Here is a 144,179-nt window from a genome sequence, read left to right as displayed (position 1 = left end):
ATTCTCATATATTATATATAGATGATTTTGTACATATAATATATATCTCTGTGAAACACATGTGAATAGAACGACATAATTTCCTAAGAGGTGTACTTGCATTTTTAGAACAGATAATCTGAAAAAGAAACTCCATTGGAAATTGGAAAGAGATGTGATATAGAAAAAATTAATAATAGAAAAAAGGAACTGGAAACTGTTTAGTTGTTCCAGTTGATCCCAAAGGTAGGTTTAGTTTTAGTAATGTGAACATCTAACTAAATCACTGCATACTGAATATGAAATTTTAATTGAGAGCAAGTTTCTTTATCTATTGAGGACCCTCCTACATAGGTTATAACTTACTAGAATCTAGTAATTCATATTCATGACCACAAAGAGAAAAAAACTATTTCAACATGAATTTAGTCAGGATACATTGAAGCTGAGGGAAGTATGCTTGCTTTCCAGTAGTGTACCTCTCTGAATACACATATTTCTACACTGCCATTTGTCTGTTGTTCATAGACAGGACCAATGAGTGATCTAACAGTGAGCCAAACACAGAAATTAAATGAGAAAAAGAGACATAAATTCAACTCACCTTATCAAGTAGATCATGCATTCAATAAAAATATTATATTAGATTGTTTCTATATAACATGGTCGGTTATAGCTTTCTTTGTTTACACAATTCTGAATACCTACATTTAATTAGAGTGACTTGCAATGTTTTTATGGAGCATGCACACGCGAAGAATACTGTGTAAATGCTAATTCTGCATCTTTTCATACACAGCTCTTTATGACTTCTTGGTTTCTTTATTATGTTATATACTTATAAGATGATTTTTCTTATAATTCCTATGCAATTCCTTTAGTAAAAGTAGTTACTAGAAATTTATAATTATCATATCAAGAATCAAATTAAATCAAATTGGGTAATACTTATAATTACATAGAATTTTTTCCTGTAGAGTGGTAAACATTTTCATTATGAAGTGGTTTTAGAAAGCATTCCTTTGTAACTATTATATACTGTAAGTTTAAAGTTCACTACAGAACTTTGATTCTTTCTTGAAAATTCTAAGATAATTGAATATGAATTAGTAAGGTTTAAGTGTTTTTGTTTGCAATTTCTTCTAACAAACCTAACTATATTTGAGTTTTAACTATTTGGCTGTATTCCTGTTGGCTAAATAGTTTGGAAAAAAAAGCCTATTAGCTACATTGTTGGCAACATAGAAATTCTTGTATTTCTCAATAGATCAATTAAAAGGCAATTTCTGTTGTATTTGCTGTATAAGCTAAAACAAGAAAATGTAGAAACAAACACGTAGGAGTAGTGTGGGACCTACTATGATGAAGAGTTTGTATAATGGTATACAATATAGAAAAGATAGGGGGTGTTTTCAACAAATTCAGTAAGATCATCACTAATTAAACTATATAGCTTTTAATTAAAAGTCAACTGTGAATCAAATGACATGACTATTACTGTTTTGATAATAATTCAAGTTATCAGTGTTCAAAAAACAATAGACAGGTAGCTGAGTATATTCAGATTCAATTGTATTAAATGTTGGAGTCTGCCAAAAGACCCTCACTCACAAAGGCCACAGACACCGACATCGCTGCAAACTGCAAGAGTTTTTTTTTTTTTTTATTGATCCAACATATTGGGGACCCCCCTCATCACGTAAGCAAGAGGAGAGACCCCGAACAAATAAAGAACATACTTTTTATACCTTGTAAGGGGCAGATTTAGGCAACAGGGCTAGCTCACTTCTTCTAGTTGGTATAGCAAGTAATCCTTTCAGGCATTGGATGGTTTGCCTAGGGTGACTACCTTTGACCTAGTCCTTCACTCTGCCTGCCCTTTATGGTTTAGTCGGCCAGGTTCCTTATCTGGCTCTGCACTTGACCTGCTACTATAGTTTGGAAAGTCCCTTCAGGGGGGAAGGGGCTAGGTGGTCTTGAATGTATTTTGTATTCTACATTACCATCTTTTTCTCTGGTGCATTTCAATCCTGAAATGATGTTTCTTTTTGTTGCAGCTGCTGATACTTGTACTATACTTATGTGTTCTTGAGTAAAAGCTAGTAAGTGATTAAGGATGCATGGGCCAAAGGTTAAGAGCAGAAGCAGGATTAGAAGGGCTAGTAAGCAGGACTCCAACTTTTGGTGTGTTGGCCAGGAAGATCCTCCTCAAGACCTAGACACCTTGCATTGGAGGACTGCTCGAGCAAGGTAAAGTAGGATCTCTGTATGTCTTTTTCTGTCTGTCTGTTTTGTTTGTTCACTTGTGTGTCCTCTGCTAGACCACCTTCTGATACTGTTTTGCTTTGGGTTTGTCTGATAGCTGCTAGAGTGGCGGGCAGGCATGAGAGATGCATAGGACGCTCTGGTCTCCTGCTGGAAGAAAGATCCTGAGAGGGTCTCTCTCCATCTGGGCAAGGGAGGTAATCATCCCCAGCTGTCTGATTCAGTTTCATTCTGTGGCAGTCGCCTGGAGGATGGTTTCTGTTCTTGATGTGTCTCTCTGTGTTTGGACTTGGACTGATGACTGTTTTGAGAATCATGGGAGAGACACTATCCATCCCTCTGGACCTGCCCTTTTCTCCCATTCACAGGTTCCCTACCAGTTGGTACTTATGCCCCCTGGGAAAAGCCGGGAGCAACTGGCAGGGCGCAGGCACCACTGCCATCCTTGGATAGCCATTGGCCCAGCCCACAGACCTGGAGCCAAGTGAATTCTGCACATCTGCTCAGTTTAGCCCAGGCAGCAGGTGCTGCACTCCCGTGCCTCCTTGGGCAGACCCACCCCCCCATTCCCATCTCCTTTAGGCTCACCTCTGGGCTATATATGAGGTGGAGCAAGGCAGAGCAAGACAGAGTGAGGGGCTTGCCACTGCAGCAGTGCTGAGGGGTGAGCTTGATCCCCCCTCCCCACGCCTCCATTGACTGCTGCGGGCTGCCAAACCTAGCAGGCTGTGAGGCCCCGCAGTGCCTGACTGAAGTGCAGTTCCTCTGTGGGGCATCCGAGGGGCTGCGTGGTCCTCACCTGAGACCACTGGTAGGGGACTTGAAACCGAGGTGCACCATGCCTGACTGAGAGAAAAGGCAGAGAATTCTCTTAGAGACTAGGAAGAACATCCCAGACACTGTGAGGACTGTGAGGCCCTCTTAGCTGCCTATTGACATGGATGCTGGGTTCATGGAAGGTAGGGAGCACCCAAAAGTCTATTTCCAGGCTCTAATGGCTGGTCTCTGTGGGGCTGGGAAGTGCTCCACCAATCTGACCTAGGTAATAGGAAGTTACAGAAATTAGAAAGATTGCAGGAAAGTCAGTAAGAGAGTTGTGCAGGTTGATAAGAAAGTACAGAGGAGGAAGAAGGAAGGAAGGAAGGAAGGAAGGAAGGAAGGAAGGAAGGAAGGAAGGAAGGAAGGAAGGAAGGAAGGGAGGAAGGAAGGAAGGAAGGGAAGCACTGTTAAGAAGTGAGCTAAGAAGTGAAGGAAGAGGATGAGGAAGACAGATGTGCACAGATATAGGTCTGGAAAGAAGAGAAGAAGATTATCCCATAGAGAATCTAGGCAAGGAGATCTTGAGGGTAAGGAAGAGCAAAGCTTCAGCAGACTCAGGAGAGATGCATGATAGTGGAAAATGGAAAGATTAACAGTGAGGAGAGGTGGAAATAGAGATGAAAGGATTAGAGAGAGGTATGAAATGGGAGAGGTTGTTATATAGAAATGGGAAGCATGATGGGCAGAAGGACAAAGCACAAGTGGTGAGACATATGGACATGTTGACAAAGACAGAGAACAGAGTCAGATTCAGAGATATGTAGTGAGACAGAAGGGTAAACCAGGGCAGAGGTGAACTATGGGGGGGGAGGATGGGTGACAGGATGGGGATGTGATAATTGGATAACATACAAAGGAAGCAAAGATGAGGAGGATGAGGATAAGCAGGATGAGGAGGAGGAAGGAGAGAGAGAGAGAGAGAGAGAGAGAGAGAGAGAGAGAGAGAGAGAGACAGAGAGACAGAGAGACAGAGAGAGAGAGAGAGAGAGAACATTGTATGAGATCTCCATTACAGTCAGGAAAGCAGGACCAAAGAGAGGTAAATAACAAAGACTAGAGCCTGGCAAGGTGGCACATGCTGATAATGCCAGCACTTGGGAATGATAAGCAGAAGGAACAGGAAGCCAGGGAATTAAAAAGGGATAAGAGACAAGAGAGAAATTTGCATCAAATACTAGCCACAGTACTCAGGAAAACTAGAGAGCTTAGTAAAATAGAACTGGGCAACCACAGAGAGCCTTTTGCTAAAGATCACTGTGCTTACTATAAAGAAAAAGGACATTGGGGGAGAGAATGCCCTAAGAAGAAGAGGTCACCCCTGGTAACCAAACCCTTCCACCTGTTCATGGCTGAGAGTAAAGGGATTGGAAAAGGGGTGCTGACACAGAAGCTGGGTCCTTGGAAGAGGCTAGTAGCCTACCTGTCAAAGAAGATAGATACAGTAGCAGCAGGGTGGCCGGCCTTTTTGTGGACCAGACTCTGTTGCTCAACTCTGATAGAGTCACACACCCCCTACCACCACCACTGCAAGTCTGAACCCAGCTATGGTGCTCTCAGACCCAGACTTAGAGCCTCTTGTCCATGACTGTCAGCAAGTTCTTCCATCTGTGAACCAGGTGACATCTGCACCCTCTAGTAGCTGGTCTGTCAGATCTTTATGCCACCCATGTGCCTCAGCAAGAAGAGGAGGAGAGGGGAAGAAGAAAGCAAAGCAAGCAAAGATCAGCAAAGAAAGCAAAGTCCAATGAAGAACATCAAGGTCAACCAATGCCAGAGCAACCTCAGTGAAGACCAGCAAGGCAAGACTCAAGGAAGACCAGCAAGGTGAACCAAATGCCAGAGCATCGGCTACTGTCTGTGGTGTTATACTTATACTTTTCCCCAACATGTCTCTTCAAATGTCTGCTCCAGTAAAACATCACATGCCTTTCGCCAGACAGCTTCCAGAAATATAGTGTGTCTGTTCTCAGCAAAATATCCTCTCATTTGTATCCTTCAGCAAAACATCCTCTCATAAGACAGCTTCCAGAAAAATATCACATGACAGAATTGAGTTTCCAGTGAAAACACAAATTCCCACTTTAATTAATTTTTAAAATTCCTGTTCATTAAATGTTCATATGTATGTGTGGATATTTAAAATGCAAAACTTATGCTTTTCTAGGTATATAATATAATTAAAACACTAAAATACATGGGAGAAGGATAACAACTAAATTACAATAGTGTTAATTGCTAGAGAAGTGTAAGGAAAAGAACCATGATCTAGTAGGAATGCGCTGAAAAATTTAATTTTATCCTATTTATAAAAGAATAATTGAGAACATTTTTTCCCTGTGCCCATATCTTCAAGGCTTTTCCCCACTTTCTCCTCTATAAGTTTCAGTGTCTCTGGTTTTATGTGAAGTTCCTTGATCCACTTAGACTTGACCTTAGTACAAGGAGATAGGAATGGATCGATTCGCATTCTTCTACATGTTAACAACCAGTTGTGCCAGCACCATTTGTTGAAAATGCTGTCTTTCTTCCACTGGATGTTTTTAGCTCCCTTGTCAAGTGACCGTAGGTGTGTGGGTTCATTTCTGGGTCTTCAATTCTATTCCATTGGTCTATTTGTCTGTCACTATACCAGTACCATGCAGTTTTTATCACAATTGTTCTGTAGTAAAGCTTTAGGTCCGGCATGGTGATTCCACCAGAGGTTCTTTTATCCTTGAGAAGAGTTTTTGCTATCCTAGGTTTTTTGTTATTCCAGATGAATTTGCAGATTGCACTTTCTAATTCGTTGAAGAATTGATTTGGAATTTTGATGGGGATTGCATTGAATCTGTAGATTGCTTTTGGCAAGATAGCCATTTTTACAATGTTGATCCTGCCAATCCATGAGCATGGGAGATCTTTCCATCTTCTGAGATCTTCTATAATTTCTTTCTTCAGAGACTTGAAGTTTTTATTATACAGATCTTTCACTTCCTTAGTTAGAGTCACGCCAAGATATTTTATATTATTTGTGACTATTGAGAAGGGTGTTGTTTCCCTAATTTCTTTCTCAGCCTGTTTATTCTTTGTGTAGAGAAAGGCCATTGATTTGTTTGAGTTAATTTTATATCCAGCTACTTCACAAATATAACAGTGTTACATTTTGTTAGTAGAAAGTTTTATATTCCCTTTGTTTTTGGAGCATTTTCTTTGGGTGAACTGAAACTTGAGTAAAATAGGCCCTTCAGTGAAATTTGCAGTATACTTGAAATAAATGTTTGGTTCAAAATATTCATTCTTTACTGCAATATCTAGATTATCCATCAGAGATTTATTTTCTTATTGGGGGGGGGTGGGAAGGAAGCAGGGCCTGAAAATTCTTTGCATTTCACTGTTTTTACTTTTTAAAATATATTTATTTCTAAGAATATTGTACACATATATATTTTCATTAGATCTTCTCCCTTTATACTCCTTCTAATTTTCCCCAAACTTCTACTACCTTTCCCTTTCAACTTCATTCTCTTTTTTTATAGCACCCACTGTATGTATTTAGTGATTTATTGTTGCTTGTATGTGAATGGATAAGACCATCTTCTGAACCTAAACCCTTTCAGGGACCTTATCCCAGAGAAACTGACTATCCCAAAGGAAGCTTCAATTGTAATAGTGGCACACATGTTGGTCAGAGAATATGAAGAGATAAAGTTGGTAACAACTTTGAAGACTCATTCCTGTTAGATATTTTTCATATTTACGGAAGGTTACATTACACCACTGTGGAAAAACTTGTGCAGCCCTCTTACCAAACTGTAAACTCTGAGAGCTACAGTAATGGATGTCCTGGCAATATATGCATACTGGTGCAACAGTGGTATGAATGTATGTAAGAAACCAACTGTTTCCAGTGGGATTGAAAACCCCTTTTACCAGATGGAACTAATGTCTATAACTGTTACTCAGACCCAAATCTGAGATTAGTGAGAATGTTATAGCCACTCAGTGAGAATCTAATACTATTATTTTTCTAAATGAATACAGCATCAAACTGCTCACAAACTGTTTTTGTCATTGTTCATAAGTTTTGTTATAATGTGAGGGTAGAGATAAGTAAAGCAATCAGGAATTCTAATCCAAAAAGAATTAAGTACAGTTTTGAGGACATATTCTGGAAGCAAAGAGTAAGTTTTCCTGTATCTTTGGAAAGTTTTTCTTTCTCCCTCTCCTCCTAATCCTTCCCTCTCATTGGACCCTTCAGACATTTCTCCTCCATTTATCCTCAGAAAAGGGAGGCCCCCTAGACTATCAACCAGCCTTGATATATCAACTTAGCATATGACGTTGTAGTAAGGCATTTCTCCTATTGAGGCAATATTAAGCAACTCAGGTAAGTAAGAAGTATCCAAAGGCAGGCAACAGAGTTAGAGACAGCCCCTGCTCCTTCTATTAGGAGCCCCATATGAAGACCAAGATGCACAACTGTTACATATGCTCCTGTAGTTTTCTTAAAATCAGCGATCAATATTATTAAGTACATATAAGTACAGCTACTCTGTATTAGGACTTAAATCAAGTTTAAAAACTTGATCTAAAAGGGTAGACCTATCACCTTTGCCTCTTAATTAAAATCTACTCATCCAATGATTCTTTAGAGGAGATGGTGAAAAAATAGCTTTGTGTTACTTGATCCTTTCTTCCTTTTAAAAGCGAAATTTTGTTTTGTGAATCTGGGTGTTTTGCCCGTATGTGTGTCTGTATACCATGTTTGTGCCTGGTGCTAAAGGAGGACACCAGACACCCTGGGACTTGGTAAGGACAGCTAGTTTTGATCTGTCATGTGAGTTCTAGAAATAACACTAGGTTCCTCTACAATAACAAAGTATTCTTAATCACTGAGTCATCTCTTCAGTGCCTGTTTTATATTTTTCTTATCTGACAGTAGAGGCATCAGATAAGAATTCTTCATGAAAAATTATTAGTTTCCTTCTTATCTGCTCTGAATTATAGTAACAGTGATAACAACTGCTGGCAGCATTGGTGGAGAGGGACATCTGTATCTCTGTGTATATTATCTTTGGTGGTGGGTAATCAATTTTCTTCTACAGAGTTGAAACAAGATATTGAGAAGACATCATCAGAGGAAACTTGAACATAAAGTTATTCATTTCTTGTAGATCCTTAAAACCATTTGTAAGGAGATCTGTAATAGTCTGAAATTCGTTTAGTAAAAGGAAAGTACACATTGAAAACTACTAGCTGCCTTTGTAATTCTCTTTTTCTTAAGTTTTGTTTCTTATCATCCTACACGTATTCATCGCACACACACACACACACACACACACACACACACACACACACACACACACACAAGGGGAATCATTATAAATCATGAAAATCAATAGAAAGACGAAGAGATTGAGTTGGCTTATAATCATGTTCTCTAGGCCCATATGTTCACATGTCTGAATTAAGTTTGTGTTACTTTTATGTGGTTAAATATTACATACAGATGAGTATACCATTAAAAATGGATTCATAAGGTAACTACAGTTCTTACCTTGTACAGGGATTTGCTCTAAAAGAAGCATTTAGGAGTACTCTGGTGCTATATTTCTGTGATTGTTTTGATACTTTCAGAAAAGTTGACTTCATAGGAGAGCTTAAATTTCTCTCTCTCTCTCTCTCTCTCTCTCTCTCTCTCTCTCTCTCTCTCTCTGTATGTGTGTGTGTGTGTGTGAGAGTGCATACTTGTATCTCTGTGTATATGCACATTTACACATAAAATGTCATGAGTTAGAAGTAATTGCATTTGCTAATGATTTCTAAGGGAATAACAGCAAAGATATTGAAAAAGTCCTTGAAGTAGCTTGAAGGATTATTCTTTCCCTGTCTACCAAGTTGACATTCAGCAGGGGCTTTAGATTTTTTTTTCACCCATTATCTCCCCATTATCTTATTAGAGACGAGCCCTGCCAGCTCTAAGATATTCCTTCAAATTTATGATTTCTTTTTCTTTCTCATCACTACTTCTGTATGCAGTTCAAACATCCAAACATCTTATTTGAAGTATGGCATCAATCCATTCCTTCCACTGGAAACACAGCAGAAGCTTCTGAAGCTGCTGCAGTGCTTATCCTGACTCCCGTTTTGTTCCTCCTAATTTACCCTCTCAGAAGATATTATGTTAGCTCGCACAATTTATTCCCCTGATTAAACTTCTTCAAGGATTTTGTATCACATGGATCTATATTTCCCTTTATTTCTGCCTTACCTTTTACACTACAGGAATTAACCCATATTTCTAAAGTCTAATCTCTATAATACTTTCTTCTGTTATGCTCTTAACCATTACCTTCACTGGATTTTGAATTTTTATTAAAATTCTATTTTATTTATATTTAATGTACTTTATTCTAATTACATTTTGCCATGTATAGCTAAATCATTATAGTTGCATTTATATTTTACTGATATTGTTGGCTCACAAGTTCTTATTTTATTTATTTTTTTTTCTTTTTTTTTTTTTAATATTTTTATTACATATTTTCCTCAATTACATTTCCAATACTATCCCAAAAGTCCCCCATAGCGCCCCCCACTTCCCTACCCACCCATTCCCATTCTTTTGGCCCTGGCATTCCCCTATATTGGGGCATATAAAGTTTGCGAGTCCAATGGGCCTCTCTTTCCATTGATGGCCGACTAGGCCATCTTTCGATACCTATGCAGCTAGAGACAAGAGCTCCAGGGTTCTGGTTATTACATCATGTTGTTCCAACAATAGGGTTGCAGATCCCTTTAGCTCCTTGGGTACTTTCTCTAGCTTCTCCATTGGGAGCCCTGTGATACATCCAATAGCTGACTGTGAACATCCACTCCTGTGTTTGCTAGGCCCCAGCATCGTCTCACAAGAGACAGCTATATTTGGGTCCTTTCAGCAAGATCTTACTAGTGTATGCAATGGTGTCAGCGTTTAGAAGCTGATTATGGGACGGATCCCTGGATACAGCAGTCTCTAAATGGTCCATCCTTTCATCACAGATACGAACTTTGTCTCTGTAACTCCTTCCCTGGGTGTTTTGTTCCCAATTCTAAGAAGGTGCACAATGTCCACACTTTGGTCTTCATTCTTCTTGAGTTTCATGCGTTTATCAAATTGTATCTTATATCTTGGGTATCCTAAGTTTTGGGCTAATATCCACTTATCAATGAATACATATTGTGTGAGATCTTTTGTGATTGTGTTACTTCACTCAAGATGATGCCCTCCAGGTCCATCCATTTGGCTAGGAATTTCATAAATTCATTCTTTTTAATAGCTGAGTAGTACTCCATTGTGTAAATGTACCATAATTTCTGTATCCATTCCTCTGTTGAGGGACATCTGGGTTCTTTCCAGCTTCTGGCTATTATAAATAGGGCTGCTATGAACATAGTGGAGCATGTGTCCTTTTTACCGGTTGGGACATCTTCTGGATATATGCCCAGGAGAGGTATTGCTGGATCCTCCGGTAGTACTATGTCCAATTTTCTGAGGAACCGCCAGACTGATTTCCAGAGTGGTTGTACAAGCTTGCAATCCCACCAACAATGGAGGAGTGTTCCTCTTTCTCCACATCCTCGCCAGCATCTGCTGTCACCTGAATTTTTGATCTTAGCCATTCTGACTGGTGTGAGGTGGAATCTCAGGGTTGTTTTGATTTGCATTTCCCTGATGATTAAGGATGTTGAACATTTTTTCAGGTGCTTCTCTGCCATTCGGTATTCCTCAGGTGAGAATTCTTTGTTCAGTTCTGAGCCCCATTTTTTAATGGGGTTATTTGACTTTCTGGAGTCCACCTTCTTGAGTTCTTTATATATATTGGATATTAGTCCCTTATCTGATTTAGGATAGGTGAAGATCCTTTCCCAATCTGTTGGTGGTTTTTTTGTCTTATTGATGGTGTCTTTAGCCTTGCAGAAGCTTTGTAGTTTCATGAGGTCCCACTTGTCAATTCTCGATCTTACAGCACAAGCCATTACTGTTCGATTCAGGAATTTTTCCCCTGTGCCCATATCTTCAAGGCTTTTCCCCACTTTCTCCTCTATAAGTTTCAGTGTCTCTGGTTTTATGTGAAGTTCCTTGATCCACTTAGACTTGACCTTAGTACAAGGAGATAGGAATGGATCGATTCACATTCTTCTACATGTTAACAACCAGTTGTGCCAGCACCATTTGTTGAAAATGCTGTCTTTCTTCCACTGGATGTTTTTAGCTCCCTTGTCGAAGATCAAGTGACCATAGGTGTGTGGATTCATTTCTGGGTCTTCAATTCTATTCCATTGGTCTATTTGTCTGTCACTATACCAGTACCATGCAGTTTTTATCACAATTGCTCTGTAGTAGAGCTTTAGGTCCGGCATGGTGATTCCACCAGAGGTTCTTTTATCCTTGAGGAGAGTTTTTGCTATCCTAGGTTTTTTGTTATTCCAGATGAATTTGCAGATTGCACTTTCTAATTCGTTGAAGAATTGATTTGGAATTTTGATGGGGATTGCATTGAATCTGTAGATTGCTTTTGGCAAGATAGCCATTTTTACAATGTTGATCCTGCCAATCCATGAGCATGGGAGATCTTTCCATCTTCTGAGATCTTCTATAATTTCTTTCTTCAGAGACTTGAAGTTTTTATTATACAGATCTTTCACTTCCTTAGTTAGAGTCACGCCAAGATATTTTATATTATTTGTGACTATTGAGAAGGGTGTTGTTTCCCTAATTTCTTTCTCAGCCTGTTTATTCTTTGTGTAGAGAAAGGCCATTGATTTGTTTGAGTTAATTTTATATCCAGCTACTTCACCGAAGCTGTTTATCAGGCTTAGGAGTTCTCTGGTGGAATTTTTAGGGTCACTTATATATACTATCATATCATCTGCAAAGAGTGATATTTTGACTTCATCTTTTCCAATTTGTATCCCTTTGATCTCCTTTTGTTGTCGAATTGCTCTGGCTAGGACTTCAAGTACAATGTTGAATAGGTATGGAGAAAGTGGACAGCCTTGTCTAGTCCCTGATTTTAGAGGGATTGCTTCAAGCTTCTGACCATTTACTTTGATGTTGGCTACTGGTTTGCTGTAGATTGCTTTTATCATGTTTAGGTATGGGCCTTGAATTCCTGATCTTTCCAAGACTTTTATCATGAATGGGTATTGGATCTTGTCAAATGCTTTTTCCGCATCTAAGGAGATGACCATGTGGTTTTTGTCTTTGAGTTTGTTTATATACTGTATTACGTTGATGGATTTCCGTATATTGAACCATCCCTGCATCCCTGGGATGAAACCTACTTGGTCAGGATGGATGATTGTTTTGATGTGTTCTTGGATTCGGTTAGCAAGAACTTTATTGAGGATTTTTGCATCAATATTCATAAGGGATATTGGTCTGAAGTTTTCTATCTTTGTTGGGTCTTTTTGTGGTTTAGGTATCAGAGTAATTGTGGCTTCATAGAATGAGTTGGGTAGAGTACCTTCTGTTTCTATTTTGTGGAATAGTTTGTGAAGAACTGGGATTAGATCTTCTTTGAAGGTCTGATAGAACTCTGCACTAAACCCATCTGGTCCTGGGCTTTTTTTAGTTGGGAGACTATTAATGACTGCTTCTATTTCTTTGGGGGATATAGGGCTGTTTAGATCATTAACCTGATCTTGATTCAGCTTTGGTACCTGGTATCTGTCTAGGAACTTGTCCATTTCATCCAGGTTCTCCAGTTTTGTTGAGTATAGCCTTTTGTAGAAGGATCTGATGGTGTTTTGGATGTCTTCAGGATCTGTTGTTATGTCTCCTTTTTCATTTCTGAATTTGTTAATTAGGATGCTTTCCCTGTGCCCTCTAGTGAGTCTGGCTAAGGGTTTATCTATCTTGTTGATTTTCTCAAAGAACCAGCTCCTTGATTGGTTGATTCTTTGAATAGTTTTTCTTGTTTCCACTTGGTTGATTTCACCCCTGAGTTTGATTATTTCCTGCCATCTACTCCTCTTGGGTGAATTTGCTTCCTTTTGTTCTAGTGCTTTTAGGTGTGTTGTCAAGCTGCTAATGTGTGCTCTCTCTAGTTTCCTTTTGGAGGCACTCAGAGCTATGAGTTTTCCTCTTAAAAATGCTTTCATTGCGTCCCATAAGTTTGGGTATGTTGTGGCTTCATTTTCATTGAACTCTAAAAAGTCCTTAATTTCTTTCTTTATTCCTTCCTTGACCAAGGTATCATTGAGAAGAGTGTTGTTCAGTTTCCACGTGAAGGTTGGCTTTCTATTATTTATTTTGTTATTGAAGATCAGCCTTAGTCCATGGTGATCTGATAGGATGCATGGGACAATTTCAATATTTTTATATCTGTTGAGGCCTGTTTTGTGACCAATTATGTGGTCAATTTTGGAGAAGGTACCATGAGGTGCTGAGAAGAAGGTATATCCTTTTGTTTTAGGATAGAATGTTCTGTAGATATCTGCCAGATCCATTTGATTCATAATTTCTCTTAGTTTCACTGTGTCCCTGTTTAGTTTCTGTTTCCATGATCTGTCCATTGGTGAAAGTGGTGTGTTGAAGTCTCCCACTATTATTGTATGAGGTGCAATGTGTGCTTTGAGCTTTACTAAAGTTTCTTTAATGAATGTGGCTGCCTTTGTATTTGGAGCATAGATATTCAGGATTGATAGTTCCTCTTGGAGGATTTTGCCTTTGATGAGTATGAAGTGTCCCTCCCTGTCTTTTTTAATGACTTTGGGTTGGAAGTCAATCTTATCAGATATTAGAATGGCTACTCCAGCTTGTTTCTTCATGCCATTTGCTTGGAAAATTGTTTTCCAGCCTTTCATTCTGAGGTAGTGTCTATCCTTTTCTCTGAGATGAGTTTCCTGTAAGCAGCAAAATGTTGGGTCTTGTTTGTGTAGCCAGTTTGTTAGTCTATGTCTTTTTATAGGGGAGTTGAGTCCATTGATATTAAGAGATATTAAGGAAAAGTAATTGTTGTTTCCTGTTATTTTTGTTGTTAAAGTTGGCATTTTATTCTTGTGGCTGTCTTCTTTTAGGTTTGTTGAGGGATTACCTTCTTGTTGTTTCTAGGGTGTGGTTCCTGTCCTTGTATTGGTTTTTTTCTGTTATTATCCTTTGAAGGGCTGGATTCGTGGAGAGATAATGTGTGAATTTGGTTTTGTCGTGGAATACTTTGGTTTCTCCATCTATGTTAATTGAGAGTTTGGCTGGGTATAGTAGCCTGGGCTGGAATTTGTGTTCTTTTAGTGTCTGTATAACATCCGTCCAGGATCTTCTGGCTTTCATAGTCTCTGGTGAAAAATCTGGTGTAATTCTGATAGGCTTGCCTTTATATGTTACTTGGCCTTTTTCTCTTACTGCTTTTAGTATTCTATCTTTATTTAGAGCATTTGTTGCTCTGATTATTATGTGTCGGGAGGTATTTCTTTTCTGGTCCAGTCTATTTGGAGTTCTGTAGGCTTCTTGTATGTTCATGGGCATCTCTTTCTTTAGATTTGGGAAGTTTTCTTCTATAATTTTGTTGAAGATGTTTGCTGGTCCTTTGAGTTGAAAATCTTCATTCTCATCCACTCCTATTATCCGTAGGTTTGGTCTTCTCATTGCGTCCTGTATTTCTTGGATGTTTTGAGTTAGGATCTTTTTGCATTTTACATTTTCCTTGATTGTTGTGCCGATGTTCTCTATGGAATCTTCTGCACCTGAGATTCTCTCTTCCATCTCTTGTATTCTGTTGCTGATGCTCGTATCTATGGTTCCAGATTTCTTTCCTAGGGTTTCTATCTCCAGTGTTGCCTCATTTTGGGTTTTCTTTATTGTGTCTACTTCCCTTTTTAGGTCTAGTATGGTTTTGTTCATTTCCATCATCTGTTTGGATGTGTTTTCCTGTTTTTCTGTAAGGATTTCTACCTGTTTGATTATGTTATCATGTTTTTCTTTAAGGATTTGTAACTCTTTAGCAGTGTTCTCCTGCAATTCTTTAAGGGATTTTTGTGCTTCCTCTTTATTGTCTTCTGCCTTTTTATCAGTGTTCTCCTGCATTTCTTTAAGTGTGTTATTAAAGTCCTTCTTGAAGTCCTCTATCATCATCAGGAGATATGCTTTTAAATCCGTGTCTAGCTTTTCCGGTGTGTTGGGGTGCCCTGGACTGGGCGAAGTGGGGGTGCTGGGTTCTGATGATGGTGAGTGGTCTTGGTTCCTGTTAGTAAGATTATTACGTTTACCTTTCGCCATCTGGTAATCTCAGGGGTTAGTTGTTATCGTTGTCACTATTTAAAGATTGGAGCAGAAGCTGTGTTCCACTCACCAGCAGTCTCTAAATCCTGCGGCGGGGGTCGTGGGTAGCTGATGGTACCCCGGTGCTGGTCCAGCCGGAAGAGGCCTGTGGTCCTACTCAGGCCATTTTTCTGCTTCCCTAACTAATGCAGTCTCTGGTCCCGCGTGCAATTGGATTGGAGCAGAAGCTGTGTTCCACTCTCCAGAAGTCTTAAGATCCTGTGGTGGGTGTTGTGGGTAGCTGTTGAGTGTCAGCTGACCCTGCGCCCCAGCTGCCCAGGTGCTTTTCTGACTGGAAGAGGGTTGTGGCCCTATGTAGGCCGGATTTCTCTCTCCCCAACCAGAGCAGTCTCAGGTCCCGCGTGATTGGACTGGAGCAGAAGCTGTGTTCCACTCACCAGCAGTCCCAAAATCCTGCGGCGGGGGTCGTGGGTAGCTGGCGGGTGTCAGGCAACCCTGCGCTCCTGCTACCCTGGCGCTGATCCGGCCGGGTGAGGCCTGTGGCCCTACTCAGGCCGGTTTCTGCTTCCCTAACTAATGCAGTCTCAGGTCCCGCGCAATTGGATTGGAGCAGAAGCTGTGTTCCACTCACCAGCAGTCCCAAAATCCTGCGGCGGGGGTCGTGGGTAGCTGGCGGGTGTCAGGCAACCCTGCGCTCCCGCTACCCTGGCGCTGATCACAAGTTCTTATTTTAAATGTACCTATAGGTACATAGAAAAATATTGTAATCTTCATTGACTTACCACTCATATGGGTCAGTTCCCAATTTGCTATATTTGCACATGGCTATTTGATTCAATGAATGCTTGAAAAGAAGGAACTTTCTAGACTAATGCCTGATTCTTGGTATATATATCATTTGCAAATGCTCAATGTTGAAAATTTTTTCAAGTTTTAAAAATTACTCGAAAAGTACATTTGAAACTAACAAATACTCCTCACTTATTTTAATCAGCTGAACCTGTAGATCTGAAGAGTGACTGTATAAAAGAAATAAATCCATGATCATGATCAGGTATGTGGCATAGGACAGGACTGAAGCCCTGAGGACCAGCAGAAAGAATGGAAACAGACAACCTCGGGTGGTAGGTGGTGAGGGGAACCTCTAGAATGTATCAGAGACCTGGGAAGTGAGAGATGCTCAAGGATCCAAGGGAAGAACCTTAGATGAAATGCCCAATAGTGGGGAAGAGGGAACATGTTGAATCCATCTCCACTAGAAAGATAGGGCATCAAGTGGCGGGATGGGATTGCCATCTTTTAGTCAAAAACTGTGACCCAGATTTGTTCCTGTCTAAAAAACTTCAGCGACAAAAATGGAGAAGAAACTGAGGTTCTGTGACTAGCCAAAATTGGCATCAAACTCAAGGAGAGGCTCCAAGGCCTGACACTGTTACTGATGTTATGGTGTGCTTACAGACAGGAGCCTAGCATGGCTACCCTCTGAGAGGTCCAACAAGCATTTGAAAGAGTCAGATGCAATTACTTACAACTAAGCAATGTACAGAAGCTGAGGAGCTCTGTGGTTGAATTAGGGGAAAGTTGGAAGAAGCTGAGGAGGAGGGCAACCCCATAGGAAGACCAGCAGTCTCAACTAACCTCTATTCCTATGTTCTCTCACATACTGCTCCACCAAACAGGCAGCATACACGAGCTGATATGAGGCACATATACCCCATATGTGCCCCAGGCACATATACAACATATGATATGATACCCCAGGCACATATACAACAGAGGACTGGTTTGTCTGGCCTTAGTGAGGGAAAAGGCACCTAATCCTGGGGAGACATGGGACCCCAAGGAGTGGGAAGGTCTGGTAGCATGGAAGTGATGTAGGGCCATCCTCTAGAAGATGGGGTAGGGGAGAGTTGGAATGGGATAAGGAGCAGTCAGGAGGAGGATAACAACTAGACTATAAAGAAACCTTAAAGAATAATAAATAAATAAATATAAATAAATAAATAAAATTTTTAAAATGAAAAAGAAATGAAAGAAATAACAATATTTAAGAAATATCTCAAAAAGTGCTCAACATCTTTAGTAATCAGTGAAGTACAGATTAGAATTATTTTGAGATTTTTTAATCTTATACCTGTCAAAATATCTTACGTTCAGAAAACAACTCTCACACACCATGGCAGCATGTAAGGAAGGGGCAAAACTTATCCTCAGCAAAATTGAAAACTAGTGTAGCCACTATGGACATCAGTGTGGGGAATTTTCAAAAAGCAGATTATACATACATTGTATGTCACAGTTATACTACACCTAGACATATGCCCTAAGGACATGACATCCTACTACAGATATTCTAGGTTAGCAATATTCATTGATCCTTTTTCCACAATAGTTAATAAATGGAAACAGTATAGGTGTCTGAGGACTGGTAATGGATAATGAATATTATATATATATATAATCTTATATATAATCTTATATATAATCTTATATATAATCTTATATATATATATATATAATCGTTCTAATGTTCTAATCAGCATCATGAAAAAATGAAACTGTGACATTTACATGTAAATGGAAGGAATTGGAATATACTAAATGAATGATGTAACCCACACCCAGAAAAAAAATGCTGTGTGTTTTTTATTTGTGGATTATAAATTTTAATTTTTAGTATTGAGTATAAAACGCAGAGTGACCTAAGAAGCTGGAAACGTAGGAAAGAGGCCATTACTGAAGGAGGCAAAAGGAACTATAGACAACTAAAAGGCTGAGACCAGTAAGATAGCCTCAACAGAGCAATAGTATTACTGTTATCTTGGAGCCAAGAAGAAGATATCTAGTTAGACCTATAAACCCATGTACATAGTTGGAACTAATGCATGGTACTGTAAACCTAGCCAGGAATGCATGTATGGAGACGTCCTATGCCCTACAGTAAAATCTATAACCACTACATTATCAAACAAATATATTTTCAACCTGTTTTCTAAACACTTATTTTTATACATAAGAGCACCTCTCACATTTACTTAAGGAAGCTTCATTATTCAGCAGATAGAGATGTACAAAATGTCAAAACAACAACAAAAAAAGTCTTTGTGGGGTACACAGAATCCAATGGTGCATTTACATACAGTATGAACACCTGAATACCAAAAGCTCAGAGAAGATGGAGGACAAGGAGGCTGAAAGACTAGAACAGCCTGTAAGTGTCAGATGGCTGAAGTGGTACAAATGCAGTGTTCTCATGTATAAAATCCTCCCGTTAAAAATTATCCAAGAAAGTACAACTAAACTGGCAAATACTTTCATATCCTGCTCACCAGTTGATCAAAAAGCTCACAATGATAATGAAATTGTAAGAATCATGAATTAAATAAAAAAATGAATCATTTCTCACCCAAGTCCTGTGTCCTAATGTTGTATATTGCAACAGCAAGAAACTGGTGGAAAATTCGAAATATTTCCTGTGAGAACTGGGCACAATTGCATCTTCTTTCATATCATACCTTAAGAAAGCATAAGAATACATAAATATGGAAAGAAAAATTCAAGTTAAAAGTACAAAACCAGAACTTCAGTACCTAAAGACAAACTCTTATTGCTAGTACAGTAATACCACTGTAGCAATGGTAGTAATGTATGTCACTTGCAGGGCAATGAGCTATGCACAGACAGGCTGGTCTCCAGTCAAGCTGCGGTGTGAATGCCGGTAGGACCTGGTGGTGATAATTTTCACCTACATGGGATGGAAGACTTTCCTTCATGTCTCCTGGACCCCTGGCTACTGTTGAAGTTACCGCCCCCACAGCCCCCACAGGAAAGGCTCCTGGCTTTCAGTCATGTACACAATGTCCCAAGTGTCTGACCTTCAGGTTAGACTCCTCCCAGTTACCTAGCAACAGCAAGATAACAAGCCCACTATAAGAGGGGCTGCTTGGCCTTATTTATAATAGCCAGAAGCTGGAAAGAACTCAGCTGTCCCTCAACAGAGGAATGGATGCAGAAAATGTGATATATTTACACAATGGAGTACTAGTCAGCTATTAAAAAGAATGAATTTATGAAATTCCTAGGCAAATGGAAGGACTAGGAGGGTATCATCCTGAGTGAGGTAACCCAATCACCAAAGAACTCACATGATATGTACTCACTGATAAGTGGATATTAGCCCAGAAACTTAGAATACCCAAGATACAAGTTGCAAAACACATGAAACTCAAGAAGAATGAAGACAAAAGTGTGGTCACTTTGCCCCTTCTTAGAACTGGGAACAAAACACCCATGGAAGGAGTTACAAAGTTTGGACCTGAGATGAAAGTATGGACCATCTAGAGACTTCCATACCCAGGGATCCATCCCATAATCAGCCTCCAAACGTAGACACCATTGCATATGCCAGCAAGATTTTGCTGAAAGGACCCTGATATAGCTGTCTCTTGTGAGACAATGCTGGTGCCTGGCAAACACAGAAGTGGATGCTCATAGTCAGCTATTGGATAGAACACAGGGCCCCCAATGGAGGAGCTAGAGAAAGTACCCAAGGAGCTAAAGTGGTCTGCAACCCTATAGGCAGAACAACAATATGAAATAACCAGTACCCCTGGAGCCCATGTCTCTAGATGCATATGTATCAGAAAATGGCCTAGTAGGCCATCATTGGGAAGAGAGGCCCCTTGGTCTTGCAAACTTTAAATGCCTCAGTAAGGGGGAACGCCTGGTCCAAGAAGTGGGAGGGGGAGGAGAGGAGTTGGGGGGAGGGTCTTGGGGACTTTTGGGATAGCATTTGAAATGTAAATGAAGAAAATACCTAATTTAAAAAAAAGAGGGGCTGCTTGTCCCCTCCTTGCTCTCTTACTCTCCCTCTTACTCTCTCAAGGCAGGGTTTCTCTGTGTAGCCTTGTCTGTCCTGGAACTCACTCTGTAGACCAGGCTGGCCTCGAACTCAGAAATCCGCCTGCCTCTGCCTCCTGAGTGCTGGGATTAAAGGCGTGTGCCACCATGCCCGGCTTCCTCTTACTCTCTTTAGCTTTCACTTTCCTTACTCTCCCTCTTACTCTCTCCCTCTTACTCTGTAGCCTTTCTTCTCTTTCTCCTTTTCCCTTTCCCCCTTCTCCCCTTCTCCCCTTCTCTCCTCTTGGCTATGGCAGCTCTCTCTCTCTCTCTCTCTCTCTCTCTCTCTCTCTCTCTCCTTTTACCTTTTCTCTTTTTCCTTACCTTTCTACAATAAAGCTCTATAAACTGTCTCTGTTCATCAAGGCCTGCTGTGCTTGGACAATGGGATAAGCTTTCTCCTAAGGAGCCATGCCTAATCTCCAGTCATTAGGCCTTCCTGTGCTCCAGCCAAGGGGACCAGACTTAGGACTCTCGCCTGCGTGGGAACCTTTCTTCCTCTGCACTATTCCCATATCACCAGGACCCCTATTCTGTTCTCAGCTCCTCTGCCATATCCAGCATGGGATGCCAGAGACTGAGAACCTGGTATGGAGGCTTTCCCTTGTCCAGCTCCCACGGTTTAGTGTCAGTGGCTTCATACAGCCAGATGCCCAGCAGGGGCTGAGTGGAAAGTGTAAGGCAGTCCTCCTGCATCTGCCTGCCCAGAGCACAGGAACTCTGGCTGGTCATGGACTCTCTCCCTCCCCCCTCTTTCCCTTACATTCACAGCCCCGCAGCCACTGACAGTGAAAGAACTGTGTACCACGACATATTAGCATGTCATGTGCTGTATGTAACTCATTGTTCATTACCACCTTGTTTTCTAGTGAATAAGTAGTATTTTATTTGTTGTTACATACTTCTTGTATGTTCCCATCATTGTTTTCAATCTTTTAGGCTTCTCCTGAGTTCATGATTATTCACTAATATTATAGATTAACTAAGTGGCATATAGGAAAATATAAATTAATTTGAATTTAATACAAATAAAATTTATATTAAATATTAATACAAATGTTAATATTAATACAAGCAAGATGTGTCCCCGATGGAGGAGTTGGAGAAGGGACTGAAAGAGCTGAGGGATTTTGCATTCCCAAGGAGGGAGCAACAATGTAACAGGCCAGACCTCTCCAGAGCTCCCAGGGACTGGACTACCAACCAAAGAGTACACATGGAGCAACCCATGTCACTAGCCACATATGTGGCAGAAGATGGCCTTGTTGAACATCAGTGAGAGGAGAGGCCCTTGGGTCTGAGGGTGTTCGATGCCCAACTGTAGGGGAATGTCAGGGTGGGAGGATGAGAGGATGGGAGTGGGTGGGTGGGAGGATGGGAGTGGGTGGGTGGGTGAGCACCCTCATACATGCAGAAGAGGGGGCTTGGAATAAGAATATTTTTTGAAAGGGAGACCTGGAGAGGAGAAAACATTTGAAATATAAATTAAAAAAGAAAAAGAAAAAAAAAAGCAAGTTTAGGTTAACAATGAAAAACCCATTATCATAAAAAAAAGTTTGAATGCAGGCTACCATAATAATTTACAGACATGAATAAAAGGTATATTGAATATAGATATAAGTTTAGATAAGAAAACTTATATTTTATTAAAAGATGAACAAAAGTTAGACAAAACAATATACAAATCACATCAATGAAAACTCAATTGAGTAACATTCCTTATGGAAGGAACATATAAATTAAAATACAGTAAGATAACACTTCAGGATATATCCTTGTTTAGGCAAAGATGGGGAGAAATAGTGAATTAACACAGAGTCAGGGGGAGTATAAACTGGAAGCACTATTTTTGACATCTATTATCAATACTGATTGAACTTAAGATATGAATAATCTTAAGTTATCACAACCAAGAAGAAATTTTATTTATTAATATAGAGATCCATTCTCATTTAATAAAGCAACATATGTGAATGTTTCATAAATTAGTATTTTTAAGTATCTTAGGAGTATAAATGACCTAAGTATTTCAAAATGAACACATTTTAGTTGGTTTGTATACTAATTACTATATAACATACTTATTGTATAAGTGCATAGCTATGTATATAAACATTATAAAGAGCTAAATAGAAAGGATCATCATTACATAATTGTGTGCACTTTAAGCTATATACAAAAGTCCTTATACTTTAAACACCTAATAAGCATGTCATATATAATTCACAATATCATTTTCTTGATTGAGAATAAATGAATAAGGAAAGTTGTACAAGCATGTGCAAGCATGAGGACCTGAGTTCAAAGTCTTAGCATCCACAGTAATACGTTATCATCTCAACAATGAGGGATGGAGTTAGACAGATCCAGGAGTACACTGGCTAGCCAGCAAGTCTTGCCATGCAATAAACTCCAGGTCCAGTTACAGATCTTATCTTCAAACAAATAAGGTTAAGAGCAATTGAGAAGGACATCCTACTGTCAACCTCTGTCCACATGCCCCTACTTATATGTGCGCATGCACACACACACACACACACACACACACACACACACACATGCACGATGACCTCTACCACCCATATGCCTACTACTACTACTACTACTACAGCTACTGCAAATCAAATTCTCCTGGTAGTTGTACAGTCTTGCTGAAAGGCATACTCAAGTGCATTGTATTATTTTGTGGTTCCATGATTTTTTTTTGTATTTTTATATGTTTTAATATGTTTTGCTGTTTAATCCTAAATCTATGAACAGCATAAGTAACAAAACAACTGCCTAAGTCACTTAGAGTATGAATATTAGTCCTTGGGCAGAAACTGTCGAGCTCTAAGGAAATTTTCTTCCCCACTGTTGTTTGTTTGCTTGCTTGCTTTGTTTTTGCCTAGATTTTTCATCCCTACATGGAATACAAAGACAATGCCTGTTTAAAACCAATACATGGTTCCCTTGAATGGGGAATGAATGATTCTATAGTCTGGACCCTAGATGTCATGAAAGAAGAAAGGAGAAATATAAGTAGTTTTCTCTTCATGATGTGGGTACTATTCCATCACACTTTTCTGTGATGAAATGGCTGAAAGCTAAGAGCCAACTGGCTCCTTCCTGCTTGTTTGTTACTTAGGTCTGGTACCCATCACAGCAAGGACAAAAGCAAGGAAACTACACCTAGGAAATGCTCCTTACTATTAGTTACTTCTATTCCCTTTGTATCTATGTAATAAGGATTTTCTTCTGCTTTGTCCACTAAACATTAAGTCTATCAAAGTCAAACCCTTGTAAACTTCATTTGTATTGTATCCACAGTACTTAGAACATGGAATTAATCAAAAATAAATTCTTGGCAGCTATTTGCTGACACTTGTGTTTTACTGCATTTTGTTTTACAGTTTCTTGCAAGTTCTGCCTTCTAAATGTTGACAATTTCATTAACAGGGAAATTTCAGAATAATGTAATCAGTTGTACCAAGAGAGCACTGTGAATTGGCAAAAGTCCGCCTGAATTGATTTATGCTGTGGCCTGAAGCTTCCTGGAGAAAGAATGGGAGTTGATGTCATATTCCCCAAACTTTGTGTCATAAGCAAGTTACCTCAACATGTAAAGTTTTTTTTTCCTCTGCTGAAAATTGAGATGACACTCGGAGAGAATATGGTATGCATATACTATAGACCACATGCTGCAGTATTGATCTTTGCCCATGACTGTATATAAAGTGTACTCAAAACTATTTTTGTATAAAGAAAGAAAAATTGTCTGGCTTTCATTTTTAAAAAATTAATTCCTAAATTTTTCCTAAGAACAGTTAAAGGAATTAGTTTTCCTTCATGTTTGCAGAGAGGGACAATAGCATTTTTTTATTTTTGGCATTGTTTATTCTTTAAGATATAATAGGATCTCCCATTGCGTAGGCGAGCTTCAAACACAGTATGGATCTGAGGTTGACTTTGTACTTGTGATTCTCCTGCCTTCACCCCTAGTACTGGAGTTACTGGCATTTGGAAGTACATTGCACTTTATCTTTGTGTTCTAAATGGACCAAAATGCTAACCAAGTTGGAGAACAAAGTAAAAGGAAAGTCAGTGGTAATACTGAAAAAGTTGCATGAGCTCAGAGAATAATTCACACTCAGCAAGAAGAGTAGCTACATGACTCCAGGCAGCTATAGGAAGAAAAGTTGTATGTTGAGGCAAACCCTTTCTGAAAAACAACTGTGTGGAAAGAAGCATACAGAGCTGTGGAAGTAGTATTCATGAGAGAGTAGGGAGACAGGATAAAGGGGATGAGACAAATATGCACAAAGGCTGCTGTGGCTCTTTAAGCACAGTTCTTGAAAAGTAGAAGCTCCTTTCTGACTCGCAGCTACAGTCACAGGTAGTAAGGCACATTTCCTTAGCCAAGAGGAGAAGATTAAAATAAAAGCATTACATAAGGAGAAAGAAAATCCAAGATGAAACAGCTGCCAAGGATCTGGTGCACACTTCCTGTTCCTGAAGCAAAAGGCATTTCTAGAGAAACAGCTGCAGTGAGCCAGACAGGATGTAGTTGGGAGGTAGTAGAACAGGAGCTGAAGAAGAAGGCACAGACATTGGAGCTGACAGCCAGGCAGGCTCATCTTGAATTCTGCCTGATGTCAACTGACAGATGCAGGCAGAAACTACAGGGCAGAGGGAGTTACAGCAGCTCATGAGGGAGTACTGAGTTGGAGCCCACAGGAAGGCAGTTAGAGAAAGCAGAAGCAGCCGCTGAAAAAGGGATAGGACAACCTTGAGAAGTAGTGACTGCAGAGTTTGAGCTTGGCCATCATGGGTCTACAGAAATCTCATGGACCTTCACTGACCATTCAGAATCTAATCATAATAAGTACTATGGTTTCCAAACCCTGGCTTTTTCTTAATGTCATATTTGCAATTTTCATAGTCTCTTACTTAGGGAACATGTACTTTTATAAATGTGACAGACTGTAACTAAACCAATAATTATTGATCTGTGGATGCTCAGAAGTGTGTATGATTCCAAGTTTCTCCTAAATGGTTAGAATCATCTTTGTCTTTTCTAAAAATTGCTACTCATGAAAAAGAATTTTAAAATAACTTCTCATTTTATTCACATGTAAAACCAACTAGTTAAGAAAGGATTCTCCTTAAGTGAGCCGTTAACACATAGATTACCTTTTTTTTGTGTGGGAAATATATACTTTGTTTTTAACAGTATCGTTATTTTAAAAATAAGATGGCCAGTGATTAAGTAGGTATATGTTGATGGTCTGCCATCCTCTGTGGGGAGGTGGTGGTTATTGGCCGCATTTGACTTCTCAGAGTTTTGAGCAATGTTTTATTCATGTGACTGTGTTTGGAAAAGACTCTAAGTATAGCTTGAAGGCAATAGTTTTTCCTCCCAGTTTTTTGTATTGCCTTCGGAACATTTAGAACCATCTCTAACTTTCTTATAGACTCCATAAACTCCTGCCAGAAAAATCTCGATTGTTGTCCCCAAACTTATAAGCGTTTCTCTTTAACACTAAACTGTTTCTGACCCTAAGGTTTTGCCATACTTAAGAAGAGAATTTGGTTTTACAAATTTTGATATAATGATTGAAACATTGAACATCAGATACTGAGAAAAGTGCTCTAAAGTGAACCCAAACAACCTCTCCTCTTCTACCTTCCCATTTAGTCTCCTATTCTCCATTGTGAAAATGAAGTAAATAAATTCAGAATTCTTAGAAAATTACAGTTGGAGAGAAAATCTAGCATGAACTCAAGTTAAGAAAGAAATGCCTAGGGTTGGAGAGGTGCTCCAGTAGTTACTCCTCTCATAGAGGATCCTACTTAGGTTCCTGCCACCTGTACCAGACAGCTGATGAATTGCAATTGTAGTTGCAGGGACATATGATGCTCTCTTGTGTTCTCCTGAGCCACCTGCACAACACAATACAGCACAACTCACATGCACATGCATGTGTGCGTGTGTGCTCACACACACACACACGCACGCACGCACGCACACACTTAAATTTAAAACTAAACGATTAAAAACAGAAAGAAAAGCTGTTCCCTTTCTAAAAAGGACTGAAGTATCAATACTTTGGTCTTCTTTCTTCGTGAGCTTCATTTGGTCTATGAATTGAATATTGGGTATTCTGAGCTTCTGGGCTACTATTCACTAATCAGTGAGTGTAAACCATGTGTGTTCTTTTGTGATTGAGTTACCTCAGTCAGGATGATATTTTCTAGTTCCATCCATTTGCCTGAGAATTCATGAATTCATTGTTTTTGATAGCTGAGTATCTTCCGCTGTGTGAATGTACCACATTTTCTATATCCATTCCTCTGTTGAGGGACATATGGGTTCTTTCCAGCTCCTGGCTATTATAAATAAAGCTGCGACAAACATAGTGGAGCATGTGTCCTTATTACATATTAGAGCATCTTCTGGGTATATGCTCAGGAGTGGTATTAGTAGGTCCTTAGGTAGTACTATGTCTGATTTTCTGAGGAATTACCAAACTGATTTCCAGAGTGGTTGTACCAGCTTGCAATCCCACCAGCAAAGTAGGAGTGTTCCTCTTTCTCAACATCCTCACCAGCATCTGCTGTTACCTAAGTTTTTGATCTTAGCCATTCTGACTGGTGTGAGGTGGAATCTCAGGGTCATTTTGACTTGCATTTCCCTGATGACTAAGGATGTTAAACAGTTCTTTAGGTGCTTCTCAGTCATTCAGTATTCTTCAGTTGAGAATTCTTTGTTTTGCTCTGTACCCCATTTTTAATAGGGTTATTTGATTCTCTGGAGTCTAACTTATTGAGTTCTTTGCATATATTTGATATTAGCCCTCTATCGGATTTAGTATTGGTAAATACTTTTCCCAATTTGTTGTTTGCCATTTTGTTCTATTGACAGTATCCTTTCCCTTACAGAAGCTTTGTAATTTTATAAAGTCCCATTTGTCAATTCTTGATCTTAGAGCATAGGTTACTGGTGTTCTGTTCAGGAAAATTTCCCCTGTGCCCTGTGCTTGAGGCTCTTTAACCACTTTCTTTTGTTAGTTTCAGTGTATCTGGTTTTATGTGGAGGTCCTTGATCCACTTGGACTTGAGCTTTGTACAAGGAGATAAGATGGATTTTTCAGTCTTTTGCATGCTAAACGCTAGTTGAAACAGCTTTGTTTGTTGAAAATGCTGTCTTTTTTCCCCACTGGATGGTTTTAGCTCCTTTGTCAAAGATCAGGTGAATGTAGGTGTGTGTGTTCATTTCTGGGTCTTCAGTTAATTCCATTGATCTACCTGCCGGTCACTGTACCAATACTCTGCAGTTTTTTCACTATTGTTCTGTAGTACAGCTTGAGGTCAGGGATGGTGATTCCACCAGATTTTTTTTTTTTTTATTCCAGATGAATTTGGGAATTGTTCTTTCTAACTCTATGAAGAATTGAGTTGCAGTTTTGGTGGGAATTGCACTGAATCTTTATATTACTTTCAGCAAGATGGCCATTTTTACTATGTTAATCCTACTTATCCACAAGCATGGGAGATCTTACTCTGAAATCAATCAATTGAAAAATTTTCTCTCAATATCATAGAGTTAGATTATGTGGATTTTTGAAGAACATTTCTCTGAGAGGACTTCTTATCCATGCCATTTTTGTATTTCTTGCTACATTAGATTTCTGTTCTTAGAGAAGTGTCTTTTTGCATCTATGATATGCTCAGAAAATATAGCCTTAAAGATCCAAAGTCCAAGTTTCCACATAGGCCACAATACCTGAAAGCTGTGGGCCTCTACAATGGTCACAACTTCGCAATGTCCTGGCTCACCTTGTAACCTGTATTATCTGATTCATACCAGCTTTGTAACTCAGAATGTCTATTTGGTGGACAGGGTTAGAAATGTTCCCCTTGGAAGGGTCACTCACTTTTTCACAATGCTCACTGATGCAATTCTGAGTCAAGAAACTTGAGTACTCATGCTGTCAACAGAGACTATACTGTGAGATGCCACACAGATCAATCCTACTATTAAAACTCTCATACTGTTCTACTAGTAAGAACAGATGCTATATTTGCTGTTAGGTAAAGTTAGAGAAGTGAGCTTGTCTCCAATATTGAAAAGATACTTGTAACTTGTAACATGAATTATAAACCATCAAAATAAAGGGGCTAGAAGATTGCTTTATTTTCTTTCTTGTTCTATTTTAAAGTTCAAATAAATACAATTTATTATCAGAATTCCTAATGAGTCTCTTTGGAGACAATTGTGTTACAGAGAGATGAAATATTCCTAAATGTTGTCATATCAGAGATATTTGGAATAAGCAGGAAACCAAGCTTTCAGCATTATATACAGTATAATATGCATAAAAATGTGGACAGATTAAATTTTTGCCTATAAAGAGTAGATAGACACTGTTGTATTTTAGGCTGTTAGAGAGAGACCTACAATTTTCCATTGTTAAAAAAGTAAACAGTGATTGAAAATAAAATACAGAAAAGTAATAATGATATTACAAAAACTAAAACAACGGAACACCTGTATATAATACATTCTCCATGTCAGTTCAGGCTGTTAGAAACTGCAGCATGGGTTTAAAGTTGGGGCTGAAGGTATTTCTCCAAACTATTTTACATGCATTAACAATTTCTCCCACTATTTTAAGATATGATAAGAAAATATCTGTCTATCTGAACAAGGTGTGAGGCCACTTTGCAGTGGTCAACTTTCTGGTCTTTGTGAAAATTTGAGACTGCAATAAGAAAGGACTGTTTATTGGGATGTGGGCTGAGAAGTTCTTTGAGGTACTGCAGCTGGCAAAGAGAGAACTTCATCATATTCTTCTCAAATAGGCTTCTAAGACAGGCACATGGAAGCGATGACAGCAGCAGCAGAAGGCTTCCTTGCACTCCACACTCTTGCCAAAATTCACACTGCCAAGTATTGCTTGTCGGCTAGACTGTTCTCACATTTAATTTTTAGACAATGATTTTTTGACTTCAGAGATATCACATACATAGAGCTACAGTGGTATCTACTAGTCACAGTTTAGATATTCTCCTCTGAGAAACACTGTGCTCTAATGGATTGAAACAGTGATCAGAATTTCCACCCCGTGCTTGTCCAGTGCCAAGCTCTACATCAGATGCTTTCTGTATCCCATCTCATGAAATCCTTGTTTCTAAATCTATCTGAGGGATTATAGTTCAGTTTTGTATTAATTATAAGGAATACATGTAATAGTGTGCCAAACAGGTAGAGAACTTAATCATAAGAATCCATGGTAGAAGGTTGTCATCTTCAATAGTGCTGATTGTTCCTCCTTGATATTTTTGAGTCCTTTCCTTCTTGGTAAAGGACGGGATTATAGCCTTGATGTCAGATATGACTATATCATAGGCTTAAGATTTACTTTAACAAGTTAAATGTGATGAAATGATGTGACAGTTCTGGAAAGAAGCCTATGTGGGCTGATATATGTTGTTTCTTCTCTGTCTAATAATATTGTTCTGGTATAGTAAGAATTGATTTAGCTTTGGCCCTTGATAAGGCCCTTTTAGCCCATATGGTTTATGATTCATATCAATGTGGAGCAAAACTACTTGTATTGCCATAATGGTAGGTAACATCTACAACAAAATGAACCTTTCTTGTTTTATGCTTTTGTGTGTGTCCTTGCTGTGTTGGAATTACAATCACAGTGTCGGGGACTCAAGTCCTATATGCTTCTTTACTTTAGTGGATGTGACCTTTATTTCCAAGCATACTTCATGGAACAAGATGTATCTGTCAGTCAAATCCATGAAGTATTCATTCCAGAGAGATGAAAGTAGGGAACACATTGGTCATGGTATTGTTCTTTTTGTTAGATAATACTTCTTTAAAGTGTCATGAGTCACTTCCATTGTGGCACATTTTGTAAAATTTACTTATTCAAGACACATAAGAAAGAGATTAATGGGGTCTTTTGTTGTTGTATTTTGGTTTTTGGTTTTTGGTTTTTTGGTTTTGATTTTGTTGTTTTGTTTTTCTCTGTGTATCCCTGGCTGTCCTGGAACTCACTTTGTAGACCAGGCTGGCCTCGAACTCAGAAATCCGCCAGCCACTGCCTCTCATGCTGCGATTAAAGGCATGTGCCATCATGCCCGACTTGGTCTTTTTGATGTACAAGTGAGCCTATAGATGGTTAATTTGTACTATTTTTTGAGACTGAAGAACTGATAAGAGAAAGCTATATATCACATGGAAGATGGTTCTGATAATTTTTACTATCCTATAGATGAGAAGAAAGAAATGATTATGAGTTAGTGAAGATCATCCAACTAATGACTGGAGATATCTCATGGTTCAAATGCAAGCAATTTGCCTCCAGAGCTATTGGTTAGCTGTAGGACTGCACATTCTATCATTCCCCTGAAAAATGGAAATTTTATTTTAACATTAGAAAAGTTCTTTAGAATCATATTGAGTTGACATTTTTGAGTTTTTCTCTGTTTTTTTTTTCTTCATACTTGTAGATAAGATATGGCTGAGGACTCTAGCAAGATTGCTTAAAATCATTGCAAATACTTTAACTTGGCTCTGGCTGAATTGTTAATAATCTCTCAGCATTCCATATACTAAGTTTACATTTCTATGTTTATTGATAAACTTATCAATATTTTACCAACATTGCAAAGAATTCAGTGTTGAGGGATAAATTCAGGAGAATTGTAGTGAGAGAAAATTAAAATGTATTATAAGTTTATAATTTATAATTTCTATGTATTATCCATTCCCCTGATCATTGCTGATTCAGAATCCTGTTATCAGGATTGAACTTTAAATATATTAAATATATTTAAATTTACAATTATAAAAGTAAGTTATACTATAGAAGCATCTCTTGTTGCATATTCTTGTACTTTTAGATTGCTAGTTCCAAATACATGTGTGGCAGATTACAGAGGAATTTGGAAATGCATTCATGGATTCCATGTATTCATCCCAGTTTTCTTAGCTTCTGAAAATGCTTCTTGCTGTCACAGTCAAATTTCCACTAACAATATTTTGAATCCACGAGTAATATGCAAGGTGGTAGAAATTCTCTACCTTTTGTATCTTGTAATTGGTGAACTTCTCTCTCTCTTTTTAAATAATTACCTTTATTTATTTTACATTCCAGTCATTATCCCCTTCCTGGTTCACCCTCCCACAGTTCTTCATTCCATTCCTTCTTCCCTCTCTCCAAGAAGTTGTTCCTTCAACCACCTCCCCCCCCCCCCCAGACCTCCCCACTCCCTGGAGCCTCAGGTCTCTTATTTACATTTCAAATGTTATCTCCTTTCCTAGTTTCCTCTCTGAAAATCCCCTATCCCCTCCCTCTGGCTCCCCAATGCAACCAATCCCATTCCTGGTCCTGTCATTCCCCTATACTGGGGCATAGAAACTTCATAGGACATAGGGCCTCTCCTCCCATTGACGACCAACTAGGCCATCATCTGCTACATATACAGCTAGAGCCACAAGTTCTACCATGTGTTTTCTTTGATTGGTGGTTTAGTTCCAAGGAGCTCTGGGGTACTGGTTAGTTCATATTGATGTTCCTCCTATGGGGCTTCAGACCCCTTCAGCTCCTTGGGTACTTTCTCAAGCTTCTTCATTGGGGACCTTGTGCTCCATCCAAAGGATGATTGTGAGCATCTACTTCTGTATTTGTCAGTCAGCCCATGTGATCAGGCTCTTGTTGGCATCTGCCATAGTGTCTGGGTTTGGTGGTTATTTATGTGATGGATCTGCAAGTGGGACAGAATATGGATGGTCATTCCTTAAGTCTGTGCACCGAACTTTGTCTCGTAAATCCTTCTATGGGTATTTTGTTCCCAATTCGAAGAAGGATTCTGAGCTTCTGGGCTAATATCCACTTATCAGTGAGTGAATATCATGTGTGTTCTTTTCTGATTGGGTTACCTCACTCAAGATGATATCCTCTAGATCCATCCATTTGTCTAAGAATTTCATAAATTCATTGTTTTTAATAGCTGAGTAGTACTCCATTGTGTAAATGTACCACATTTTCTGTATCCATTTTTCTGTTGAGGGACACCTGGGTTCTTTCCAGCTTCTGGCTATTATAAATAAGGCTGCTATGAACACAGTAGAGAATATGTCCTTATTACATGTTGGAGCATTTTCTGGGTATATACCCAGGAGTGGTATTGCTAGATCTTCCTGTAGATATATGTCTAATTTTCTGAGGAACTGCCAGACTGATTTCCAGAGTGGCTGTACCAGCTTGCAGTCCCACCAGCAATGGAGGAGTGTTCCTCTTTCTCTACATCCTCGCTAGCATCTACTGTCACCCTAGTTTTTGACCTTAGCTATTCTTACTGGTGTGAGGTGGAATCTCAGGGTTGTTTTGACTTGAATTTCCTTGATGATTAAGGATGGTGAACATTTTTTAGGTGCTTCTCAGCCATTCTATATTCCTCAGTTGTTTAGCTCTGTACCCCATATTTAAATAGGGTTGTATGGTTTTCTGGAGTCCAAATTCTTGAGATATATATATATGTGTGTGTGTGTGTGTGTGTGTATGATATTAGCCATATATATATATGATATTAGCCCCCTATCAGAATTAGGACTGTTAAAGATATTTTCCCAATCTTTTGCTTGCCTTTTGGTCTTTTTACAGTGTCCTTTGCCTTATAGAAGCTTGGCAATTTTATGATGTCCCATTTGTTAATTCTTGATCTTAGAGCATAGGCTACTAGTGTTCTGTTCGGGAATCTTTCCCCTGTGTCCATATCTTCAAGGCTCTTTCCTACTTTCTCCGATATGAGTGTCTCTGTTTTTTTTTTTTTTGTTTTGTTTTGTTTTGTTTTTTTTTAATTAGGTATCTCCTTATTTTACATTTCAAATGCTATCCCAAAAGTCCTCCATACCATCCCCCCTCCAATTCCCCTACGCACACACTCCTAATTCTTTTTTTTTTAACTGTTCTAGAGTATTCTTTATTGTTTATGAAAATACCATAGACTTGATATTGACCTCACAAGAGTGTCAAAAGATCACAGGTCGCACTCACCAGGGGACATGTTTAAATATAGGATGGAAGTCTGTTTCTCTTGTGACCCTCTTTAGTTATTTAGTTAATTTCTCTTGAATTTCCTAGAAAGTTGACTAAAAAGTTGATAGAAATTGAAAAAAAGAGGCTAAAAACATTCACATCTGAATCTTGCCCTCAATTCCAAAGGAACCTTCAATTTTGCCAAGAAGTGCAGGTTTTTTTTTTTAATTATTGATTTTCTTTTTTTTTAATTTTTAATATTTTATTACATATTTTCCTCAATTACATTTCCAATGCTATCCCAAAAGTCCCCCATAGCGCCCCCCACTTCCCTACCCACCCATTCCCATTCTTTTGGCCCTGGCATTCCCCTATATTGGGGCATATAAAGTTTGCAAGTCCAATGGGCCTCTCTTTCCATTGATGGCCGACTAGGTCATCTTTCGATACATATGCAGCTAGAGACAAGATCTCCGGGGTTCTGGTAAGTACATCATGTTGTTCAAACAATAGGGTTGCAGATCCCTTTAGCTCCTTGGGTACTTTCTCTAGCTTCTCCATTGGGAGCCCTGTGATACATCCAATAGCTGACTGTGAACATCCACTCCTGTGTTTGCTAGGCCCCTGCATCGTCTCACTAGAGACAGCTATATTTGGGTCCTTTCAGCAAAATCTTTCTAGTGTATGCAATGGTGTCAGCATTTAGAAGCTGCTTATGGGATGGATCCCTGGATACGGCAGTCTCTAAATGGTCCATCCTTTCATCACAGCTACGAACTTTGTCTCTGTAACTCCTTCCCTGGGTGTTTGGTTCCCAATTCTAAGAAGGTGCACAGTGTCCACACTTTGGTCTTCATTCTTCTTGAGTTTCATGCGTTTAGCAAATTGTATCTTATATCTTGGGTTTCCTAAGTTTTGGGCTAATATCCACTTATCAGTGAATACATATCCTGTGAGTTCTTTTGTGATTGTGTTACTTCACTCAAGATGATGCCCTCCAGGTCCATCCATTTGGCTAGGAATGTCATAAATTCATTCTTTTTAATAGCTGAGTAGTACTCCATTGTGTAAATGTACCATAATTTCTGTATCCATTCCTCTGTTGAGGGACATCTGGGTTCTTTCCAGCTTCTGGCTATTATAAATAGGGCTGCTATGAACATAGTGGAGCATGTGTCCTTTTTACCGGTTGGGACATCTTCTGGATATATGCCCAGGAGAGGTATTGCTGGATCCTCCGGTAGTACTATGTCCAATTTTCTGAGGAACTGCCAGACTGATTTCCAGAGTGGTTGTACAAGCTTGCAATCCCACCAACAATGGAGGAGTGTTCCTCTTTCTCCACATCCTCGCCAGCATCTGCTGTCACCTGAATTTTTGATCTTAGCCATTCTGACTGGTGTGAGGTGGAATCTCAGGGTTGTTTTGATTTGCATTTCCCTGATGATTAAGGATGTTGAACATTTTTTCAGGTGCTTCTCTGCCATTCGGTATTCCTCAGGTGAGAATTCTTTGTTCAGTTCTGAGCCCCATTTTTTAATGGGGTTATTTGACATTCTGGAGTCCACCTTCTTGAGTTCTTTATATATATTGGATATTAGTCCCTTATCTGATTTAGGATAGGTGAAGATCCTTTCCCAATCTGTTGGTGTTTTTTTTGTCTTATTGATGGTGTCTTTAGCCTTGCAGAAGCTTTGTAGTTTCATGAGGTCCCACTTGTCAATTCTCGATCTTACAGCACAAGCCATTACTGTTCTATTCAGGAATTTTTCCCCTGTGCCCATATCTTCAAGGCTTTTCCCCACTTTCTCCTCTATAAGTTTCAGTGTCTCTGGTTTTATGTGAAGTTCCTTGATCCACTTAGACTTGACCTTAGTACAAGGAGATAGGAATGGATCGATTCGCATTCTTCTACATGTTAACAACCAGTTGTGCCAGCACCATTTGTTGAAAATGCTGTCTTTCTTCCACTGGATGTTTTTAGCTCCCTTGTCGAAGATCAAGTGACCATAGGTGTGTGGGTTCATTTCTGGGACTTCAATTCTATTCCATTGGTCTATTTGTCTGTCACTATACCAGTACCATGCAGTTTTTATCACAATTGCTCTGTAGTAGAGCTTTAAGTCCGGCATGGTGATTCCACCAGAGGTTCTTTTATCCTTGAGAAGAGTTTTTGCTATCCTAGGTTTTTTGTTATTCCAGATGAATTTACAGATTGCACTTTCTAATTCGTTGAAGAATTGATTTGGAATTTTGATGGGGATTGCATTGAATCTGTAGATTGCTTTTGGCAAGATAGCCATTTTTACAATGTTGATCCTGCCAATCCATGAGCATGGGAGATCTTTCCATCTTCTGAGATCTTCTATAATTTCTTTCTTCAGAGACTTGAAGTTTTTATTATACAGATCTTTCACTTCCTTAGTTAGAGTCACGCCAAGATATTTAATATTATTTGTGACTATTGAGAAGGGTGTTGTTTCCCTAATTTCTTTCTCAGCCTGTTTATTCTTTGTGTAGAGAAAGGCCATTGATTTGTTTGAGTTAATTTTATATCCAGCTACTTCACCGAAGCTGTTTATCAGGCTTAGGAGTTCTCTGGTGGAATTTTTTTTTTTTTTTTAAAGCACGTATTGCTCTTTTTTTTTTTTTTTTTTTAAAGATTTATTTATTTATTTATTTATTATATGTAAGTACACTGTAGCTATCTTCAGACACTCCAGAAGAGGGCACCAGATCTCGTTACGGATGGTTGTGAGCCACCATGTGGTTGCTGGATTTGAACTCTGGACCTTCGGAAGAGCAGTCGGGTGCTCTTACCCACTGAGCCATCTCACCAGCCCTCTGGTGGAATTTTTAGGGTCACTTATATATACTATCATATCATCTGCAAAGAGTGATATTTTGACTTCATCTTTTCCAATTTGTATCCCTTTGATCTCCTTTTGTTGTCGAATTGCTCTGGCTAGGACTTCAAGTACAAAGTTGAATAGGTATGGAGAAAGTGGACAGCCTTGTCTAGTCCCTGATTTTAGAGGGATTGCTTCAAGCTTCTCACCATTTACTTTGATGTTGGCTACTGGTTTGCTGTAGATTGCTTTTATCATGTTTAGGTATGGGCCTTGAATTCCTGATCTTTCCAAGACTTTTATCATGAATGGGTGTTGGATCTTGTCAAATGCTTTCTCTGCATCTAAGGAGATGACCATGTGGTTTTTGTCTTTGAGTTTGTGTTTGAGTTTGGATTATGTTGATGGATTATCGTATATTGAACCATCCCTGCATCCCTGGGATGAAACCTACTTGGTCAGGATGGATGATTGTTTTGATGTGTTCTTGGATTCGGTTAGCAAGAACTTTATTGAGGATTTTTGCATCAATATTCATAAGGGATATTGGTCTGAAGTTTTCTATCTTTGTTGGGTCTTTTTGTGGTTTAGGTATCAGAGTAATTGTGGCTTCATAGAATGAGTTGGGTAGAGTACCTTCTGTTTCTATTTTGTGGAATAGTTTGTGAAGAACTGGGATTAGATCTTCTTTGAAGGTCTGATAGAACTCTGCACTAAACCCATCTGGTCCTGGGCTTTTTTTAGTTGGGAGACTATTAATGACTGCTTCTATTTCTTTGGGGGATATAGGGCTGTTTAGATCATTAACCTGATCTTGATTCAACTTTGGTACCTGGTATCTGTCTAGGAACTTCTCCATTTCATCCAGGTTCTCCAGTTTTGTTGAGTATAGCCTTTTGTAGAAGGATCTGATGGTGTTTTGGATGTCTTCAGGATCTGTTTTTATGTCTCCCTTTTCATTTCTGATTTTGTTATTTAGGATGCTTTCCCTGTGCTCTCTACTGAGTCTGGCTAAGGGTTTGTCTATCTTGTTGATTTTCTCAAAGAACCAGCTCGTTGATTGGTTGATTCTTTGAATAGTTCTTCTTGTTTCCACTTGGTTGATTTTGCCCCTGGGTTTGATTATTTCCTGCTGTCTACTCCTCTTGGGTGAATTTGCTTCCTTTTGTTCTAGTGCTTTTAGGTGTGTTGTCAAGCTGCTAATGTGTGCTCTCTCTAGTTTCTTTTTGGAGGCACTCAGAGCTATGAGTTTTCCTCTTAGAAATGCTTTCATTGCGTCCCATAGGTTTGGGTATGTTGTGGCTTCATTTTCATTGAACTCTAAAAAGTCCTTAATTTCTTTCTTTATTCCTTCCTTGACCAAGGTATCATTGAGAAGAGTGTTGTTCAGTTTCCACGTGAAGGTTGGCTTTCTATTATTTATTTTGTTATTGAAGATCAGCCTTAGTCCATGGTGATCTGATAGGATGCATGGGACAATTTCAATATTTTTGTATCTGTTGAGGCCTGTTTTGTGACCAATTATGTGGTCAATTTTGGAGAAGGTACCATGAGGTGCTGAGAAGAAGGTATATCCTTTTGTTTTAGGATAGAATGTTCTGTAGATATCTGCCAGATCCATTTGATTCATAATTTTTCTTAGTTTCTCTGTGTCCCTGTTTAGTTTCTGTTTCCATGATCTGTCCATTGGTGAAAGTGCTGTGTTGAAGTCTCCCACTATTATTGTATGAGGTGCAATGTGTGCTTTGAGATTTACTAAAGTTTCTTTAATGAATGTGGCTGCCTTTGTATTTGGAGCATAGATATTAAGGATTGATAGTTCCTCTTGGAGGATTTTACCTTTGATGAGTATAAAGTGTCCCTCCCTGTCTTTTTTAATGACTTTGGGTTGGAAGTCAATCTTATCAGATATTAGAATGGCTACTCCAGCTTGTTTCTTCATACCATTTGCTTGGAAAATTGTTTTCCAGCCTTTCATTCTGAGGTAGTGTCTATCTTTTTCTCTGAGATGAGTTTCCTGTAAGCAGCAAAATGTTGGGTCTTGTTTGTGTAGCCAGTTTGTTAGTCTATGTCTTTTTATCGGGGAGTTGAGTCCATTGATATTAATAGATATTAAGGAAAAGTAATTGTTGTTTCCTGTTATTTTTGTTGTTAAAGTTGGCATTCTGTTCTTGTGGCTGTCTTCTTTTAGGTTTGTTGAGGGATTACCTTCTTGTTGTTTCTAGGGCGTGGTTCCTGTCCTTGTATTGGTTTTTTTTCTGTTATTATCCTTTGAAGGGCTGGATTCATGGAGAGATAATGTGTGAATTTGGTTTTGTCGTGGAATACTTTGGTTTCTCCATCTATGTTAATTGAGAGTTTGGCTGGGTATAGTAGCCTGGGCTGGAATTTGTGTTCTTTTAGTGTCTGTATAACATCCGTCCAGGATCTTCTGGCTTTCATAGTCTCTGGTGAAAAATCTGGTGTAATTCTGATAGGCTTGCCTTTATATGTTACTTGGCCTTTTTCTCTTACTGCTTTTAGTATTCTATCTTTATTTAGAGCATTTGTTGTTCTGATTATTATGTGTCGGGAGGTATTTCTTTTCTGGTCCAGTCTATTTGGAGTTCTGTAGGCTTCTTGTATGTTCATGGGCATCTCTTTCTTTAGATTTGGGAAGTTTTCTTCTATAATTTTGTTGAAGATGTTTGCTGGTCCTTTGAGTTGAAAATCTTCATTCTCATCCACTCCTATTATCCGTAGGTTTGGTCTTCTCATTGTGTCCTGTATTTCTTGGATGTTTTGAGTTAGGATCTTTTTGCATTTTACATTTTCGTTGATTGTTGTGCCAATGTTCTCTATGGAATCTTCTGCACCTGAGATTCTCTCTTCCATCTCTTGTATTCTGTTGCTGATGCTCGTATCTATGGTTCCAGATTTCTTTCCTAGGGTTTCTATCTCCAGTGTTGCCTCATTTTGGGTTTTCTTTATTGTGTCTACTTCCCTTTTTAGGTCTAGTATGGTTTTGTTCATTTCCATCATCTGTTTGGATGTGTTTTCCTGTTTTTCATTAAGGACTTCTACCTGTTTGATGAGGTTATACTGTTTTTCTTTAAGGATTTGTAACTCTTTAGCTGTGTTCTCCTGCAATTCTTTAAGGGATTTTTGTGCTTCCTCTTTAATGTCTTCTACCTGTTTACCAGTGTTCCTTTGTATTCTTTAAGTGTGTTATTAAAGTCCTTCTTGAAGTCCTGTACCATCATCAGGAGATATGCTTTTAGATCCGTGTCTAGCTTTTCCGGTGTGTTGGGCTGCCCTGGCCTGGGCGAAGTGGGAGTGCTGGGTTCTGATGATGGTGAGTTGTCTTGGTTTCTGTTAGTAAGATTATTACGTTTACCTTTCGCCATCTGGTAATCTCTGGGGTTAGTTGTTGTCGTTGTCACTGTTTAAAGATTGGAGCAGAAGCTGTGTTCCACTCTCCAGAAGTCTTAAGATCCTGTGGCGGGTGTTGTGGGTAGCTGGCGAGTGTCAGCCGACCCTGCGCCCTAGCTACCCCGGTGCTTTTCTTTTCACACTCCTAATTCTTGACCCTGATGTTTACCTGTACTGAGGCATATAAAGTTTGCAAGACCAAGGGGCCTCTCCTCTCAATGATGCCCAACTAGGCCATCTTCTGATACATATGCAGCTAGAGACACAAGCTCTGGGGGGTACTGGTTAATTCATATTGTTCCACGAATAGGGTTGCAGATCCCTTTAGCTCCTTGGTTACTTTCTCTAGCTCCTCCATTAGGGGCCCTGTGATCTATCCAATAGCTGACTGTGAGCATCCTATGTGTTTGCCAGGCACCAGCATAGCCTCACAAGAGACAGCTATATCAGGGTACTTTCAGCAAAATCTTGCTGATATATGCAATGGTGTCTGCATTTGGAGGCCGATTATGGTATGGATCCTTGGGTATGGCAGTCTCTAGATGGTCCATCCTTTCATCTCAGCTCCAAACTTTGTCTCTGTAACTCCTTCCATGGGTGTTCTGTTCCCAATTCTAAGAAGGGGCAAAGTGACCATACTTTAGTCTTCGTTCTTCTTGAGTTTCATGTGGTTTGCACCTTGTATCTTGCGTATTCTAAGTTTCTGGGCTAATATCCATTTATCAGTGAGTACATATCATGTGAGTTCTTTGGTGACTGGGTTAACTCACTCAGGATGATACCCTCCAGGTCCATCCATTTGTCCAGGAATTTCATAAATTCATTCTTTTTAATAGCTGAGTAGTACTCCATTGTGTAAATGTATCACTTTTTCTGTATCCATTCCTCTGTTGAGGGGCATCTGGGTTCTTTCCAGCTTCTGCCTATTATGAATAAGGCTGCTATGAACATAGTGGAGCATCTGGCCTTCTTACCAGTTGGAACATCTTCTGGATATATTCCCTGGAGCGGTATTGCAGGATCCTCCGGTAGTACTATGTCCAATTTTCTGAGGAACCTCCAGACTGACTTCTAGAGTGGTTGTACCAGCTTGCAATCCCACCAACAATGGAGGAGTGTTCCTCTTTCTCCACATACTCACCAGCATCTGCGGTCACCTGAATTTTTCATCTTAGCCATTCTGAAGGACGTGAAGTAGAATCTCAGGGTTGTTTTGATTTCCATTTCCCTGATGATTAAGGATGCTGAACATTTTTTCAGGTGCTTCTCAGCCATTCGTTATTCCTCAGGTGAGAATTCTTTGTTTAGCTCTGTACCCCATTTTTAATGGGGTTATTTGATTTTCTGGAGTACACCTTCTTGAGTTCTTTATATATATTGGATATTAGTCCCCTATCTGATTTCGGGTTGGTAAAGATTCTTTCCCATGTTGATGGCCGTTTTGTCTTATTGACAGTGTCTTTTGCCTTACAGAAATTTTGCAGTTTTATGAGGTCCCATTTTTGCTCAATCTTACAGCACAAGCCATTGCTGTTCTATTCAGGAATTTTTCCCCTGTGCCTATATCTTCAAGGCTTTTTTCCACTTTCTTCTCTATAAGTTTTGGTGTCTCTGGTTTTATGTGGAATTCCTTGATCCACTTAGATTTGACCTTAATACAAGGAGATAAGAATGGATCAATTCACTTTCTTCAACATGATAACCTCCAGTTGTACCAGCACCATTTGTTGAAAATGCTGTCTTTTTTCCACTGGATGGTTTTAGCTGTCTTATCAAAGATCAAGTGACAATAGGTGTGTGGGTTCATTTCTGGATCTTCAGTTTTGTTCCATTGATCTACTAGTCTGTCACTTTACCAGTATCATGCAGTTTTTATCACAATTGCTCTATAGTACAGCTACAGGTCAGGGATGGTGATTCCACCGTTGGTTCTTTTATTGTTGAGAATAGTTTTTGCTTTCCTAGGTTTTTTGTTATTCCAGATGAATTTGCAAATTGCCCATTCTAAATCTATGAAGAATTTAGTAGGAATTTTGATAGAGATTGAATAGAATCTGCAGATTGTTTTTGCCAAGATAGACATTTTTATGATATTAATCATGCCAATCCATGAGCATGGGAGATCTTTCCATCTCCTGTGATCTTTGATTTCTTTCTTCAGAGACTTGAAGTTATTAGCATACAGATCTTTCGCTTGCTTAGTTAGAGTCACACAAAGGTATTTTATATCATTTGTCACTATTGTGAAGGGTGTTGTTTCAATGATTTATTTTTCGTACTGTTTATTCTTGTGTAGAGAAAAGCCACTTATTTGTTTGAATTAATTTTATATTCAGCTACTTCACTGAATTTCTTTATCAGGTTTAGGTGTTCCCTGGTGGATTGTTTGAGGTCACTTATATATACTATCATATCATCTGCAAATAGTGATATTTTGACTTCTTTCTTACCAATTTGTATCCCCTTGATCTCCCTTTTTTGTCTAATTGCTCTGGCTAGGATTTCAAGTAGTATATTTAATAGGTAGGGAGAGAGTGGGCAGCCTTGTCTAGTTCCTGATTTTAGTGGGATTGCTTCCAGCTTCTCACCATTTAGTTTACTGATGTCTACTGGTTTGCTGTATATTGCTTTTATTGTGTTTAAGTATGGACCTTGAAATCCTTATCTTTCCAACACTTTTATTATGAAAGTGGTGTTGGACTTTGTTAAATGCTTTCTCCGCATCTAATGAAATGATCATGTGGTTTTTGTCTTTGAGTTTATTTATATAGTTAATTACATTGGTGGATTCCCATATATTGAACCATCCTTGCATCCCTGGGATGAAGCCTAAGTGATCATGATGGATGATCGTTTTGATGTGTTCTTGGATTCAGTTTATGAGGATTTTATTGAGTATTTTTGCATGGATATTCAAAAGGAAAATTGGTCTGAAGTTCTTTTTCTTTGTCGGGTCTTTGTGTGGTTTAGGTATCAGAGTTATTGTGGCTTCATAGAACGATTTGGGTAGAGTACATTCTCTTTCTTACTTTCTTTCTCTCTTTCTTTCTTCCTTCCTTCCTTCCTTACTTTCTTTCTTTCTTTCTTTCTTTCTTTCTTTCTTTCTTTCTTTCTTTCTTTCTTTCTTTCTTTCTTTCTTTCTCTCTCTCTCTCTCTCTCTCTCTCTCTCTCTCTCTCTCTCTCTCTTTCTTTCTTTCTTTCTTTCTTTTTTGAATAGTTTGAGGAGAATTGGAATTAGGTCTTCTTTGAAGGTCTGATAGAACTCTGCACTAAACCTATCTGATTCTGGGCTTTTTTTTTTTTTCCCTGTTGTTGGGAGACTTTTAATGACTGTTTCTCTTTCTTTAGGGGATATGGGACTGTTTAGATCATTTATCTCATCCTGATTTAACTTTGGTACCTGGTATCTGTATAGAAAATTGTCCATTTTATCTAGATTTTCCAGTTTTGATGAGCATAGGCTTTTGTAGTAGGATCTGATGACTTGTTGGATTTCCTCAGATTCTGTTATTATATTTCTCTTTTCATTTCTGATAAAAAGTAGGAAATGCTTAATGAATTTCCATGCCATCCTTGGGCAGGGACATGTTAATCTTCTATGTATCGTTCCAATTTTAGTATATGTGCTGCCGTAGTGAGCACATGTGTAGCCTGCTGGCCTGGAACTTGTGATCCTCCTGACTCTGCCTACTTCAGTAAATCCTACCAGTGTGGGCCACCACACTGGCTCTTTCCTTCTTAAAACAATCAACCACTGATCTAGAGTTGATGACCCAGCTAGCCTAACTCACCCAACATTCTGAGCCCTTGGGTTATAGCTATTTGGTAGGGATTAAATGCAGGTCTTTACACCTGTGAGAAAAGCATCTTACTCCTTCAGCCATGGCCCAACCCCATTTTACTGTTCTAATAAAACTGACTATATATGTCTATTTTTTAAAAATTATTCATTTTTATACTCCATATTTTCTTCCACCCTCATTCACGCTTTGACTCTTCCATATCCCATACCTCCTCCCCTTGCCCCTGTCTCCATGTGGATGTCCCCTTGCCATACCCCACCTAACCTCTAAACTCCCTAGGGCCTCCAGTCTCTTGAGGGTTAGGTGTTTCATCTCTGAATGAACATAGACCTGGCAGCCCTCTACTGTTTGTGAGTTGGGGGACTCATATCAGCTGGGGTATGTTTCCTACTTGATGGTCCAGTGTTTGAGAGATTAATTGAGATGGCTGGTCCTCCTACAAGTTCACCCCTCTCTTCAGCTTATTTCAGTCTTCCCTATTTCAACAATAGGGGTCAGTAGCTTCTGTCCATTGGTTGGGTGCAAATACCTGCATGTAACTCTTTCACCTGCTTGTTGGGTCTCCTGGAGTGCGCTCATGCTAGGTTCCTTTTTGTGATCACTCCATACCTTCAGTAATAGTGTCAGGAATTTGGACCTCCCTTTGAACTGGAACCCACTTTGGGCCTGTCTCTGGACTTTCTTTTCCTTGGCCCCCCCTCCATTTACATCCCTGTAATTCTTTCAGACAGTAACAATTATGGGTCAGAGTTGTGACCGTGGGATGGCCCTCTCTCCCTCATTGATGCCCTGCCTTTAGACTCCGATATATCTTAAGACTCGGATTCTCTGGACTGAAATGCAATGCTTGTATTGTTTACACAGGGTTATATATTCCATTTCCAGAATTATGTGTATGTATGTAGAAATGTCGAGCTACCTGTTATATTAATTAAAATGTATGAATGATGAAAAAAAGAACTGCATAGTTAGTAACTAATATCTTCTAGATGAACTTATCTTTAAAGTAATTATACATCAGAATGTTAACATGTGCCTCTCTTTTTGAAAACAAAAATCATACTCTGTTTTGAGCACATTTTCCTCTTCTCCAAGTCCTTCCAGATTCTCTCCAACACCTTAATGTCCCAACGTTCATTCTTTACATTACAGAGGAAGTCATATATAACTCATTGGCTCTGTTGTGTATTGGATAATTACACTTGATCATGAAGCCTGTCTTAATCATGGTTCCTACACCCAGTGTCATTTTACTGGAGAAAATTGCTCTTTTCTTTTCAAGCCAGTATAAATTGGAAATGACTTCTTGGTTATGTATGGACTTAGTAATATACAAAACCCTGATTTAATATCCACTTTTCCCTCAAATTTCTAGTCTTTACAAATAAACCTTCTTGAAGGAGTGACTGTAGTCACTGTATGTCCTCAGTCATTTCATTTTCCCCCTCAGCTCATCCTCTGATGTCTTGCCCCTGACACTATAAAAACTTTTATTTTAGGGTCATTGATCATTTCTCAATTAAGCCCATGGGTTTATTTGACAGTTATTCTCCATCTATCAATATTTGACTCAATTAACCATTTTCTTCTCATTATTTCCTTCTGACTTGGCTTTTTGAATCTTGATATTTCTTCCAGCCTACAATATATTTATTTTATTTACCATGGCTCTCTTATTCTCTGTATATAAACCTTTCAGGGTTTGACTTAAACTCATTTTCTATCTTGAATAATTTTATGTGAATAATTTTAAATCTAAGTTCCATTAGCATCATTTATCAGAGAAAACATGCTGTTTTACTATTTTTGAGTCTATTCTTTTTTTTCTTAACACAGTTATTACTTGTATCTTTTGGTATGTTTTGACCTAATTTCTTCAAACTCACCTTATTTTTTCCCAAATATACCACTTGGTCTGTTTTTTCTGATTCTCATCCTCTCTTCTCAGTACTTTAATCATTCATATTTCATTCCTTACTTCCTGATTCTATCTTCATTTTCACACTGTTATCTTATCAAATTGTATAGATTTAAATATTCTCTTTATTTGAAATATTGCCATAGTAGTTTTGAACTTTCCAGTAGCACAATATCAGATAAGAATTTACATTTAAGAAATCATTTGGAAAAAAGACCTGAAGACACTTCACTTGACGTTCAAAAAGTGAGAAAAGCAACAGAAAAGTAGGGGTATCAGGGATGTGGGTGAAATAGCTAATAAGGTAGGCCACTAAGCCTGATTCTAGCAGAGGACTATAGAAACAAGTTTGTGGTAATTTATACGACCTTTGAGAATGAAATTTCCTATCATTTCTAATCCGTACTCTATATAGATAATCCAATGAAAAATAATTTCCATCATGTTGATGCCATTGTACTGACATTGGAAATTGTAGACGATTTCTCTCTTAGATCAGATTTATTACATTTACCATTGTGCTTTTTATACTGTCTCTTGTATCTTTCTTCTTTCTGTGTCAATTTCATTCTACAAGAAAGATTTCTTCACATAAGTTGCACCCTATGTTTTGTTAATTTTCTCCTCTTAACCTGACCTGTTTTTATTACTTTCATCCCTATATATAAGATAAGTAATTTTGATCTACTTCTGTTCTCATTTCTAAATTGTTTGCTGCTATTTTTTCAGACCTAGAAAATTCTTGGCACTGACCAAACCTGGAAGGTGAAAAAGGATGTGAGAAGCAATCTTGATAGTCTAAATGTAATAGCTTTTTAAGATAATTTTTTACTTTAATTTGGTTTGTATGTATGGATGATCTAAATAAAGATATCATATAAGCAACATTGATATAAAATTATGTACTTTGGTATATATTACCAATGTAAGAGAACCAATCAACATAACAGATTTTCAAGTGTGCTTACCTTTTCTTTGTGATTTATTAATTAAATAAAACATTTCTTTAGAAGGAAATAAACACTTTTATTGAAATAATACTGTGGTAGAAATTTATAAAAATACTGCATCAGATCTTATTTCATAATATGTCTAGTAGTAAACTTAATAAAATAGAACATGCTGTTTATTTCCTTTCCTTAAATATAAGTTGTTTGCAAAATTTTCATAAGATATTAGAAACTAAAGGAATTAACACACTAGTGAGAAGGATGAAGTATAAATTCTAAGACAATGGTCACTGAACTGGCTACCATGCAATTCCATTTATCTTTATATTTTGGTTTACTATAGGATTTCTAGAATAATTTCTTTGATATTTTAATGATAACAGTTGAAAAGCGCCGGGGCAGCTGGGGCTCAGGGTCTGCTGACACTCGCCAGCTACCCACAACACCCGCCACAGGATCTTAAGACTTCTGGTGAGTGGAGCACAGCTTCTGCTCCAATCCAATTGCTCAGGACCTGAGACTGCATTAGTTAGGGAAGCAGAAACCAGCCTGAGCAGGGCCACAGGCCTCATCCGGCCGGATCAGCGCCTGGGTAGCTGGAGCACAGGGTTGCCTGACACCCGCCAGCTACCCACGACCCCCGCCGCAGGATTTTGGGACTGCTGGTGAGTGGAACACAGCGTCTGCTCCAATCTTTAAACAGTGACAACGATAACAACTAACTCCAGAGATTACCAGATGGCGAAAGGTAAACGTAATAATCTTACTAACAGAAACCAAGACCACTCACCATCATCAGAACCCAGCACCCCCACTTCGCCCAATCCAGGGCACCCCAACACACCGGAAAAGCTAGACATGGATTTAAAAGCATATCTCCTGATGATGATAGAGGACTTCAAGAAGGACTTTAATAACACACTTAAAGAAATGCAGGAGAGCACTGCTAAACAGGCAGAAGACAATAAAGAGGAAGCACAAAAATCCCTTAAAGAATTGCAGGAGAACACTGCTAAAGAGATACAAATCCTTAAAGAAAAACAGGATAACATAATCAAACAGGTAGAAGTCCTTACAGAAAAACAGGAAAACACATCCAAACAGATGATGGAAATGAACAAAACCATACTAGACCTAAAAAGGGAAGTAGACACAATAAAGAAAACCCAAAATGAGGCAACACTGGAGATAGAAACCCTAGGAAAGAAATCTGACCATAGATACGAGCATCAGCAACAGAATACAAGGGATGGAAGAGAGAATCTCAGGTGCAGAAGATTCCATAGAGAACATTGGCACAACAATCAAGGAAAATGTAAAATGCAAAAAGATCCTAACTCAAAACATCCAAGAAATACAGGACACAATGAGAAGACCAAACCTACGGATAATAGGAGTGGATGAGAATGAAGATTTTCAACTCAAAGGACCAGCAAACATCTTCAACAAAATTATAGAAGAAAACTTCCCAAATCTAAAGAAAGAGATGCCCATGAACATACAAGAAGCCTACAGAACTCCAAATAGACTGGACCAGAAAAGAAATACCTCCCGACACATTATAAGCAGAACAACAAATGCTCTAAATAAAGATAGAATACTAAAAGCAGTAAGAGAAAAAGGCCAAGTAACATATAAAGGCAAGCCTATCAGAATTACACCAGATTTTTCACCAGAGACTATGAAAGCCAGAAGATCCTGGACGGATGTTATACAGACACTAAAAGAACACAAATTCCAGCCCAGGCTACTATACCCAGCCAAACTCTCAATTAACATAGATGGAGAAACCAAAGTATTCCACGACAAAACCAAATTCACACATTATCTCTCCATGAATCCAGCCCTTCAAAGGATAATAACAGAAAAAAAACAATACAAGGACAGGAACCACGCCCTAGAAACAACAAGAAGGTAATCCCTCAACAAACCTAAAAGAAGACAGCCACAAGAACAGAATGCCAACTTTAACAACAAAAATAACAGGAAACAACAATTACTTTTCCTTAATATCTCTTAATATCAATGGACTCAACTCCCCGATAAAAAGACATAGACTAACAAACTGGCTACACAAACAAGACCCAACATTTTGCTGCTTACAGGAAACTCATCTCAGAGAAAAGGATAGACACTACCTCAGAATGAAAGGCTGGAAAACAATTTTCCAAGCAAATGGCATGAAGAAACAAGCTGGAGTAGCCATTCTAATATCTGATAAGATTGACTTCCAACCCAAAGTCATTAAAAAAGACAGGGAGGGACACTTCATACTCATCAAAGGTAAAATCCTCCAAGAGGAACTATCAATCCTGAATATCTATGCTCCAAATACAAAGGCAGCCACATTCATTAAAGAAACTTTAGTAAATCTCAAAGCACACATTGCACCTCATACAATAATAGTGGGAGACTTCAACACACCACTTTCACCAATGGACAGATCATGGAAACAGAAACTAAACAGGGACACAGTGAAACTAAGAGAAATTATGAATCAAATGGATCTGGCAGATATTTACAGAACATTCTATCCTAAAACAAAAGGATATACCTTCTTCTCAGCACCTCATGGTACCTTCTCCAAAATTGACCACATAATTGGTCACAAAGCAGGCCTCAACAGATACAAAAATATTGAAATTGTCCCATGCATCCTATCAGATCACCATGGACTAAGGCTGATCTTCAATAACAAAATAAATAATAGAAAGCCAACCTTCACGTGGAAACTGAACAACACTCTTCTCAATGATACCTTGGTCAAGGAAGGAATAAAGAAAGAAATTAAGGACTTTTTAGAGTTCAATGAAAATGAAGCCACAACATACCCAAACTTATGGGACGCAATGAAAGCATTTCTAAGAGGAAAACTCATAGCTCTGAGTGCCTCCAAAAGGAAACTAGAGAGAGCACACATTAGCAGCTTGACAACACACCTAAAAGCACTAGAACAAAAGGAAGCAAATTCACCCAAGAGGAGTAGACGGCAGGAAATAATCAAACTCAGGGGTGAAATCAACCAAGTGGAAACAAGAAAAACTATTCAAAGAATCAACCAATCAAGGAGCTGGTTCTTTGAGAAAATCAACAAGATAGATAAACCCTTAGCCAGACTCACTAGAGGGCACAGGGAAAGCATCCTAATTAACAAAATCAGAAATGAAAAAGGAGACATAACAACAGATCCTGAAGACATCCAAAACACCATCAGATCCTTCTACCAAAGGCTATACTCAACAAAACTGGAGAACCTGGATGAAATGGAGAAGTTCCTAGACAGATACCAGGTACCAAAGTTGAATCAAGATCAGGTTAATGATCTAAACAGCCCTATATCCCCCAAAGAAATAGAAGCAGTCATTAATAGTCTCCCAACTAAAAAAAGCCCAGGACCAGATGGGTTTAGTACAGAGTTCTATTAGACCTTCAAAGAAGATCTAATCCCAGTTCTTCACAAACTATTCCACAAAATAGAAACAGAAGGTACTCTACCCAACTCATTCTATGAAGCCACAATTACTCTGATACCTAAACCACAAAAAGACCCAACAAAGATAGAAAACTTCAGACCAATATCCCTTATGAATATTGATGCAAAAATCCTCAATAAAGTTCTTGCTAACCGAATCCAAGAACACATCAAAACAATCATCCATCCTGACCAAGTAGGTTTCATCCCAGGGATGCAGGGATGGTTCAATATATGGAAATCCATCAACGTAATCCAGTATATAAACAAACTCAAAGACAAAAACCACATGGTCATCTCGTTAGATGCGGAAAAAGCATTTGACAAGATCCAACACCCATTCATGATAAAAGTCTTGGAAAGATCAGGAATTCAAGGCCCATACCTAAACATGATAAAAGCAATCTACAGCAAACCAGTAGCCAACATCAAAGTAAATGGTCAGAAGCTTGAAGCAATCCCTCTAAAATCAGGGACTAGACAAGGCTGTCCACTTTCTCCATACCTATTCAACATTGTACTTGAAGTCCTAGCCAGAGCAATTCGACAACAAAAGGAGATCAAAGGGATACAAATTGGAAAAGATGAAGTCAAAATATCACTCTTTGCAGATGATATGATAGTATATATAAGTGACCCTAAAAATTCCACCAGAGAACTCCTAAGCCTGATAAACAGTTTCGGTGAAGTAGCTGGATATAAAATTAACTCAAACAAATCAATGGCCTTTCTCTACACAAAGAATAAACAGGCTGAGAAAGAAATTAGGGAAACAACACCCTTCTCAATATTCACAAATAATATAAAATATCTTGGCGTGACTCTAACTAAGGAAGTGAAAGATCTGTATAATAAAAACCTCAAGTCTCTGAAGAAAGAAATTATAGAAGATCTCAGAAGATGGAAAGATCTCCCATGCTCATGGATTGGCAGGATCAACATTGTAAAAATGGCTATCTTGCCAAAAGCAATCTACAGATTCAATGCAATCCCCATCAAAATTCCAAATCAATTCTTCAACGAATTAGAAAGTGCAATCTGCAAATTCATCTGGAATAACAAAAAACCTAGGATAGCAAAAACTCTTCTCAAGGATAAAAGAACCTCTGGTGGAATCACCATGCCGGACCTAAAGCTCTACTACAGAGCAATTGTGATAAAAACTGCATGGTACTGGTATAGTGACAGACAAATAGACCAATGGAATAGAATTGAAGACCCAGAAATGAACCCACACACCTATGGTCACTTGATCTTTGACAAGGGAGCTAAAAACTTCCAGTGGAAGAAAGACAGTATTTTCAACAAATGGTGCTGGCACAACTGGTTGTTAACATGTAGAAGAATGCGAATCGATCCATTCCTATCTCCTTGTACTAAGGTCAAGTCTAAGTGGATCAAGGAACTTCACATAAAACCAGAGACACTGAAACTTATAGAGGAGAAAGTGGGGAAAAGCCTTGAAGATATGGGCACAGGGGAAAAATTCCTGAATAGAACAGTAATGGCTTGTGCTGTAAGATCGAGAATTGACAAGTGGGACCTCATGAAACTACAAAGCTTCTGCAAGGCCAAAGACACCATCAATAAGACAAAAAAACCACCAACAGATTGGGAAAGGATCTTCACCTATCCTAAATCAGATAAGGGACTAATATCCAATATATATAAAGAACTCAAGAAGGTGGACTCCAGAAAGTCAAATAACCCCATTAAAAAATGGGGCTCAGAACTGAACAAAGAATTCTCACCTGAGGAATACCGAATGGCAGAGAAACACCTGAAAAAATGTTCAACATCCTTAATCATCAGGGAAATGCAAATCAAAACAACCCTGAGATTCCACCTCACACCAGTCAGAATGGCTAAGATCAAAAATTCAGGTGAGGCGAGGATGCTGGCGAGGATGTGGAGAAAGAGGAACACTCCTCCATTGTTGGTGGGATTGCAAGCTTGTACAACCACTCTGGAAATCAGTCTGGCGGTTCCTCAGAAAATTGGACATAGTACTACTGGAGGATCCAGCAATACCTCTCCTGGGCATATATCCAGAAGATGTCCCAACCGGTAAAAAGGATACATGCTCCACTATGTTCATAGCAGCCCTATTTATAATAGCCAGAAGCTGGAAAGAACCCAGATGTCCCTCAACAGAGGAATGGATACAGAAATTATGGTACATTTACACAATGGAGTACTACTCAGCTATTAAAAAGAATGAATTTATGAAATTCCTAGCCAAATGGATGGACCTGGAGGGCATCATCTTTAGTGAAGTAACACAATCACAAAAGAACTCACACAATATGTATTCATTGATAAGTGGATATTAGCCCAAAACTTAGGATACCCAAGATATAATATACAATTTGATAAACGCATGAAACTCAAGAAGAATGAAGACCAAAGTGTGGACACTGTGCACCTTCTTAGAATTGGGAACAAAACACCCAGGGAAGGAGTTACAGAGACAAAGTTCGTAGTTGTGATGAAAATATGGACCATTTAGAGACTGCTGTATCCAGGGATCCATCCCATAATCAGCTCCTAAACGCTGACACCATTGCATACACTAGCAAGATTTTGCTGAAAGGACCCAAATATAGCTGTCTCTTTTGAGACGATGCCGGGGCCTAGCAAACACAGGAGTGGATGTTCACAGTCAGCTATTGGATGTATCACAGGGCTCCCAATGGAAAAGCTAGAGAAAGTACCCAAGGAGCTAAAGGGATCTGCAACCCTATTGTTGGTACAACATGATGTACTAACCAGAACCCCGGAGCTCTTGTCTCTAGCTGCATATGTATCGAAAGATGGCCTAGTTGGCCATCAATGGAAAGAGAGGCCCATTGGACTTGCAAACTTTATATGCCCCAATATAGGGGAATGCCAGGGCCAAAAGAATGGGAATGGGTGGGTAGGGAAGTGGGGGGCGCTATGGGGGACTTTTGGGATAGCATTGGAAATGTAATTGAGGAAAATATGTAATAAAAATATTAAAAATAAAAAAAAATTCACACGGAAGGACTATGGAATATGTCGAGAAAACCTGGAAAACATAGAAAATTAACAACAACAACAACAAAAAAATGATAACAGTTGACATTCTCCATAGGGAAAAAACAAAAACAAAAACAAAATAAAACAAAAAATGAGAATAATTAAGTCATACCCTAACACTAGTCTTGTCCTATAATGAAGGATGCAGAAAATAGTCTTATATGGAGAGTTGATTAGACATTCAGATATGAGCAGCAAGTTTTATGCATGTGTTAATATAGCCTTCATAGAGGATATGCTCCTTGCAATGAGTTTTGGAGCTGAAATAGGCATCTCATATAGGGTCAGAATAACACTCAGAGCGTTATTTAGGACATTTCGAAAGTACCAACACCAAACCTCTGGGACTCATTAGCAAACTGCACATTTCAATTTATCTAGATCCAAGAATAAATAAGGAGGAATCATCAAGAAAATTGGTAATGTCTCATGTAGGGCTCTCATATCTGGCAAAATAGTTGCTTTTCTTACTGAAATACATTGGCATTTCTAAAGGATATGAATATATTGTGTGTATAAATATAAATATAAAAATATTGTGTATATATATAAAATATTGTATATATATGTATCTATATATACAATATTATGAGAGACACTGTGTAGATTAGATTAGATTAGACTAGAAAGTATGCTGAATGATAGAACAATTTTTCTGATTCAGGGTAGCACTGATAAGTTAAATCTAAGGCATTTTTATGTGTGTGTTGGGATGAATAGTTAGCATACATTTTGCACAGATGTTCAGGGCTTCTTTCATTTGTGGAGTAAGTGATAAGAAATAATGTTTAGGCTTTTGATAACTTTTGTAGTGCAACTATAGCTATTTTGAGAAGATATTCTAAATGTGGAAAGGTTGGAAGTGGCTGGAGGTAAAGGATATGATATAAGATATGATATGATATGATATCCAACTTTAGAAATGTTTAGTTGAATGTACAATGTAACATCTGAATAGACACTCAGTGGGAAGTTAGTTATTCATTTCTAGTATAACTATGAATTAAGGTATTGGTTCAATATATTTTTGGATATACTTAGAAAGTTACTAGCTGTTATAGTCTTAGTCTTGGAAAAATCACCCTGATAGGTCAGAGTATGAGACACTAAAGTTCAAAAAAATTCAGCTTACATAGAAAATTAATACCTAACACAAAGTCACAAATGTGAATCATTGTTATATGTGTACATTTGTATTCTAACTGAGCATGATGACAAATGAAGATGATGCTGGCCCACCCAATAAGTGGAGTTCCAGGACTTCTACCAAGCCACTGTCTTTGTGTAGAAAGAGAAAGAGGTCCATTTAAGTATGTGTCTATCTATCTATCTATCTATCTATCTATCTATCTATCTATCTATCTGTCTGTCTGTCTGTCTGTCTGTCTGTCTGTCTGTCTGTCTGTCTGTCTATCTATCTATCTATCTATCTATCTATCTATCTATCTATCTATGTACATGGAGATAGAGATGTGTATCTATCTATCCATATATATATATATATATATATATATATATATATATATATATATGGATATGGACTTTTGGACATTAGAAAAAGATTTGGTTGATTTGATAGATAATTACAGTAAACAGATAACTAGGTGATAGAAATTTTATTTTAAAAAGAGTGAAATTCTGCCATTTGTGACAATATCAACAAAATTACTGGGCACAAAAAATATTTCAAGAAAAGGCAAGAGTAAGAATAAAAAAAAAGATCATAGAAAGGAAGGAAAGGTGGCAGGCTTTGGAAGGCAGAGAGACTTCTATTATGCTGAGGTATGTTCCTTATATCACTTGTCTTCAGGAGTTTAATCATGAACGGGTGCTGGACTTTTGTCAAAGACATTTTCTGCATCAAATGAGATGATACTGTGGTTTTTGATTTTCATTCTTTTAATATGGTGAATGAAATTATTGTTTTGTATGTTTTAACTGTCCCTCTTCCTCTGAAATGAAACATTCTTGATTGTGGCGGGTGATTGATATATTTTTGCATTTTGCTTGTCAATAGTTTATTGAAAATATTTGCATCTAAGTTCAGTTTGTGATTACTTTTTTGTTTTTGAATCTTTTTTGTGGTTTAGGTGTTAGAATAATTGTAGCCTTGTAAAAATGAATTTGATAATGTTTTTATTTTGTAGAAAAGTTTGAGAAGTATTAACTTTTGCTTGTTTGGTTTGAGTTAGATCAAGATTTTGTGGTGTGTGTGTGTGTGTGTGTGTGTGTGTGTGTGTGTGTGTGTGTGTGTGTGTGGCTGCTTTGAAAGGTATGGTTTTCCTGATTTTTTTTTAGACCATTTGTCATTTATATATAAGAAGCCTATAATTTTATGTGTTAACTTTGTATCATTTGGAGCCATTGACTCTTCTTTGATAACCTCGTAGAATTCTGTACTAAATTCATATGACCCTTGGCTTTTATTGGTTTGGAGACGTTTAATAACTGCTTCCCTTTCACTAGGGGTTGCTGGTATGTTTAGATAGCATATAAGAACACGATTTCACTTTGGAAGGTAGTCTATATGCAGAAAACTACCCACTTCTTTTAGATTTTTCAATTTGGCAGAGAACCAGTTTTTAGATTATATTCTTATGATTCCTAGGTTTCTTCATTACCTGTTGTTCAGAGCATATAAAACAAATATAATATATTCATTTATATTTGGAAGCTATCTGTTATGTCTTGATTAATCACAGAAATTACTTATAAAGTAAGTGACTGGATGGAAGGAAGGAACTACCTATAAGGAGAAATTGGATAGTTATGGATTTACAAGGGGTGGGATGAAATGGGAGGATAAAATGATGAAGAGGAAAGTAATTTTGAGGGAAGTAATACACATGGTAGGATATCTAAGCAATTTGAATAGACCTATGGAAGCTTACTACAGTAGAAGATTTTTAAAATATTTTCATATATGAAAGAATCTAAGTAAAAATGACTAAGTAACAGAAGAAAGAACGTCCCAATAGACACTTCTTTTCCAATACAGGAAACCTCCAGTGCCAGCATTGGGTTCTAACTAAATGAATTTTTGGTCAAATGGGCTTCATGGAAACCCAAACAATCCAAGACATTGCCAAACAATTTGTTGTTCTCTATAGGCTGCAGATAAGGCCCTATTACTAAAGACAATACCTATGTAACTCATTGAACACAGAAAACTTGGATTGGTATCAACCTAAGGCTATCACTACTGCTGAGTAGTGTTCATAGTATGGAAAGATACTCTGCAAACTCTTAGAGGAAAAAAGTTAACATCAAGCCAGCTACAAACCTTTTGATTTACAATGGTAAGCTGCCTTCAACACACACTGGTGAGATATCAACACAAAATTTGTGGTAGTAACCAATCACTATATAATTAAAGTATACTCTATACATGGAACTCATGCTAAATATGGCCCAAGCATTCAAGAATCTGGAATGATATAGATTATGGACTTAGGGTAAACCCAAATGCCACTGTTCTTCTAAGGGAATGTTGCAATAAAATAACCCCTAACAATGTTCTTCTACACTTGTAGATGGGTATACTAGTCATCTTCAGAGAAGTTTACTCTTGCTGTATATGATAACAAATTCCAAGACTCACAATGGAAAGATGTGCACAGACCAAGAGACGTTGGACCATTCAGTCCTAAATGGAATGTCTCTGTGTGTAAATCAAGTGGGTTCAAACACTGAGAGAAGAAGTAGCCACAAGCCCCCAAGCTTACCTCATCTGCTATTTTTAATTAGTAAAAATGAACAAGGGAGAAATTTGTTTTATTCTATGGAGTTTCATTGGGTTTATAAATCATTCTTAAAGGGAGGCTCCATGCCCAGCAGTAGATGGCCAGTTCAATGCATACTCAATGGTATTTTCACAGTCTTTTTGCCTCATAAGGTTTGTTTGGATATTTTTTTTAACCTGACAAACTTTTACATGTATATTATGGTTTCTGATTATATTTTATGGGTTTTCTTTGTTTACAAATAATGTTTCACTGTCTTATTTGTTTCTTGTTCTTTGCTACTTTTATTTTCTGTTTGATTTATCTTTTTTTGTTTATTTCTATTTCACCTTATTATAGTACTTGGCTGTCTGCATTCTAATGAAAGAGTAAGAACAGGTATAGATTTTGGTGAAGGAAAAATTGGGGACAGTCTGGAAAAACTTGAGGAAGAGGAACCAGTCAAAGTATAGTGTACAGAAATATCTTTTTTTCAATAAACTAAGAAATGGACAAAAAGGAACGTTTTTTTAAAGAGTTTTAAAATGAGTTATGTTCTAATTTCGCAGTATACATAATTTTTATTATACTTCATAATATAATATCTTAATTTTCTAACAATCTAAATGCAGAAATACAAGAGATCATCAATGAGTTAGCTAAATGAAATTTGATAACCATATATTGGTATTGATATATCAAATGATTGTATTATATACCTTAAAAATTCCACTTTGTAATAATATCTCAATAAATGTGAGGGTAAAATAGAACTAGAAGAAGACAAAAGTGTTATTGGGATGGCAAGAAACCTGCACATAGGCTGAGAGAAGGGGTTTACCTTTCATGTTGCAAGTAACTACAGATCATACAGTAGGAACAAAATCCGGTTTTAAAGTTTGCTTTCTAGGATGGTGTTAGTCAGACTCAATAGCCAGTCCCATTGCAATCAGAAAGAGCATATGATAATGGAATTCAAAGTAGTGGAGAGCAAGGCTTTGTCTAGGAGCAAAAGCATGTATTCCAACTCACTAGGGATCATGAAGATATTGCTACTCTGGTTGTAGTGTGACAATCAGAGTATTGTGACAATCAAACCATGCAACAGAAACTAAAGCCTGCCCACAGAAAGTGTCATTCTCCAAGGAAGTCACCTAGCCACCTTGCAACTTCATGACAGATAAATTAATTTTGGTCAGAACTGATACACTTAAGTTTCAGGTTTAACTTTTGTTTTCACAAACTATCTGCCAGCACCATTAATTGAGGGCATTTAGTACAGTTGTTCTTTGATTAGAGCTGCTGACTTGCCTGGGCAGTTGTGGCTCACACATTTAATCCTAGCACTTGGGAGGCAGAAGCAGGCAGATTTCTGAGTTAGAGGCCAGCCTGGTTTACAGAGTGAGTCCCAGGACAGCCAGGGCTACACAGAGAAACCCTGTATTGAAAAACCAATAAACAAACAAACAAATAAAAAACAAACAAATAAATAAATAGAACTGCTGACTTGAAAGAATGATATATAAGCTATATTGATATTTTAGATGAGTTAATTTTCAGGAACAGGGAAGACATAGTATTTAAAAACTTTTACTGATATTTGTTGGTAAGTAAATCAACAACCACTATTTAGTGCTTCATCTCTGGTACAAAGAACACATTGGCCTAGAAACCAAGGGGCTGAATTGTGAATTATTGTTTTCCATGATATACAAAATGGTTTAGAATGGGGTTAATCTCTAACAGGGAAACAATGCCTCTCCTAATAGATATCATAGGCTAACAAATTAAAAAGTTCAGTGTCAGGAATGGATTACGTCTTTTGGAGATGTTATACTCAATTTTCTATTATATATATCTAGTATCAAATATTAATTTTAATTAGTATACAAAGACAAATAAATGTTTTTTTTTTAACATTCAGATCCTTAACATGGACAACAGTATTTTCACTGATAATTTGATCAAATCAGAAAAGTGTGTGTCTTTACAAGGTGAAACTGTATACTTTGTCTTTGATTTTGTTAAAAGTATTTAGACAAAGAACTGAAATTTGAGGGAAGAACATCTCTGATTCAAAGTATTTACTTGAAGAAATACTTGAACTATCTTGCTTTTTTTTTTTTTAGTATTATTCTAAAATTGAATGAGCTTGGTCATTTTTTTTTCTGACTAATTTTAGAATCATGGCATCACAGACACCCATTTACAAAGGGTGTCAAAGAATGAGGTACTTGTCTATGTAACTCATCCCCAAATTCCCCCAGACAATGAAAATGAGTAATCTGTGGTCTGAGTTATATAGATAATGGCTACAATTTTATCTCTGCTGAGGTTATTATTAGTCATAAATAGTTCAAGATAATGGCTATGTTTTCCCCAAAGTTCTATTTATTGTGTTGTGGTTAAGTTTCTGTTTTTAAATGTCTTATCTTACAACTATGACTTCTTGCATCTAAGGTAAATAAAAAACTAGAAGACAAGTTTTGGTCTGCTAACTTTCTTATAATAACAAACAAAAAATATTTGTCCATCTAGTTAATATAATTAGTAAATAAATCAAATTTATCAGATAGTAATTATCTTCCAAACGATGCTGCAGAAATAAACCATTTGAATACATGTTGAGAATGATAGTAATGTGAGTAAATTTTAGTCATACAATTATGCACTTAGGCAGTGAATTAAATATATTATAATCTTTAGAAGTCAATAAATGCAAATTTTCACATTTTATTAAAGTCTGTTGAGCCATGGGATTCAATGGGTTATTTTCTTTAATTGTTTGGATTTAATTACTTAGTAATTATGCATAATTGATATAGTAGATATGCCACACTGGAAGGAAGGACCAATTCAAGGTCAGTGATAATTATCGTTACTGGCAATTATTACTGAATAAACTCTAAGACAATAAAAACAATAATGGAAGTATGTAGTTCTAATATGGATAATAGCCAGTAGCATAGTACATAGTTTCTGTCAAAATAATGAATCATTTTTCATCTTTTTAGTAAATAGGTAAAGTTGCATAATAGTAACACAATATTGAAATATTTAATACCTTTACATTTTCTTGGGAAATGAATGATAAAGTACAAGAGATGCTAGGTCTAACTTAGAATATTTCTGCATATAATGGAGAATTATATAGAAATCTAAATGCTATTTTGACAAATATATTGCAGTTCGAGATGTTTGAAGAATTGGGGATTTTCAGATCACTAACAGGGTAACCTTTTTTTGTAGTTGCATGTTTTGGGTCATAAAAGAAGTGAAGGTATTTGTCCCTTTGTTCATCATTGTGTCTCTAGCACATGGCACCATGCATGGTATATATCTAAATTCCACTCACTTTGTCAAATGAATATAAGATACAGGTGAGGAGATTCCTGAATACTTTTCTTCCAATAAGCTTTCTCTGTGTATTTTGTAGTACTATGGAAAGAGGAAGATGTAGAGTGAGATGGAAAGATGCAAAAGTGAAGGTGACATATTTAAAATAGTGAATCCTACTACAGGCATATAACTATTAAGTGCCCTGATGCATGTTTAACTCATAATATGCTGAAATACTACTGGGTTTCCTTACCTCACAACTTGGAAATGTTTTCTTTTGATTCTCTTTAACCTCCATACCTGCATAATGCCCAGTTCTTCCCCCATTCATCACAAACAGAGTGATGATTCTCTAGCAGATCCGGAATTACAATTTGCTCTTATATTAAAAATATGCTCTTCTTTGTAACTTGGGAGCTCAAGAAGATGATAGTGATTTATTAACCTCAACCATTATCATAGAAATGTAGGAAGATGTTTATCCTTTGTGGTATAGTTTGAGGCAAAACTTGCTTTATGAGATAAATGATAGAATTGTTCATGTTGTAGACAGTTCCAGTACTTTCATATTATTTGAGGATGTGTTGAGAAACCCTGGGGCTAACGTCAAAGTTTGGCATTACAGAAAAGCTGAGTTTAGTGAGAATTAGCAGACTCCTTTTGTCAGCAGGGATTCTCCATCTCTGACCTTGTCTAGGGAGCTAGAAACTCCTATACCCTCTACCTGTGGAGTGTCACATAGCCTTGGTTAGATTAAGGTTCAGCTTCTTTTTTCCCAATAAGAACCCATTCAGGAAGCACCTGAGATTCCTGGAATGTCTTCTCAGTACCTTAGCCTTCAGCCAATGACTTTTACCAACTATAGATATTCTTATTTCCCATGCCCCTAAACTGTATAACCATTGATTCCACCTATATAAAGTTGATCTATTTCCCGGAAGCTGGTCCAGCAGGGAAGTCATTTCCATTTGTACTCACATGCCATCATCTACTCTGCTCCCTTTTGTAGGGTGCCTTTATTTATCTAGCATTTTTTTAATTAGGTATTTTCTTCAATTACATTTCCAATGCTATCCCAAAAGTCCCCCATACCTTCCCTCCCACCCCCCTACCCACACACTCCCACTTCTTGGCCCTGGTGTTCCCTGTACTGAGGCATATAAAGCTTTCAAGACGAATATTTAAGAAGTATTGTCAGTGGCAACTTGTAAGACAAAATGATAAGTAAATTGAAAGGGCGATTAAATCCTAACATGTAAGCAACTTCTAGATCCTTCATGTTCTAGGAATTTTCTGGATCACAAACCCTTGGATATCATAACTTTGTATCCCTCTATTAACCTAAGAAATAATAGGTTTATTTTGTATGATCTTGGGAAATTGAAAAAAGTTTATGTCTGTTTAATAGTTATGGTCAGGAATATAAAATGATCTAGATATCTAGAAATGAGCTGGCACCATGACTTTGAATGTGGCATGTAAGTGATAATGATGAATTAAAAGTAAAGCCAGAAGAACAATTATTGACTAATATTCAATTCATAAACAGAATAAAAACATGAGAGAGAGGGAGATAAGATAGAAAAGTCAGGCAACCAGGAGAAGATGGGATGTTATGCATCAAGTATAGAGGAGTTGTGATAATGATCATGATTAATACACAAATCATTTATAAGAGTTTGTTTAAATGATAAAGTGCTGAATACATGATTTATCAACTAAGGCAGGTTCTTTACAATAGCTAAATTGGATTTGGGAATACACAAAACCAGAAAATCAGAGTTTGTTTCAGAGTGAATGTATGATGGTATTCTTTCAAATGATGAGCTATGCCAGGAATGACAGTAGGATATAGCCAGCGGAATATGTTTGATAAAGATTACTATCCCAGGCATTGAAGGAAGTCATTTTGGAGGGGACTCAAAGAGATATAAAATGAAAATTAGATGAATCAGAAGATTGAATAATTAGGCAGAAATGCAATGCAGAGAGTTGGACTAAGAATGTAGAGACCATGGAATACAGACTACCAAGAGACTTGTCTTGGTTAGGGAAAGGGCTTCCTCCTGTTAGGGGAAGGAAAAACAAAAGAAAATAGAAAGGATAGGAGGGGCAGAGTGAGAGATATGTTTGTTTGTAATTTCATAATAAAAAACAAAACTTTCTTGGGTGCATTCTATCTTCTTTGTGAAGTGAAGGCTTATATTTTCTTGCTGTAATAGAGAGTACATTAGACAGAAAAAGCCAATTCTCTGTTGAAAGGCTCATCATAGACTTTATATTTAATATTAGAATCTTGAGGAATCATTATTAAATTTTGATCATATTTTTAAGATAATCCACCAAAATTTTATCAAGACATACTGCATTCCTGAAATTACTATGTGAGTCCAAGATAACTAAGATATAGAAATTTGCCCTCTGTCTCTGAACCTGCCTTTGAACACATGAGCTGTTCAAATCTCAGCTGGAGTAATCTGACCTTGAGTATACAATTTATGGAGTGTCTTGGAGCTGAATTTCCTTTAGCTACTTTAATTTAGAAGGAAAAATAATTAATAACTTAAGCCCTTTTAATATTTTCAAATTCATTCACATGTGCTTTCTTTTTGTATTGCACTGAATAGTTTCATATACTTTATTAGGCATGTGTTTTATGCATGAAAGTACAGAAGCAAGACTCAGAAAAGAAAGTTGAAACCAACCTTCTGAATATTCCAGAAAGATATGGAAACATTTGTGGAAATTATCAGTAATAATGTTGATGACTCATTAAGGGATAACCTTGGGTATATATATATATATGCTAGAGATGCTACCTATTCAAAAACAAACTGAGAAGAGATTATTCATGAACTGGAAAGCACATTAGTATGTATAAGCTAGTGCACTTGTAGATGTTTTTGATGGAGAAACAATATCCAGTATGTAGTAAGTACTCTAGACTATCTGTGAAGGGAATATATATCTGAATGAGAGAGACTGAATCCCAACTGAGGTCACATTTCTGAAGTTATAGAACTGACTTGTTGGAAAAGCAGCAATAGAAATCTAAATTCCCACTCCCACTTCTTGGCCCTGGCATTCCCCTGTACTGAAGCATCTAAAGTTTGCAAGACCAATGGGCCTCTCTTTCCAATGATGGCCGACTAGGTCATCTTCTGCTACATATACAGCTAGAGACAAGAGCTCTGAATTTTCTAGTGCCTAGATTAATTATTTTTTCTTTTACATTAGGTATTGTTTCAAAGGAAGGGAGGGAGGGAGGGAGGGAGGGAGGGAGGGAGGGAGGGAGGGAGGGAGAAGGGAGGGAGGGAGGGATAAAGGAAGAAAGGAAGAAAGGAAGGAAGAAGGAAGATTTCATGCCTTAAAATTTATACAATGATGAAGTATCATGTAGAAAAATCAGAGAGAAATGAAAAATAAACCTAATCAACATATACATGAAAGATTATATCACTGTATGTATAACACATGCAAGGGGTAATATAAAAATTTTATGATAACTTACCTGAAATTAAGATGTGTAAAAATCAAGTTATATAATTCATTAAATAAATAATATTTTTTATAGAATCTATGCTTCTGGGTTATTAATTTAACAAGTTTTAGAGCAAGATAGTAGATATCTTATAAACAAATACAATGTACTCTCAGGGATGGAGAACATGCTTTGTAGCTATAAAATCTTGAATCTGAATTTTACAGTTTCTGTAGTTATAACGAAAAAGCAAAGTGCTCTTTGGAAACAATAACTAGAAAATATTCAAAGTGCAGCAGAGTTGACCTATTCTGTGTTGCAGACATATTGAGTATGTGAGGTATGTGTGTGTGTGCATACACATGTTTGTGTTATAATATAAACCAAATAAAGTAAGGGAGAGCACAAAACTGTTAGCTCCACTGAGGGGTATATTATATACTCATCCTATTTTAATGTGTAAAATTTATTATGAGTAAAATTTGTCAGACAATTCAAAGACCACTGGACCTCATCTTTGTCTTTGACTAACGTCCTGGCTTAAACTTAGTTTATTTCTGTGGTTTACTGCACTGGCTCATTTTAAGTCTGTGATTTTTTTTTTAAATTTGTTTAATCTTTTTTATTTTTTTCTTTCTCACTGATTTTCCCTCCTATTTCTTTTTTGTACTTGCTTATGTTCTCTCTCTCTCTCTCTCTCTCTCTCTCTCTCTCTCTCTCTCTCTCACACACACACACACACACACACACACACTTTCTTTCAAATCAATTCTTTCTAGTTTATTTTGTTTTGTTTTTATCAAGACAGGGTATCTCTGTGTAGCTCTGGTTGTCCTCGAACTTGCACTGTAGACCAGGCTGGCCTCAAAGTCAGACATTAGTTGCTTCTGCCTCTGGAGTGTTAGGGTTAAACATGTACCATCATTGCTCAGTTTTTATTTAGGTTTTAAGCAGGAGAACATGTCCACTACTTGAGTCTATTTCTCTTTATATGTATTTGCTTTCTGCTTTCTTGATTTAATTTCCCCCCAAATGCTGAGTGTAGAATTAGAGGTTTCAGCAGTTTAAAATTTTAGTAAAATGCTTTTTTGTTGAGATGCACCCCTTTCACCCATGCTATAGAAATTTGCCATCATAACTGATTCTCTACTTTTACTTTTACCCTCTTTCACTCTTTTTTATTAATACTCTGTGAGATCTAGCTTAGCTTTACAAATGTGTTACTTATTTTATTTCTATTTCCATAATTATGGGTTGATTTCTGGATATAAATAGGTCTTAAAATGTGCTGTGCACTAGCCAATCAACTTATTCATTATGTGGACGTTTTGAAAGGAAATATTTAAAAATCTTAAAATACCTTCTTAAAATAGTTTCATGGAAGGCTACTTCATTTTAGTCTATTTTTATCATAGTCTTTAGTGATAAAATGCTTATTAAAATATGGTAACAGAGCATTAACCAGTATAAAGATAATCAATTCTATATTTCACAAGAAAATGTTCTCTGACCTGATTTACTTCACTCAGATACACATAATAAAACAAAGACAAATAATTTTCTGTTACAATTTGTAACTTTAGTAGAATTTTCTTTGAAATATTTCTAGCCACTGATGTCAAATAGATTGTTTTTACATAAATTAATGCAAGGAAATGTTTAAAACCTACTAATCATTTAAAATTTAAAAATATTTTTACATTTTTATTCAAAATTGATTATTTTTTCATACTATATATCCTTATTGCAGTTTTGCCTCCTTCTATTTGCCAATTCCTTCCCACCTCTTTTCCCACCCAGATCTACTCCCTGTTTGATTTTCCTTAGAGAAGAATAGGCTTATAAGATGTAACAACAGAAGAAAATCAAATAAAATATAATAAGATAAAACAACAACAACAACAGCAACAACACCCCATCACATTAAAGTTACATAAAGCAACCAACAGTAGGAAGAAAGTCCAAGAGCAAGCATAGGAATCAGAGACCCACTCATGATCTGCTGCAGGAGGAAGCTTCTCTAAGGTTGGCTAAATAAGGTACTGATCTGCTAGTATAGCAGAATATCATTAGCAGTGATTTAATCATTGCATTTGTTTGTTTGTTGGTTGGTTGGTAGGTAGGTTGGTTGGTTGGTAGGTTTTTAAGACTAGCAGTGTTTTCTACCCTAGGTCTTTGAGTTTCTAGTTAGTTTCTAGATCTTGGTCATCCAAACAGATATAGGTACTATTTGTGAAGAGGACTTTAAGTCAAAATAGATATCTGCTTTTTCCTACAAGCTTTGTGCCACAATTGCCAAGCATATTTTATGCAGATAGAACTGTAGATCAGAGAATTTGTGGCAGTGTTGGTGGTTAGTTAGTTGGTTGGCTTGTTTTAACTTTGGGAGCCTGCAGAGAACTTTACCATACTATGGATACTATAACCTAGTAGTGAAGTTTCATTGTAGTCACTAACTCAAACTCTCCATGTTCAATGAATTGTGTGGGCCTGATCTTCAGCAATGGGACCATGCCATCGTTTTATGAAGGACAACTTACTGTCTTGGCAAAAGCCTGGATTGTTTGCAGATATTCATGTGGCTCTTTTGGTCAACAACTCCATTGGATCTAACCCAGTCTCATATTGGAAGCATTGCTTAGTAATAAGGAGTGGGCAGTTATGACTGTGTCAGAATCCCCAATTACGTGGAGACTTCGTTATGATTTCTTTTGTATATGAAATTTTCATTTCACTAGGTTTCTATATTACCCCTTAATTTCCCCTCAGTTATCTCAGTTCATCTCCACATTCCTTCCCCAAAGCTCATCTCAACAACCCCTCCTTCCCTTATTCCTCCCTTCCCCTCCCATTCAGGTCCCTACTTCCCCAGTCTACACAGGAAATCTATTCTATTTTCCCTTCCCAGGGAGAAACAGTTCCCTCCAGTTCCTTCCTCTACACTTAACTTTTCTAGATTTATGAATTATTGTATACACTAACAGAATAGCCAATATCCACATATAAGTGAATAGACATACCATATTTTTTTCTGAGTCTCTCGGGTTGACTTTTTTCTAGTTATATTGATTTTCTTGCAAATTTCATAATTCACTTTTAAACAGCTGAGTAATATCCAATTGTGTAAATGGTACCATATTTTCTTCAACCATTTTTCTATTAAGGGACATCTAAGTTGTTTCCAGTTTTTAGCTAGCTTGAATACAATAGCAATGAACATGATTGAGCAAGTGTCTTTGTCGTAGGATGAATGATTCTTTTGGTATATGTCCAAAACTGGTATAGCTGGAACCATTGCACTGACTTCTATACTGGATGTTTAAGCTTGCACTCCCATCAACAATGGATGAGTTTTCCTCTTACAATCTTACTACCATGAATTATCATGTGTATTATTGATATTAGTTATTCTGATAGGTTTAAGATTGTATCTCAAGGCAGCCATGACTTGAATTTTTCTGATGGTTAAGAATGTTGAAAACTCCTTCTTTAGGAGCTCTGTGTTCCATCCAATGGATGACTGTAAGCTTCCACTTCTGTATTTGCAGGCACTGGCATAGCCTCTCAAGATAGAGCTATATCAGGGTCCTGTCAGCAAAATCTTTCTGGCATATGCAATAATGTCTGGGTTTGGTGGTTGGATATGAAATGGATCCCTGGGGTCAGCAACCCTATAGGAGGATCAACAATATGAACTAACCAGTACCCCACAGAACTGTGTCTCTAGTTGCATATGTAGCAGAGGATAGCATAGTCAGCCATCAATGGGAGGAGAGGTCCTTGGTCTTGGGAAGATCATATGCCCTAGTACAGGGGAATGCCAGGGCCAGGAAGTGGGAGTGGGTGGGTACAGGGGACTTTCTGGATAACATTTGAAATGTAAATGAAGAAAATATCTAAGAAAAAATGGAAAAAAATAAAAAACAATGGAAAAAATGGAAAAAAAACCCAAATAAACAAGTATAATTTAAAATTAAAAAAAAAAAGAATGTTGAAAACTTCAATTCTAAGCAAAAGTGCCTCAAACTCAAGGCACCTAAATTTGTAAAATGAACATTACTAAGGGTTAAAGTACAGATTGACTCTTCTACACTAGTTGTGAGAGAATTCAAAGCCCTTGGATTGGCAAGATTAATATAGTAAAAATGGCCATCTTGCCGAAAGCAAACTACCAATTCAATGCTATTTCCATAAAAATTCCACCTCAATTCTTCATAGAGTTAGAAAGAGCTATTCTCAAATTCATTTGGAATAACAAAGAACTCAGGAGAGCAAAAACTATTCTCAACAATAAAAGCACTTCTGGTGGAATCACCTTTCCTATCCTCAAACTGTATTACAGAGCAATAGTGATAAAAACTCGATGGTATTGGTACAGTGAAAGGCAAGTAGATCAATAGAAAAGAATTTAAGACTCAAAAATGAACCCATACACTATAGTCACTTGATTTTTGACAAAGGAGCTAAAATCATCCAGTGGAAAAAAGACAGCATTTTCTTTTTTTCTTTTTCTTATTTTTATATATTTTTTAATTAGGTATTTTCTTCATTTACATTTCCAATGCTATCCCAAAAGTCCCCCAAACCCTCCCCCACCCACTCCCCTATGCCCCACTCCCACATCTTGGCCGTGGCATTCCCCTGTACTGAGGCATATACAGTTTGCAAGACCAATGGTCCTCTCTTTCCAATGATGGCCAACTAGGCCATCTTCTAATTCATATGCAGCTAGAGACACAAGCTCCTGGGGGGGGGTACTGGTTAGTTAATATTTTTGTTCAACCTATAGGGTTGCAGATCCCTTTAGCTGCTTGGGTACTTTCTCTAGCTCGTACATTGGGGATACTGTGATCCATCTAATAGTTGACTTTGAGCATCCACTTCTGTGTTTGCTAGGCCCCTGCATAGCCTCCCAAGAAACAGCTATAACAGGGTCCTTTCAACAAAATCCTACAAGTGTAATCAATGGTATCAGCATTTGGAGGTGAATTATGGGATGGATCCCCTGGTATGGCAGTCTCTAGATAGTCCAACTTTTCCTCTCAGATCTAAACTTTGTCTCTGTAACTACTTTATGGGTGTATTGTTTCCAATTCTAAGAAAGGGCAAAGTGTATACACTTTGGTCTTTGTTCTTCTTGAGTTTCATTTGTTTTGCAAATTATATCTTATATCTTGGGTATTCTAAGTTTCTGGGCTAATATCCACTTATCAGTGAGTACATATTGTGTGAGTTCTTTGGTGATTGGGTTACCTCACTCAGGATGATGCCCTCCAGGTCCATCCATTTGCCTAGGAATTTCATAAATTCATTATTTTTAATAGCTTAGTAGTATTCCATTGTGTATATGTACTATATTTGCTGTACCCATTACTCTGTTGAGGGGCATCTGGGTACTTTCAAGCTTCTGGCTATTATAAATAAGGCTGATATGAACATAGTGGAGCATATGTCTTCTTACCAGTTGGAACATCTTCTGGACATATGCCCAGGAGAGGTATTGCAGAATCCTCCAGTAGTACTATGTCCAATTTTTTAAGGAACCACCAGACTGATTTCCAAAGTGGTTGTAAAAGCTTGCAATCTCACCAACAATGTAGGAGTGTTCCTCTTTCTCAACATCCTTGCCAGAATCTGTTGTCACCTGAATTTTTGATATTAGCCATTCTGACTGGTGTGAGGTAGAATCTCAGGGTTGTTTTGATTTGCATTTCCCTGATGATTAAGGATGCTGAACATTTTTTCAGGTGCTTCTCAGCCAATCGGTATTCCTCAGGTGAGAATTCTTTGTTTAGCTCTGAGCCACATTTTTTAATGGGGTTATTTGATTTTTTGGAGTCCACCTTCTTGAGAATTTTATATATATTGGATATTAGTCTCCTCTCTGATTTAGGATAGGTAAAGATCCTTTCCCAATCTGTTGGTGGGCTTTTTGTCTTATTGATAGTGCCTTTTGCCTTACAGAAGCTTTGTAATTTTATGAGGTCCCATTTGTCAATTCTCGATCTTACAGCACAAGCCATTACTCTTCTACTCAGGAATTTTTCCCATGTACCCATATCTTCAAGGCTTTTCGCCACTTTCTCCTCTATAAGTTTCACTGTCTCAGGTTTTATGTAGAGTTCCTTGATCCACTTACTTTTGACCTTAGTACACAGAGATAGGATTGGATTAAGCACATTCTTCTACATGATAACCACCAGTTGTGCCAGCACCATTTGTTGAAAATGCTGTCTTTTTTCCACTAGATGGTTTTAGATCCCTTGTCAAAGATCAAGTGACCTAGGTGTGTCGGTTCATTTCTTGGTCTTCAATTCTATTCCACTGGTCTACTTGTCTGTCGCTATACCAGTACCATGCAGTTTTTATCTAAATTGCTCTGTAGTACAGCTTTAGATCAGGCATGGTGATTCCACCAGAGCTTCTTTTATAATTGAGAAGAGTTTGCTATCCTAGGTTTTTTGTTATTCCAGATGAATTTGCAAATTGCCCTTTCTAATTCGTTGAAGAATTGAGTTAGAATTTTGATGGGAATTGCATTGAATCTGTAGATTGCTTTCAGCAAGATAGCCATTTTTACTATACTGATCTTGCCAATCCATGAGCATGGGAGATTTTTCCATCTTCTGAGATCTACTTTAATTTCTTTATTCAGAGACTTGAAATACTTATCATACAGTTCTTTCACTTCCTTAGTTAGAGTCACACCAAGGTATTTTATATTATTTGTGACTATTGTGAAGGGTGTTGTTTCACTAATTTCTTTCTCAGCCTGTTTATTCTTTGTGTAGAGAAAGGCCATTGACTTGTTTGAGTTAATTTTATATCCAGCTACTTCACCGGAGCTGTTTATCAGGTTTAGGAGTTCTCTGGTGGAATTTTTAGGGTCACATATATATTATCATATCATCTGCAAAAAGTGATATTTTGACTTTTTCTTTTCCAATTTGTATCTCCTTGATCTCCTTTTGTTGTCGAATTGATCTGGCTAGGACTTCAAGTACAATGTTGAATAGGTAGGGAGAAAGTGGGCAGCCTTGTCTAGTACCTGATTTTAGTGGGATTGCTTCCAGCTTCTCACCATTTACTTTGATGTTGGCTACTGATTTGCTGTAGATTGCTTTTATCATGTTTAGTTATGGGCCTTGAATTCCTGATCTTTCCAAGACTTTTATCATGAATGGGTGTTGGATTTTGTCAAATGCTTTCTCTGCGTCTAAGGAGATGATCATGTGATTTTGTCTATGAATTTGTTTATGTAATGGATTACGTTGATTGATTTCCATATATTAAACCAACCCTGCATCCCTGGAATGAATCCTACTTGGTCAGGATGGATGATTGTTTTAATGTGGTCTTGGATTCAGTTAGAGAGAATTTTATTGAGTATTTATGCATCGATATTTATAAGGGAAATTGGTCTGAAATTTTCTATCTTTGTTGGATCTTTCTGTGGTTTAGGTATCAGAGTAATTGTGGCTTCATAGAATGAATTGTGTAGAGTACCTTCTGCTTCTATTTTGTGGAATAGTTTGTAAAGAACTGGAATTAGATCTTCTTTGAAGGTCTGATAGAACTCTGCACTAAACCCTTCAGGTTCTGGGCTTTTTTTGGTTGGGAGACTATTAATGACTGCTTCTATTTCTTTAGGGGATATAGGACTGTTTAAATCGTTAAATTGATCCTGATTTATCTTTGGTACCTGGTATCTGTCTAGATATTTCTCCATTTCATCCAGGTTATCCAGTTTTTTTGAGTATATCCTTTTGTAGAAGGATCTGATGGTATTTTGGATTACTTCAGGATCTGTTGTTATGTCTCCTTTTTCATTTCTTATTTTGTTAATTAGGCCGCTGTCCCTGTGCCCTCTAGTGAGTCTGGCTAAGGGTTTATGTATCTTGTTGATTTTCTCAAAGAACCAGATCCTCCTTTGGTTGATTCTTTGAATTCTTCTTATTTCCACTTGGTTGCTTTTGTCCCTTAGTTTGATTATTTTTTGCCCTTTATGCCTCTTGGGTGAATTTGCTTCCTTTTGTTCTAGAGCTTTTATGTGTGTTGTCAAACTGCTAGTATGTGCTCTATCTAATTTTTTTTGGAGGCACTCAGATCTATGAGTTTTCATCTTAGAAATGCTTTCATTGTTTCCCATAAGTTTGGGTATGTTCTGGCTTCATTTTCATTAAACTCTAAAAAGTCCTTAATTCCTTTCTTTATTCCTTCCTTGACTGAGGTATCATGGAGAAGAGTGCTGTTCAGTTTCCACATGAATGTTGGCTTTCTAATATTTATTTTGTTATTGAAGATCAACCTTAGTCCATGGTCATCTGATAGGATGCATGGGACAGTTTCAATATTTTTGTATCTGTTGAGGCCTGTTTTGTGACCAATTATTTGGTGAATTTTGGAGAAGGTACCATGAGGTGCTGAGAAGAACCAGGTATATCCTTTTGTTTTAAGATAAAAATGTTCTGTAGATATCTGTTGGATCCATTTGTTTCATAACTTCTGTTAGTTTCACTGTTTCCCTGTTTATTTTCTGTTTCCATGATTTGTCCATCGATGAAAATGTTGTGTTGAAGTATCCAATATTATTGTGTGAGGTGCAATATGTGCTTTGAGCTTTACTAAATTTTCTTTAATGAATGTAGCTGCCCTTGCATTTGGAGCATAGATATTCAGAATTGAGAGTTCCTCCCAGAAGATTTTACCTTTGATGTGTATGAAGTGCCCTCCTTGTCTTTTTTGATGACTTTGGGTTGGAAGCGATTTTATTTGATATCAGAATGGCTACTCCAGCTTGTTTCTTCAGACTATTTGCTTGGAAAATTGTTTTCCAGCCTTTCATTCTGAAGTAGTGTCTATCTTTTTCCCTGAGATGGGTTTCCTGTAAGCAGCAAAATGGTGGGTCCTGTTTATGTAGCCAGTCTGTTAGTCTGTGTCTTTTTATTGGGGAATTGAGTCCATTGATATTAAGAGATATTTAGGAAAAGTAATTGCTGCTTCCTATTATTTTTGTTGTTAGAGTTGGCATTCTGTTCTTGTGGCTGTCTTCTTTTAGGTTTGTTGAAGGATTACTTTCTTGCTTTTTCAATGTGTGGTTTTCTTCTTTGTATTTTTTTTCTGTTATTATCCTTTGAAGGACTGTATTCGTGGACAAATAATGTGTGAATTTGGTTTTGTCATGGAATACTTTGGTTTCTCCATCTATGGTAATTGAAAGTTTGGCTGGGTATAGTAACCTGGGCTAACATTTATGATCTCTTAGTGTCTGTATAACATCTGTCCAGGATCATCTGGCTTTCATAGTCTCTGGTGAAAAGTCTGGTGTAATTCTGATAGGCCTGCCTTGATATGTTACTTGACCTGTTTCTCTTACTGCTTTTATTATTCTATCTTTATTTAGTGCATTTGTTGTTCTGATTATTATGTGTTGGGAGGAATTTCTTTTCTGGTCCAGTCTATTTGGAGTTCTGTAGGCTTCTTGTATGTTCATGGGCATCTCTTTCTTTAGATTTGGGAAGTTTTCTTCTATAATTCTGTTGAAGATATTTGCTGGTCATTTAAGTTGAAAATCTTCATTCTCATTCACTCCTATTATCCATAGGTTTGGTCTTCTTGTTGTGTCCTGGATTTCCTGGATGTTTTGACTTAGGATCTTTTTGCATTTTGCATTTTCTTTGATTGTTGTGCCCATGTTCTCTATGGCATCTTCTGCACCTGAGATTCTCTCTTCCATCTCTTGTATTCTGTTGCTGATGGTCGCATCTATGTTTCCAGATTTCTTTCCTAGGGTTTCTATCTCCAGCGTTGCCTCACTTTGGGTTTTCTTTATTGTGTCTACTTCCCTTTTTAGGTCTAGTATGGTTTTGTTCATTTCCATCACCTGTTTGGTTGTGTTTTCCTGTTTTTCTTTAAGGACTTGTAACTCTTTAGCAGTTTTCTGTATTTCTTTAAGTGAGTTATTAAAGTCCTTCTTGATGTCCTCTACCATCATTATGAGATATGATTTTAAATCCACGTCTAGCTTTTCGGGTGTGTTGGGGTGCCCAGGACTGGCTGAGTTGGGAGTGCTGGGTTCTGATAATGGTGAGTGGTCTTGGTTTCTGTTAGTAAGATTCTTATGTTTGCCTTTTACCATCTGGTAATTTCTGGAGTTAGTTGTTATAATTGTCTCTGTTTAGAGCTTGTTCCACTTGTGATTCTGTTAGCCTCTATCAGCAGACTTAGGAGACTAGCTCTCTCCTGAGTATCAGTGGTCAGGGCACTCTCTGCAGGCTAGCTCTCCTCTTGCAGGGAAGGTGAACAGATATCTGGCATTCAGACCTGCCTCCTGGCAGAGGATGAAGGCCCGAAACAGGGCCTGTTCCAGAAGCTGTGTATGTTGACATGTCCCAGAAGCTGTTAGCTTGTGCAGTCCACACTCTCCCCTTTGTAGACTAGTCTTGGAGGAATTTGGGAACCAAGCTGGTCTCCCCAGGTGCTCTAGCAAAGTCCTCCTGGTGCTGGGAGAACACCTCTCCTCTGGCAGGGAAGGTGCTTGGATGTCTGGAGCCTGAAACCTTGGGTGTCTGCCTCAGAAGCTGTGGCGCTTCTGCCTGCCCCAGAAGCTGTTAGCTTCTGTAGTCCACACTCTTACACGCTCAGACTAGTCTTGGAGGGATCTGGGAACCAACATGGCTCCCCCAGGTGCTCTGGCAAAGCTCTCCTGGGCAGGCTGGACACCTCTCCTCTGGCAGGGAAGGTGCCTGGATAAGACAGCATTTTCAATGAGTGGTGCTGGTTCAACTGGAATTCAGCATGTAGGAGAATGCAAAACAACCCATTCTTATCTCCTTGTACAAAGCTTAAGTCCAAGTGAATCAAGAACTGCCACATAAAACCAGATATACTGAAACTAATAGAAGGGAAAGTGAGGAAAAGCCTCACTTGGGCAGAAGGGAAATTTTCCTAAACAGAACACCAATGGTTTATGCTCTAAGATCAAGAATTGACAAATGGAACCTCATAAAATTGCAAAGCTTTTATAAGGCAAAGGACACTGTCAATAGTACAAAATGGAAACCAACAGATTGGGAAAAGATCTTTACCTACCCTACATCCAATAGAGAGCTAATATCAAATATATACAAAGAATTTAAGAAGTTACAATCCAGAGAATCAAATAACCCTATTAAAAGTTGGGTACAGAGCTAAACAAAGTATTTTCAACTGAGAAATATAAACTGGCCAAGAAGCATCTAAAGAAATGTTCAAAAAGCCTGAGTCATCAGGGAAAGGCAAATTAAAACAGCCACCGCATACCAGTCAGAATAGCTAAGATCAAAAACTCAGGTGGCAGCAGATGCTGGTGAGGATATGGAGAAAGAGGAACACTTTTCCATTTTTCATGAGATTGCAAGCTGGTACAACCTCTCTGGAAATCAGTCTGGTAGTTCCTCAAAAAATATTGGACGTTGTACTGCTTGATGACCCAGCAATACTACTCATTAGCATATACCCAAAATGTGCTCCAACATATAATAAGGACACATTCTCCACTATGTTAATAGCATCCTTATTTATAATAGCCAGGAGCTGGAAACAACCCAGATGTCCCTCAACAGAGAAACGGATACAGAATATTTAGTACATTCACACAACGGAAGACTACTCAGCTATAAAAGGCAATGACTTCATGAAATTCTTAGGCAAGTGGACAGAACTAGAAAATATTATCCGGAGTGAGGTAACCCAATCATAAAAGTACCCACATGGTATGTACTCACTGATAAGTGGATACTAGTCCAAATGCTCAGAATACCCAAGATACAATTCACAAATGACATGAAACTCAAGAAGAGGGAAGACCAAAGGGTTGATACTTTGATCCTTCCTTGAAGGGGGTAGAAGACACCCATGGAAGGAATTACAGAGACAAAGTGTGGAGCAGACACTGAAGGAATGACCAATCAGAGACTGCTACACCTGGGGATCCATCCCATATACAGTCACAAAACCCAGACACTATTGTGAATGCCAACAAGTGCTTATTGACAGGAGCCTAATATAGCTGTCTCCTGAGAGGCTCTGCCAGAGCCTGAAAATTCAGAGGCAGATGCTTATAGCCAACCATTGGACTTAGCATGGGGTCCAAAATGGATGAGTTAGAGGAAACAATGAAGGAGTTGAATGGGTTTGCAACTCCATAGGAAGAACAATAATATCATCCAACCAGCCCCTCCTTCCCAGCTTCCAGGGTCTAAGCCAAAGAGTACACATGGAGTAACCCATGGCTCCAGCTGCATATGTAGCTCTGGATGGCCTTGTCGGGCATCAATGGAGGAGAGGCCCTTGGTCCTGTGAAGGCTTTATTTCCCAGTATAGGAGAATGACAAGGTGGGGAGTTTGGAAGGGTTTTGTGGGTGGGGGAGCACCCTCATAGAAGCAGGTAGAGGGGGATGGGATAGGGGGTTTCCAGAGGGGAAACCAAGAGAGGGGATAACATATGAAATATAAATAAAGAAAATATCCAATAAAAAAATAAGTATAAGAGTAATAGCATTAATAATAGGAAGAAGATGATAAAGAAGAAGAAAAAAAGAAGAAATCATACCCAACTACTAAATGGCAATAATTAAACTCAGGAATAAATATTTTTAAAAAGGGAACAAAGATTCTGTGAAATAAAGAGTTGTTTCTTTGAGAAAATTAGAGAGATCAACAATCCCTTATCCAAATAACTAATGGGTAGATAGAGAATATCTAAATTAACAACGTCAGAAATGAAAAGGAAGACATATCTACAAACATTGAGGAAATCCAGAAAATCATGAGGGCTATACTTAAACAAAAAAAAAAATTGTACTCTATCACATTGAATAATCTACATCAAATGGTTAATTTTCTCTGTAGGTTTAATTTATGAAACTTAAATCTAGTGGAGATAATCAATGTAAACAGATGTATAAATCCTAGTGAAATAGAGCAGTTATTAAGTCCCCCAACCAAAACAGAATAAGGGAAAGATGGTCTTTACACAAAAAATTTACCAGAAATTTAAAGAAGAGTTAATGCCAAAATTTCTCAAAATATTCCACAAAACAGAAACAGAAATAACACTGTCCAAATCATTTCATGAGACCACAGTTACCCTAATCCCCAAACCACATAATAATACAACAAAAATGAGTATTCCAGAACAATTTTCCTTATTATAGACCAATTTCCCTAATGAATGAGTATTGTAGAGTAACAGGCCAGTGGCAAATCACTGTTTCCCTGGATTACCCACAAGCTCTGAGACTTGGAAATTCCCATCCCAGTCACTCAGCATTAATTACCAATGTTTCAGTGTCAGTGATTAACCAATATATCCAGCTGTGCTGTACTTTTCACTTACCTCAATGTGCATGTCGCACAAGCTCATTTTTCAAGCTCCAAATACCCTATATATCCTGCCCCTTAATCTAGGCCATAGCTGTCTCTCTTCCCGTTCATTGGCAGTCACCATTCTGTTTTTCTCTCCAGTAAATCTTTTGTGTGAGGTGTCTTGGGTAGGACGACTTTGTGATATTTCTTGGCTGGCAACTGGCAAGATACTATTGTATCAGGAAAAAGACAAAACAAAACAAAACACCAAAAACACTTTTCTTAGTGCCTCAGATAGGCTCTTCTGCTGCTCCCTCATACTTCCCCTCTGAGTCTGGGTTGCAATGGGGCCCTATCCCTCAACCCAAATTTAATCACAACAGACTTACAGACTCACTTTCTGGCTCCTCAATAACACAGCATCTCATCAACCAGGGGTCATTGGTAAGTTTCCACTTCAATGAGAACACTTTCTTGAATCTGATAAAGTGACTTTGAGGGTACTCTGGAGATTCATGGTCCTTCCAGCCAGTCTTTTTTTTTTTTTTTTTTTTGGGGGGGGGGATGGTTTTTCGAGACAGAGTTTCTCTGTATAGCCCTGGCTGTCCTGGAACTCATTTTGTAGACCAGGCTGGCATCGAATTCAGAAATCCGCCTGCCTCTCCCTCCCGAGTGCTGGGATGAAAGGCGTGCACCACCACGCCCGGCCAGTCACAGCCTTGAAAGATATAGCTAGCATATTTTGCTGACACTGGCCCTGGCCCTAGGCAAAGGTACCCCAATCCTCATCACAGTCTTTATGGCTATTCCTGACCCTATTCACAGACCCCACTACCTCACTCTCAGAACTTCAATGCTGCAGCTTCCTTAAGACCCACTGGGCATTTTGACCCTTTCCTTCCACCTTAATTTTCTGGCTCCCATTTAGAGAGAGCTGCCTATAATCTCACAGCTACTCTGTGCCATTGTTATTTTTATGACAATACAGGACCCATTCCCATTTTTCCTCTGGATGAGACCTTCTTCTTGGGCTCATTTTTTTAATTGTCTTCTGGCAAGTTTTCAGGCTTTTTCTAAATCCCTAGTACTAGGCTTTGTATCTCCTCAAGTAGTTAGGCATATCCTTGTTAAGTATGGGGACAATCCACAAAACAGTTTGATCCTCTATAGTCCTCCTTAAGTCCCAGCATCACTTTCAACTACAGGCTGCTGTGACCTTTTATTCTCCCCTCATGTTATCCATGAAAATGTTGTCATCTATATTCTTTCATCTCTGATTCCTTTTAGAGATGCCTCTTGGAAAACCTCTAGCCTCTCCTCTTGGTACCTGATATAAAGGGCTCTAAACTTACTTTATTAATCAAATTTGACTTTAATACTCCTTATATAACCAATGCAAATGGCCACCTAATGCTACTGTAGGTCCCAATATTATTTGGGACTTTTACAAATACTATGAATGATAAGGGAATTTGGCCCATTTTTCCCTTGATTTCTAGTTTTCCTTTATCTTTGCTCAAAACCCCATCTATTTTTTTCCTATTAATCTACCTAACTTCTCCTAGCCCAAACCACTTCCAGTTCAGCTAACAAGTCTCAACTCTCAGTTTCTTCTCTTCCTTTGGCTCCTCTGGTCTCTTGTTCTCCATTTTCAGTGATAGATTGTTGCAATCGTCTCTCTCTATCACTCACTATTAGCCCACTGACAGCATTTAATCTTTCTGCTACTCACTTTTGTTCAACCATAGGAACTCTGGTATAATCTTGCAATGGTTACCTCTTTGGAAAAGATTTCTGTGGTGATCAGCTTGCTCAAGGTCTTTTTCTCATTAAGTGATCTCTTATAAGTAGAAAATAAATTTGGATATTATGCTCCTAATCCCTCCAATATACCATCCAACCTTACAACCTCACCTACTATGACTGATTTTCATTAACAACCTTCTCTCTGATGAATTCTGGAGCGTCTGGGGCAAAACTAGGGCACATATAGATAATGTTTCGCCAACAATTGGGTTTGAGGCAGTCACTGACTGTAACTATAACTGGAACTACAATACCTTTAGAGGCATAAATGCATAGGGATTTATGTATAGGGATAAATATATTATTTTCCCCTTGACAATCTCTGTAAAGTTTCCCTTAAATCAGTAAGTTATGAAAAAATCTAAGAGGCCACCCAGGAGAAATATGAAAATCAATCTCAATTCCTAGACTGCTTTGTAAAAGCCATATTACAAAATACCCATCTGGATCCCAAAACCCAGATGTGAAACAACCCTTTGTGTCTTATTTCTTCTTTCTGAATTTTGTTCACATTAGGGAAAAATTGAAATGCCTAGAGAGGGACCATATGAACCCACAGGAAGTAGTCTTAGCAGTAACCTTTAAGGTATATGATGGGAGAGATAAAAAAAATCCTTGAAACAAAATACTTGATGAATTACCCTGCTTACCTTGCATCCAAAAGTATGAGAACCTCTGCTTCAAATGTTTTCAGGCAGATAACTGGGTCCAGACCTGACAAAGCTTGTATAAACTATCACAACCATGTCCAAGAGGGACATTGGCCTGTAGACTGTCCCCATGTCCTTCTCAGCACAGGGACATCAGGCCCAGATTGCCCTATCAGAGCTCTTAGACCTGGCTATGGACAACTTAGGGGACCCAGGATATCTTGGCCCAGCCACCAGTATTTTCAACTCGGAGCCATGAATAGGTATCATGGTATCAGGGCAGCCAATCTTCTATCTGGATATTAGGATCATCTAGTTGGTGCTGATGGACTTGTGGTAGTCCACTTCACAATCTCAGTTCCTGATTGTCAAAACAGCCTTGGCAACCTCACCTAATGGCACCACTCAGTTGCAACTTCAGGGATATCTCACTTACCCACTCCTCTCTAGTGGTACCGAACTGTCCTATCCGCTTGCTGGAGTGGGACCTCAGAGTCCTAGTCCAAGTGGAAGCCTTTATTTCTTTCACTTCCCCCATCATTTGACTCCATGCTCATTTCCCCTAACTCTTCTCTTTCTCATCAAAATCACACAATCTTTTCCTTGCTGCATCCCAGGCAGATCCCTGAGTATGGGCAGCTAAAACATTTCTATAACCAAACGTTATTTTCCTTTCATCTTACAAAAAATCCTTTCACTTTCATCCAGGGGAAAAAATGAGACAGTACCTATCTGCCTGGTTCTGTCTGTTTTGAAAGTTTTATTTGTTCCTCGTGTGTGGATAGTTCTGTGTCTTTAGCTGTGTAAATATTGTGGGAAATATGGGAGCTGAGAGGGAAATGGTTCTGGCTTAATTAATTATAGGAATGATAGTAACCATCACATGTTTTGTTTCTGATTGGTCTCTTTTGAGTATGTGAGATTTCTGGGTTCTGTGTTTATTAGTTGTCTTTTTTAAAAATTATTTTTCTGCAATTGCCAGCTGCCATATATCCCCTTAAATGCCACTTGCCATGTCTGCTTTGATGGTCAGAGATCAGAATTTATCTTTATGCTTTCTGGTCACTAGATTGAATTTAGCTGGGAGTCAAACATCTTTTGAGCATGGATAATATTAAAATCATGTTATTCTTTTATGCTTTATTGAGAAGCTGGCTCTGGAGTTTTGTTATGGCTTTCCCTCTTCTAGATCCAAGCATATGCTTTGAAAGTTTTCCTTCAAAATCTCTGCCCCCTGTCAGGGAGAACGCATAACTGTGATACTACTCAGCTATTAAAAACAATGAATTTATGAAATTCCTAGGCAAATAGATGGATCTAGAGTGTATCATCCTGAGAGAGGTAACCCAATTATAAAATAACTCACATGATATGCCCTCAGTGATAAGTGGATATTAGCCCAGAAACTTAGACTACCCACGATACAATTTGCAAAACAAAATGGACCATCCAGAGACTGTCCCACCTGGGTATCCATCCCATAATCAGCCACCAAACGCAGACACTATTGCATACGGCAGCAAGATTTTGCTGAAAGGACCCTGATATAGCTGTCTCTTGTGAGGCTATGCCTGTGCCTGACAAACACAGAAGTGGATGCTCACAGTCATCTATAGGATGGAACACAGGGCCCCCAATGGAGGAGTTAAAGTACCCAAGGAGTAGAAGGGGTCTGCAGCCCTATAAGTGGAACAACAATACGAACTAACCAGTAACCCCAGGGCTCGTGTCTCTAGCTGCATATGTAGCAGAAGATGGCCTAGTCGGCCATCATTGGGAAGAGAGGCCTCCAGGTCTTGCAAACTTTATATGCCCCAGTACAGGGAAACACCAGGGCCAAGAAGTGGGAGTTGGTGGGTAGGGGAGCAGGGGGGGGGGTACAGTATAGGGGCTTTCAGGATAGCATTTGAAATGTAAATGAAGAAATTACCTAATAAAAATTGGAAAAAGAAAAAAAAAGAAAAGAGAGAAAAACAAAACAAAAGGATTTCAAGCAACTTGCTTTTCAATGATTTTGCTCAGTAATAATTATTCCTGTCTTTGGTAAATGACAAGATAGAAAACGTGAACGTTTAAGTGAGTCCTGAGTGTCTAACAAACTGAAAACTAGGGTTTTAAGGTATGTAAAAGCAAGTTGTAATGGTATTAAAAGGTAATTTAAGGTAATAAAAAGTGTTCCAGATTTCTTTTCCCCTCTATTTTAAAGGTTCAGAGTTTTAATGTTGACCAATGGAATTGTGATAAAGCACTGACTCCTGTTGACTGTAGCAAGCTCAAGATTTTAAGTTTCTTCCGGTTGTCTTCTAAGTATTGACTTAAAGGTGCTTCTCATTGTGCTAAAAATATCTTTTTTCAATCTATATGCCCAGCTCTCTGGATGGTTTTAAACTGAAAGCTTTTGCTGTGACTCAAAGGATTGGCAGTTACTAGCTGCCTTTTTTACAATATGCATTTCAGTGTAGAATACAAACAATGGATATGTTAATATACAACTTTTATTTATTATTGTAAACAAAAATATCATGTAAAATCCAGAGTTGAAGGTGTCCTCAGACTTAGAACCACCTCTCATAGGTGCTCATAGGGGCTCCAGATAGGTATAGCCTAAATTTTCCCATCTGCCTATTCCTGAGTGTGTTACATTTACCTCCCTTGGTGCTGGGATGCCTTTACTCCTCCAAATACCAGGACTATGGGCCTGAAAGTACTAAATGTATGATTTTACTTTAAGTTCCCAAACTTTGACTTCTGCCCCTGGTTTATAATTATTTTAGCAGATTTCTTCTCAGCTGTAAGGCACCATCCAGGAATCAACTGAGCACCACAAAGTGCTCCAAATGACTTTAAACACTGTTCTTTCTGAAAGCCAATGTGAACTAGTCCAGCTGGGATGATTGGTCCCTGTCTCGTCAGATGGACCAGTTAAACAGATGAATGTACCATTGCCTGAATCCCTTTCAACAATTTGACTTCCATTTCAGCCTTTCTGGCTTCTGAAAGTCATGTCCTAATTTTAGCAGGAAGTATTTACAGAAGAGAATACATTACCCCTTTTCCCTTTATAAAAAGTGGAATACTAGGTGAATAGGAAACTTACTGGTATAAGGAACAAAATGGCTACCTAAATGCTTATTATTATACCTGTTAAAATGTAACATGTTTAAGTGTTAAAATAAAATAGATCCAATAATCAATAAATTAACACTTAGATTCATTAGTTGAATTTTTTCTACAATGTGATAGAGCACATAGCCTGCTTAACACAGGATAAGGAAGCAATTTTTGGCGTTAAAAATGTTTTATTTCTATTTAAACTTGGAAAGTATTAGAGAAAATTAACAAGGATTATATTTAATAAGAGTGGAGAGTGTCATTTACATCTTCACTAAGGAGTAATATTGCTTCTATGACAACCAATCAGTTAAAATAAAAGGTAAAAAAGTAAAAGGTTTATTGTGTGGTGTGAATTTATTATACTCCTTGGTTCTAATTGACAAGATTCCCTTACATCAGAAAAACCCATTCAAATGCAGGTACAAAATTACTGGATAAAATTCTTGCAAAGGGAATCCAAGAATGCATCAAAAAAATCATCTGCCATCATCAAATTGGCTTTATCCTCGAAACTCAGGGATGATTCAATATACAAAAATTAATAATTGTAAATAATTAAATGCCATAAGAACTGAAAGAAAGAAAGAAATGATCATATTAGACAGAGAAAACAACTTTGACAAGATTCAATATTCATTCAAGGTAAAAAGTCCTGGAGAGATTAGGGATGCAGTGGACATACATAAACAAATTGAAGACAAATTACACAAAATCCATAGCTAACACCCACTTACCTAAAAGAAACACAAATGAATTCCACACTCTATTCATATGTATTTAACACAGTACTTGAAGTCTTAGTTCTCGAAGTCAATAAGACAACTGAAGGAGATCAAGTAGATGCAAATTGGAAAGGAAAACTCTATTATTTACAGATGCTATGATAGCATATATAAATGACCCTAAAATTCCACTAGTGAACTCTTACTGATAATAAACACTTTCAGCAAAGTAGCTGGATAATAAAGTCACTCACAAGAAACTAAGTAACCCTCCTATACACAAATGGTAACTGGACTAAGAAGGGAGTCAAGGAAACCACACCATTCACAATATGGAAAGATTTCACGTTTTCATGAACCAGTAGAATTAACAGTAAAAGTGTCAAGCCGGCAGAAACCGGCCTGAGTAGGGCCACAGGCCTCATCCGGCCGGATCAGTGCCGGGGTAGCAGGAGCGCAGGGTTGCCTGACACCCGCCAGCTACCCACGACCCCCGCCGCAGGATTTTGGGACTGCTGGTGAGTGGAACACAGCTTCTGCTCCAATCCAATTGCGCGGGACCTGAGACTGCATTAGTTAGGGAAGCAGAAACCGGCCTGAGTAGGGCCACAGGCCTCATCCAGCCGGATCAGCGCCAGGGTAGCGGGAGCGCAGGGTTGCCTGACACCCGCCAGCTACCCACGACCCCCGCCGCAGGATTTTGGGACTGCTGGTGAGTGGAACACAGCTTCTGCTCCAATCCAATTGCGCGGGACCCGAGACTGCATTAGTTACGGAAGCAGAAACCGGCCTGAGTAGGGCCAAAGGCCTCATCCTGCCGGATCAGTGCCGGGGTAGCGGGAGCGCAGGGTGGCCTGACACCCGCCAGCTACCCACGACCCCCGCCGCAGGATTTTGGGACTGCTGGTGAGTGGAACACAGCTTCTGCTCCAATCCAATTGCGCGGGACCTGAGACTGCATTAGTTAGGGAAGCAGAAACCAGCCTGAGTAGGGCCACAGGCCTCATCCAGCCGGATCAGTGCCAGGGTAGCAGGAGCTCGCAGGGTTGCCTGACACCCTCCAGCTACCCACGACCCCCGCCGCAGGATTTTGGGACTGCTGGTGAGTGGAACACAGCTTCTGCTCCAGTCCAATCACAGGGGACCTGAGACTGCTCTGGTTGGGGAGAGAGAAATCCAGCCTACATAGGGCCACAACCCTCTTCCGGTCAGAAAAGCACCTGGGCAGCTGGGGAGCAGGGTTGGCTGACACTCACCAGCTACCCACAACACCCACCACAGGATCTTAAGACTTCTGGAGAGTGGAACACAGCTTCTGCTCCAATCCAATTGCACGCGGGACCAGAGACTGCATTAGTTAGGGAAGCAGAAAAACGGCCTGAGTAGGACCACAGGCCTCTTCCGGCTGGACCAGCACCGGGGTACCATCAGCTACCCATGACCCCCGGCGCAGGATTTAGAGACTGCTGGTGAGTGGAACACAGCTTCTGCTCCAATCTTTAAACAGTGACAACGATAACAACTAACCCCAGAGATTACCAGATGGCGAAAGGTAAACGTAATAATCTTACTAACAGAAACCAAGACCACCCACCATCATCAGAACCCAGCACCTCCACTTCGCCCAGTCCAGGGCACCCCAACACACCGGAAAAGTTAGACACGGATTTAAAAGCATATCTCCTGATGATGATAGAGGACTTCAAGAAGGACGTTAGTAACACACTTAAAGAAATGCAGGAGAACACTGCTAAACAGGCAGAAGACAATAAAGAGGAAGCACAAAAATCCCTTAAAGAATTTCAGGAGAACACTGCTAAAGAGTTACAAATCCTTAAAGAAAAACACGATAACATAATCAAACAGGTAGAAGTCCTTACAGAAAAACAGGAAAACACATCCAAACAGATGATGGAAATGAACAAAACCATACTAGACCTAAAAAGGGAAGTAGACACAATAAAGAAAACCCAAAATGAGGCAACACTGGAGATAGAAACCCTAGGAAAGAAATCTGGAACCATAGATATGAGCATCAGCAACAGAATACAAGAGATGGAAGAGAGAATCTCAGGTGCAGAAGATTCCATAGAGAACATCGGCACAACAATCAAGGAAAATGTAAAATGCAAAAAGATCCTAACTCAAAACATCCAAGAAATACAGGACGCAATGAGAAGACCAAACCTACGGATAATAGGAGTGGATGAGAATGAAGATTTTCAACTCAAAGGACCAGCAAACATCTTCAACAAAATTATAGAAGAAAACTTCCCAAATCTAAAGAAAGAGATGCCCATGAACATACAAGAAGCCTACAGAACTCCAAATAGACTGGACCAGAAAAGAAATACCTCCCGACACATTATAATCAGAGCAACAAATGTCTAAATAAAGATAGAATACTAAAAGCAGTAAGAGAAAAAGGCCAAGTAACATATAAAGGCAAGCTTATCAGAATTACACCAGATTTTTCACCAGAGACTATGAAAGCCAGAAGATCCTGGACGGATGTTATACAGACACTAAAAGAACACAAATTCCAGCCCAGGCTACTATACCCAGCCAAACTCTCAATTAACATAGATGGAGAAACCAAAGTATTCCACGACAAAACCAAATTCACACATTATCTCTCCACGAATCCAGCCCTTCAAAGGATAATAACAGAAAAAAACCAATACAAGGACAGGAACCACGCCCTAGAAACAACAAGAAGGTAATCCCTCAACAAACCTAAAAGAAGACAGCCACAAGAACAAAATGCCAACTTTAACAACAAAAATAACAGGAAACAACAATTACTTTTCCTTAATATCTCTTAATATCAATGGACTCAACTCCCCGATAAAAAGACATAGACTAACAAACTGGCTACACAAACAAGACCCAACATTTTGCTGCTTACAGGAAACTCATCTCAGAGAAAAGGATAGACACTACCTCAGAATGAAAGGCTGGAAAACAATTTTCCAAGCAAATGGCATGAAGAAACAAGCTGGAGTAGCCATTCTAATATCTGATAAGATTGACTTCCAACCCAAAGTCATTAAAAAAGACAGGGAGGGACACTTCATACTCATCAAAGGTAAAATCCTCCAAGAGGAACTATCAATCCTGAATATCTATGCTCCAAATACAAAGGCAGCCACATTCATTAAAGAAACTTTAGTAAAGCTCAAAGCACACATTGCACCTCATACAATAATAGTGGGAGACTTCAACACACCACTTTCACCAATGGACAGATCATGGAAACAGAAACTAAACAGGGACACAGTGAAACTAACAGAAGTTATGAATCAAATGGATCTGGCAGATATCTACAGAACATTCTATCCTAAAACAAAAGGATATACCTTCTTCTCAGCACCTCATGGTACCTTCTCCAAAATTGACCACATAATTGGTCACAAAGCAGGCCTCAACAGATATAAAAATATTGAAATTGTCCCATGCATCCTATCAGATCACCATGGACTAAGGCTGATCTTCAATAACAGAATAAATAATAGAAAGCCAACCTTCACGTGGAAACTGAACAACACTCTTCTCAATGATACCTTGGTCAAGGAAGGAATAAAGAAAGAAATTAAGGACTTTTTAGAGTTCAATGAAAATGAAGCCACAACATACCCAAACTTATGGGACGCAATGAAAGCATTTCTAAGAGGAAAACTCATAGCTCTGAGTGCCTCCAAAAGGAAACTAGAGAGAGCACACATTAGCAGCTTGACAACACACCTAAAAGCACTAGAACAAAAGGAAGCAAATTCACCCAAGAGGAGTAGACGGCAGGAAATAATCAAACTCAGGGGTGAAATCAACCAAGTGGAAACAAGAAAAACTATTCAAAGAATCAACCAATCAAGGAGCTGGTTCTTTGAGAAAATCAACAAGATAGATAAACCCTTAGCCAGACTCACTAGAGGGCACAGGGAAAGCATCCTAATTAACAAAATCAGAAATGAAAAAGGAGACATAACAACAGATCCTGAAGACATCCAAAACACCATCAGATCCTTCTACCAAAGGCTATACTCAACAAAACTGGAGAACCTGGATGAAATGGAGAAGTTCCTAGACAGATACCAGGTACCAAAGTTGAATCAAGATCAGGTTAATGATCTAAACAGCCCTATATCCCCCAAAGAAATAGAAGCAGTCATTAATAGTCTCCCAACTAAAAAAAGCCCAGGACCAGATGGGTTTAGTGCAGAGTTCTATCAGACCTTCAAAGAAGATCTAATCCCAGTTCTTCACAAACTATTCCACAAAATAGAAACAGAAGGTACTCTACCCAACTCATTCTATGAAGCCACAATTACTCTGATACCTAAACCACAAAAAGACCCAACAAAGATAGAAAACTTCAGACCAATATCCCTTATGAATATTGATGCAAAAATCCTCAATAAAGTTCTTGCTAACCGAATCCAAGAACACATCAAAACAATTATCCATCCTGACCAAGTAGGTTTCATCCCAGGGATGCAGGGATGGTTCAATATACGGAAATCCATCAACGTAATCCAGTATATAAACAAACTCAAAGACAAAAACCACATGGTCATCTCGTTAGATGCGGAAAAAGCATTTGACAAGATCCAACACCCATTCATGATAAAAGTCTTGGAAAGATCAGGAATTCAAGGCCCATACCTAAACATGATAAAAGCAATCTACAGCAAACCAGTAGCCAACATCAAAGTAAATGGTGAGAAGCTTGAAGCAATCCCTCTAAAATCAGGGACTAGACAAGGCTGTCCACTTTCTCCATACCTATTCAACATTGTACTTGAAATCCTAGCCAGAGCAATTCGACAACAAAAGGAGATCAAAGGGATACAAATTGGAAAAGATGAAGTCAAAATATCACTTTTTGCAGATGATATGATAGTATATATAAGGGACCCTAAAAATTCCACCAGAGAACTCCTAAGCCTGATAAACAGCTTCGGTGAAGTAGCTGGATATAAAATTAACTCAAACAAATCAATGGCCTTTCTCTACACAAAGAATAAACAGGCTGAGAAAGAAATTAGGGAAACAACACCCTTCTCAATAGTCACAAATAATATAAAATATCTTGGCGTGACTCTAACTAAGGAAGTGAAAGATCTGTATAATAAAAACTTCAAGTCTCTGAAGAAAGAAATTCTAGAAGATCTCAGAAGATGGAAAGATCTCCCATGCTCATGGATTGGCAGGATCAACATTGTAAAAATGGCTATCTTGCCAAAAGCAATCTACAGATTCAATGCAATCCCCATCAAAATTCCAACTCAATTCTTCAACGAATTAGAAAGTGCAATCTGCAAATTCATCTGGAATAACAAAAAACCTAGGATAGCAAAAACTCTTCTCAAGGATAAAAGAACCTCTGGTGGAATCACCATGCCGGACCTAAAGCTCTACTACAGAGCAATTGTGATAAAAACTGCATGGTACTGGTATAGTGACAGACAAATAGACCAATGGAATAGAATTGAAGACCCAGAAATGAACCCACACACCTACGGTCACTTGATCTTCGACAAGGGAGCTAAAAACATCCAATGGAAGAAAGACAGCATTTTCAACAAATGGTGCTGGCACAACTGGTTGTTAACATGTAGAAGAATGCGAATCGATCCATTCCTATCTCCTTGTACTAAGGTCAAGTCTAAGTGGATCAAGGAACTTCACATAAAACCAGAGACACTGAAACTTATAGAGGAGAAAGTGGGGAAAAGCCTTGAAGATATGGGCACAGGGGAAAAATTCCTGAATAGAACAGTAATGGCTTGTGCTGTAAGATCGAGAATTGACAAGTGGGACCTCATGAAACTACAAAGCTTCTGCAAGGCTAAAGACACCATCAATAAGACAAAAAAACCACCAACAGATTGGGAAAGGATCTTCACCTATCCTAAATCAGATAAGGGACTAATATCCAATAAATATAAAGAACTCAAGATGGTGGACTCCAGAAAGTCAAATAACCCCATTAAAAAATGGGGCTCAGAACTGAACAAAGAATTCTCACCTGAGGAATACCGAATGGCAGAGAAGCACCTGAAAAAATGTTCAACATCCTTAATCATCAGGGAAATGCAAATCAAAACAACCCTGAGATTTCACCTCACACCAGTCAGAATGGCTAAGATCAAAAATTCAGGTGACAGCAGATGCTGGCGAGGATGTGGAGAAAGAGGAACACTCCTCCATTGTTGGTGGGATTGCAAGCTTGTACAACCACTCTGGAAATCAGTCTGGCGGTTCCTCAGAAAATTGGACATAGTACTACCGGAGGATCCAGCAATACCTCTCCTGGGCATATATCCAGAAGATGTCCCAACCGGTAAAAAGGACACATGCTCCACTATGTTCATAGCAGCCCTATTTATAATAGCCAGAAGCTGGAAAGAACCCAGATGTCCCTCAACAGAGGAATGGATACAGAAATTATGGTACATTTACACAATGGAGTACTACTCAGCTATTAAAAAGAATGAATTTATGAAATTCCTAGCCAAATGGATGGACCTGGAGGGCATCATCTTGAGTGAAGTAACACAATCACAAAAGAACTCACACAATATGTATTCATTGATAAGTGGATATTAGCCCAAAACTTAGGATACCCAAGATATAAGATACAATTTGATAAACGCATGAAACTCAAGAAGAATGAAGACCAAAGTGTGGACACTGTGCACCTTCTTAGAATTGGGAACAAAACACCCAGGGAAGGAGTTACAGAGACAAAGTTCGTAGCTGTGATGAAAGGATGAACCATTTAGAGACTGCTGTATCCAGGGATCCGTCCCATAATCAGCTTCTAAACGCTGACACCATTGCATACACTAGCAAGATTTTGCTGAAAGGACCCAAATATAGCTGTCTCTTGTGAGATGATGCCGGGGCCTAGCAAACACAGGAGTGGATCTTCACAGTCAGCTATTGGATGTATCACAGGGCTCCCAATGGAGAAGCTAGAGAAAGTACCCAAGGAGCTAAAGGGATCTGCAACCCTATTGTTGGAACAACATAATGTACTAACCAGAACCCTGGAGCTCTTGTCTCTAGCTGCATATGTATCGAAAGATGGCCTAGTCGGCCATCAATGGAAAGAGAGGCCCATTGGACTTGCAAACTTTATATGCCCCAATATAGGGGAATGCCAGGGCCAAAAGAATGGGAATGGGTGGGTAGGGAAGTGGGGGGCGCTATGGGGGACTTTTGGGATAGTATTGGAAATGTAATTGAGGAAAATATGTAATAAAATAAATAAATAAAAAAAAAAAAAGTGTCAAGCCATCCTACCAAAACGAATCTATAGAATCAATACAATCCACATTAAAATCCAATATAATTCTTTACAGACCTTGAGAGGATAGCTGTCAGCATCAGTGGAAACAGAAAAAGATAGGATAGCTAAAAACATCTTGATCATGATCAATTAAAGAACTGCTAAAGGTCTCACCATGATAATTTGAAATTTTACTACAAATCTATAGTAATAAAAATAAACATGGTATTGGCGTTAAAACAGATGTGCTGATCAATGAAATTAAATTGAGGATCCAGGAATAAATCCACATACATATGGACACCTTATTTTAAAGAAATCAGAAATACACACTACTAAAAAAGATAGAACACTCAACAAATGGTACTGATGAAACTGATGTCTGCATATATAGGAGTTTACATAGTTGCAAACTTATCAACCTGCACCAAACTCAACTCTAAATGGACCAAAGACCTCAACACAAAACCAAGTACATTGAAATGGATAGAGGAGAAAGTAGGGAATATCCATAGACTCTTTGGCCCAGGAGAGGGCTTTCTGGACAAAACACTGATAGCCCAATGAACTAAATGGTACCACATGAAACTCAAAAGCTTCTGTAACAAAAAGGACACTGTCATATGGACAAAACATAAGCCTGCAGTTTAGGAAAATGATTTTTACCAACACAAAAGATGATAAATTCTAATATCCAAAATACATAAAGAAATCTAATCAGGATATAAAAATCCAGTTAGAAAAGAAGTACAGATCTAAACAAATAATTTTTAATAGAAGAAATCCAAAAGACTGAGAGACACTTAAAGTTACACTTTAGGAATTTCAAATTTATGCTAGGCTCCTATCTGCAAGCATAACAGAATATCATTAATAGTGTCAGGATTGGTGATTGCCCATGGGATGGATCTCAAGTTGGGCCAGTTATTAGTTGGACATTCCCTCAAGTCTCTGCTCCATCTTTGTTCCTACACATCTTGTAGAAAGGGCAAATTTTGGTTTTGTGAGTGGGCTGGTGTCTTTATCCCTCCACTGAAGATCCTTCCTGGCTACAGAAGATGTTTACTTCAGGGCCCATACCATCACTGCTAGGAGTCTCAGCTATAATCACCCCTATAGATTCCTGAAAGCCTCCCCTATCCCAGGTCTCTGCCAAGTCCTAGTGATGCTTCCCCTGACCTAGCTACCAATTTCTGTTCATTATCCCAGCCCTCTTTAGTCTTTCCCCACAGCTAATCCTGAATTTTACCCCCCACACTACTTCCTCCATCTCCTTTCCCACCCAGATACCTACTTCCATTTGCCTACTATAACTGTTTAACTCCACTTTCTGAATGAAATTCAAGCATACTTGCTTGGGCCTTTCATCTTGTTTAGCTTCTTTCTGTCTGTGGAGTGTAGAACGGGTATCCTGTACGTCATGGCTGATATCCACTTGCCAGTGAGTACATACCATGCATGTCATTTTGGGTCTGGGTTACCTCACTCAATATGATATTTTCTAGTTCCATCCATTTGACTACAATACTCATGGTGTTTTTGTTTTTAATAGCTGAATCATATTCCATTGTGTAAATTAACCACATTTTTTCTGTATCTACCACTCAGTTGAGGGATATCTGGTTTGTTTTCAGATTCTGGCTATTATGAATAAAGCTACTATGAACAATGTGGAGCATATGTCCTTGGGCTATGGTGGATCATCTTTCAGGTATATTCTCAGGAGAGGTATAGCTGGGTCTTCAGATGGAACTATTCCCAATTTTCTGAGAAACTGCTAGATTGTTAGCATAAATGTCCTGTCAGAGGCTCCATCCAGCGGCTGGTTGAGATGCATGCAGATATAGACAGCCAAACTTTGGTTTGAGCTCCTGGAATCTTTTTTTTTTTTTAAAGTTGTTAGTTTGTTTTTTTTTTTTTTTGGGGGGGGGGTATTTATTTCATTTACATTTCCAATGCTATCCCAAAAGTCCCCCACATGCTCCCCCACCCACTCCCCCACCCACCCATTCCCACTTCTTGGCCCTGTCGTTCCCCTGTATTGAGGCATATAAAGTTTGTACGACCAATGGGCCTCTCTTTCCACTGATGGCCGACTAGGCCATCCTCTGTTACATATGCAGCTAGAGACACGAGCTCCAGGGGGGTACTGGTTAGTTCATATTGTTGTTCCACCTATAGGATTGCAGATCCCTTTAGCTCCTTGGGTACTTTCTCTAGCTCCTCCATTGGGGGCCCTGTGATCCATCCAATAGCTGAACAAAGTTTGGAGCTGTGACGAAAGGATGGACCATCTAGAGACTGCCATATCCGGGGATCCATCCCATAATCAGCTTCCAAATGCTGACACCATTGCATACACTAGCAAGATTTTGCTGAAAGGACGCAGATAGAGATGTCTCTTGTGAGACTATACTGGGGCCTAGCAAACACAGAAGTGGATGCTCACAGTGAGCTCACGGAATCTTATGGTAGATTTGGAGAAAGGTTTGAGGCCTCCCATCGGGGGAAAAATTCCCCAGGGAGACCAACATTGATAACTAACCTGAACTGAGACCAACATTGTCAACTAACCTGGACTATTGGTGACTCTCAGGGATTGAACCACCAACCAAAGAGCATATGCAAGCTGGACCTAGGCCCCTTTGTATGTATGTAGAAGATATGCAGCTTAGTTTTTAAATGGGTCTCCCAACAACTGGAGTTGGAGCTGTACTAGAGCTATTACCTGTCAGTTGAATAGATTCCTCTAACTGTGCTGCCTTTTCTGGCTTCAGTCGGAGAGAATTCACCTACCTCTGCAGAGACTTGATGTGCCAGTTTGGGGAGATACCTTGGGGTGTTTTCACCCTTTCAAAGGAGAAGAGGAGGGTCATGAGGGAAGGTACTGTGTGAGGGTAAGACTAGGAAGAAGCAGAAATAAGCATGTAAAGTACATAATTTACTTAATGAAAAAAGTAAAATAGAAATTTCAAACTTATAGCAACTGAGGAAGGCTTTACATAGAAAGAACTTTCATCTAAGAATCATAGTTTTAAATTTTCAAGCCAAATGACGCATCAATTCTAAACACACTAAAAGTAGATGCACAGTTTGTTTGTTTGTTTGTTTTTTAATGGTAAAGTATATTCAAACCCCAGTGAGGTTATTTTCAGAAATGATTGTTGTGGGAAACATTAAAAAAAAAAAAGACAGGCAAGCTTCCCATCCTACTGCTAGGCACCAGCAATTCCCTGTAGGGCCTGGCCGGCTATGCACTGGCGGGCAATGGCTGACCTGTTATTATCTTGTGGAGACTCTGACTCAGTGCTCTAAAAACTCTCCACCGAACTTGATAAGTTCCTAGTGGCAGCTCACTACCACACTGGCCCCATGCTTCAAAACCCCCTGCAGTGGTGCACTGCAGGAAAATCCACACTTTTCCACTGTACTTTTCTCTCTTGAAAAACTCAACAAAAACTTAGTTTAGAAATGATGATAACTCAATTACTGGGTGCAACAACTAAAATCCTAATCTTGTAAGTCTTTATTAATCTAAATTCTCCAGTGGCAAATACTGACAGATTCACCATTGAAACAGGGAAACATGAATAATTACATCATGTCTTCATGTTATTTCAGTCCAAAAGGGCCTAACTCTCTTCTGCTTCCTCTCTTTATCCATCCAACTCAGAAGTCCCACCTACTTGCCCAGTGACTGGCTACTTCTTTATTCATTAGGGGATTGTTTCACAAGAAGTCACCTGAGTATGTGACTCACACCTTGTCTGCAACCCCTCCCAGGAGAGTGGAATAGCATCAAAATACAAGCACAACAGATGATATAGTGCAAGAATGTACAAAATTATCAAACTTCACATGAGCAAGCCCAGAGTAAATAAATCTCGAACAGAATTTAAAATTTTGCAGTTATCATTGACTGCCTTTTTTCACCATCACAAAGTTCTGTTATTCACAAGTCACAGTAAACTTGTTAGGGAATAAGTAGTCTTTTTCAGGAACTAGTCAATACTGGGTTAGGAGAGTCAGTAAGTGTCCCTTTTCAATTATTCTGTTCAGGAATACCAATCTGCTGTCGTGAAATTATGAATTTAGTATTGTTTACATTCACAAATGCTATAAAGTATAGCCTTTCTCTAAATCTTGTGAGATAGTTGTTAAACTTCACCAGCACCACACTGATTACATACCTGGGAAAATCTTGAATCTATCTTCTATCTCCTTTTGGAATGCAAAAACTTTAGACTGCATTTCAAATTCAAAATGAAGAGTCTCCAGGTGTATTGAAGGATTTAATGTATAGGAGAAAGGTATTCTTGAGAGCATTGTAAAAAGTGAAAGACAGTGATTTCTTAAAGGCTTTCTAGCTTCATATGTAACTATTGTTGCACTGAGAAATGTCAAAAGTAAGGTAACCACCAGGCAAAGCATGAGTGCTTTATATGCCATTGGTAGAAGATGGGTTTTATCATCCTGTAATGATAAAACTGCAAATTCACAAATTAGGAACAGTGGCAAGTGCCCTTTATTTTAGGTGTGTTTGTAAATATTTCAAAGGACAGGGCTGAGATTATTGGAGAATTGCATGAATTCAATGGTGTGCTTGCTATAAATGCAAATAAACCATATATGTTATATTACAACAATTATAAATATTTTTCCTAATCTTAATCAAGGTGATGGGAACTTGATGACATGGTTATTAACACATTTGCACTCACGGTGTTTTTTGACAAATAAACCTGTATAATATGTGTTTTAGAATAAACATTTTTGGTACAATTGATATATCAAGATTTATATAAAACCCAACCTCTCTCTACACAAAAGTATTTGTGAACTCTGAATTCACTTTTGAAATGTTTGTGAAGCCATTTCTAGACACAAATTTACTTCAATTTCTTTAAACTATTCAAGAGTGAGACATTTTCATTTCTTGCTAGAGATCAAGAAAGAACCCACAAGATTGTTAATTAGCCAAATCATTCTTCATCCCAAACAGCTAAAGATTTTCAAGCCAATTAAAAAAGATTCACAAAGTTGTACTCTGACAGGTTCTGGAGGTTGGGACTTTTGGTTGACAGGATGTAAGTCTTGAGTTTTCATAGCACGGTTGCAACACACAGCCAGTGACAAAACACACCAGATATAATCGCACTCGTGCTGTGCAACTGTGCAGCAGCATCCTGGAAAACAGCTGCACACTTGCTACTGTGCATGCAAGTCTCTACCAATATGGGCTTAATGAGTTTCTTCATATATAGAAACACTGAAAGTCTAAAAGGAACAAGTGTGCATATTTGATTCATTATAAACTTAGTATTCTCTATGCTGTTTTGCTTTTGTATATTGGAATGTATTATTAATGCCTAAACTATGTCTTTTGTTGTCTGTGTGTTTAGTACTCAGTCAGATTTTATGCCTTAATATTTTATTCTTATTTCACAGCCCTGGGTTCAGTTCTATTTTCTCCTGTGAATGACGCAATGATAATTTCTGGTCACCTCCCCCCTTTTTTTCTGTTTCTCCTGTGTTATAAATATACCTAATGTCTCTGTGAACTTCTCCTCTGTGGTTTTGTTCATATTCATAGCTTCAACTGTCTTTGTTCTTTACATATTAAATTCAGCCTTATCCCTTTGCCCATCTCTCAACTGAAAATATTCATTTTCCTAAGCTCTCAACCCCAATCTTTAACATTAAATAATTGGGCTGACAGTTTCACTTGCTTCTAAAGAGTCCAGCTTATTATACATGTTCAAGCTTCAAACATTACAAGTATATTTTCTTATATATTCAGATTTAACAGCCACACATACTCATTGACCAATCTTTTTTAAAATTTAAATTTGTCTTGTGATAAAGACAAATCAAACCCAGAACTTTGAATGTGCTAAGCAAGTTTCTTTCACTAAGCTACATCCTCAGCCAGTTGCAAGATTATGGTTTTCTCTGCTTAATTTATTTATCACTCTCAATGAGTATATGGACCGCCATAACTTACTGTTGCAACTCCTTCAACCTATTGTTCTAATTGCTGCTCACAGTTTGCAGATACATCTTTTCAGAGTGTATTGCCCTCCCTTCATTCTGATAAATTCATGTCATCAGTGGCAGATTCTGCATTCCTATGGCCAGCTAGCTATTGTTTTCTAATCTTTGCATAATATGTGTTCATCTTTTCATTGTAAAATGAACTCTTATTCTTCAGTGCACCTACATTTCCTTTTTGGATTTATGGGTTTGACTCTTAAAATGATTTTCACTCCTATTTTATAGTATTGGTCAATAACTACTTTCAATATTGTGCTGTTCATCACCTAATCATGGAAAGAAATACTGTAGCTACAATGGAATTTTCAGAAAATCACTGAAATAGTGAATAAGAACATGTAAGAAAGATTTGTTGTGAATTTTTAGACATATATAGTCTGGAATTGTTTCCCCATTCAATTGAGAGTTGTTGCTTTCTTCAGTAACATGAATGTTTTCCAACACAATGAAATGGTAACAAATTTTGTTTGAAGGTTAAATTTTGGGAGACATTAGGATTAACTGTTATCCTTATAAAATTCCTATAAAGTAGATGTTACCACAGTAAGAACGCATACTAAGACTTCGCTGTAAATTATTTTTTGTATACTACTTAGTATTAACTGTCCACTTAAAATAGCTGAGAATCACCTGAAAAGAAAGTAATTGAGTGATTGACTTTACCAGCTTGGGCATGTCTAAGAAAAATTTTCTTGACCTTTTAAATGGATTTTGACGTGATTAGACTATTGTGCCAGTAACTTTTTACCAGTCAGATGGCCTTGTGCTATGTAAAGAAGGTATGTGAGTGTGAACCAGGCTGAGCATGAAAGCAAACTATCAAGAAGCATCCTTCCAGTGTTTCAGCCTCCAGGTTCCTACCTTGAGTTCTAGCCCAACTTCCTTCAGTGATAGATTGTGACCTGGTGTTGAAGCCAAATAAAATCTCCTTTCTTCCCCAAGTAACTTTGTGTTAGAGTATTTTATTAGAGAGAATAAGTAAACTAGAATAATTATTTTAGTCTCCTTTTGCTGTCATAAAAAAAACATATGAAACTGAATACCTTTCACTTCTGGAGATGGGAAAGTCCAAGGTTCAGGTATTGGCATTGTGATTCAGATACTGTTATTTGATGAAGGCCTGTTTGTTATGTCCTTGGCTGACAGAATAGGGAAGAGCATAAAGCAGGAGCAACACTGTACTTGCATGGTTGAATTAACAAGAGCAAAGCACCTATTTATAGCTCCTCTGATCTCACTTATGAGGCACCAATTCATTTTAAAGCCTTCACTTTTTAATGCCATCAGAACACAAATTATATTTCAATAAGAATGCTCCATGGACACATTTCAGATACTTTGCTTATAGTTTTTATTTGGAGTTTGGCATTTGCTATGTTCACTTGACTCACACTTGCAACTATTCTTTTTAAATCTGTCATACTTCTTCATTTTTAGGTACATGTTCATGTTTCTTAACACTCAGCCTGATTAAAAAAAAATAACCCTGAAATCCATGGCTAATTTAGAACTGACAGCAGCTTAGTACAAGAAGGAGAATTAATAATGTAACAAATGAAGCAAAGAGAGAAATTCCAAGATAAGTTCGATATAACCACATGATCAGCAAAGAATGTATAAACTTGTTGAGCTTTCACAAATTAACAGCTGCCATTGAGAGGGCTCTTGCTTGGAGTTTGGACATTAGGGCTGACTTTCAGGTATTAATTATAAAACTTTTGCCTCGTTTGATGCTTTTTCATTTTTACTTTTGCACTATTATCATTGAACCCACTTCATTTTTCTCCTTTGACCTTGATTATTTTTATTTGAAAATTGTCATATACTATATTCTAATATTACAGTTTCTGCAACTTTTCTCAGACCATTTCCACCTACCACTTGATCCACCTCATCTCTCTCTCCAGAAAACAAATAATCAGACAGAAACAACAATAAGAACCCAAACAAACCATTATAAAAATAAAATAAAGAGAAAAGACATAAACATACATGCACTCACACATACACAAAACCTATAATAAACACAAAATAAGAAACCATGATATATGATCAAAAGTTCAGTTTGAAAAGAGGCACAAAGAAAAAAGAAAAAAAACACAGGCTTTACTTTGTGTTGACCATGTCTGCTGGAGTTGGGCTTACTCTTAATTGTAGTTAATCCAAGGATATTCTATTGGAGTTAACTAATTTTTCTTTTGCAAGTCAATTGCAATTGATGATAGGCTCTTGGTTGGGCCTGAGAGTCTATGGCAACTTCCTTTCTCAGTGCTGGAACCCCATTGGGCTTGAACCTGTCCAGGTTCAGTCCATGCTGCCACAATCTCATATATACATTAAGTCCATTGTATCTGGGAGACAATGTTTCTTTGGAGGTTTTATACCCCTTTCTCTTACATTCTTTTGGCTTCCTGTTCTTCACAGTTCCCTGGGCTCTGGGGGAAAGGCTTTGATGAAGAAGACATCTCATTTATAACCGAATGTTCTAAAATCTCTCACTCTCTACACCTTGTCCAGTTGTAGGTCTCTGTATTAATTTCTGTTTCTTCAATGTGAAGCTTGGCAAGGGAATAATTTATGGCTGCAGTTGAATATTGTTAAGAGTCATTTTCTTATAGGGTGAACCCAGGTTTTATGCCTTTTAAATAAATGCCATACATCTGGACTCCTCTCCTCAGCTCTGTACTTTTGACAGGATTTCACTGTATAGCTCAAGCTCTTCTTAAGCTGCCATAAGCTCAGACTACACTCAAGTTCATAACACTCCTGTGCTAGTCTGCTGAATCCATGTAATACACTCCATATTTGGCTTCAGTGCTCATTTATATCTGCCAGTTGCATCATATGTAGGGTGGTATCACTCTTAATGAATTGAGACCCTGGTTTAACAAGTAAAACTAAAGGTTTAGTTCATCTCTTCCTAAAGTCTTGATATACTCAATCATTAAGCAGCATCAAAAATGCAATTAACTCTGCAATTCATTCTCTTTCTAAGTAAAGGTGAGTATCTTCACTACAGAGTCCTCAGAAGGAATCCATATTTTAAAGGTGATTATTACTGATACTGACATAGATTAACAAATGAATACTCAGTGCTGCTTTTGTATTTTTCTTTTCATGTAATTGCTCTTACAACTTAAAATTATTATTTAATATTAATATTAATAAATATACTATATTTCAAACTTTCCCAAGGATGTATAGCCATTAAGTATGGCAATACTAAATATGGGGACAGGATTATACATGTAAGCTATGACATCCCACAAATCATGCATACATCGACACACACACACACATGAAGAGAGAAATAGAGAACTAACTTACACATTTTCAACATAAAATGCCAAAGACATTATATTCCTATTCTAAAGGGGAATATGAGCATAAGAAGATATTTGATCTTAACAAGACTGAAATTCACTGACAAACACTACATCCTAAAGCTCCGTATCTTCCACCTTGGGCTTGAGAAAGCACCATCCGAGCTTTAGTGGCCATGTATAGGCATGCTATTCTAGCTCTGTTGTGTGTTCAGCCTCTCTTTCAGTCAGCTCCACTCAATGCCCAAAGCTTTTCTCAGTATATAGGTTATACTTAAGCTATCTCCAATATCATAGAGTATCACTTGTATATTAGTCAGAGTTATCTAAATAAATAGAATAGAATAAATTTAAACATATGCAAAATCGATTTTATGTAAGCAATGATAGATATAAATATATATGGATTTACTAGAGGAGTAGTCATCACATTCTGCAACATTGTTACATGTTCATAACTTTCCACAATAGGCTCTCACGGACTCCTAATAAAAGGCTACAATTCTGCTATACAATACCTGATTTTAGTGGCTTTCTAGAATCTTGAAACATGTCTCCAGTACCATCTTATTTTGTATGTTTTATGATAGCAAACATAGCACATTGTTTATGATATTCCCAACTTGAAATGTTGTCTGGGCTTTTGAGACAAGAGTTATAGCAAATTATAGCAAGTTCTGAGGTACAACTTGGGACAAAACACTAATAGGTGTTTTAAAAAAGACAAACAAACAAACAAACAAACACCCCCAAGCCTCCGTAGTTATATTCTCAGCTTAGGCTCTTTCTTTGGAAATGAATTTCCATTTCTAGAGGGTAGATCCTTCAATGGGTGAAGCTTACCTCCAAAGAAATCACTTTTTGGGTTCCATTGCTGAGTGTGAAGCTTCTCCTTCATGAGTCCGGTGTGTTTGTTAGCTCAAACGGTTTTTCATTTGTTTCGGCCTCCTATCTGTCCTTTTTCTCATAAAACTATCCACTTTAATTTCACCTTGATTTGAATTTTAATAAAAATCACTAAATGGAGCTCGCAATAACCATACCGTAGCCTGAAGTTATGTGTACTTACATTTTCCTCCAACAAAGTAGTCCTTTCAACACATGGAAAAAATTAAGTCAGATTTTTCAGGTATAATATGACTTTCATGTCCTCAAATTTGTTATGGACTCCCATTTTCTTCTGAAACAGTCTACTTTTCCAAATTCTCATCCATATACTACATTAAGGTCTGGGTTTTTAGCATTAGTTATTCTCCAAAGTTCTCCTAATTCCTCCCACAAATTAGTTCAAAACGCCTATAAGCCTTACATGGTTATCCTTATCATCGCATTCATCCTGTTTCTTAGTACTGATACTTTGCTGTGATAGAATTCCTGGCAAACACTTTGAAAGAGGAAGGATTTATTTAGTTTAAGACTATATTCTGTCATTGTAAGGAATGCATGGTAACATGAAGAGCTCAAGTCTCTAGTGGAATGGGCTTGATGTTACACACTCACATCTCCATAGATAAAGGAGAGATGGGCAAGAAGTAAAATTGCAATATTAACCTACAAGTCTCCAATAACCTACCTCCTTCTGCTAGGCCATATACATTGAAGGTTCTAAAATCTGCTCAAATAGAGCCACTAAGTGCGGCCTGAGTATTCAAATGCATGCATCTGTCAGAGACAGCTCTCATTCATTCCATATGTAATAAATTTTTTGATATTAATAATTTTGAGAGTCCCAGACTTTCATAAAATATCTAGTTGGTAATATACATTCTATCTTATGTTAACAAAACAACAGAAAGCACAAGAGTACTAGAGATGTGTCAGTAGTCAACTATATAAAAAGCAAGGTGTTAGATAAACAGCAGATCTTTAATAATTTGTGGACGATACCGCATATGTTAGCGTTCTCAGAGAAACAAAACAAAAGCATGTTTATTTATACATTTATTAGTGTGTATACAGACATGCAGGACACAGCATTTTAATCAATTTTATAATGTTACCTCATAAGATGATAATATTTATTAATATTATGTCATTCTTACTGTTTGATGTACTCATACCAAAATCTACTAGCACAGTATTCAGAGTGTATACTGTTATTAACCAGTACACCATGTACAAATGTCTCTGTGGATATACATAAAAAAAAACTGGCATGGTGGTTTGCCAAACTTTGAAACACACTGTAAGCTAGAGATGTAGAAGATCCAGTGGTATCATTTTAATTTGGGTCTCAAGGCTGAATTTTACAAAAGCTGGTTTTCTAAGTTCCTTCCTGGTGCAAGAGAATACGGATGGATGCTCCAGTTAGGAAATAGTCTGAAAGAGTAAACTCTTCCTCTGAATTCTCTTGTATTCAGATCTCACATATATCAGGTAAGGCGTATTCATAATGGGGAGGGTAATGTGATATACTCAGCCTACTGATTCATATGGTAATATTATTCTGAAACTTCCCTATACACAGATTTACAATAATGCTTCACCCAAAACTTGGCCACTCTCTCTATAAGTGAGTCAAATTGATATATTACACCTGGTTATGTTAAATACTTATTCTTGTTTGTCTCATGTTTTCAAATCTCTTGTGAGTTACATTTATAGATATGAGTATCTATCTTTAGAATTATCTTCAGAAGAATTGTTCTCATTTTAATAGCTTAGTTCTTGGATATAAGATTCAATGTTAAAGTCAATGGAGCATATGCTCAGTTCAACCTGCTATTTTCTTTCTAGTACAAATTGATTTTTACTGTGATTCCGACTCTTGGGCTCAGTAATATTATTTAAAAATATGCATAGTTCTCAATTTGGAGTAGATAAATAATTTACATATAGTAAATGTGGGCTGGTTAGATAGCTCTATGGTTAAAAATACTTGCTGCCCAGCCTGATAACTTGAGTTTGATCCCTGGGACCCACCAGAACTCTTACAAATTTTTTCATGTCTACCCGTGACATGTGGGTACCATGTTAACCATGTTCCCACACATGCAAATGAACACACATGGACAAAATAAATATATAAACTACACACAAAAAATAACTAGTCATATAGTGAGAAATCTATCCAATTCTCTAAATTTGTATGCTACTAATACATGAAGGATTGGCTTAGACAAATTAATTTTTTTCTTCATATGTCTGGTATGTATATCTTTTGGTTCTTTAAGGAACCAAAAGATACACATTAAAACAAGGAATTTTCATGTTCTATGCATGTCATTTTACTGGACCTATGAGGTTCCTGGTTACATAGCTATAGCCTAAAACCCTTTGAAAGATGTGGACCTTTTCAATGGATTCACAATGTGAACCTTACATTGTTTATAGACATTTATTTTATTATTTTTGAGTGTTTCATATGTAACCACTCTATTTACATAATTTATACCTCAACTTGTTTCTCCTTCAAGTCATTCCACCCCCTACACAGGACTTAGGGACAGCTTCACTGTCTTATCTACAAGAAACTATCTTGTATCTTGGGCTTTTGGTTTTTACAATTATTCTTTCCCTAGCACAGCACTATATTGCCTCTGCCCTTGATGTAAGATAGCATTACAGGTGCATCCACTAGGGCTGGGTTCCATAGTATACACAAACACTCCCCAGTTGACCACACAGTCACTTATAATCTGCAATTTGACAACTGGTGTTCTCTGTATTAGCTGCTTGTGGTAACTAAAAGGGGGCTGGGAAAAGAAGTGGGGGGAAGGATAGTCAGAGTTCCACCTATGCTCTGGACTGGCAAATGCCAGAGGGCTGCCAGACACTTTCCACTCAGCCCCGGGTGGGCATCCCAGCCTCTGACCCATTCGACAGGGGGTGGACAAGGGGCAGCCCCCGGAACCCAAAGGGGCCCAGGGGTCACCCCCTGTAGCCCTGGGGTTATGGGAGAGAAGGCATAGAGAAGAGAGGTTCCCACACAGGCAAGAGTCTATGCAGCTGAAGAGAGACAGTCTATGGTTTTAGAGCTTTATTGTAGAAATGCAGGGGGAAAGAGAGAAGGGAGAGGGAGAGAGAGAGAGAGAGAGAGACAGAGACAGAGACAGAGACAGAGAGAATAAGAGAAAGAGAGAGAGGAGAGAGAAGAGAAGATATATAGAGAGAGCTGAGAGTGTGAGAGCGAGGAGTAAGAGAACAAGGAGGGGCCAAACAGCCCCCTTTTTTGGTATGCAGCTATCTTTTCTGTTGCTAGGTAATTGGGGAGGAGTTTAGCCTGAAGGTCAGAAACTTGGGACATTGCCTATGTGACTTCTAACCATGCTGCTCTTGTGGGGGCTGTGGGGGGTGGTAACTTAGGCCGGAGCCAGAGTTCCAGGAGCATGAGAGAACTCCTTCTGTCCCATGTAGATGAATTATCACCACCTGGTCAGGGAGTTCAGCATCTCAGCTCAACTGGAGACCAGCCTGTCTTTGGGCAGGGGTGATAGCTACACTTTAGTAAACGAAACTTTTATTTGCCAGATATAATTCTCATCTCCGAGGCTTCGTCCTAATAAGATCACTCTTTCTTGTTAGTTTTGAATTCTGGCTGGTTGGTTCAACTTAGCTTTTCTGCTCAAACTCCTTTCGAAACTAACTGATTCAATCTGGCTTCCCCAGGGTTCATACTGAATTTATCTGCATTGAAAAAACTACCACTGAATTTCAAAAACTGAACGTCACTCACTTCACTGACTGCAGAATCTGAACTGATCCCAGGGAACTTAGCAAACTAAATGGAACTCAGCTGCATTCAACTGACTGACCCCTCTTTTCCCTGAACTGCTCTTAAGTAGCCTCCTTTTCCTGTGCTGTTCTTGTGAGAGATGGGTGTATTTTATCTCTGACTCATTCTACAATATCTTCTTTGTTTCATCACTTTGTCTGTCCCTCAAATAGACATTACTTTCAATCTTGGCTGCTTCCATGTAAAAACTAACCTTTAGGGATTAAAAGTGTAGACTACGGGTGTGTCAGAGTTCCAGTTACATCATATAACACTAGAAGATCTTTGGATATGAACCCTTGCCATAGCAGCCATGATGCTGGATTAAATTTCCTCTACACATTTACTTAAGGGCACAAAGGAAAGCATTTAAAATGTAATTAGGATCATTCTCCTTTAAGGAATTGCAATTAGGTTCCGCTCTCTAGTCCATTGTCTTATCTGTTACATGTACTTGGCTAGGTCTATATTCCAAGGCATGAATTCTGTCCTATTGAGTGGAATGTAAATCCAATTAGACAGCTGTTGGTTACTCTGACAGTAATAGTGGTAGCATTGAAATTTGAGAACATTTTTTTTCTGTTTTTAAAATTAGGTATCTTCATTTACATTTCAAATGCTATCCCAAAAGTCCCCATAACCTCCCCCACTACTTCCCTCCTTCCCCCACTCCCACTTCTTGGCCCTGGAATTCCCCTATACTCGGGCACATAAAGTTTGCAAGACCAAGGGGTCTCTTTTCCCAATGATGGCTGAGTAGGCCATCTTCTGCTACATATGCAGCTAGAGAGATGGCTAATGCTGTTGTTGTTTAGGCTTTACAGATGCTTGATTTTCTCCAGTGGCAGCTAGTGTTGTACCTTCAGGGACTACAAGAACTAATCCTAAATGAGGAAGCTTCCTAGGCAGTTGCAGGTCCATTCCTCTGAGTCCTATGTCTAAAGATTGTGCTATCTTTAATAATGGTAACTTACCTTCAAGTTTTGAGAGTCACCAAAGGCAATAACAAAAATCTATATTGTTTTGTGATAGAAAACATTCAAGTATTGTATAGTACATTGACATGAATCATAAATGTTTTATATTAGTCATGTGTATTAATGGAAATGTATTATTAACAGTATATAGGTTACAATCTTGATCATTCACAAATTACATTATGAAACTTCTACTACAAACTTGAAAACTTTGGAATAATTTAGGTTATAATAACGTTTTATAGCTTATAAATCTAAAGCTATTATTTTCTCTTCATATACATATGTATGTATATGTATATATATATATATATACATATATATATATATGGACAGACATACAAACAAAATCTGATGTCCTTGTCCATTGACAGAATACCATCTTTATGGTTGCAATATGTTTAAAAGGTGAAAATGCCTCTTCCTTTTCTTAAATGGCAGACATTTAAAAGGGCAAATCTATAAAGTCATACATAAAGTGAATAAAAACTTGCAGAGGGAAGCAATTTAGATTAAACAAGCTTTTTATAAGTCATTTTCTGGGATTTGTGTATGCCATTAAACATTAATGCTATTGCTCTGACACACCTAGCTTTTAGATTATAATAGATGCATCAACTCTTTAGTGTGCCAAAGAAAAGACCACATTCAATTCAATTTACTTTTCAAAACAGATTTTTTTCTTTTGCTCTTCCACAAGTCACAGCAATATTGTGACTATATTAAAGGCTGTGTGTTAATGGTAAATTATTTTGAAATACTGGTTGTGTTGCCTTGCCAATTTCATTTTCCAAATCTGCTTGATGTACATGAAGGAAGATCATTACATTAATGCTCCATGGTCCATGGAAAATCTGCAATTTCTTGAATATGCAGCAGCTGCTGCTGTCCTCAGACTCATCTCCACACATCACCATATTCTATTAACATTTTACTGTCACATTTAACTAAAACTTCATGGCACGATGGGACAGTAAGGGACTAATCAATGGCCATGATCATGCATAGAGAACAGTATCTAAAACTTAACCTATTAACATCTCTTCTGTACTTGAGATTTTTCCTTTGAAACTTGTTAGAGGGAAAATCTCAAGAGATTTATATGTGCTACTCAATGTAATGCCAACACTTCACATGAGGAATTTATCTTGACAAGTGAATACCAGGTTGTGTAGACATCCTGTATGTATGCTACGTCATGCTTTGGATGCAGGCATGTCCTTGCAGAGCTTCACATGGTACGCTCATCTCATGCTTTACTTCCTTACACAGTAGGATCTGTAAGAAAGGAGTGTCAAATTCTGTCAAATTCTAAGCCAAATTCTAAGTCAAAATTTTTTTCTGGGTTGATATAGTTTCTAACAGTCCATTGTTTCCCCATTGTTGCCTTTTAAGTTATAAGCAAATGGAGTTTACTTATCCTGGTACATAGATGAGTAGATTTTGACAATTACAAACTTGTAAGTCTGCCAACCAATTAATAATAGAAAGCTGTCCATCACTGCCACAGCTCCCTTGTAAAGAAATTGTGTCTTTGCAGTCCTCTCCTCTGGCCTACTTTCTGGAAACAATGGCTGAGCACTTTATATACTTACAGTTTTGGAATTTAGGGACCTAAACCAGGATGGTAAATTATGTAGCTTTCTGGGTGTAACTTGACAAAACCCACTCAGATCCACTCACGTTTTAGTTAGAGTCAGTCCTTTGCTCCCTATGTAGTCACAATCCTCCCTTGTGTAGATACATTGGTAATTATTAGTTGAACAGTTGAACATCTGGCTCTTATATAGTTCTGACAATTATGACTAGAGGGGGTACATTTGTGCACAAGCCTTATGAATACAAGATTTCATTTATTTTTGATAATTATTTGGCAATGGGTTGCTGAGCAGTAAGATCAATATGTGTTTAATATTACAAGAAAACTGGACTGGTGGAGTAGAACTATAATCCTAGCTATAGTGACTGTGGTAGGAGGTTAGAGGTTAGTGTTTACATGTATGTTTGTGTGTCTGTGTGATTGGATACCACATATGTACAGAGGGCTGCAGAGAACACAAGTGGGCAACAGTTCCCTTGGAGAAGGATTTAAAGGATACCTCGGTTTCCTAGAGGTCTGGGAAGGTCTGCTATTCATTAGCAAATGAGAAACATCTTTAAGGGTCATAACACAAAACAGGAGATAAAATACCATTATGTAGATTATTTTATCTTGATGGCTTATAAGGGTTTCATGTTTTCCCGAGATTCTTATTCTTTATTTTACAATATAATATTTAATTTAAAAATTGCAATTAACAATTACATATGACATACTATTGCTGTGAAATATTTTCTTTTCTTTTATGTGTTACATAAAGAGAGCTCCAACATTATATGGCTGTTCTTTGAAATTTCAGACTAATATGTCAATTGTTGCATATTTCATTCTCATACCTATATAACTTAATTTATATATTTATATATTTAAGTTGCTAGTTTTCCCCATATTTATCACAGGGAGAGTAAGTAATCTGCATTTATTTTTATGTTAAATGTAAAAGTTTGTTTTAATTGTAGAAGTAAAATTGTCTATTTAGAAATGGTATTTTTATAATATACTAATTAGTTTTTTAGAGTTTTCTGTAGTTTTGGTTTACTTATTTAGGCTCTGATATAGCTACCTTTATATCTGGTACTCTATATCTTCTATTTATGCAGATAGTTTTTTTTCTTCTACTTTGAAGAATTTTAAAGTTACTTTGTCAAGTCTCCAAAGCTCCCATTAGAACCTTGATTCAACTTACAATAAATTGATAAATTTATAGATCAATTTTTAGAAATAGATAGTTTTATAATCTTGAAAGCACCTGCCCAGGGACATTATAAGTCTGTCTATTAATTCATACTTTCATTTTATTTCTCTTGTTGAATATTCCATATAAAGCTCCTGCAGATGTCTCATGAAATTTATCCGTAGGCATTTTCTAATTATGTTAACGTCTTATACCTTTCCTCAGTTATTCAGCAATAGATGAGTTTGAGGTCATCAAAGATGACCAAAGAGGCAGAGAAAGGAGTGAATCAGAATGTTCAGATCCATGGGAACCCAGCTATACAAGGAAATGTCTGGGTTATTAATTGTGTAATAGCTCAGAACTTGTTTCTTTGTTATTATTTATCATTTGATAATCTCATACCTGTAGAAAATGTGTTGATATTATATTACTCCTTATTCACCACATCTTCCCAGACCTTCTTTCTCTGAGAACACTCCCCTCCCAAATGTATGCTCTCTTTTTTAAAAGTATGTTTCATAATTTTGGACATCATAATATGATTATGCAATTTGTCCTTCTTTTATTTCCCTCCAAATCCCCTCAGGTATGACTGTTGCTCTGGTCTTTTAACAATGTGCCATTTTTGAAATTATAATATGTAAATATGCATTCTTCACCTGTCATTTTAAAAGTCATCTAACTTCTTTCTTTAACATTTATCATACTCTAAATATAATAACCATTATCATATTCATAGAAGATTTATGACTATTAATAAGAGGCTCTGATGGTTTGGCTAGTTGATGTTCCATCATAGACATAAGAGTTGTTCCATTAAGCCCTCACCAGGACTTCCAGCCATCCTTTGTATATCTAACTCCTAACTGTGTGATTTTTTCAAGGCTTCATATAGCCTACTGGTCTCAGGAGGTAATATATAAAGTGCGGGAATTTAACTGGAAATGGATTCATATATGCAGCTATGGAGAAATTGTAATGTATGCTGTGGTGTAACTTTTCAGTGGTGGTACTACTTTGTGGTTATTTCCACTCCTTTAAGTAACTTCTGATTCAAGTAAGCCCAATAATCTCACTGGATCTCCAAGATGAACTTTGCTGAAGTATTTATTTGGTCCGTCATTGGTGTCCTATTTGGGGTAAATACACATTTGTCCACATCTCCTGAAGGAACGTGTAGAACTACTTGCAATATAAAATTTTCATGAATTTCTTAGCTGAAAGACAAGGGTTGAATTTCCCTATTTTTACATAAATAGAAGTAGATGATCACTTGTAGCATTGGTAGAACACAGGAGAAATTAGTTATTACTTGATATTTCCTACCATGATCTCTTCAGTTTTCATGGTTGTGTCTTTTACCTAAATGAGGGCCTTTCCCTGTGAGGACTCACTATGGCCACAAACTGATTCACTATACTGGGAGGCACCATCTTGTTCTTCAGTATCTTAACAGGATTTTGAAAACCCCTTTACACAAAATTTCTGCTCTCTATCTTTATGTGCTTCTGGTCTTCTGGCTTTAGGCTAGTGAATCCCAGGGTGAGGCTTCTATTCCCATTTTTCTTTTCAGTTTTGATATACTTTGTTTTCTTGAAATTTAATAGTGCCATGCAGCATCACTCTGCTTTCTTCAAAAAAGGCAGATTATTTGTATATGATTCCCTTTGGTTTTGTGCTATCTACTATTCAAGGTTTGTGGTCCTATTTAATACTTTACCCCAATTTCATTTGTAATGATTGTTTTAAGTCTTTCATCCTGTTTCATTACTTGATTTGTATTTAGTAATTTCTCTCAATGACAAACATAGGAGGTTAAGTTTTCAAAAGGTAATTAGTTAGGGAAGCAGAAACCGGCCTGAGTAGGGCCACAGGCCTCATTCGGCCGGATCAGCACCGGGGTAGCTAGAGCGCAGGGTCAGCTGACACCCGCCAGCTACCCACGATCCCCGCCACAGGATTTTGAGACTGATGGTGAGTGGAACACAGCTTCTGCTCCAGTCCAATCACGCGGGACCTGAGACTGCTTTGGTTGGGGAGGGAGAAATTCGGCCTACATAGTGCCACAAGCCTCTTCCTGTCAGAAAAGCACCGGGGTAGCTAGGGCGCAGGGTCAGCTGACAATCGCCAGCTACCCACAACACCCGCCACAGGATCTTAAGACTTCTGGAGAGTGGAACACAGCTTCTGCTCCAATCCAATTGCGCGCTGGACCTGAGACTGCATTAGTTAGGGAAGCAGAAAACCGGCTTGACTAGGACCACAGGCCTCTTCCGGCTGGACCAGCACCAGGGTACTGCCAGCTACCCACGACCCCCGCCACAGGATTTTGAGACAGCTGGTGAGTGGAACACAGCTTCTGCTCCAATCTTTAAACAGTGACAACGACAACAACTAACCCCAGAGATTACCAGATGGCGAAAGGTAAACGTAATAATCTTACTAACAGAAACCAAGACCACTCACCATCATCAGAACCCAGAACTCCCACTTCACCCAGGCCAGGGCACCCCATACACAGCGGAAAAGCTAGACACGGATCTAAAAGCATATCTCATGATGATGGTAGAGAACTTCAAGAAGGACTTTAATAACACACTTAAAGAAATACAAAGGAACACTGGTAAACAGGTAGAAGACAATAAAGAGGAAGCACAAAAATCCCTTAAAGAATTGCAGAAGAACACTGCTAAAGAGTTACAAATCCTTAAAGAAAAACAGGATAACATAATCAAACAGGTAGAAGTCCTTAATGAAAAACAGGAAAACACATCCAAACAGATGATGGAAATGAACAAAACCATACTAGACCTAAAAAGGGAAGTAGACACAATAAAGAAAACCCAAAATGAGGCAACACTGGAGATAGAAACCCTAGGAAAGAAATCTGGAACCATAGATGCAAGCATCAGCAACAGAATACAAGAGATGGAAGAGAGAATCTCAGGTGCAGAAGATTCCATAGAGAACATGGGCACAACAATCAAGGAAAATGGAAAATGCAAAAAGATCCTAACTCAAAACATCCAGGAAATACAGGACACAATGAGAAGACCAAACCTACGGATAATAGGAGTGGATGAGAATGAAGATTTTCAACTCAAAGGACCAGCAAACATCTTCAACAAAATTATAGAAGAAAACTTCCCAAATCTAAAGAAAGAGATGCCCATGAACATACAAGAAGCCTACAGAACTCCAAATAGACTGGACCAGAAAAGAAATACCTCCCGACACATAATAATCAGAACAACAAATGCTCTAAATAAAGATAGAATACTAAAAGCAGTAAGAGAAAAAGGCCAAGTAACATATAAAGGCAAGCCTATCAGAATTACACCAGATTTTTCACCAGAGACTATGAAAGCTAGAAGATCCTGGACAGATGTAATACAGACACTAAAAGAACACAAATTCCAGCCCAAGCTACTATACCCAGCCAAACTCTCAATTAACATAGATGGAGAAACCAAAGTATTCCACGACAAAGCCAAATTCACACATTATCTCTCCACGAATCCAGCCCTTCAAAGGATAATAACAGAAAAAAACCAATACAAGGACAGGAACCACGCCCTAGAAACAACAAGAAGGTAATCCCTCAACAAACCTAAAAGAAGACAGCCACAAGAACAGAATGCCAACTTTAACAACAAAAATAACAGGAAACAACAATTACTTTTCCTTAATATCTCTTAATATCAATTGACTCAACTCCCCGATAAAAAGACATAGACTAACAAACTGGCTGCACAAACAAGACCCAACATTTTGCTGCTTACAGGAAACTCATCTCAGAGAAAAAGATAGACACTACCTCAGAATGAAAGGCTGGAAAACAATTTTCCAAGCAAATGGTATGAAGAAACAAGCTGGAGTAGCCATTCTAATATCTGATAAGATTGACTTCCAACCCAAAGTCATTAAAAAAGACAGGGAGGGACACTTCATACTCATCAAAGGTAAAATCCTCCAAGAGGAACTATCAATCCTGAATATCTATGCTCCAAATACAAAGGCAGCCACAATCATTAAAGAAACTTTAGTAAATCTCAAAGCACACATTGCACCTCATACAATAATAGTGGGAGACTTCAACACACCACTTTCACCAATGGACAGATCATGGAAACAGAAACTAAACAGGGACACAGAGAAACTAAGAGAAATTATGAATCAAATGGATCTGGCAGATATCTACAGAACATTCTATCCTAAAACAAAAGGATATACCTTTTTCTCAGCACCTCATGGTACCTTCTCCAAAATTGACCACATAATTGGTCACAAAACAGGCCTCAACAGATACAAAAATATTGAATTTGTCCCATGCATCCTATCAGATCACCATGGACTAAGGCTGATCTTCAATAACAAAATAAATAATAGAAACCCAACCTTCACGTGGAAACTGAACAACACTCTTCTCAATGATACCTTGGTCAAGGAAGGAATAAAGAAAGAAATTAAGGACTTTTTAGAGTTCAATGAAAATGAAGCCACAACATACCCAAACTTATGGGACGCAATGAAAGCATTTCTAAGAGGAAAACTCATGGCTCTGAGTGCCTCCAAAAGGAAACTAGAGAGAGCACACATTAGCAGCTTGACAACCCAGCTAAAAGCACTAGAACAAAAGGAAGCAAATTCACCCAAGAGGAGTAGATGGCAGGAAATAATCAAACTCAGGGGCGAAATCAACCAAGTGGAAACAAGAAAAACTATTCAAAGAATCAACCAATCAAGGAGCTGGTTCTTTGAGAAAATCAACAAGATAGATAAACCCTTAGCCAGACTCACTAGAGGGCACAGGGAAAGCATCCTAATTAACAAAATCAGAAATGAAAAAGGAGACATAACAACAGATCCTGAAGACATCCAAAACACCATCAGATCCTTCTACCAAAGGCTATACTCAACAAAACTGGAGAACCTGGATGAAATGGAGAAGTTCCTAGACAGATACCAGGTACCAAAGTTGAATCAAGATCAGGTTAATGATATAAACAGCCCTATATCCCCCAAAGAAATAGAAGCAGTCATTAATAGTCTCCCAACTAAAAAAAGCCCAGGACCAGATGGGTTTAGTGCAGAGTTCTATCAGTCCTTCAAAGAAGATCTAATCCCAGTTCTTCACAAACTATTCCACAAAATAGAAACAGAAGGTACTTTACCCAACTCATTCTATGAAGCCACAATTACTCTGATACCTAAACCACAAAGACCCAACAAAGATAGAAAACTTCAGACCAATATCCCTTATGAATATTGATGCAAAAATCCTCAATAAAGTTCTTGCTAACCGAATCCAAGAACACATCAAAACAATCATCCATCCTGACAAAGTAGGTTTCATCCCAGGGATGCAGGGATTGTTCAATATATGGAAATCCATCAACGTAATCCAGTATATAAACAAACTCAAAGACAAAAACCACATGGTCATCTCGTTAGATGCGGAAAAAGCATTTGACAAGATCCAACACCCATTCGTGATAAAGTCTTGGAAAGATCAGGAATTCAAGGCCCATACCTAAACATGATAAAAGCAATCTACAGCAAACCAGTAGCCAACATCAAAGTAAATGGTGAGAAGCTTGAAGCAATCCCTCTAAAATCAGGGACTAGATAAGGCTGCCCACTTTCTCACTACCTATTCAACATTGTACTTGAAGTCCTAGCCAGAGCAATTCGACAACAAAAGGAGATCAAAGGGATACAAATTGGAAAAGATGAAGTCAAAATATCACTCTTTGCAGATGATATGATAATATATATGTGACCCTAAAAATTCCACCAGAGAACTCCTAAACCTGATAAACAGCTCCGGTGAAGTAGCTGGATATAAAATTAACTCAAACAAATCAATGGCCTTTCTCTACACAAAGAATAAACAGGCTGAGAAAGAAATTAGGGAAACAACACCCTTCTCAATAGTCACAAATAATATTAAATATCTTGGCGTGACTCTAACTAAGGAAGTGAAAGATCTGTATAATAAAAACTTCAAGTCTCTGAAGAAAGAAATTCTAGAAGATCTCAGAAGATGGAAAGATCTACCATGCTCATGGATTGGCAGGATCAACATTGTAAAAATGGCTATCATGCCAAAAGCAATCTACAGATTCAATGCAATTCCCATCAAAATTCCAAATCAATTATTCAACGAATTAGAAAGTGCAACCTGCAAATTCATCTGGAATAACAAAAAACCTAAGATAGCAAAAACTCTTCTCAAGGATAAAAGAACCTCTGGTGGAATCACCATGCCGGACCTAAAACTCTACTACAGAGCAATTGTGATAAAAACTGCATGGTACTGGTATAGTGACAGACAAATAGACCAATGGAATAGAATTGAAGACCCAGAAATGAACCCACACACCTACGGTCACTTGATCTTCGACAAGGGAGCTAAAAACATCCAGTGGAAGAAAGACAGCATTTTCAACAAATGGTGCTGGTATAACTGGTTGTTAACATGTAGAAGAATGCGAATCGATCCATTCCTATCTCCTTGTACTAAGGTCAAGTCTAAGTGGATCAAGGAACTTCACATAAAACCAGAGACACTGAAACTTATAGAGGAGAAAGTGGGGAAAAGCCTTGAAGATATGGGCACAGGGGAAAAATTCCTGAATAGAACAGTAATGGCTTGTGCTGTAAGATTGAGAATTGACAAGTGGGACCTCATGAAACTACAAAGCTTCTGCAAGGCTAAAGACACCATCAATAAGACAAAAAAAACACCAACAGATTGGGAAAGGATCTTCACCTATCCTAAATCAGATAAGGGACTAATATCCAATATATATAAAGCACTCAAGAAGGTGGACTCCAGAAAGTCAAATAACCCCATTAAAAAATGGGGCTCAGAACTGAACAAAGAATTCTCACTTGAGGAATACCGAATGGCAGAGAAGCACCTGAAAAAATGTTCAACATCCTTAATCATCAGGGAAATGCAAATCAAAACAACCCTGAGATTCCACCTCACACCAGTCAGAATGGCTAAGATCAAAAATTCAGGTGACAGCAGATGCTGGCGAGGATGTGGAGAAAGAGGAACACTCTTCCATTGTTGGTGGGATTGCAAGCTTGTACAACCACTCTGGAAATCAGTCTGGCGGTTCCTCAGAAAATTGGACATAGTACTACCGGAGGATTCAGCAATACCTCTCCTGGGCATATATCCAGAAGATGTCCCAACCGGTTAAAAGGACACATGCTCCACTATGTTCATAGCAGCCCTATTTATAATAGCCAGAAGCTGGAAAGAACCCAGATGTCCCTCAACAGAGGAATGGATACAGAAATTATGGTACATTTACACAATGGAGTACTACTCAGCTATTAAAAAGAATGAATTTATGAAATTCCTAGTCAAATGGATGGACCTGGAGGACATCATCTTGAGTGAAGTAACGCAATCACAAAAGAACTCACACAATATGTATTCACTGATAAGTGGATATTAGCCCAAAACTTAGGATACCCAAGATATAAGATAGAATTTGCTAAACGCATGAAACTCAAGAAGAATGAAGACCAAAGTGTGGACACTGTGCACCTTCTTAGAATTGGGAACAAAACACCCAGGGAAGGAGTTACAGAGACAAAGTTCGTAGCTGTGATGAAAGGATGGACCATTTAGAGACTGCCATATCCAGGGATCCATCCCATAAGCAGCTTCTAAACGCTGACACCATTGCATACACTAGCAAGATTTTGCTGAAAGGACCCAAATATAGCTGTCTCTTGTGAGATGATGCCGGGGCCTAGCAAACACAGGAGTGGATGTTCACAGTCTGCTATTGGATGTATCACAGGGCTCCCAATGGAGAAGCTAGAGAAAGTACCCAAGGAGCTAAAGGGATCTGCAACCCTATTGTTGGAACAATATGATGTACTAACCAGAACCCCGGAGCTCTTGTCTCTAGCTGCATATGTATCGAAAGATGACCTAGTCGGCCATCAATGGAAAGAGAGGCCCATTGGACTTGCAAACTTTATATGCCCCAATATAGGGGAATGCCAGGGCCAAAAGAATGGGAATGGGTGGGTAGGGAAGTGGGGGGCGCTATGGGGGACTTTTGGGATAGCATTGGAAATGTAATTGAGGAAAATATGTAATAAAAATATTAAAAATTAAAAAAAAGTTTTCAAAAGGTGAGCTCTTCTTTCTTAATTGAATTTCCTTTATTTAGTGTCTGTGGAATCTTATTTTCTCATGAACTAACACTGTCAGCTACTTGCACACTAGATAAAACAGGTGCTGAAACAATGGAAGGGTCTGATAAACGGAACAAATAGGTCCCCAGAAAAAGAGGTATATTGCAACACAAAGCATTAGTGAGCAATAAGAAACAGTTTGTAGATAGTTGGCTAGAAAAAGGACACGCTGTAGAAATGTATACAGTATAAAGGTTTACTTCAATTTCTTTTGTGTGTTTGTTCATTTCTTTTTTTACTTTTTTTGTTTTTTGCTTGTGCTTTGCTTTTTCTTTTTCGTTTTCTTTCTTTCTTTGTTTTGTTTTGTTTTGTTTTGTTTGCTGCATTGTGTTTGACATGGAATCGCTGAAGTAAAAGAGTTTATTAGTGTTTCACACATGATTTTGACAGTATGAAAGAAATAGTTGCTGAGACTCTTAAGAAAAGAGCAGGCTTGTCTTCTAGAACACAACTAGCTAAATATGGTTTTCACCAGATCTAGCAAGAGAAAATCATAAAAGTGTGTTGGATTCAGTTGACTCAAATAGGAGCAATACTGGTGACAAGAGCCTGATCTACAGGTGAATACAACTTGCTTTTGGATGGGGTGGAGTTAACAGTCTACATGATTTTGTATATGAATAGGGCACAGTGGTTTCAGCTGTTTCTGAATGATGGGATTTAAGCTGGTTTTAACACTAGCTGCATTCCTTTTTAACTGATTAATTGCTCTCATCATTTTCTCCTCCAATCTTTTAGGACCTGAAATTTGGCCATCTCAGAATTTATCTTTTATTAAAGGTAAAATTATTTTTAAGCACTTGGTTATTGTTAAGTGTTGGGGCAGAGGTATATATTGGTACAGTACTCCATAACACAGTGATTCACTTTCACTAGCATCAGTTTGTATAGTTTCTGATTTACCTTCTGCATTAAAATATGCAATTGATATATATCAGAAGTGAAAATTTATACACATGAGGCATGGACAATCATTTGAGATTATATCAGCCGAATGAAGCCAAATTAAATTGGTACATTAGCTTGTTACCACACACCAATAGTACATTATTTCACCATATCCATTATTTCTTAAGGAAAATAATGGCACAATCTCTAGACATTTCAAACAAGCAGCTCAGTTCACAGGAGCTTACATTTAAGTAATTGAGCCTATATAGGGATCTTTGCCTAAATTTCTAGCACTGGAAGATAGAGACTAAAGAATCCTGGGAGCTCATTGGACAGCCAATCTAGCCAATCAATAAGTTCTATGAGAATCCATGAGAGATTTGCCTAAAACAAACAAACAAACACATAAATAAATAAATAAACAAATAAATAAATAAAATAGAAAATGACAAAGTGGCTCTCAGTATTGATCTCTGCTTCCCAGGGGTGGATGCCCAAATTTAGGTGCAGTACCCCAAGATCCACTGAATACACAACCCAAACAAACCATAGAACCCTGCTAAAATGTTATGATTATGGTTATTCGTTGAAGTAAAATAAGCCTAGTTTGATTGCTACATCTCAACTTTCTTCTTCTACACCTTGTATAAGAATATAAAACCTATTCTTCACTGAGTATAGAGGACTTTCATAAGTCAGAGAGAGGGAGTTGGGAGAGAAAGAGGGGAATTGAGTCAATAAGGTCAGACTCATTGATTATTTGCAAAATGCAACTCCAGTCAGTGAGGACTATTTAATAACTAGAATAATGTATTGGTTTTTTTATGAAATATGTTTGGGACATATTTACTGCAAAAATTTAACAATGATACCTCTAATGCATCCCTTTTGAGCAATATATAATCAATAATTATTTTACTTTCAGCATCATGTGCTTTTCATTTTTCCATACAAGTTTTAGTTCTAAGAAGTTCACAGACAATGCAGTGGTTAAATTTGAAAGTATCATCCGAATTTTGCTTTCTCCGAAGCTTCAAATTTAAAATGTCTCATGCACATAATGTCTAACATTTACCATCTGTATTCATTGGAGCAGTATTACACATCTTATGAAAACAAGATGCACATCTCTTGATCAATTTGTATGTCAAAAGATAGTACATATCTTAGGACTCTTCTTAGGGATACTAAATACATGTACCATTGAAATGAGAGTTAGGTATCATTGTGTGATTCATACCTATCAATGGATCAGTTGATTTAAACCACTGTTTTTTATGAGCCAAGACTACAGAACAGATTCTTTGTAGTGTAGTTTGGTGATTAGCTGCGCCATTCTTCATGTTTTAAGCCTGTAACATTATCCTTGGTTTTCTTTGTTTGTAAACTGGAAGGTATATTATGTAATCTCATAGGATAATTCAATATGAAACAGCATATGAAGCCTTATTCTTATCTTACGATAGAAAACCAACCAACAGATGAGCTCTTTTTGTTTTAATATTCAAGTTCAAACAATTTCAAAGTGTTGTTCAATCCCATAAACAGCAGTTTGCTTTCTGTGATTCAGAAAGATTCTTTTCTTTCTTGCCCTCACCAAGACTCTATAATAACCACCTGTATGTACTTTCCTAGGGAAAGTACATTTAGAATGCTATCTATATTTCAGAATTCTATATTAGGAAACATCTGCCACTAAATGAAATAAATCATATATTTCTAAAATGCTGGTGTGACTTCCATACTTACAGTTTCAGGCTGGCTTGCACATGTTAAAGAAAGATTATAGGGAGAATGATAAAAATTATAATTATTAAGAGCAATGCTAATGAAGAAGGGGACAACAAGAATAATCATAAAGAATACAATAAGAAAACTGAAACTGAAAGAGTTGTGTATTTAATGAAATAAATTAAGTACTATTAAGTGAATTTCAAAAATCAGATCACTAATTTATAATAATTTTAACTTCATGGTGAGCCCAGGCCCCCTTAGGGGGAAAATTCAATTATAAAATCTTTCTTGGAAAGGCTGCCCCTCTTTAACTAAATAATTCTCACAGTATCAAGAAAGCATTGTTTTTTGGAGGTCTGCTCTTTTCCGAAGAAAACTAAAGAGGTTTGGATCTAGGGGAGAGGGTAGATGGGTTTGGGGAGCTGGGACAAGTGGAGGGAGAAACTGTGCTCAGGATGTATGGTACAGGGGAAGAATCTATTTTTAATGAAAACACAAATAAAAAACAACAAGTAATTAAAAAGTGTAAAGCTTATTGTTGAGAGCAGAATATAATGGAAGAAGAGATGATATGTAAGTACCAGTGGACAGAAGAGAAAGAGGAACATCATTGGTTAAATATCTATGCCAAGGTTAATTTCCAAGCCTTTACAAGCTAATCTCTGGATAGGTTGGAAACAAAGCAAAAGTCCTAAAGCAAAGACTCTACAGAAGCTTAAATATATACCTATAACCTAAACAAGAATGTCACTACTGAAAAGACCTGAGTGAAGAAGAGCTTGATATAACATGCAGTTGGTAGATTTGAATTGCCTCAACATCCGTATTTAAATAATAAATAAGTCCAACATTTGACCTCTTAACATCAGGTTTCAATTACAGAGTTCTCTAATATTATCTTGTGTTTGACATTTCCATTGTAAATTTAGGATTAAGTAGAATGGTGATATTTTTAACAGAAGCTGATGTGAATGAATTATCCTATGTCAATTCACCCTAGGATATTAGGATGAGCTTTGCTCACTGTGACTTTGTTGTGTCAGGCATTCCAGTAATTATCATGGCATTTGCATTTTTCTCGAGTTGTTTGCCTGTTGATTAATGATGCCATTATCTCCTCCAAGTTTGAACTCTGATATTATCTTGCTCACTTGCTATTTTTGTTAGTGTACCTTTACTGGTTGAAATTTGTTAATCAGATAATTTTCCTTGGAGAAAGTATTATTCTTATACTTCAGTGTTAAATTATTTATGATTCTTCAAAACTTCCATTTGTGTTAATTATGCCTTCATCACCCTTGTAGGGATATTAGACAGAAATTAATATGACAATCTTATCAGCTGCATGTAGGCTTTCTTGGTAGTTATTACAACACAGGGATATAAATTACATTGACCATAGCCAGATCAGGACTTGATTCATTTTCTTCCTTGTGTTTATTAGATAATGAACCTAGGTGCTTGAAAGTTGTTACCATGCACTGTGGTAGTGAATTTCATCCACAGTTCAGTCTGATTATGTTGTTCTTGTGATAATTCATGATTTGAGGATAGGCAGATTTGAATAATCTTAGTGTTTTGTAAGCTAGTTTTCTACAGAGAAGTCTATTAGTAATAATTTATTGGATTCAACTTACTGTAAATAATTGGTTCATAAAATATTATCTAGCAAAATTGCTTAATTCTCAATGTAGCTGTAACTTCCTTCAAACTTAAAAATAAAATATCTGTTCATCAAATTGTTTTCATGGCTTTGTGTTGTATGCCGCAATTTCCCGAGAAATGTGAAGAAATGTTTACTCTTCTCAGAGAACAAACTTAGATGAAAGGATAGCACCAAGATACAATTAATCTTATTGGATTAGCAATATGGGTGAGGTGCTACTTAGAGGAGCAGAGGTTATTCAAAGACAGCTGGTCTCTGCTTCTTTCAGGCTACTTGGCTGTTTTGCCAAGTAGGAAGCTAGTTCTAGGAAGCTAGTCTGCTCTGAGAGTCTTTTAGACAACATAGCTCCTATCTGTCTCCTTCATGTGACCTTGCAGGTGCCTTTCAGGGGTCTGGACACTTTGTATACACATAGGGAGTGATGGACCTGATATATAAGGTCAGTTTCAGGAACTTCTGAAGATATTGAGTTGTTTGATATTTGAGATTAGTAAGCCTTCCTATAGGATGGAATCCTTAACCCCACATTAGACTATTTGTGTCCTAAGGTTACCTCCAAGATAGAGGGTTATTTGAGAAAAGATTTACTTAGAACACTCAGAAAAAGCTCTTGCTTTTCTCCTGACCATTTTATCCAGTGCATCAATGTCTCCTTCTGATGGATATGGCAGTTTTAAGTTTTCATCATTTATAGAGTCCTCCATTAACCACATTCACATTCCCTTTTAAGGCAATGTTAATGCTTATTTTAATCTATTCTTTAATGTTTAATATTTATTGTTTTTTCTAGAATTTATACTTATATATGCCTATGAGATAATATATCCTAGATGATGTTGTAAATACATATGGCATATATTCACTTCTTCCTTCATTCTCCATATGCAATTATTAGATATATTTTTCTTTGTGTATCAATGTTTAGTTTGGGATTATAATTGTAACTTGAACACTTTAAAATGCACTTTAATAAAGTAACTTTTCTATTCATATGTCTATCTCCAATAACTAATTATAAAACTTTTCATAGGAACTTGACATTTTAACTTTTATAAGAAAAGACTTTCATAATTTAAAGCTATAATTAACCTATGTTCTCTTGGCTTCTGGAAATCAGCTAAATTTGTAGTCACTTTTGTAATCTTCGGGTGTTAGTGCTCAATACAGTGTGATTTCCAGTTCAGGAAATACAGATAGGGATTTCAACAATTAATAATTACCAGAGCTGGGGATGTGGCTCAGTTGGTAGAGAACTTGTTTAGCATGCACAAAGCTCTGTATCTGATCTCCAACACTTCATAAATGGGAAATGATAGCTAATAACTGTGGCTCCAGCTTTAGGGATGTGGACTGGAGAAGAACAGAAGCCCAAGTCACTTTCAATTACACATGGAGGTTAATGGCAGATTGGGATAAAGAGACTATGTCTCAAAACAAGACAATAAACAGAATTTGCCAAAGAAAAAGACACTAGTTCATTTTTTGGTCATGTTTTGTTGTGGCTTTATTTTTAAATAAATATAAAACAAACAGACAAAAAAAAAAAAAAACAAAAAAGAACAACCAACCTCAACCAAACCCTAAACATTATAGGCAGATTTGAGAGAGAGCTATATCTTTATATAACATAAGAGCTATCTTCTCTCTTTTTGTGTTAAATTTGATCTGTAGAAAATTGTTATCACATATTATCAAGTATATATACTGGATAGAGTTTAATCTTGCATACTTTTAGAATAATGTGTGTTTGGTGTATTTGTATATGTGTGTGTGTGTGTACATGTGTGTGTGTGTGCCTGTGTTTAAGCTTGAACTGCCTCAGTGATTTTTACATTTGTTTTAGGCTTTCCTGCATATTTTTGCAATTTTTTCTGGTCAATTGTGATTCCTATGCTACATATTTGTCTTTGTTGCTTTGCCCTTTCCTTACCAAATGTCTAGGTTTTTTGTTGTTGTTGTTGTTTGTTTGTTGTTTATTTGTTTTCTGTTTTTTATCCAATTTTTAAAAAAACTAACTTGGGGTTTATTTTGAATGCAGGTCTTAGCAGTTCTTCTGTGACCATCTCTTTCAGGAGTGTCATAAGTATGTCAAATATCCTTCTTAGTAGGTCTCAATTCTCAGGTAATTTCTTCACATTTATTTCTTTTTCTTTTTTCCTTTTTTTTTTTTAAGATTTATTTATTTTGTATATGTGAGTACACCATTGCTTTCTTCAGACACACCAGAAGAGGGCATCAGATTCTATTACATATGGTTGTGAGCCACCATGTGGTTGCTGGGAATTGAACTCAGGACTTCTGGAAGAACAGTCAGTGCTCATAACCACTGAGCCATCTCCCCAGCCCCCACATTTATTTCTTTTCTGTAGTTTTTTTCTAGATGTGTCTAACCGATGTTCAATTCATAGGTTTTTCACATATAATAACTGGGTTTTTTTCTATTTATTAACAGTTTTATTTTTGTCTTGTAAATGCTTTTATATTAGGTGTTGTAAATACCTCTACATTACAATTCTAGATTATGAAGATTTCAAGAAAACTCTTAATGACTCAGACTTGTAATGAGTTGTTTCATTGTAAATTCATAATTTGGGCTTGGCCTTATGTCAAATCTCTTGTTTTAAAATGAACACGCATACTGTTCCAAGGAAGGCACTCTCAAGAATGGATTGAGGGCAGTGCAGTTTAGGCCTTACATCAAGATCTCCAAGGTCAGCCTGGCATGGTGGTGCACGCCTTTAATCTTAGTACTCGGGAGGCAGAGGCAGGTAAATTTCTGAGTTCGAGGCCAGCCTGGTCTACAAAGTGAGTTCCAGGACAGCTAGGACTATACAGAGAAACCCTGTCTTGAAAAACCAAAAAAAAAAAAAAAAAAAAAGATCTCCAAGGTCCAAGGTCCTTTTGACATGTGTTGAGTATCCAACCTCATCACTCTATGTTTCCTGCTTCTTTGGCTTACAATCTTACTCTCCCTGATCTGGCACCAGTTAAACACTGAAGTACATAGCCATATATACATCTTTACAGGTTTAATCCCTTTTTCTGAAAGTTTATATTTATCAGGTTAAGATCTAAAGTTGTTTCCACAACTTTTGCAAAATTTGTAAGAATCTGTTTCCCTCTGGACTTCCTTAATCTATCATTTGCTTTTCTCTTTCTGAATCCTCCTATACCTTTTTCCTCTATTTTTCACATGTATGAGATATTCTTCCACATCAAAGCATTGATACCCACTCCTCTGGGCAAATGTTCTTTCCTATGCAAATATGCAGTATATTTACATATCACTGCTCTGCCAGATCTTCCTCAGCCTTGTCTGAAATGTTGGGGGTTTGTTCATATTTGTTTCACCTCCTCTACTCTTTCTGTATCTATTTATAATTTCAGTTTTTAGCTCTTGTGAATCTCTTTTATACATGATCTTATTTATCTTATGTTCCATTCCCAGTCATGGTCCAAGAAAGAATTTGCATTTGCTTTCTTCTTCACTTAGCCAGAGCAACTGAAGTAATGTGTGGCATAGTTAATGCTTTTTAATTCTTTCTTGAATTCAAAGATGGATGGATGAATGAATGAATGAATGAATGAATAAACAAAGCATATAATGCTTTTTGCATGGAAATGATATATAAAATGCAAGTACTAGAAGCAGATTAGGCATGGATTCCAGGCTTCCTTTTTTACTGAGTTCACTTTACATCTGTAATAGTATTTACTATTCTGTACTATTTACAGCCAGAAACTTAAGTTATAAAAGTAAAACTGTGATGACTCACATGACAGTTCACATTGGCCATTCAGTTCACACCCAAGACCCACTACTTTCTTGCTTTATAATTTCTGTGAAGGGATTAATTTATTTAAGGATCAGTATTGAATGTACACAATAGACACTAAATACCAAATTATATCCAAAAATTGCTGTGACATAAATAGTGTCTACAATATATCTGTAATGAAGTACTCGATCACTGAAAGTTTAACATTTTACTGAGATATTAAAACACCTGGAAACTCTATATCTGAGATATAAATTGTTTATCTCCACAGGAGGAAGTGGTTACCACAAAGCAGATTAAAATGTCTGTATCCTTAATATGATCTTATCATGGAAATTTACAGTGAACACTTAAGCTCTATCTTAGCAGATTTCATATGCACTTTACAATGTGATTCACTATCATCATACTGTATGTAATATTCTCAGACTTCTTCCTTTTGTATAACTTAACTTTGAATTGACTCTTTTTTCTCTACCATTCAATCCTTGGATACTTCCATTGTGTGTTACCTATATGAATTTGATCTTTTTATTTCTGTGTGTAAATGGAATCACTTATAATTAATTTTTTCATTTCTGTTTCTGAATTATTTCACTTAGAATATTGCTTTCCAAGTTAAATTTTATTGTCACAAATGGTGGATCTTATTACAGGGATAAGTCACATTTTCTTTACCCATTTACTAGTTGATAAATACTAAGATCAGTCAAATTTTGGCTATTGCAATGAAGTGAAGTGAGTATTTCCTTGGCATATTGATTATAGTTACTCAAATTATACACCAAGTGGTAGATCTGTCAATAGTTTTAATTTTATTTCCTTGATTTTCATGAGATGTAGGATAAAGAGAGGTTATTCCTGCCTGCATTGTGCTTCTCAAGGCTGTAGCAAGGACCCTGGTGCTCAATATACTCTCACTTTCCTCTGTATGACAAATAACCAGCTAATAGGACTCCCAAAAGCATGAAACTGCTAACATAGGGGATGGGTAATGGATGTGAAGCAATTGTTTTTCTTATCCCACTCAATCTGTTGGGTAACATTTTCCCTGGACTTCTGAATCCTTACACAGCAGTTGTTTAGAATATTGAACAAATTACCCATTCATTTTATTATCCTGTCATCACCTGTATGTATTAATTACCCAAATAATCTGGACCCAAGTCTGTATTATAGTGGTGTTTTGAGGAAGACAGAAATATAAGTTGCCTGTTTTAATAAATTAAGAAGAATTTGCATGATAAGTATTAAGCAATCAGTAACAAAGGAACCCTCTTATAATATTTTCTATGAAAATTGATGGTAATTCTCAAAAATGAATCAAATAATTATCAAAAATTGATCAATTAGAGCTGGGCATGGTGGTGCATGCCTTTAATCCCAGCACTCGGGAGGCAGAGGCAGGAGGATTTCTGAGTTCGAGGCCAGCCTGGTCTACAAAGTGAGTTCCAGGACAGCCAGGGTTATATAGAGAAACCCTGTCTCGAAAAAACCAAAAAAAAAAAAAAAAATTGATCAATTAATTTCTACAACACTCAAGGCACCCTCTCTCCCTGAGAGGTTCTGGTTCTCAACACTTTGTCTTTGCGTGGCTGGAAGCTCTGCATGAGATTTTCAGGCATGAAATTTCTCAAATACATTTGTTGCGGCCACTTGCCAATGGTCTTCGGCTGTACACTGGAAGGAAGATTTAAGAAGTAGGAAATGTATTGGCTTTAAATGGCTTTATCCTCAGAGTTAAATGGGAACACTGTTCAGCATGATTATCAATACTTATAATAAAATTTTAAGGCTTTAATTTTCTTTTGTGACAGAGAATGAATATAAGACTGAGCAATGTGGCAAACACCTCTCATCTTTTCTGTTCTTAATTTTTCTCCTCCCAGAAAGCATAAAATGTTTAACAAGTAATAGCAATATGCCCTAGTGTTCAACTTCTTTCCATATGTTCAAGGGTTGTGAACACTGAAAAATTTAGAATCTTAAGCAATCTAATTGAAGAGTCAAAAACACTAATATTGGAAGGTTTCAGAAACTGAAATGCAAGGATACATATCACCATGAAAATCTAAGTACACTGGTTGGGCACAAGTCAGGACGGTGAAAATACAGGGGACAAGTAGTAGGCAAGTTCTTGAAATGGTCTTCATGTGAACTAATAAAATACACTAAGATAAATTTTATTTGGCAAAGAAGACATGAAGAGAAGGGCACAGCCCAGGGCAAAAATGGAGTAGTTCAAATCCAGAACCATGGTGACAGCAGACAAAACCGAGCCAGTTGTCCTTAGATAAATTCTTTGCTCTTTGCTTTCCTTTATGTGTGTAAGCATGTGTGTATGTGTCTACATGCATATGTGTGAGTGTGTGTGTGTGTGTGTGGTTGTGCATGTATGTGATTACATGTGAATGTGGAAGCTACTCATCATCACTGCAGGGTCAGTGTTCCCACGCATTCACCATGTTTTCTTTATTTTTAAGAAAAAGACTCTCAGTGTACACTAGACTGACTTGCCTGCAAGCATTAGGAATCCTCCTATCTCTCACTCTCTGGTGCTTAATTTACCACCATACCAGCCTTTTACTTACATGGCAGCTGGGGATCTAAACTTAGGTCCCGAAGCTACAGAGCTACTTCCTTGTCCTCTATTGTGAGTATTTCTTCTCTACACCTACTGCCTATATGATGCTTATGATCTCATATTCAAACTTTGTTAACCTTGTAATCATTCTTCCTGCTTTGAGCATTTCAGACCTGGAATTATATTACAGACTTTTAACAGCATGGGATAATATGATTTTTGCATGATTCAATTAAATTTAAAATTACAGATCTCCAGAAAGTAAACTCCTGAAGGAGGGATTTGAAGTTCTATTTGTTTTCAATCTCCAAATTTTAACACAAAGCTCACTACACAATAAGAGTTTAATAAATGTTGTTTAGCTCTATAATTGGGTTCTGTTTTCTTATGGAATGGGTCATGGTGGCATAATTACAATATGCCTTCAAGTCTTATTGGCATCATTGTTTTGCTGTCATCTGTGGCAATGTTTCAAAGATTCAGATGTGTTTTCACACTTCATTTCACCCCGTGAACAATCTATCCCTTATTGGATCGCCATAAAGAAGTAACTTTGGGAGGCAGCTGTTCTCCATTAGTCTCCCATACCCACTCACCAAAGCTGAATATTGTCCTTCCTTCAAAGGCAGGCTAATCTCTGGAGCTTAAAGAGTGAGTGGCAGAAGGGGAGGATGGGTATGATTGTCATTAAATGAAAAACACAAAGGGGATTATATTCCCAGTTGCAGATACACACTTAGAAGCCTTGTGATTCTTAGCTTACCCGAGAAAGTCAGGCAATTTTATTGTGTTCATACCACACTGCAAATTTTCTGAAAGAAATATTTTCTCATAACTCATTGGTAAAAATGGAGAATACAGGGAAACTCTTACCTTTAGTTTGCCTTAATAAAATAATAGATGAAAAACTCTTTGATGAAGCAGGTCACATTGGAAGTAATGGCAGCTATAACAGCCTCAGTACATAAAGGTTACTGTTTTATATTGCAGGGGTGTTGCCATATGTACAACTTAAATGCCACTACTTAGGGTATTGTTCAAAATCATCATGCCTGTGTGCTGATGCAAAATAGAGTGATTACCTTGCTCCCAGTTCATAGAAGGTTGGCCTCTGTTTTTCTTTGTCCCAAGTGCCGTGACCTTTCCTATTGCTCAGAAGACTGACAACTGGCAAATGAGTACTCCAGATACCACACCACACTGCATAGCTGTTGGTGGGTGCTGGGACAGGAGAGGTAATGTTTTGATTTTCAAGTTCTAGACTCTTACAGGGAATGAGATAGAAGGTTTTCCCTTCTGAAATCACACACTTTAATGAAATAGCAGGGCAAAGATTTTAAGACTTGTTTAGGTGTGAGAAATCTTCCTGAATTAGAATCTTACTACATTTTTTCCAGTTTTAAGGCAGATGTTTTTATCAAGGTATTTTCTTTGAAGTTATAGGAATATGAATATAGTTCATGACATTCCCACTTTCTATGGCTTAGCTTTGCCTACTTCCCTCCTCACAAAATCACCACTTAGGATAAGAAAGCACTTTTGTTTGAGAGCTCCAGCATTCATGTTCCACATGTGAGTGATTATTAACAATGGTTTCCTTTTATTTTTTTCTCTTCAATCTTCCTAGAAAATCTAGAATAGTTCTATAAGCATACTGAGAATTCAACATTGGCTTTTGGAAGGCAATGGGTGATGTACAATTTCTGACATATATAGAAAATAAACTTTAAAAAATGTTTCTAAAATTGAAAGTAGATGATACTCAGTTACACCAAGGAATGAAATAAGTGATGTCATGCATAATCATATTCATGAACACCCAGGAGGAGAAACAACCTGATGAAAATATGTTTATAGAAGGCTATTGGCAATGCTCATCTTGAAACCTCTGCACTGTTTGCCTAACTCTTCAAGGAAATTCAAGCAATGTCCAGGTACAGTTAATATTTATTAAAAGCAGGAGATCCTAATTTAAATCTCAAAACTTGGGGCAGCTAATGTTTAAGCCAATTCTTGCTCTGTGAGCTACTGTTGCTTTCAGAGCCTGAAGATATTGTCTCATATATGTAACAATATACATCACATTTTTGTTTCATGTCAAATATTTCATCTACTGGCTTCATTTATAGAGTGAAAGATTTCTATTTTTTTTTTTTACATCTGTGTTCTGAAATACATACTATTCTGGGCATATTAGGAGATTGTAAAATGACCTTTTGCTACTGATAGCATTTTGGATATAGTCAAATTATAAATTTCTTAAACTAACCAAGTGTTGTGACTGTATTATTGTTAGGAAAAAGTTTTTTTTCTGTGATTTTTTTAATTAACTCAGAAGGCTTAAACAATATTAGTCTTCTGAGATGGGATTCTATGTATAACATTTGCACCTGAAAAATTTGCTGCTTTGGTGACTCTACACATTTTTTGAGCCTGAAAAAAAGAGGGGAAAACCGCACCAGACAGAGTTCAAGCTCTAAGCAAATGCTCTGCAAGATCTTAGCTTTGACTTCTCAACACTTTTAAATAGAGGGAAAAAACCAAACCAAAACCCAAAGAAAACAGTGATAACCAAGAGCAAATAAATAGGAAGATGCACTTAAAGGTTACTTAATGACACATATCAACTGCTATTGTGGCTGCATAACTCAACACTTAATGGAGAATTCAGGGCAGAGGTTTCTCCAGTTTGTGGGAAAGCACATCATTGCTTGTGACTATTCAATCTAGCATCAACTAGGGACTGATTATCTCTTTGAAAACAGCCTTTATAGTTAGTAGATTGTCTCCTTCTGAGCTGCTAATTGGTTGCCCTTAAGCGATAATCATGTGGACAGACAGTGTAGTTATCTGAGCCCTAAAAGGTCATGTCATTGTCAGATAAGTGTGGTTTTCTTTGTTCATTTGTGTGATCTAAAATAAATATAACTTTCACATTCCAATCCTAATTTTTCCAGAAAATATTTAGGCTAGTCTATTAACTGTAGTCCTGGAACACACTTTGTAGACCAGGCTGGCCTCGAACTCAGAAATCCACCTGCCTCTGCCTCCCAAGTGCTGAGATTAAAGGCAAGCACCACCACATCAATTCATCTTGATATGAGTACACAAACCCTAAGCCATTCTTCCATATTGTATGAAAGGTCTGATCCTATTTAAGTTACTTGCCATTCTTAATTACATCAGCATAAATGTTTATCTGAGCAATGATTCATCTTTCACCATGAACTTCCATATAATAATGAACTGGGAGTAACTTTTTATTATATCTTTTACTTGTATACTATTGTTTATTTTTTGAGGGCTTTGAATAAGTTAACCCAGATATGGAAAGGCAAAGTCACATGTCATTGCTCAGATAGTATTACAATATCTTCAGATTTGTGTATAAAACATGGAATAACCATAGCAACCAGAGAAAAATTAAGGGGCCATAATTGGGTTGATGCTTGAGAAGAGAATATCAGGAGTTCAGAATGATCTGCATTTCTGAAACCACTACACACTTAGTTCATAAGACTCAGATGCTTTGAGCTGGACATGATGTAAAATTTTCTTTACTGTAGTCTAGATTCTAGTTCCAGAAAAATTATCTATCTATCTATCTATCTATCTATCTATCTATCTATCTATCTATCTATCAATCATCTATCTATCAACCCATCTAAACAGATGAATAAGTAAGCAAACTGAAGGTAAAATGTGTTGACTTTAGAATAATTTTATAAAATACATGACTCTAAAGCAAGAAGGACCAAGGACATATTGTAGTGCTTATAATACTGTACTAAGTATTTAAGTATTTTTCTGCTCACTATGTCTAATACCTGATAAGAAGTGAGTTAAGAGAATTAAAGTTTATTTTGGTTTAAGTTTTAGGAAATACAGTATATACAACATGAAAAAAAAGGAATAAAAGAAAAAGATCAAGGTGCCAAGTGGCTCCATGGTAGCATGAGTATGTGCATAGAATTGATTAACACACATCTTTGTAGAGCAGGAAGCATAGTAAATAGGAACCTGTTCCAAGATAGAAAGTATTAAGGCCTATGCCTAGTGACTCTTCTCTCCCTGTCTCTCTCTGTCTCTGTCTCTCTCTGTCTCACCCTCTCTGTTTTTCTGTCACTGCCACTCTGTCTCTGTCTCTGTCTCTGTCTCTGTGTGTGTGTGTGTGTGTGTGTGTGTGTGTGTGTTTGTATTGCTTTGTTTTTCAGCACAGAGTTTCTCTGTGTAACCATGGCTGTCATAGTATGCACTTGTAGAGCAAGTTGGTCTTAAACTCAGAGATTTGCCTGCCTCAGTTTTCCCAGTGCTGGAGAGCATGCACCACCACAGCCTGGTTCATTTCTGTTTATAAAAGACCTTCTGTCATTTTTACACTCTTGCAAAACGGCTCATCCAGTTGGGGAGCAATTACTTAAGCAAATGAAATCACAGAACATCATTCCTTAGTTATGAGTTAGATCTGTGTACGCAGGCATTTTTTTTTAATACAATATGATGAAAGGTACATATATGTTCTGTTTCTGGTAGGTTTATTTTCATATTTGGATGTGCTGACTTCATTGCTAATCACGTTTAGGTATTACTTTTTAACCCTCAATTAGAAGGCTGGAATTCAACATATCCATAACCCCACTGTATTCTCCAAGTTTCTTTGTGCCTACAATGTTATATCACAAATCACAGCTCTTTATAAGTTAAAGTATACTGCTTGCATTTTATTAGAACTATTTTCAAAACCATTGTTTTATTTTCTCCTACTGAGGGTATAACATTTCTTTAAGTTACTAAATTTGCTATTTTTTTAAAATAATGTTTCCTCAATTTCTTGCTTGGTACACTCCTTCCCTTCACTATTCTTCCATACCATACCATCTGTTTCTCCCTGTCTCAATTTTATTATATCAAGGGCATCATTTCTATCCTAATTTGAGTTCCAAAACAATGGAAATTTATCTAATATATATTTTCCTGTTCTTTAATTTGATTAGATATTTTCTTTATATACATTTCAAATGTTATCCTCTTTCCTAGTTTCCCCTCTGAAAATCCGCTATTCTCTCCCCTCTCACCCTGCTCCCCACCCACCCACTTGAACTTCCTGGCCCAGGCATTCCCCTATACTGGGGCATAGAACCTCTATAGAACCAAGTGCCTCTCCTTCCATTGATGACAGACTAGGCCATATGCAGATAGAGTGTGTTTTCTTTGATTGGTGGTTTAGTCCAAGGGAGCACTGGAATTACTGGTTAGTTCCTATTGTTTTTCCTAGGGGGTTGCAAATCCTTTCCCTCCTTGGGTATTTTCTCTAGCTCCTTCATTAGGGACCCTGTGCTCTGTCCAATGAATGGCTGTGAGCATCCACTTCTGTATTAGTCAGGCACTGGCAGAGCCTCTCAGGAGACAGCTATATCAGGCTTCTGTCCACAAGATGTTGTTGGCATCTGCAATAGTGTCTGGGTTTGGTGGTTATTTATGGGGTGGATCCCCAGGTCGGGCAGTTTCTGTATGGTCATTTCTTCAGTCTCTGCTCCACACTTTGTAACTCCTTCCATGGGTATTTTGTTCTACCTTCTATGAAGGATCGAAGTGTCTACCCTTTGTTCTACCTTATTCTTGGGTTTCATGTGTTTTGCAAATTGTATCTTGGGTATTCTGAGACAGTCAAATGTGTAGTTTGATCTCATTAAAGTGCAGTGCAATAACTATGGTCTAAGAGATGCTAATGATGAAATGAGAATGGATAAAGATCAATGCAATTAAGAAACTTAAAGTATTAAAGAACTTTTCACCCCACACACCACAACATCTAATGTTGTCAAATGACAGAAACACTCAATGTAATGCATAGATTCTGTGCATTTCTTTTCAAAATCCTACCGGTCTTCATACAATGATTCTAAAAATAATTTAAATGAACCAAAACATTTAAAAATAATGTTAAAATTGTGTCACAAAGAACATAAAAACACATGGAATAAGGACAATATTACAATGCATTTTATCTGAAGTCATTCTCAGATATGTGTGTTAAAAATAGAGGAAGCCCATGATTGACTCTGCTTGCCTGGAAGACAAGGTTCCTAAAGACTGATGTCTTGGAGATCTAGGATAGAATCAAACACAATTGACCGAACAAACAAACAAAAAAGTCCATGAAATGATTTCTTATGATATTCTGTTATACTCACAGATTAGTGACTAGCCCAGTCATCCTCAAAGAGGGTTCCTTCAGCATCTGATGGGAACACCTGTAGAGACTCACAGCCAAACATTAAGCAGAGTTCAGGACAACATAGAAAAGGAGGAAAAAGGAGCTTGTAGCCAAGAGGGGTTGAGGACACTAGGATAACTTAGTCTAAAGAATCAAATAAGCCAGGATTATAGGGGCTCACAGAGACTGAATCAGTAATCATAGACCCTGTATGGATCTGTTCTAGACACTCTGCATACATGATCTGGTCATTTAACTTGGGTTTTTTGTTGGATTCCTAACAGTGTTGGATGTCCTAACAGTGGGAGCCTCTCAGAGGCTAGCCATATTAGGCTCCTATCTGCAAGAACAATGTAGCAAATGCATGTAGGTGCACCCATACTCACACCCTAATAATAATAATAATAATAAATACAATAATAATAATATTTAAAATACTTAATGTTTCTTATAGAATCTTAGACCTGTTTTTTATGTCACTGTGTCATCTGTCTTTTCCCATTTTTCTTACAAGTGTGGATGTGCCTTTACATGATAAGACGTCATAAAGAGTCCATGCCTTTATGGAAGTATAGGAGGAAGCAGCATTACATTGATGAGTTGATCACTAAAGCAATGCATAAACAAGACAGCATGATGTAGACCAATGAACCATGAAATAGCATTATATATAAGAATTAGGATACATGATCACCTTGTTTAGCCTTAAATAAAATAAGTAATACAATGATTATATTTATAGCATGGGTTCAGAAACAGACTATTTGTGTTGTTGTTTTCCTCAGAAATATACACATTCACCAAAATCTGTGTCTAATTTTCATGAGCTTCCCGCTAATGTTTCAAGTTCTTCAAAGCTGCTCAGATTGTAAGGACCTTTTCAGAAGTTAGTATTAGAGCAAATTAAAGTTGGGTTTTCAGAGTTCTCTAAGCATGGAGCATAGTCAAAGCTGTTTGATAGTTGGGGAGAACTCCTGTATTGAGAAATAGACTGATGTCTTTTCATTGTAATTTCAGCCATGATTTTGCTAAATATTTTAGTGGGTTTCTAGTAATCGTTTTGAAAATTAGCAAATATTTCAAAATTATAGTCTGTAAAATTTATTGTATATCTTTTAGTATATATTTGGCCAGAGTAAGGTCTTGACAACCTTACCTGTGCTCAATTACTGTACTTTGTTGGCTTTGTTTGACCAGTGATGAATTTAATTGTAACTTTTTGTAGTAAGTCCCAACAGCAATATGATAACGCCTTGGAGAATTACCTCGTGGAAATGAGAGAACATCCAAAGAGAAACTATAGAAGAAGCTGCTTAAAGACACAAGAAAGAAAATTCTTTCTCCAAATTTTACAAACATACAGTGCAATTAAAACAATATTCATAAATTATAGAATTCAATAAACTAATTCATATATTGATAAACTTTGTATATTGACAAAATAAGACATGAAAATGACAATCAACTTCTCTAACCTCTTCTTGTCTTCACACAACCATTATCACAAATTTGATTTTTATCTATTTATCTACATATATATGATCTACATATATATAGTGTATATATTTGTAAATACAATCTATCAAGTTTGTATTACATTAATTGTATGTTTTGAGGAATGAGAACTTGATACCAGATAATCACTGATTAATATACTAAAAAGGAATCAGTAAACACAAAAGTTGAGTTGGGGAAGGAAAGCTTATATGTATGGTTCAGGATTCACAGGTCTGATGAGGGTGGGCAGAGAGGTGGGGGCAGGAATGAAGGTCCCCTGGGATTGCAGCTGCTTAGAGTAGCCTGGCTTGTTCTTGAGGACTCAACAAGCAGAGAAGGTTGGTGGTGGACGGGCAGCTTACCAGCATGGTTCAGGATCAGCGGGTCAGATAAAGGTTGGAGGAGAAGTCGGGAGAAGAATGGAAGTCCCCATAGGGAAAGATTCCCCCATGCTCATTAACATTACAAAAATGGCCATCTTAACAAAAGCAATCTAGAAATTCAATGCAATTTCCATCAAAAATTTTATAGACTTTGAAAGAGCAAATCTCAACTTCATATGGAAAAACAAAAATCCAGGATACCCAAAACAATCTTGAACATAAAAGATCTTTAGGAGAAATCACCATCCCTGACCTCCGCTGTACTACAGAGCAGTCATCATAAAAATGCATTGGTACAGAAACAGTCACATTGATCAATGGAGTCAAATCAAAGGTCCAAAAATGAACCCACATACTTATGGACACTCCATTATTGATAAAGAAGCCAAAATCATACATTGAAAAAGAGAAAATTTCTTCAACAAATGGTGCTGGTCTAATTGGATGTCTACATGTAGAAGAATATAAATAGATCCATATTTATGACACTGTACAACACTCTAGTTCAAGTGGACCAAGGTCCTCAAAATAAAATTGGATACACTAAATCTCATCGTTGGAAATAGCCTTGAATGCATTGGTAAAGGAGAGGAGTCCTTGAATAGAACATCAATGGCTCAGGCGCTAAGATTAACAATTAATAACTGGGACCTCATGGAACTACAAAGCTTCTATAAGGCAAATGACACTATCAATAGCAGAAATCCAGAGTCCACAGATTGGGAAAGGATCATCACCAACCCTATATCTGACAAAGGGCTCCCATCCAATATTTACAAAGAATTAAAAAAAAAAAAACAATAATCCAAATAACCCAATTAAAAATTGGTGTACAGAACTAAACAGAGAAGTCTCAATGGAGGAGTCTTGAAGGCAAGAAGCACATAAAGAAATGTTCAAAGTTCTTAGTCATCAGGGAAATATAAGTAATAACTCTGAGTTTTTATCTTACTCCCATCAGAATGACTAAGATCAAAAACTCAAGAGATAGTACAAGCTGACAAGGGGGAACACTCCTCAATTGGCAGTGGGAGTGAAAACTTGTAAAACCACTTTGTAAATTAATTCGGTGGGTTCTCAGAAAATTGGCAATAGATCTACCTTAATACCCAGCATGTACTCAAAATATGTACCACTATACCACAAGGACACTTGCTCTACTTTACTCATAATGGATTTATTCATAGTAGACAGAAACTGGAAATAGTATGGATGTCTTACAAAAAAAAAAGAATTAATAAAGGAAATGTGGTACATTTACACAATGGAACATGATTCAGCTATTAAAAACAAAGACATCATGAATTTTGCACTCAAATAGATGGATCTTGAACCTATCATCCTGAGTGAGGTAACCAAATCCCTTGAACATGCATGGTATATATTCACTTATAAGTGAATATTAGTCATAGAATATGGGATACACATGCTATATTCCACAGACCCAAAGAAGCTAAACAAAAAGGAAGGCACAAGCAAGAATGCTTGGATCTCACTTAGATGGAGGAATAAAATATTCATAAGAGTCAGATGGAGAGAGGTATCTGGATGGAAGAAGAGACTTGGGGGGAATGGGGTTTTTAGGATCAGGTGTGGGGAAGGACAGAAAAGATGGCCAGATGGCCATAATAATGCATGGAAATCTGCAACTGATTGGGCTTTGGAATAGGTAGGGGGAATCTCCAGGAAGAGACAGATACTGGGGATAAAGGAGGCACCCAAGAATCAATTGAGGTGTCCTTAGCTGTAACTTATAACATTGGGGATACATAACCTGAAGAGGCCACCTTCTGTAGCCAGGTAGGGCAAGCACCAATCCCTGACACTATTGTTGATATTCTGTTATGCTTGTAGACAGGAATTTAGCATGGTTGTCCTCTGAGAGGCTCCATCCAGCAGCTGACTCAGACAGATGCAGACACCATAGTCACACAGAGAGTGAAGTTTGGGGACTCTTATGGAAGAACAGGAGGAAGGAATGTGGACCTAGAGGGGATAGAAAGCCTACAATACAACCCACAGAGTCAATTAACCTATACTGTTGGGGCTCTCAGATACTAAACTACCAACCAAAGAACATATATGGACTGAACCTAGGCATCCCTGCACATATATAGCAAATGTGGAGCTTGGTAGGTTCTGAAAATTTGGAGCTGGGCTATTCCAAGAGCTGTTCCCAGTATGTGCGATGTGTTCTTCTGGCTGGGTTGCCTTGTCTGTCCTCAGTGGGAGAGGATGTGCTTAGTCTCACAGTCTTTTTTAAAGGCATTTTTATTAGATTTTTTTTTTTTCATTTGCATTTCAAATGTTATCCCCAAAGGCTCCTATGCCCCCCATCCTGCCCTGCTCCCCAACCAACCCACTTCCTGGCCCTGGCATTTCCCTGTACTGGGGCATATGATCTTTGCAATACCAAGGGCCTCTTTGCCCATTGATGGTTGACTAGGCCATCCTCTGCTACATGTGCAACTAGAGGCACAGCTCTGGGGGGATGCCGCAGACCCTTTTGGTCAAGGAACAGGTCTTTGGTTGCAGGTGGACAAGGAGTTGGCGAATGAATGACAGACGGACTCGACACAAGGGTGTGTGGATCTGAATGTAATTTTTCAAGTCGAGATCGTATTTTCTATACAGAAGATCGGACAAGAAACCAGGTGAGATACATCTGCCAAGTTACAGTGACACAATACAAAAGGATTGTATACATCAAAAGAAGGTGGGGACCAGGCGGCTGTCACTAAGAAGGGAGCCAGGTGTAATGCTAGTCAGATTGTTAAGCCCACCACCAGGAGTTCTTAGTAAATGCTTGATTAAGCTGTTTCTTTGGGCCTAGTGAAGAAACCTGTCTCAGGAGGATTCCCTAACTCTTTCATGGTAAACACACCTATTTGCTAGGCCATTGTAAATCTCCTGGTCTGGATAAGATGCTATTGTCTCAAGTGAACACTCTGCAGACCAGCCCTGAGCTATTCCAGCTCCATTCTTTGTAATGCCTAGTTTCACCCTTTCTACTAAAAGTAAATTTGAATGTTACTGAATATATAACCTTCTTACTGAATTCCTACTGAATTCCAAGTTTGTAGGCTTCAAGGATTTTCTGGAACATTGGAACACTGGCGAAGGCTTAGCTCTGTCAGAATTCAAACTTTAAAGGCACTTATAATAAAATAATACTAAAAGAGAGCACGTGGCTCCATACACCAGACTAATGTGGGGATGGGGTATGAGTATACATGAGTTATGAGAATGCCAAGGTTCCAGGAGGTTGGGTTTCCTTGAAACTCTGCCTCATGAGTGCTTCCAGGTCTCTCATCCTGTCAAACAGAGTTCACTGGAGTGGGCATAGCAGGGGTGGAGGTGGAGTACTGTTTAGTTCATACTGTTGTTCCTCCTATAGGCTTGCAGGCCATGTGGTTCCTTGGTTACTTTCTCTAGCTCCTTCATTAGAAGCCCTGTGTTCCATCCAATAGATGACTGTGAGGATCCACTTCTGAATTTACCAGGCATTGGCATAGCCTCACAAGAGAGAGCTATGCCAGGGTCCATTAAGCAAAACCTTGCTAGCATATGCAATATTCTCTGGGTTTGGTGGTAGTATATGGGATGAATCTCTGGGTGGGGCAGTCTCTGGATGGTCTTTCTTCTGTCTCAGCACCAAACGTTGACTCTGTAACTCCTTCCATGGGTATTTTGCTCCCCATTCTAAGAAGGAGCTATGTATCCACACTTTGTTCTTCCTTATTCTTGAGTTTCATGTGTTTTGCAAATTGTATCTTGGATATTCTAAGTTTCTGGGCTAATATCTACTTATCAGTGGATGCATACCATGTGTGTTCTTTTGTGATTGGGTTACCTCACTCAAGATGATATCCTCAAGATGCATCCATTTGCCTAAATATTTCATGAATTCATTGTTTTTAATTGCTGAGTAGTACTCCATTGTGTAAATGTACCACATTTTCTGTATCCATTCTCTGTTGAGGGACATCTGGGTTCTTTCCAGCTTCTGGCTATTATAAATAAGGCTTCTATGAACATAGTGGAGCATGTGTCCTTATTACAAGTTGGAAAATCTTCCTGATATATGCCCAGGAGAGGAATTGCTGGATCTTCTGGTAGTACTATGTCTAATTTTCTGAGGAACCGTCAGACTGACTTCCAGAGTGGTTGTACAAGCTTGCAATCCCACCAACAGTGGAGGAGTGTTCCTCTTTCTCCACATCCTCGACAGGATCTGCTGTCACCTGAATTTTTGATCTTAGTAACTATTCTGACTGGTGTGAGATGGAATCTCAGGGTTGCTTTGATTTGCATTTCCCTGATGATTAAGGATGTTGAACATTTTTTCAGGTGCTTCTCAGCCATTCGGTGTTCCTCAGTTGAGAATTCTTTGTTTAGCTCTGTACACCATTTTTATTAGGGTTATTTCATTTTCTGGAGTCCACCTTCTTGAGTTCTTTGTGTATATTGGATATTAGTCCCCTATCTGACATGATCAGTAAATATCCTTTCCCAATCTGTTGGTGGCCTTTTTGTCTTATTGACAGTGTCCTTGCAATTTTATAAGATTTCATTTGTCAATTCTTGATCTTACAGCACAAGCCATTGCTGTTCTGTTCAGGAATTTTTTTCCCTATACCCAAATCTTCGAGGCTTTTCCCCATGTTTTCCCCTATAAGTTTCAGTGTCTCTGGTTTCATGTGGAGTTCCTTGATCCACCTAGACTTGACTTTAGTTCAAGGAGATAAGAATGGATCAATTTGCATTCTTCTACATGATAACTGCCAGTTGTGCCAGCACCATTTGTTGAAAATGCTGTCTTTTTTCCACTGGATGGTTTTAGCTCACTTGTCAAAGATCAAGTGACCATACGTGTGTGGGTTAAGTTTTGGGTTTTCATTTCTATTCCATTGGTCTACCTGTCTGTCAATGTACCAGAACCATGCAGTTTTTATCACAATTTCTATGTAGTACAGCTTAAAGTCAGGCATGGTGTTTCCACCAGAGGTTCATTTATCATTTAGTGCAGAGTCAGGGGATACCTAGGAAGCCTCTACCTGCTCTGAGAGGAAAGGGAGAATTGGGAAAGGACTGTGAGGGGAAGTGATGGTGAGAAGGTCAGTGAGCTGGAGGTATAGTGAATAATTAAAAAATGGCACACTCTTCACCAGGGAACATCATTTATCCTATTTTTGTTTGTTTGCATTTCTTAGTTGCTTGTACTCCTTTTTGTATGGTTGATGTCTTTGTTGTTGTTGTTGTCTTCCCAGCCCACTCTGGCATCTCTATTGTTCTTTTTATTCAGTTAATCACATTTGATTGACTTTCCATCTCAACAAGTTTATTCAAAATTGTTTGTGACTATATACAGTAGTTTGTCTCTTAAATTTAGTTTTTGTCAAAGTAACAATATTAACTACCACACTGTTGTAGTTATATTTTATGACTGTTTTATATTAAAATACAGATTTATTTTTAGTTAATTTCTAAGACTATAAATTCAGTGCATTTAAAAAGATAAAGATAAATGTTCCAGGAAAATACATGTTCAACTATACCAAAACACATCCTGTGGCTCAGTTCAGAATGTTCCATTTGAGGAAATGTCACTGGACCTGGCTAAACTTAGGACGATTTGCATTTCTATTTTAGTGCTTCTATTTGCCTCTGATACTCCTTTGCTAAGACATTCAATATCTTGAGAAGTTCTCAGCAGAGGTCCCTTCTGGATGACTTCCATTTCAGGCTTTGTGTATCATTGTTCCTGAGAAAGTCATGCCTATCCTTTACTGATTATCCCTGGTCTTTCTCTTCTTCATTCATCATATACTATAAAATATTAGAGTTGTAAAGGGCTCTGTGATTCTTAGTTCAAGTACTGCTGAAGACAAATACTCAAATAGAAAATGAACACATTATATACCTGTGGAAGAAAATGGACAGATTAAAAATATAAGTAGGTATGAAATATGAATTTCTAGTTTTGTTGGAGATTCACTTATGTCTTGTGATTTTTTTCTAGGAACTGTATTATGAGATGATGTTTTGCTGAGAATAGACATGGTGTTTTTTTCTGGAAGTTGCCTAGCAAAAGGACAGTTGATGTTTTGTTGGAGCAGATGCTAGAGTGGTACCTGATATTCAAAAAGAATATAAATATAACCCAACAGAGAATGGATAGTGCTCTTGCCTTGCTTTTTCTTCCAATTCTTTGCTCATCATCATTGGGTTTCATTGACAGTGGTCTTTGCTGGTGGCACTTTTCTATTGATTTGACTTGCTTTTTTTTTTTTTTTTGATTTTCACTTATCATGACTTCATAAAGAGAACACACAAAAGAACTTCTGGTGGTATTCTGGCTGCTTCTTGCACTTCCACAGACTCATGCTGATTGCTAGAACATTGAGGTATCTTCTGGATCAAGCTGCTGCTACTGATAAATGTTTAGTATTTGCCAAATAAACTACACTGCCACTCTGCTGATTCATGTTGGAAGTTTTGCTAGTGGGCTAGACTTCTGACAATGAAGACTGGAATTGGTCCAAAGAACTATTTCTAAATAAGTCCATAACTCTTTTTTCTTCTTAACCTTTCTTTTCCTAGTACTGGTGGGTGATGGGTTAGAAGGAATGTTGAAGTATTAAAGAACCATGATTAAAGTAGGTCTTGAAAAATATATGCCCACATATGTGTTTAGTATTCTGTTACCATTCCCTTTGCTTCCATAAACTTTTATTTAGATGAAACCAAAATTGAATCCAAAAGCTGTCATTGGACAGCTATAAATAACTATACCAATAATTAATGATGATCATAATAATGCATAGCTTACTATAGCTTTGACATTTGCAATTGCTGAATAATTTATAGATTATCAGGTGCATATAAATGTCTCCATTGTGAAGTCAGTGAGCAAGCAAAGAACTGGAAGTTGTAACTTTTAATACACTTTGAGGTTTTAGTTTAGTCCAAGTTTAGTGTTGTGCTCAAATACTGTCTTTTCCTTATGCAATACAATTGTGTGAATAATGGTGTGTCTAAGTTGTAAATATTTAAATCTAATACATAAACTTTTAGATGCCAAAGTAAGTTTTAAAATGTTACACAATGTGACCTAAGTATTAAAAAGAACCAATATATCTATGTTATGTATCATAGGTTTAAAAAGGATACTGGCAGTCCATATATCATGTTGTAGTCTAGATGAATTGGATATGGTTTAGGTAGAACAGGAGTTTAGGCATAGATTTGACTCAACTATGAATATATTTTAACCATAGTATTCAAGCCAAAGTCATAAAAAATAGTGGTTTAAGACTCAGTTCATAAACTCTCCTCACATTGCATTTGTCTAAATTCAGTTATTTAGAGTACAAAATATCACCTCTTAGTAGGCATCAAATGGCTTATAATTGATTGTATCATTCTACAGGGAGTATTAAAAATTAGGAACTAAAATTATGACTAATTAAATTCATCTTTAAAATATGACCTAGAGTTGTGCTTTTTTTAACTTCCCTTTAGGCAAATGAAAGAAGTTTTATGAGAATTATTATAATTTTTGACAGTTGAAACGTTGTCCCACTGTTTTGGTATGTTTACAAATTCTAGTAAATTTTGTATTATTTTAGTTCTGAAGAAACTGTTTTAAAGCATGTTAAACTCTAAATATAACTTTGATACACAGCACCTGACTGTCATATATATGCATTAATGTAATATTTTTATCACATTTCATATTTCTTGGAATCATTTACAAACTGCTTTCTCTTAGTATCCAGTATGGCTAATACGTAAAAAAGAATCCTTTACTAACTGGCCACTTCTCTGCATAGCATGTGGAAAAAAAAGAAAAAAATGTAAGTGAACACGATCATATTATTTTCAATATTTCCCTCAGTACTGAATTAATGCATGTAGCACATTATTACCCAGAAACTGTAGTGACAATGAATAAGTTTATGGGTTCCTTGGCCCATTGAAATAACTTTCTAGTTTGTGTATAAATGGCTCCTTATTTCTGTATAACATATTTATTGCAGAACTACACAAACTGTTCTTTATTTATTCTCTTGTGTCTTGTGAAAATAAAATGTAGAAGAATGCATTTGAAGGACAGACAGAAGAAAATATGTTTATATTTTTCATTCTTTATTCTTCAGTATACCAATCAAATATATTAGTATGCTGTTGTCTGTTGAACCCTACAGAAGACAAGCATAGAAATATACCATGTTTTCTTGAGGATAGAACAGCTATCACCTTATTCTTCTTCGCACAGTCATTTTCTCACTACTTTTGAGACCTGTTGTTGTTTCATGTAATATTGTATTGGTTTTGTACATTGCTTATTTGTCAAGTATCTTTCCTTTACAGAATTACCATCTTAGGTTTTTTGAACTATGGAAAGTCATAGTGTTTGTGTTTCTATTTTTAATACATATATTATATGTCAAAGAGAATAATTTAAATACTCTTAAAAGAATTAATTGGACCATAGCTAGTCTTTATTTCTATTCATGTGTTCCTATTCCTTTTTAGTTGGACTTTAGTATAAATATTTTCTTATAGAATTGACGGCGTTATCTATCACTTGTCTATAGGTTATACTTCATTTGCTGTTTTTTAATCCTTTAATACAGATAACTAGATGCACAGACCCTTTATCATATGAATGTAGATTTAGTCTTGACTTCATTTTTCTTGAAATACTTTTTCCTGTATATATTCACTTGAGTTTCTGACTTTCTTCAGATGTCAACTGCAATGAAATCTCTGTCTTTGGTAGCTTACTGATAAAATTCTCTTGGAAGCATAGTTGAATGTAACAGTACACTAAATATACTAACAATTAAATAGTCAAATTATTAATAATACATGAAGATAGGTAAATATTGTAAAGTTGTTACAGGAAGGGAACAAACAAGTGGGAGCCTGAAAGTACTTCTGATGGAGTAGTTAGTTGAAGCTTCTGGAAACTTTGCTGTTTAGTGTCAAGATTCCTCTAAGAATAGATGGTGAAAAAGACCCAGAGAAGGGTATTCAAATTACAGAAAACAGTAAATACCAAGACCCTAAGTTGGAAGTTTTTATTGAATATTATGTTTACTCAAAGATCCATTATGTAAACAACAGCAGTGAGAGACAAGAGTGGAAAAATATATAGCAGT

General features: G+C 37.6%; 1 non-coding gene across 1 annotated transcript; it reads right to left on the bottom strand.

The window, feature by feature from the left end:
• Window positions 1-43,039: 43,039 nt before the first annotated feature.
• On the bottom strand, window positions 43,040-43,145 carry LOC115030906 (U6 spliceosomal RNA). Its single transcript, XR_003836509.1, has one exon. It is a non-coding gene; the product is annotated as a U6 spliceosomal RNA (small nuclear RNA).
• Between the last annotated feature and the right edge of the window lie 101,034 nt (window positions 43,146-144,179).

The sequence above is a fragment of the Mus caroli genome, unplaced genomic scaffold (assembly GCF_978045245.1).
Source record: "Mus caroli unplaced genomic scaffold, Mus_caroli_1 scaffold_6, whole genome shotgun sequence".
Classification (NCBI taxonomy): domain Eukaryota; kingdom Metazoa; phylum Chordata; class Mammalia; order Rodentia; family Muridae; genus Mus; species Mus caroli.
The sequence above is the reverse complement of the archived record's forward strand: the minus strand, read 5'-3'. Positions and strand labels throughout refer to the sequence as shown.